This window comes from Podarcis muralis, chromosome 9, assembly GCF_964188315.1.
Source record: "Podarcis muralis chromosome 9, rPodMur119.hap1.1, whole genome shotgun sequence".
NCBI lineage: Eukaryota > Metazoa > Chordata > Lepidosauria > Squamata > Lacertidae > Podarcis > Podarcis muralis.
The window spans coordinates 28,818,758-28,959,393 of NC_135663.1; the positions used below are offsets into that span (position 1 = coordinate 28,818,758).

At 41.1% G+C, this 140,636-nt stretch overlaps 1 protein-coding gene and 1 long non-coding RNA gene across 5 annotated transcripts; one reads left to right on the plus strand and one right to left on the minus strand.

Annotated features, from left to right (window-relative positions):
• The first annotated feature begins 27,680 nt into the window (after positions 1 to 27,680).
• Positions 27,681 to 30,048, plus strand: LOC114603948 (uncharacterized). The gene is made up of 2 exons (XR_003708188.2): positions 27,681 to 27,929; positions 29,855 to 30,048. It is a non-coding gene; the product is annotated as an uncharacterized LOC114603948 (long non-coding RNA).
• A 665-nt stretch (positions 30,049 to 30,713) lies between these two features.
• Positions 30,714 to 120,592, minus strand: PRDM5 (PR/SET domain 5). Of its 4 annotated transcripts, none has more exons than XM_077933997.1 (16): positions 120,304 to 120,592; positions 117,466 to 117,549; positions 109,089 to 109,211; positions 103,397 to 103,553; positions 102,254 to 102,428; positions 99,095 to 99,187; positions 98,676 to 98,797; positions 92,611 to 92,690; positions 87,438 to 87,522; positions 85,680 to 85,837; positions 73,916 to 74,009; positions 70,899 to 71,059; positions 66,677 to 66,770; positions 50,425 to 50,510; positions 42,347 to 42,451; positions 30,714 to 32,310 (listed from the first exon to the last, which is right to left on the minus strand). In XM_077933997.1, the coding sequence occupies exons 1-16, from the start codon at positions 120,394 to 120,396 to the stop codon at positions 32,146 to 32,148; spliced, it is 1,875 nt and encodes a 624-aa protein (XP_077790123.1). In that variant the 5' UTR covers positions 120,397 to 120,592; the 3' UTR covers positions 30,714 to 32,145. The 4 variants fall into 4 exon arrangements, with proteins under 4 accessions (XP_077790123.1, XP_028599339.2, XP_028599337.2 ...); XM_028743506.2 differs by lacking the exon at positions 85,680 to 85,837 and adding an exon at positions 77,864 to 77,958 and having other exon boundaries at positions 103,355 to 103,553; positions 120,304 to 120,590; XM_028743504.2 differs by having other exon boundaries at positions 103,355 to 103,553; positions 120,304 to 120,590.
• Positions 120,593 to 140,636: the final 20,044 nt, after the last annotated feature.

Sequence of the window (140,636 nt, forward strand, 5' to 3'; positions counted from 1 at the left end):
ATTATCACAGGATTGGGAATAAGTTTTTTTCTGTCTGGGTTCCTTTAAGTAATTGAAAATTCTCTTCTGAATCCTAATTCATTTAGGCTAAAAATACTCACTTCCTTCAGCTGTCCCATCTTGACTGACCAAAGGGATTGAGGGAGGGTACTAGGAATAGCTAGGCAGAATTGGCAATAGTGCTGATAGCAGAGCCAGGTCAGGAGCAGTTACACAACTTTAACAAAAAAGGTAATACTGTATATGTCAAGTAATGCAAAGAAGGCTGATCGCCGAAGGATTGATACTTTTGAATTATGGTGCTGGAGGAGACTCTTGAGAGTCCCATGAACTGCAAGAAGATCAAACCTATCTATTCTGAAGAAAATCAGCCCTGAGTGCTCACTTGAAGGACAGATCGTGAAGCTGAGGCTCCAATACTTTGGCCACCTCATGAGAAGAGAAGACTCCCTGGAAAAGACCCTGATGCTGGGAAAGATTGAGGGCACAAGGAGAAGGGGACAACAGAGGACGAGATGGTTGGACAGTGTTCTTGAAGCTACCAGCATGAGTTTGACCAAACTGTGGGAGGCATGGAAGACAGGAGTGCCTGGCGTGCTCTGGTCCATGGGGTCACGAAGAGTCGGACACGACTAAACAACAACAATGCAAAGAAGGACATTTTCACTTTTTAAAGACAAGATTCTATTTTTGGTGTCAGGGCACTGTAGCTTTGTGCCTCAGCAGATCAAATCAGTCCACAGAGCTGCATGGTGTCTTTCTAAGTTAGTCACATTGATTAATTTCAGTGGGTTTACTCTGGGTAGGACTAGAATGCATCTCAATATATTCTGGCTTGGTAGAAACTTCATGAAATCTGTTTAGAGGAAGAGAATATTCAAGCAGAAATAGACAAGTTACGTATAAGATTTAAGAGGTTGCTATTTTTTATTTGCTGGGAGAGCATCTTGAAAGGGTTGTGTTTATTTCGTCTGTACCAAAGAAGGGTTATTAGACTCTTAACCTTTCAATCAAATTGGTATTCTTTCTAGCACGTGCAGCATGGTATCCTTTATCTGTAACATGATTATCCTAAGACTAAATAAAACTCACCCCCTGAAAAAAAAAATACAATCTAGTTGGTAATACACTGAACCAAAATCTTGGATATTTAAATTCTATTGTGTTTGTGTACAATAAGAGCCAAGGATGAAGTCTCTCTGAAATGTCAGGCCAATGCTAGTTTTCTTTTATTTCGGAGGAACACGTCAGTGCAGATCTTACCTCTCTTATTTATCCATTGTGGCTACTTTCAGTAGAGAAATCGTGTTCTCCCTAAAAGAGGGCACGTGTTGCGGTGAGACCTGGAGACTGACCTCCTGTGTTGTGGGTGGGTTAGATTGGTTTGCCACAACACCTGATTGGTAGGTCCCTCGATGTTGGGTTCAATCTGACCAGTGGGGTGCAGTCCAAACGGATCGAGGGACCTATTTATACCCATGCACGTGACCCAGAGCTTCCTCTTTCGGCTTGTGCATTCAGAACACCCACCCACCTCTCCCTAATTTTAGGGCTTTGTGTGATTGGTCTTACTATACCGTCATGTGTCGTCTGTCGTTGGGACAGGAGCACGGTAGGAATTTCCCCACTTGGCTAATTGGCTGTTGCCATTTGGGTTTCGCCTGCCACGTAGCAAATGATCACAACTTGTAAGGTTGCGGATAGGCACTGGTTCAGGTGATAGGGATGGGAGAACGGTCTCACCATCCCTATGTGAAGGGTATTCCGTTAAAGGAATCCAGGGACTCAACTGGTTTGGTCAACCCCCGAGAGAGGGTTGTGCCCATATCTGAGTCCAGGGGGGCATCTGGGTGGTGAACATAATCTGTTCCCGGCTTTTCACCTTCCCAGGTGTTTACCCTTGGCTGACCTATGCTGGTGCCCTGGGTCAACGCTGCCTGCAAGAGTGCAGGGAGCTAGTCGAACCAGAGTCTATGCAACCACTCACTTTCTGTAATCAATAAAGTTGTGGCCTAAATTCTGCCAAAAACCAAAACTAAAATTTGAGTCATGTGTGAATTTATTTAGGGGGGAGGTCTCTGGGTCTGAAGACCCAACCGGCTAGTTGTTTAACATTAGCTCTCCAATTTGGCCAGTTTTCTGATCTATTCCCTGACAAAGCTCAATTCTCTGCTGCTTGGAATTACTATTATATACAATGGATTTCATTCTGGCTGGTGCAGAACCGGCCCATATCTTCAGAGACCGTGGGAATTGGAAAGTCTGTTATGCAACTAGTTGCCCTCCTTCTTCAGTGTTCGGTCAGTGTTAACATCATGAGTAGCTGGTTGTCATCCATCCTGGATTAGATCACAGCTTTGCTGGCTGGGACTGATGGGAGTTAAGGTCCAGAACATAAAAGCTCCACCAGGAGAGCAGCTCATGGCATTATTCAAAAGGTTTGAAGTTGCACAGCCAATCTGAGACATTTTAAGATAATGGACTGTTTGTGTGTAATAAATGTGATAGCTCACTGCAACGTTTGTTGGTTTGATCAGACGTGAATATTGCCATTTGCTTCTGATCAAACCAAAACCTACTGAAGGGAAATGATGCACTGTGGAGTACTATGTTTATACGCCCTACCATTTATCAAATTTGTATAGCACATCACTAAATGGTTTACAATAAAGCACAAAGCAACAGAACAAGGAATAAAATTGATAAAATGCTATGTCATATCAAAACAAAGAAGAACAAGGTCAAAAACTCCAGTTTAAAAGCTATTTTGGTTAAAGGTTTTTTGGGGGAGCAGGTCACCTTCTGCTTACATGTCAGTAGGGAGGGAACCAGTGATTTTCCTCCATGTTGGCATTGCTGGGGGCACTGCTACTGAGAAGGCTTTAGATCAGCAGTGGCTAACCCCCAGATTGGGAGCCTAATCCATTACTCACAAGTAAATTTCTGATTTCCCCACGACCCCACTAATTTTGGTAGTGGAAGCAAAAAGAATTAAAAAAACAAATAGACACAGCCCTGCATCCTAATAAAAATGTATCAAAATGGTAGGGTTTTTGCAATGCGAAGTCAACTGCCTCATCGTGACACTCTCAAAGAAATATGCTTTATTGGAATAAAAATTACATAGGAATGATATTGACTGCAGCTTTCTCTGACTGATTTTGTTGTATAGGCTGTGAGTTGTTAGCTACTAAAGACTCAACAGAGTACGCTTCAAAACAGGAGTCCCTCCCAGGACACTGTTGTAATACTTAAATAACAGACCTTATTTGGCAAAGAACACATTAGAAAGTTTAACTTGGCATAGCTTCCCATAGATGGCTGGACATTAAAAAGGACAGATACATTATTTTCCTTGCCTTGATCTGCAAGCATCCCCTTTGGCAAAGAGTATGTATTTATTATGACTTAAATGAGAGAAAGAGGCAATACTGTGCAGTTTCAGTATATCCAACTGGGTATTTAAAACACTCAGCAATGCTTTCGATATTCTTGCCAACATTCATGCAGTGCAACTGATGCATACAAACCCCAACATTGCCTCAGATTTAGAGGAGGTCATTTATTACTGCCCCAACTTCCAAATACTGAAGCAGTCAAGCCTTGAGTGATGAAACTGGGTCACAAAAATAATGACCACTGAAGTAGAAGAAACCTGGCTTTCACTTATCTGAGAAACTGGATTTGGAGTGCAATTTGCAAACTGATTTTGGACCAGTCCCTGCTGACTTTATCAAGACTTTCCTGGAACAAACAGATCGTGGATTTGAGCTATTTGCATGTGCTAGACGGTGTGTGTAATTTTTAGAGAGTAATTTCTAAAAATGGAAAAGCTAGGTCTCAACTTTACACATACACCCCTAATCCCAGGAGCATGGAAACCAGTCAGGATTGGCTGCTTGGTAGTTAAGCGGGACACACTGTACATGCTCAGAAAAACTCATTAATATTAGTATTACTTTGCATGTTCCTTTGTAGCTCAAGCTAATTTCTGAGGTTGAGGCTTAGCTCTGATCAAGAGATGCCTTTAGTTTATATTCATCCTTCAGTAGGATGTTTGGAAAGCTTCACTATCTTTATATTATTGTGTTAATTTTTGTATTAATATTCTTCTATTAACAACTTAGGTGCAAGATACATCAGGGAACACCTGATCTGGTTGCTCTATCAACGAGGTATCTAGGATTGTCACCGTTAGTAATCTGCCATGGTTCAGCTTCATGGACCGTATGCACAAGAAGCCACACATTCAGTATCTGTGGAACTCCCTGCCAGTTGAGGGCAGACACGCTCCTTCCAGTTGAACTTAACAGTGCTTATTTGGAACTTTCTTTTATTCTAGCAGGCTTTGTTCATGAATTCTGGCCTTATAGTTTTAACTCATGTGCATGCATTTTTGCAAGGAATATCCTCGAATACAATGATTTTCCTATTATATTTTCACTAATATCTTCATTTTTATGCATACTTTCCCCTATAATTTTTTTTAAAACATTGGTTGGAGAACTGCATTGAAAAATTCTGAAACTGAAGGATAACTGTGTTGTGGTTCACATAATGTTTCTCAGACTGCAGGTTTGATAAATATGGCTTGAAATGTGCACTAAATCAAAGCTTTCCTCCAGCGCTACATTTTTTGGGGGAAATGCTTTAAATGTGCATTGAATGTGCTTTAAATGAATGGCGTGCACCTGCCTAAGCCTAATTTGAAATCCTTTGGGTCCATAGTTCCCCTATTTGGGCTAAAATATCTTATCTGGTTTTGGTTCCAATCCTGATAACTGCATTCTGGCTCTGAATAAGCTCTGTTGAAAGTTCTTCAAGCCTGGTCCTGTTTCTTTTCTGCTTCATCCAGGCCCAATTCAACATCCATTTCTGCAGCACAGCCTCCATTCATTTTAATCATTCATTATAGCAGCAGTGGTTTAAGGGTTGCACCTTATATTATTGAAAGGCAGTGGCGCACAGTAACGTATCTACAGCACACTGAAAGATTTATGATATACTGACTTTTTATTTTATTTTGTGAAAAGGTCACTTTTTCCAAGGAACATGAGTAGGATTTTATACTACATATAAAAGGAGTTTATTGCCATTTTGGCTGGCCTCTGCTGCCCCTTTTAATTAGCACAAGTCACAATGCACCACAGTGGAAATGTAAGCATTGAACCTTTGGCTCCACTCACACGCATAATTTCCATTTCTCTAGTGTTAGTTTTAGGTGGCAGATTTCCCCAGACTAATTCCCCTCTTTTAAAAAAAAAATCCCATGTTTTTATAGGCGGATGAAATTCCACGCCCCATTTTCACCTGTTATTTCTTCCAGAATGGATGGCAGCTTTTGCCAGCCTGCTGCCCCAATACACTGCCGTGATGGCTGGGGCTGATGGGAGCCAGAGTCCAAATAATCGGGAGGTGGGCTGCGGACCAGGTTGATGAAGGCTGATCTGCAGTATAAGCCACCTGCTCTAAGTAAGCAGTGAAGGAGGAGGCCTTCAACAGCATAATTAACTGCACACAGGTACATTGAATCAGCGAAAGGTTTACAAGTTTCATAAAATCAGGGGTTGTTAAATAATGAAATATTTTTTAAAGGGAAATGGAGTAATGTTTAAGCCAGCTGAATGTACAGTACAGTGAATATATTATGTTGCTGGAAAAAAAACAAATGACTGGCACTCATAGTTCTTGGGTCTTTTCACTTCAACACTGCTCTGTTGGGTACCACTGATGTATAAAAGCTACTCTCCACTTTCTTAATTGAAAGTACTTGCTAAGTAGCTCCACATGAAATTGGATGGAGTTGATCCTTGTGGGCTGCCCACACATGTGGTTCGTTATGACCAAGAGAGGTTCCATACCCTTCCTCAAACTCAAGGGCTATATAAAGGGACTCAGATCTTCCATTAATACCGAATGCACTGTAGACTGTTGTAAATCAAAATGGTTCCTATGTGTCCATGAATGGGTTTATGACCCTAAGCATGTAGCCTGCTATCTTCTATATAACACGAGCAATTTCTTTTAGGAGTCCTGGATCCTCTGCGAATTTTCTCAGTGGATTGGCATGAAGCTATTTAACTCAGATGTTTCTGTAATTCATATGCATTGGGAGGTTCGTAGCGCATTGGCCAAGTGTTAACATTGTGAGCTGTAATGTAAAACATGTTAGGACCGGAGACTGGCTGTGAAAATGCTTAGAAGGTCTTTCTTGTATTAACTAAATGTCCAGATAGATTTCTGTTAGACCTGTATTTCTATCACAGCACAGCTCACTTTATATAGGTAAGTGCCATTGAACGATTTTGGACACTCAGAGAATACTCTGTAAAAGGTGGAATGAGGGGAAGTACCTTCCTGAGCAGCAAGGCGAGCCTTCAGGTCGAATGACCTTGCTGGGGTGTGCCAGCAATCCGCACAGGTGGAGGCCACATGAGCAGGTGAAAATTGTGCTTGTGAAAAGTTTGCTGACAATTTTGTGTGGCTAATATAGCTCCATGAGCGGCAGGGCTAACCTGTGCATCTGTTGTGCATTTAACCACTTTAATGGCAGTTTTAAGGATATTTAAGCAAGTGCAATATCTTACATTTAAAGGATCTAATAAAAGTAGGTAAAAGTACCACAAGACCAAAATGTTTCTCAGACATTTTATTTCAGGGTTGCCCCCGCCCATTGCCTTCAAATAACGTTAGCCAGTTTCCCTTTCTGAATGTACGGTACCTCCTTTTTGTCAATGTCCTTTTTTCCTTTCATGGATACCATTCATTTAGTCCACTGGTGATGCATTGACCATCCTTCTTGACAAAGATGATAATAGCAACAACGCATATTATTCAGTGTAGTTTGCTATAAATTCAATTTTTCACCTTTTAGCAGATGTTGCACATTAGCTTCAGGAGTCTGAACCATGTTTTTCAGGGGACTCTGAACCATGTTTTTCTCTTTCTGTAAATATGTCCAGCATCCTTTCACACTGTTTTTATATTATTTCACATCCTTAGGTAAAGGTAAAAGGACCCCTGACCATTAGGTCCAGTCGTGGCCGACTCTGGGGTTGTGGCACTCATCTCACTTTACTGGCCGAGGGAGCCAGCGTACAGCTTCTGGGAAACGCCGTTTACCTTCCCACTGGAGCAGTACCTATTTATCTACTTGCACTTTGACGTGCTTTCAAACTGCTAGGTTGGCAGGAGCAGGGACTGAGGAATGGGAGCTCATTCACATTCTTTGATTACAGAAGAAAGTACTTCTTCACACAGCACATAGTAAAACCATGGAGTTCATTCCAATAAGATGTAGAGTCGGCCACCAACCTGGATGGCTTCAAAAGAGAATTAGACAGATTCATGGAGGATAGGGCTACGGCAATGTTTTTCCTCCCCTCTCAAAGGCAACCAGTTGCTGGGAACCACAAGTGGGGACTCCTGCTTGCAAGATTTTTGTAGGCATCTGACTGGCCTCTGCAAGAACAGGAAGCTGGTTAGATGGGCCTTTGGCCTAATGCATCAGGGCTGTTTTTAAATACGGTGGTACCTCAGGTTACAGACACTTCAGGTTACAGACACTTCAGGTTACAGACTCTGCTAACCCAGAAATAGTACCTCAGGTTAAGAACTTTGCTTCAGGATGAGAACAGAAATCGTGCGGTGGCGGCAGGAGGCCCCATTAGCTAAAGTGGTCTCCAGGTTAAGAACAGTTTCAGGTTAAGAACAGACCTCCGGAACAAATAAAGTTCTTAACCCGAGGTACCACTGTATATGGAAAATACAAATAGATTGTTGTGATGAGCTGAGGGGTGATGTTAATGGCCCAGCAAGTTCATTCCTATCAAATGCATACTAAGCATGACGTAATGTGGTTGAGATAATAGGGTAATTTTTTTTTCTTTTTTAAAAAAATTATTAAAGATTTTCATGAAATACAAAAGAACATGCAATCTCTCTCTTCTTTCATACAGAGGTAGGGAGAGAGAGTGTAGAGGATGGGTGATAAACTTACTATTTCTTCATTTTTCCAACTTGGTATATGTGTGAGGGTGAGGGATGTAGGTGGCGCTGTGATCTAAACCACAGAGCCTAGGGTTTGCCTATCAGAAGGTCGGTGGTTCGAATCCCCACAAGAGGGTGAGCTCCCATTGTTCAGTCCCAGCTCCTGCCCACCTAGCAGTTTGAAAGTATAGCAGCTCTGTGCTGCTCTGGTTCGCCAGAAGCGGCTTAGTCATGCTGACCACATGACCTGGAAGTTGTCTGCAGACAAACGCCCGGAGTCGTTCGCGACTGGACCTAACGGTCAGGGATACCTTTACCTTTATATGTGTGAGGGCAGCCTTTTTTCATGTTTCACATGTGCCTAAGAATCCCCACATGCACCCCAGAATGTTGGCTTCAGAATAAATAGCAGTTGCTGTTTGCAGCTATCCCTCCCCTGACCAGTTTTGCACAAATGTATCCATCCATTTCAGCTTCATTGTTGCTATAATCTCCTTTTGGCTATCCGTATTTTATTAAGTTTTAAAGGGTGCTTAATAAATATGTTCCCAGTCAGAAACCGGAAAAGAGAAAGGTTTGGTTGTCTGTGAAGTTAGCAAATAGTATGCCACAGGGATAGCTTTTGCCAATCAGTGCAGCCAATGAAAAACAGTATAAAGATTTCAAGAAAAAGATAGGCCATATTCAGCAAAACTGTCACATCAACCTCTACATATAAATATTGTCTCCCTGTTGTGGAGGCATTTGCAAGGTGGGGATCACATATTAGGGCTTTGCATATATCTTAGCAGCCTGGAGGCATATGAAAAAGTTTATATAATAGATTTTTACAAATTATGGCACTGAAAGCATGAACGTGCTGTAACAGCTAGACTCAGATTAATATTACATGAATTACAAATAAATACACACTTGAAAGATATTTCCATTAATCTTGTTCATGTAATAGTTTTGTTTTGTTTTTGTTTTTAGGACAGAAAGTGAGTATTACTATCTATTCATCGTTTTAAATTAACATTGTGATAAACGACTGAGAATAAATAAAACAAACAGCACAAAAATGAAAAAAGGACTGCAAAAGCTGATGGATTCTGCTGGCAATTTTGTCCTCCACAATTCTCTATCACTCCCAGAATAGCATGTAATTCTTCCACCTTTGAGAAGCAATTCTGGCTGGCACTTGTTAGTATTTGTACTGCCACCAGCCATTTTTTATAGAGCGCCCAAGATTATTTTTTGATGGATTAGCTGTAATATTAAATTATCACCGGAATAAGCGAAGTTTACAAAACCACAATTCCACTGTGGTTCTACTACAGACTTGTTACAATTATGGCTTTCAATTCCATTAGGGAGCTGAGATTATGATCTACTACTGATTAGAAGTGGGAATAAATGTCTGAAAGGCAGCATTTGACCAATTTATTTTTCCCACGTGCACTTGCTGACAGAGCAGTATGATAAAGTAGCTTTTCTCCCCCTTAACAAATCTATAACATTTTCTTTAAAGAAAAGCATCAGAACGTTAAATATGTGGCTCTCCATGAAATGTGAACACCAAATATGTAAATGTTTTCTTTTGTCCATCACATTCTCTCATTTCTGCTCCTCAAACTACAAGAGAGCTAGAGAGATCCCTGAAGAATCTATTAGCAAATCCATGAGCAAATCCATACCCATGAAAACTTAAGAGGGATCCCTGCTAGTTCAGACCAAAGGCCTATCTACTCTATCATCTTTTCTACAGTGACCAAATAGATGATTATGGGAAACCTAGAAGCAGAACAAGCTCTGCATGACCCTTCACTTTAGATGTTATCTTTTTTCCTACAGGGATATTGTTGTTCTTGTTAAGAAAAGCATGTACAAAGTATGAATGGATAGATTCCAAGAAGAAGAAGAAGAGGAGGAGGAGGAGGAGGAGGAGGAGGAGTTTGGATTTGATATCCCGCCTTTCACTCCCTTTAAGGAGTCTCAAAGCGGCTAACATTCTCCTTTCCCTTCCTCCCCCACAACAAACACTCTGTGAGGTGAGTGGGGCTGAGAGACTTCAGAGAAGTGTGACTGGCCCAAGGTCACCCAGCAGCTGCATGTGGAGGAGCGGAGACGCAAACCCGGTTCCCCAGATTACAAGACTACCGCTCTTAACCACTACACCACACTGGCTCTCAGTGTGGATGGATTCAATGGATGGATTCATTATTAAACACACACTAAATGTGCATAATGTTTACTTGCAGAAAATATCCTAATTCTTTACATGTTACAGTGCATACGTGCTAGGGCAGGCTTCCTCAAACTCAGCGCTCCAGATGTTTTTGGCCTACAACTCCCATGATCCCTAGCTAGCAGGACCAGTGGTCAGGGATGATGGGAATTGTAGCCTCAAAACATCTGGAGGATCAAGTTTGAGGAAGCCTGTGCTAGGGATTGACAAATCTGCCAATTTCAATATCTCCGTTTCTCATCTTTCAATTCTTAGATTTACCGTACTTCCACAGCAATTTGCTATTTTTTCCCTATTTTTAAAAAAATCTTCATAAAAATTCATCAGAATTTCAGCACAAATTTCTCCCAGTATAAATATTTCTGCAAGCAATTTGCTTTAATAAAATGTAGTGTGTGTGTGTGTGTTATTTTCAGTCAAATACACTTGTCCGTGCACAGCTCCCCCTGATATATGCATTTTGGTAAAGTCTGTTGAGTTGGAGTACCACATCACAAAATTTGGAGACATGGATTTTGATGCTTAAAATTATGCTTCGATTTTGTATTGGTTTGAGAACTGTGGATTAGGTAGTTTCTCAGAAAAATGCATAGAAAACTGAATTTATTCCTAATATGTACATACTTTCATTGTTTTCATAGGAGAAAAATGCAGTGTCCTCACACAGCGCTCTTAAAAATGCACTGCCCTGATTATCAAATAGATGCTCTCACAAGTACTTCTTATTTCATTTCAGTATCTGCTTGAATTTGCACGCCATGCCCTACATTTTTCTGCCACAAATATTTGTGTTCTACTTATGGATATTTATCTTTTACTTACTGGGGTATATGGGGTGTTAGGGGAGGGGCAGGGCAGGGGACATATTCTCCTTCTGGGGTAGCTTGTCCATCTTTGGTCCCCACCCCACACTCTCACCTGTGGCTCCTAGAAGCTGTCAGCATGTGACAGTGGCCACACCTCAGACTGGCTTTGACAGGCCAGCTAAACCAGGTGAGGTAGCCAATAAGAAGAAGAAGAAGAAGAAGAGTTTGGATTTGATATCCCGCCTTTCACTCCCTTTAAGGAGTCTCAAAGCGGCTAACATTCTCCTTTCCCTTCCTCCCCCACAACAAACACTCTGTGAGGTGAGTGGGGCTGAGAGACTTCAAAGAAGTATGACTGGCCCAAGGTCACCCAGCAGCTGCATGTGGAGGAGCGGAGACACGAACCCGGTTACCCAGATTACGTGACTACCGCTCTTAACCACTACACCACACTGGCTCTCCTCCAATAAGTTTCAAACCCTCTGTGAATTAGGGATTTTCCCTGCATGAGAAGGCAGGCTCCAGTGGATTGAGCGGATGGGACCAATAGCGGGTCCAATGGTCAAGAAGGCAGTTTCTGCATGTGCTGTAGAGGGGCATTTGGGACTCATAAACCTGTGAAGGTAGATCACCTAGGAGAAGGAAAACTCTGGTTCTAAACATCTGCAGCTTTGCAGGATATCTTTGGGAGAAGAAAAGGCTAAGGAGTAGACCTTACACAAATTTGGAGTAGAGTCCCTAAGATGGTTGGATGGCGCCTTATATGCCTCCTTTTGGCAACTTCTGCAGCCAAGCTGGTGCCAGATGTCTTGCTATGCTTTCCTCTGGACCACATCAGTGAGGTCGACTGGGGGTAGTGGTGGTCTTGTCGTCTGGGCAGCCCAGGACCTCCATAACACTACCTAGGCTTGCACCCTGGGGAGATCATTTTGGTGCTGCTAACACTGCAGTTTGACTTCATCCCAAAGGCACACTCCATTGTCTCTCAAGATCGATGGATGCCAACAACTTCTGGATTGCCTTCTTTCTGAAGGAGGCTCTGATTTTTTAAAATTCTAGTAAGTAATGTTGGATCTGCGACACTCCACTCATGCCTATAGTTATAAAAGGAGGTAAATACTATCTGTCATTCATCTTCTACTACATATTGGCACAAACTGTTTTATGTTTTAGATAGGAATTGATTAGGTCAAAAAGAAAGAAAGTGACTGCACTCACAAATTCTGTCCTCAAATTTGATAAATGATCCCTACTGGGAATCGTTTGCCTTTGCAAAATTGCTTCTATGTGACATTTGTCTCTCTAAAACTGTGTACTTTATTTATGGTAGATTACATTTTTTAAATGCTAATGGCATAAATCCTATTTCAATAACCAAAAATTCTGAATGCCTGTGGGCATCGTAAGGAATGTAAGCAGGAGGCCAAACGGTCAAATCAATGATACATAATCTCTGAGTAGCATTTATTTAAATGAATATTTACCACTGCTCCATTTAAACATAGATAGCCGCTGTAGCAAGTCATGTAGCGAAACACACAAAACAATGTCTGTGTAAGGTTGCATTCAGTAGCTCCATGTTCTAGCCTAGGGCCCTTTCTTTTCTTTATAGCTTGTACTTCCTGAACCTTGACTTCAATTTCCAGTAAACTTGCTAAACATATTGCACAAGCATTTCTGCAGTATGTTGGAAAAGTCAGAACAATGGTTTATTACTGCTCATTGCAATGCAATTCCATTAGCCATTTCATCAACTTTGGCAGTTCATTGTTAAATGTTTACTGTGTCCAAAAATGTCACAATCAGCTTATGACCTTTAAAGCTGGTGTTTCTAGGTAAGGTAACATAATTAGGGGTTAATGAAATGTGTTATTTCAGGATGAGAACTCAAGCTTCCATGTCCAATGGCAACATACATCTGTAATAGCCTGGTCATAGAACTACTACAGCATTCACCTTTTGTTAAACAACCATAGTTTGGAAATTTACCTGGGAATAAGACCCATTGAACTCATGCTTACTGTTGAGTAAGCATGCAGCATATGGACTGCACGCAAGCATTCATTTAATACTAGGAGCCTTTCACCCAGCTTTGCTTGGGGATTCTAAGAAATCAAAAGAACAGCACTGTACAGTTTTGAAATCCATTGTTAAAACAGGTGCTGCTTTGAAAGATTCTGGCTGCCATCTTGATTCAAAATGGCGTTCAGTTGTCTCCAGACACAGACCAAAACAACAACAACCCTGCTTTGATCTAAGGAACCACCATTCAAAACTTGGTTATGATATCTCAAGAGCTCTCCAAATGTATAGCAAACAGAGAAACACGTTTTCAAAATATATATAGCAGACTAGAGATTTATATATATTGCTTGAGAATGCTAAGTTTGGAAAGGTTCAGTCGGCCATATTGATTCATAGTGGCATACAATTGTAGCCAAACAAAGACAAAAAAAAAACCTCTACAGTCTCAGGAACCGTTGTGCAAAATTTAATTACTATCCTGCTTCAGATTAAACCAAATCCAGCAGTCCCAAGTCCACTCACAGAGTCATCTCCTCCCCACAAAAAATGCACAAAAAAGAACTCAGAATTTGGGCTCAGTCCAAATTGGATTGGATTCAAAATATGCAAAGTTATTTGGGAGGAAGTAGCTTAGCCTATTTCTGAGTCAATCCTATGTGAACTGTGTGGCGTTCACCCTTTACTATATAAACAAGGTGCGCATGCCAGTAGAATCCTCCAATTGGTCCTGCAGCCCTCCACGTTGAGAGCATGTGTCCCTGAATTTATGTATTTCCTTTCAACACCTTGGCATATTTAGGTATTCTAACATGCACTTGTTTTCATGGAAGGCTTACAAAGTCTTTAAAGGCGCTGAGCACATACTCTAGGCTGCACAAGACTTTTTGAGGTGATGGTGACGAAAGCATGAATGTCACAGGAACTGTTATCAGTTGCAGGTGTAGGTATATTCAAACTTCTTCTTTTTTAAAATTAAGTTCTCACAGCACATAAAACATTAGTCGTGGAAACTTTTTCTGTTACAGTGTCTTAATCTGTTGGGAAATCTGCCTTTGTTTTAACCTTGTAGCATTTGAGGCTGGTTGGATCTTCAAGGCCTGGTAACATTTCTAATTCCATGTGACTAGAAAGGAACCCACTTTTATGGCTAATTGGAAGCTATTGTCTCACTTTCCTTCAGGCATGGACATCAATTGGTTGTTTGGCTTATCTCTGCTTTGGGTGCTTAATGCTTCTAGGACCCACAGTTAGTAGTTATTACTCCTGACTACAGTAGTTACTATCAGTAGTTTTCCGGAGGCAACATAAAGGGTTGGGCTCATATGTGATAGTCTGTATTTAAACCACTGGGTTTAGAACACTGAGCCTCTTGGGCTTGCCGATCAGGAGGTCAGTGGTTCAAATCTGTGCAACGGGTGAGCTCCCGTTGGCTCTGTCCCAGCTTCTGACAACCTAGAAGTTTGAAAGCATGCCAGTGCAAGTAAATAAATAGGTACCGCTGCGGCAGGAAGGTAAACGGCTTTTCTGTGCACTCTGGTTTCCGTCATGGTGTTCCGTTGCACCAGAATCAGTTTAGTCATGCTGGCCACATGAGATGGAAAGCTGTCTGTGGACAAACGCTGGGTTAGTTTACATGGAAATTGTTTGATTTGGTTGTGTACTTTTCAATGTTTTATTTGTTGTTTATGACTACTTTTGTTATGTTTGTAATTGTGTAATTTTTTATATGTTGTAAGCCGCCTTGAGCATGGTTTTAACTTTGGAAAGCCGGTGTACAAATAAAATGATTGAAAGATTGATGTTTCAGAATTGTAGTCTAATATAGCAATATAGCCACATTCATGTTGCTATCTCTCTCCCCCATCACAAATGTGAAGCTATATAAAATGTTTCTATAATTCATTTGCCAGATTTTTTTTATTCTTTGCAGGTGTGAAATGCTTTGCACTTGTAAAAATTATCTGCCACATGATAAGAAAAAGAGAGCATATATTACCTAGGGCTGGTCAAAGAGTTTGTGTAAATATTATTTACACCAACTGTTTCTGGTTAATGGAAATCCAGACTTTATATACAATCTTTTAAAATGTTTGGTGCTTCAATTTTACTGGAAGTAAGGGAAGGATAATTGATGCCAAATGCTCTTTTATTGTCTCCCACATGGCAGAATCAAGCTATTCAGTGGATCATTGAAGTGTGCCCAGGCATTGCGCCAGATCATCAGGAAGCAAGGTCATATGCGATGAACACACAGTGCTTGAAACAGAAATAGCATGTATCAGGACTTCGAAAAGGGCTTTCATTCCACTTTCATCAGATTAAATCAAGAAACTGGATTTTCATGGGGGGAGCTGAGCCTCCAAAATATATACAAATCTCTCTATCCTTGCAAAGAACACAAATGAGATTTATGAATATGCAGCACTAGATAACATGATTACAGGCTGGTATCATTTCAAAGAGCCTCCCAGCTCTTGTGTAAACCAAAGATTATCGCAAGCACCAGCTCAGCTATTTGATTCCCCGTGGAGCACTAATGTCATTTATACATGTCAGATTCCAGGAAGAACCTAGCCATTATAGAAGAAACTGTATCTTTTGCACCTTAACTACATCAACTCTTGTCATATTATTTTCGGGTCAGTAAATCCAGACCGGTAACCTATTATTCAGCTTTCACAAACATCTGCTTTGGAAAGCCAATGTTGAAAGATTGTAAGAAGGGAAAAAATGGCCACTATGCAATAGCCTAAGCAAGGATTTGGGAATAGAACATAAGAACCTGCTGAATTGGGCCCATGGTCCATCTAGTCCGGCATCTTCTTCTCACGGTGGCCAACCAGATGCCTGTGGCTAACCCACAAGCAGGATTTGAGAACAAGAGCCCCATCTGTGGTTTCCAGCAACTGGTTTTCAGAAGCATTACTGTCTCTGATCATGGAGGCAAAGAATAGCCACCATGGCTAGTAGCCATTGATAGTCCTCTCCTCCATGAATCTCTTTAATCTTCTTTTAAAGCCATCTAGGTTGGTGGCCGTCACTGCCTCCTTTGGGGACGCGTTCCATAGTTTGACTATGTGCTGCATGAAGATTTAGGTGCTTTCATGCTTCTATGAAGACATCTGTTCCACACTGATAATATGAAACTACTTTTGTGGTGTTAAGAGTTTTTTAGGCACCATGTGATGCATTTTCTGAATGACTGGGGATTTAGAATGAGTAGGTGGCATTTTGTTCCACCAATTGCTATTGTTTTCCTTCCACCAAAACACCCACAAAGGAATCTCCCAAGCAAAGTATTTATACGTTTGCCATGGTGTTCCATTTGCAACTCCAATTGCTCCAAAGGTTTTATGAATGGAGTCCATTTATCAATTCACCAAAGCCATTTGTCAGAACCATGTCACTTGTATAATTGTGACACCTTTCTCAATTACCAAGGCTTCGGGAAATGACAGTATACTGGAATGCACTGGGTGGTTGCATCTCAGCCCCCTAGCATTATACTGTGGCGTACAAAAGGTCCCATATTGTTTGCCATGCTCTGTAACATCTTGCTAAAGCCATTGAGAGTAGCTATTAAGGGATTCAGAGTATAGTGTTGTCAATATGCTGATGGCACCCAGCTCTACTTCACTGATGCATCTAAATCAGGTGTGGCTGTGCAATTCTTGGATCAGTGCCTGATAGCAGTGGAGGGATGGATGAGGGCTAACATTGCATGTTGACAAGGTAGATGCTCTGTGATCATTTCCTGATTCCAGGACTTAAGCAGTCTGCTTGTTCTGGGTGCTTCTCTGCATTCCTTCTGAAGGATCAGGTTTATATTGGGGTGGGGTGTTGGACGACCAGAGAGCCGCATTGGCCAAGGCTGCTTAATACCTTATGGCTGTTTTTGGACAGGGAGAGTCTGGCCATAGCACCCCCCAGGCACTGGTGACCTTGAAACTAGACTACTGTAATGCACTCTATGTGGAGCTTCCTTTGAAGTTGGTCCAGAAATTTCAGCTGATGCAAAATTCAGTCGCTACATTGTTGAGTGGTGCAACTTATCACAAGCATGCCACCTCTTTGCTAAAACTGCTGCACTGACTGCCCATAGGGTAAGAGACTGAATGTAGTATCTTATCAAGAGGTCCATTCTGCACAAGACAGGAATCAAGGCTTTCGTGTTGTAGCACCTACCCTTTGGAATTCCCTCCTGTTAAAATATCAGAAGGCAGTGTCTCTGCTCCCTTTTCAGCACCTACTGAAGACCTTCCCCTTGCAGCAAGTTTTCTAAGTAGAGATTTTTCTTAAACTGCATCTGTATTAGAATTGTTTTTAGGGGTTTCAACTGTTTTATTGCTTGTGTGTTTGCTAGCCTTGGGAGGAAGGATAGGGTATATATTGAAATAATATATTTTTTTAAAGGAATATGAACAAAACAACTTGGGATGCAGTTACCTGAGGGAGCACTTTCCCCCATACTAAGCTACCCACTCATTCAGATTTCAAAGAAGGCTGCCCTCATTTTTCCATAGCTTGCGGAAATTCATTTTGCAGAAACCAAGGAAAGGGCATTTTCTGAGCAGCAACCAGCCTTTGGAATCATCTCCCCTCTGAAACAAGGCAAGTGCCAAACTTGGTGGGTTTTTTGCTCCTGTTAAGGACTTGCCTTTTCACCCATGCATTTTTGCCAAGCTTTTACTGTGACTTACTGTGGATGTTGCATTTACTGTTTTCAATGTGTTAATTTTTATTTAGAATGCATTTATATTGTTGTGAACCAGCCTGGATTATTATTATTATTATTTCAAAATGATGCTTGTAGAGTTAATGATCTTGTAGAGTTTTTTGCTGAGATGCTTACAATGATTTGAATTGCTTTGAATGCTCTAGAATGCTGCACAAGTGGTCAAGATCATTCTTGACATTTGATTCTACATACAGGCTGCAATCCTATACACACTTACTTGGGAGTAAGTCACAAGAAACTCAGCTAGGCTGAGGACAGATGTGCACAGAATTGATTTGTTAGTCAAAGAGAGGCAATATATTGCTTCAAATAATTTTGTGGGTGTGGAGTGTCATTTTCTTCACCACAACTCTCTTTCCACAACCCCTAAAGCTAGTGATAATATATTATTGCTTTTAATTTCATTGCAGTTCCTGCTTCCCAGTCACAGGCGTTGTCAAACACTTGTCACTTTGCACTAAGGCAGCAGAAAACATTCAAAGCACATCTTGAATCCAATCAGCTTTCGCTGTTGAAAGGTTCTGCACACATGGACACAGGATATTTATACAGGTGCAAATTTTACAAATGTGCTGCTTCCTCACCCAGAAGGAAGCCATTAGGGTTCAGAAGGAGGAGGCCAGACTTACTCTTGCACACATAAGTGGGTTTCTTTTTAAAAAGAGAGGGGGGTGACATAATCCAGTCATAGCTGAGCACCTTAAAGATACAGTGATTTCAGTGGTAAAGTTAAGAGCATCAATGGGACTTCGCAGTGTTTGACTTTTGCTAGGTGGTGCCCAGCTTCTTTAGGGAAGGCTATGTAGTATTTTACGACAAAATTATAATCTGTAGCCTAGAAAAGTTGTTTTCTTGCTCTGTAGAATACAAAATAAATTTGGACCTTGTATTAGAACAGATGACATGTGTGTGTGTGTGTGTGTGTGTGTGTGTGTGTGTGTACACACAAACACTGCTTTTAATAGGAAAAACAGAAATGCTATTTTCTGTCTCATTTCTTACTTCTTTTACAAAATACATGTGGTTGTTGTACTCAGGTATGGCAAAACACGACAAATTATGACTCCAGTAAAGTCAGCGGCTGTTGTTCTATGAAGCTGAAGGTGTTGTCTGTTTACCTAACTATTCAATGTGTGCGTTCTTGCTGATAGTCTGTTTGTAGCCCCACCTCCCCCATCCTGATCAAAACATATGTGGGGATTTCATAATTTTGGGATAGACATTCTTAAAACTTTCAGACCCTCACTGTTTTCTCAGGGAAGACATTTATATTCAAGATCTATTTCTGTTTTGCATTTTTTTCTGTTTATCTAACCAAGTATGTCTGGATGTTTAAGTAAACAGAATGTTAGGGATTTGTCAGTTCTGGAAAATTAAAAAAAGACTTTATATTTTCAAGCAGGACATTTTGCTATGGAACAAACAGGTCTGGTAGGCCTCTGAAACACTTAAGCCCATTTAAATTTAATTCCATGATGTGAGATTAGCTGCTGCTTACAGCCACTGATCCAGTTATATCCTGCCTTTTTGGTGGTATTTGCATGTGTGTTAAATGCCACAAAAATATAGTGTGCGTATTCTATAAATGCAAAATTATTACATGAAACAGACTTTCAATGTTTATGAATGCATAGACTGGAAAAAGTTGCTCAGACACTTGATCTAATTTTCAGAAATGAAAATGATGTAATAATAATATTAGTTGTAAACACATTTTTAAAAAGAATAACCATAGAACCATTGCTAGCGAGTGATATTGGTTTGGGGGGAAAGCAAAACATGTGCAGCATATAGATATGAAGCCATGGATGGTACAAAATCCCCTCCAGGAAGCTTGTGGAGCCAATATCCCAGGAATTCCTTTTGAAGCTAGGAATGTTCAATAATACCCTTTTGTCTGGGGGCTTATAGCTCTAAATATCTCAGATTTAACTTAAGCAAAGAATAAAGATCACCCCTGCTAAAGGAACTCTTTCCATGTGATTTGGAAAGTGATGTCTGTCGTTTTGCCCACTATCCCTCCACAAAGGATGGGTGGAACAATAATGGCAGCCAATATGTCTGAGATTGGAAGAGCTAATGAATATGTGGAATGTGTCGTTCCCCTTTTGTGGCATGTTAGATGGGCTCATCCAGTTGTTGTTGTTGTTGTTATATTATTATTACATCATCATCATCATCATCATCATTTATAAAAGGTAAAGGTACCCCTGCCCGTACGGGCCAGTCTTGACAGACTCTAGGGTTGTGCGCCCATCTCACTTAAGAGGCCGGGGGCCAGCGCTGTCCGGAGACACTTCCGGGTCACGTGGCCAGCATGACATCGCTGCTCTGGCGAGCCAGAGCTGCACACGGAAACGCCGTTTACCTTCCCGCCAGTAAGCGGTCCCTATTTATCTACTTGCACCCGGGGGTGCTTTCGAACTGCTAGGTTGGCAGGCGCTGGGACCGAACAACGGGAGCGCACCCCGCCGCGAGGATTCAAACCGCCGACCTTTCGATCGGCAAGCCCTAGGCGCTGAGGCTTTTACCCACAGCGCCACCCGTGTCCCCATAAAGCTGGGTTTGCCCAGCCGCTCCGGGCGACTCCCAACAGATTAAAAACAGAATAAAACTTCAGATATTAAAAACTTCCCTAAGCAAAGGTTCTTCTCTCAGATAGTTCCATTCTGCAATAGGGCACAGTTTGAGCGGGCCTCCATGCTACTAGCATAAAGTTCAATTCAGTTCTGCATTTTGCTTTACCAACCCCCATTTGATTCTTACCAAGTGAGCAGTGCTGTTGCAATAGCCCCTTTTTACCCTTTAATATGGGTGCATCTGGACAAATGCTTAAGGGCTGTGACATTTGCACTCCACATATGGCCAAATATCTCAATGGAAAAGAGATCACAAGGCTCCAAAGGTCAGTAAGGTGCTTGCCAGTAAATACCTATCATAGTAACTCGCACTGTTATCCAACTGACTCCCAAATTGCTCTCCTTGACACTCCCTCCAGTTCAGCCCATGGTAAAAATTCCCACAATTTGGCAGTAAGGCAGCAAAGCAGTAACAAGGACACCCTGCCCAGCCTTGCACTCACTGCATTGCTGCTATTCCAGTGGCTAGACGTCACCCCCCCCCCCCAAAGTGCACTCCATTGCCACTCAAGGCCGATGGATGCCAACAGAAACAGACACCCGTTTTAATTTTTCATACTTATCCCCTGCCATTCAATTCAGCTAAAGAATTCCCATTTCAGTTACTGTTTTCATGCTCTTCTGTTTATTTTACCGATAGCCCACCTTCTATTAATTGACACCTTGCGTACCCGGAACCACTTATACTAGAGATTCCATGAACTTGACCCGGTTATTCAGGAGTTCCAGAGGATTAGCAACATTTGCGTTACATTCCTTTGAACTTCCTTTGAATAAAGGATGGGCTGCTAAACAGGAGTTAGTATTCTAGTAAAAGTAATGAAAAAGGTGGGCCAGGGATCTGCAAAAGTCATGTGAAACCAGATGGCAGCCTTCTGTTACAACAGGGAATTGCTGATGATAATGCCCAGGGCTCAGATCACTTTGGTATGCATTCATCTTGATTGTCTTATTCATTTCCAGTTGCTAAAGTGGCTTCGAATTCAATTATTGTTACCTCATTCTGACAGATCACAGAATAAAGCAGTTATGGTATTCTTCTGTATCTGCTTCTAAAACACACAGGAAGAGTCTGCATTTGAGTAACCATCTGATAGAATCATAGAATTGTATAGTTGGAAGAAACACCAAACTACAACTAATGCAGCAGCTAGACAGGTGACTGGGAGTGGCTGCCGGGACCACATAACACTGGTCCTGAAAGACCTGTACCAGTATGTTTCCGAGCACAATTCAAAGTATTGGTGCTGACCTTTAAAGCCCTTAATGGCCTCAGTCCAGTAACCTGAAGGAGCATCACCACCCCCATCGTTCAGCCCGGAGACTGAGGTCCACCTCCAAGGGCCTTCTGGAGATTCTCTCCCTGCGATAAGTGAGGTTACAGGGAACCAGACAAAGGGCCTTCTCAGTAGTTGCGCCCACCCTGTGGAACACCCGACCTTCAGATGTCAAGGAATTAAACAACTATCTGACATTTAGTAGACATCTGAAGGCAGCCCTGTTTAGGGAAGTTTTTAATATTCGATGTTTTATTGTGCTTTTGATATTCTGCTGGGAGCCACCCAGAGTGGCTGAGGAAACCCAACCAGATGGGCAGAGTATAAATAATAAATGATTATGATTATGATTATACAAAGGTCATCTAAAGCACCCCACCTCCAAAGCTCTTGGACCTGACATGGTATGTCTGGGACAAAAACCTGAATTATTCATTTCCAACAACAATTAGTTTGACAAATATGTGTTTGAGAAATCTGAGCTCTCTTCCCCTACTCTAAACAAATACAAATGACATTCAAGATTCATGCTGTACTTTATGAGCCTACTGAATCAAAGAGAAGTATGGCCAAATTGCTTTGCACTATAAATGCAGTTTTTTTTTTTAAAAAAAAAGTATGCATAAATTGTGTGTTAACACAGAACACTTGAGTCTCATAAGGCTGCTTTTATCTGCTGTTTCACAACACGATGGGCACTTGCAGACCAGCAAGTGCTGAGGTTTCATAACATGCAAATTATTGTCTGAATTGCATTTCAATCCAACATGATTTTTTTATTTAAAAAAAAAAATACAAAAAAGAACCACATTCACATACATTGTTAAAAGAGCCGCTGAGCGGGTAGCTCATGTGAATTCTCATGAGCAAATAACACATCCAGTTCAAATAACGAAAACAAAAAGATCCCTGCTGGATCACATCCACTGTGCCCATCAGTATCGTGTTTTCTGCAGTGGCCAATGAGATGCTTCTGAGAAGCCTACAAGCAGGATATAAAGGCTCTTATTCCCTACTGTGGTTGCTCCCAAAAGCAGCTATCCATAGATGTGCTGCCTCTGAAATCTGGCCCAATAACTTCATACCATTAAAAAGGGGCCTTGCAATGGACTGTTCAGCGGTTAGCGTGACAAGGATGGTACTCGCCAATTCATAATAATAATAATAATAATAATAATAATAATAATAATAATATCTTTATTGTCATTGCCCCCTCTCGGGGACAACGAAATTACTTGACTGCTCCATAAAAACACTAATTAAAACAATACAGTATAGTACAGCAAGGAAGATTAGATGACTTTCAAAGTCCAGGCATCCCATTCAGGGCCGAGATCGCTCTGGAGAAGAAGCTCTTCTTAAGACGGCTCGTTCTTGTCTTCATCATCCTGTATCTCCGTCCCGACGGCAGAAGCTTGATTCCGCACAGTTAATTCGGCGGTATGTTTTTCACTGTCGCTATCCTCTAATATGGTACAGTTGGAAATCAATTAAGCAAGGCAGCTATTAGCCACTAACATGCCAACGGATAGATTTTCCTCGGATACAGGAGATCCAGATTGCATCTCAAGAGGCACATTCATTAATGTCACTTGTTTGTCAGCAGTCTCCTATGATAAATGGGCAAGATCCTCCACATTTGGATACATCTTACATCACACACAGCCCTCTTTTCTTCCATCTGTTTTCATTGGTGTTGCAGACCAAACTGTTCCACTTCGTGTACATTGTCAGGCGGCAGCGGCGGGCTTTATTAACATGCTTCTTCATGAGCTCCAGTTAGAACAATACCGAAACCTTTAAGACTACCTAAGCGTGATGAAAATGAAGATGTAAAAAGAAGCAGCTGAAAGGATGATTGAGTGGAAATGCAATATGAGACACACGAGGAGGTAAGTCAAGTGAAGTGTGATGCAGTTACGGAAAAGCCCCTTTGCTCTTATGACTCATCCATTGAGAAAGTCTGTCACGCTGTCTTTCTGCACAGTGACCACATGCTTCGTCCTCAGTGGGCCAGGCAGTGAAAGGAGATCAAGGAAGCACTGGGAAACTCTAGGATTTTGACCTTCTGCAAGGCATTTTGAAGAACATGAATTTACCACAATTATGCCTAAATCATTGAGAAATGTGGAACATGAGCAGCATGCCCATTTCCTATCATATTTGAGGATAGGCTGTAAACTGGGCAAAGGCCTTTGATAACCGCCAAGCCACTACACTCCCTGCTGGCTACCACATCCTGGTTCCAAATGCCACCACGATTCATCTGCTGCTTGGTTTGGCTTCACATTTTTCAGCCTGAGACAAAGGACAAGATCATGGCCCCCGTCAGTATCATGTACAGAGGTGGACTCGGCAGGCAGCCAAGTCTTAGTTCAATGCTGGTGATGGGATAGCATCCTCCAGCACACCTGAAGCAGCAAGGCCAGATTAGACGGCCCAAAAGAGGCCATGTGGCGGAATAGCCATAGACAGCTACAGCTGTACCTGAACTATCAGTCTTTTGAAACAATTGCCTCATTCTACCTTTTATAGGGCAGGCCCTGCATGGCTGTTGTGCAGTTTTACACACTGCGATGCTGGACAACAGGAAGCACATTATCCCAGGCACAATCTCAACCATCAATAGGACGACACAGTTCTGGAAGCCTGGTTCATATTTTTCTGTAGTCAAGATTGAGAGAGCCTTCCAATGAACCATGTAGAAAATAGCAAGACAGAACAAAGTGTTCTATCAGGAATATACTACATCACCAAAACAATCACAGGCTTATTTTCAGCAAAGGCTTCTTGAAAGATGAATTGATAAGAGAACATTTTCTAATTAGGAAAATGAAGAATGATTTAAGTACTTTTGTAAATCATCCTAGTAGATGAACATAAAACATAATGAAACCATTCCTTTTTTTTCAGATGGGTACCCTAAAAGATGCAGCCTCAGGTATAAAATGCATTCATGAGGGGCAAGGGATCTATTCTTATGTATGTAAAAAAAGCCAAGGCTATGTAATGTGTATATATTTTCTAACTTCTTGAATGGAGCTTGAGCTGTGCTTATCAATTTAGTCACAAAATCAACAACAGCTGTGGATTCACCTACAGCAAATCAGAAAGAGAAGATATAAACCCAAGGAGCCATCTGTGATGCATTTTCTTTTTTCTTTTTTTGCTTCAGGGGGAAAGTATATTTTTGTGGTTCTGGTTTTTCTCAAAATGTTATCAAGGAGGGATAGTGGGTGGAGAAAGATCAGCCAAGGCCAGCTGCATTATCTAGCTTTGCTTTTTTCAATAAGCAAAGTCTGTTACCACAACCATTTGGAGCAAACACAGGAGCTACACAAGTCCAGCCTGGCCCTGCTCTGAACTGGTTTTGGGAAGACATGTATGACTACAGAGGTTCCTCCTTCTTTTTCACAGAGAACCACGACAGCCAATTTGACGGAGAAAGAAATGGCGTCCTTGTAGTCCTAAAGGTAGACTTAATATATCCTCTCCTGCTTTAATGAGCACCTAGCTCAAAACAAGGAAGTAAATACATATTGCAGGCCTTGACTTGAGTGTCCATGGAAGACTAAAAAGAATAATGAAAGCTATTACACGAACTCACATATAAAAACAAAGGAGTTGAAAATGCATTATCAGGCCTTGTTGAAATCATCTCCATTTCCAGAGAGAGGAAAAAGAAGAGGAATGTGAACTCTCATTTTTTCATTGCCGTGCAATGCAGGTGAGGTGCTGCTTCAAACACATCTTTGCCTTGGTCTCTCAGCTAACTTTCACACCTCAGGCCACCACAAGCTGGTTTTGCTTGACCCTTGACTCGGGCTTCACAATGAAATTCAGAAGGTCCTTTGAGGGCAGTGTGCTTTCAAGCTGCTGCCATATCCTGACTGAGGTGGTGTAGTAGACCCCTTTTAATTTCTTGCAGAGGAGGAGAATAAAGTTGCTAGCCTCTGGTAGCCGTGGCATTCACTAACATGAATCAGTTTTAAAGGAAAGTGAGAAGAATGATCACAAGACCCAGTTTCCCTGTGGACCTCTCCACTGGCCATTAAGCTCCAAGATATAAAAGGGCAGAAATTTTCATCACATTCCTTCCCACCACTGAAGGAGTTATTGACAGGAGAAAGAGTGCCTACACTGCACTCCTCCTTGGTTCCTCTTTCTAAAAACAGTCCATTTTAGAGCCAGCTACCTGTCGAATCTCCAGCCAGCCTCACTTAGATTTGCTTTTACTGAGCTGCATTTTCAAGCTATGCCTTCCACCATCTTAGATGGACAATATAACAGGGTACCATACAAAGACAGACTCTGTGTATGTGGGCAACTGCAAGTGGAAGACATCTTGCACTATTTGCTATATTGCCCACTATACATGGACCCAGGAGGCAATTTCTCACCTTACCATCCATGCAGGAAAGATGTCTCTCCCTGGCAGAGAAGGCCCTATGGCTTCTTAGTGATGTAAATGCTTCAGTGACTCATAAAGTCACCCTTTTTGCTTTGGCGGCCAAAAAGATCAGAAAGAAAACCCTGGACAATATAGCAGTGAACTGCAAGGGAGACAGAGATCTAAATAGAGACCATTATTTGTGGCACTACACCCCTTTTGCTTGTATTTATTTTTGATTCAGATCTGTCATGGCCAATGGCTAGTTCAATAAAGTTATTTGGATTGGATTGGATTGATTGGGGGAATCCAGGTTCAGTACAAGTGGTTGGAGAACAACCAGACCATGCATTCAGAGATATTAAAAGGGCAACACTCGTTGGACTATGCATGGTTCTGAACCCAAAGAAAGGTTCCAGGTTCAATCCCTGGAAATCTTGCTGAAACCATGGAGAGGTGGCTAAGACTGAGCTAAATGGGACAATGGTTTGACTTGGAATATTGGCAAATTGCTATGTTAAGATATAGAAGGACTGCCAGAACAAGATGATTACTGGACCTGAAAGATGATCCATTCTACAAAATACCTGCTACATATGTATACTGATATTATGATCACTAATGGATTGAGGCTTCTTTATTCTCATATGTTATATTTACAAGTTGTGGCATACATGCGACACAGAAAACAAAGGTAAAAACTCCCAACTCTGCCACCAGAATGTATCATTCCACTTATGGTTACTGCAACTTTTAAATTATTCTGTTCCCAAACAGATATATTTCAAGCTGCAATATTTGTCTGTTCAGTTTATTGGAAAAATAGAACTGAGAGAGTTAAAAGTGATCAAGGTCCACAGTAACCTGTTAATCCTGACAGAATGCTGCTACAGAACCTGCTTCAAATTTTCCTCCAGTTGTGTTTGAACAGCTGTTTAAACTGGAAATGAGATTGTGGATTTGAAAACACACAGCCTCTTTCCTCAGAGAAGAAAAACAATCCCATTATTCAAAAACCTTCTTTGAGGAAAGTCCACAGTCTCTGCCTACTGATTTTTGATCTTTGGATTTTTGCAAATAGTGCAGGCATATTTCCACTGTTCAGAATCCAAAGGGAATTTATAGCCCCCTGTCTCTCAGTATATAACTATAGTGTGGTATCCAATGTTAGTCAGACTCAGAGCAAACCCTGTGAAATCAATGGACTTAAAATTACCTGTCTGTCAATTTCATTGGGGCTCCTATATGACTAACTTGGACTATCACCCACAGATATGTCAATGTCACATGAACAAACTGAGCACCGTTTATTTAGTTAGTTCTTTCCACAGTGGACTCGTTTCTTAATTTTATTCAGTCCTTTCCTGAATGAACACTTTCCTTTTTGTGCCACTCGAGTACTTGTGGGCAGCACGTAAGAAAGACAACACTCCAAGCTGTAGCAGGGCCCTGCCACATAATAAAATACAGTTTTCTTTGAATAAAAATGTGAAGCCTCTGCACTTAAGCATTCACTGGTTTGCCTTATGAAGCAAGGCCTTCTCTCACACAGTGCTGCTCTTTCCAACACCCATTTGACAGTTGTTGTGGTGCTTGCTTGCTGGCACCTACTCAAGTCTCTTCAGCATCAGGAAACAGTTTTATTTTCCCAGGCCTTAACTCAGTGGCAGAACCCATCCTTTGCACACAGAAGAACTCAGGTTCATCTTCATGTAGGGCTGGGGAAAGAACCCTGTTTGAAATCCTGCTGAGATTCTCCCAGCCAGTGCAGATTAAAGCTGCATTAGATGAGCCAATAGTCTAACTTCTATAAGGCACCTTCCTAAATGTTGGCTGGGGTGAGTTTTTATCTTGTGGTTTTAGCTTATCTGTTTCAAATCTTGCTGTTTCTAATCCTACTATTTACTGCTTTTGATTTTATGTTACTAATTGCTTTGTCATGTGTTGCTGGCTGCCCTGAAAGCAATTCTTACTGGCAGGATATTTTTTAAAAAGAAAAGAAATGAGTGAATGAATGCATAAAATATCATGTTACCAATTATCCCATTAACTGTGCTGGACCAATGCTCTTGTAAAGGAATCAATTAAAGCGGGAAGTTATCCCGTTGCTGCTACAAAATTGTTATATGACGAGCCCTGCGTGTACCCAAGAGATTGTATTCAGTGTTAAGTCTGTAAAGAAGCTGTAGTTGTGTTTAAAATTATGAAAGATTTGGAGTACAAAAGTGCATAGTCTGTCATGGACGCAGTCCTATAAAGGAAGGATTCTCATCATCAAGTCTGCCACACTGACAGACGCTGCTTTCGGGCATTGATTGGTGTGATCATGGCACATTTTTCAGCTGCCTTGTTTGCACGAAACATTGCAGAGGCACAGTGACTGTAAACATGATCACAGCCGGTGATGTACTTCTTCCTCGATAACGGTTATATCCACAGAGCTACTTAAAGCATTTTGGAGAACTGGTCCTCAAAGGGACAAAAGAAACAGTGTGTCCTATGTTCCATAGATATGCACCCCTTTAAAAATGCTTCAGTTCAGTTCAGGCAAACTTAGTCATTTGCCTGGCTTCTTTCAGCTGCAGTCTCTGGTGTGGCCTCAGAACTTCACACACTATAAATCTCTTTGAAAGGAAATATGCATCAAATCAGTTCACTCAGTTGTCTCTCCATGTTAGCCATTTCCCCAAACATTAAATGCATCCAGGTTTTCACTTTGCCTCCTTCCTCTCCCCCATACTGTTGGTGCCTTGCTGATCTCAGGGTAGCTAATCTCATGCCAGAGCCAGATCACGAGGCATAGGAATGTAGTCTCACCTACTTCAGATAGAATCTGCGGTGGGAACTGGGAGTATCTGGGCTTCTCTCTATCTCTGTCATTCTAGGTGGCTGTTCCCTTCTTGTGTTCTTTTGTCGCTGAAGGGTGATGATAAGAGTTCATGTCATGCAAAGTCTCTGAGCTCACTTTTTTGTAACCCGAGACATAACCAAGGGTTAACCATCACCTCAATTGCCTGAAAGATGAATGTCACATGAGCAGAACTAACAAGAAACAGGGAAAGTGACACTTAATGTGTCACTTAACACTCAATACTGCATTAACTACTGAGTTGTAAGACGTGGGGGAGGAAGAGAGAAAAGTGCCCTTGTTTGCTTCTCCTACATTTGAAATTAAAAGACCAAGTAAAAAAGGGGGCATTTTGATTTGCAATAAATTCTCATTCATGAAGGTGACCTTCTCATGACAGAAAGTGGGGGAAACTTTGACTATGCCAAAGGCATCCCTGCCTTATTAAACCACATCTGGGAGCATACCTTCGACCTCCAGCATCATTTAATGAAATAGAGAGGACAATAAAGGAACATCAAACCAGACTCTGCCACAAATTCAATGATAACAGGTTAGAACTTAATGAGAGAGGCCTGGCCACCACCTAAGCCAAAGTGTGTAAGTTGTCCTAGGAGTACTTGCAGGGTTGTTAATTTATGGTAAACCAGAATTTCCCTTTGGAATTGGCCATCTCTAGGGTATTAGAAAGGTTCCTCCCGAATGCTGCCTCTATGGAGGAGTGGCCAGCCTTGGAATAATCAGTGCAGGGGTAGTGGTGTCCTTCTACTAGCTCCAGCCAACATGGCCAATGGTCATGGATGATAGGAGTTATAGTCCACAATATCTAGAGAGCATCACATTGGCTACCATTGGTTTAGTGGGAAATTATCAAAGAAAACCCCACTGAAGGATTTTGTGTTCTTTTTCTTTCAGAGTCTATGAGTTGTACTACCTCCAGTATCAAGAGGCTGCATGCCTCTGAGCACCAGTCAGAAGATTGCTATGGTCCTCATGTCCTGCTGGTGCTCTTCCCACCAGCATACGGTTGACCATTATGAGAACGTGATGCTGAATTAATTGGGCATAGCATCTTTCTTATATTCTTAAATAAACCTTTTTAAAGCATTTGTCAATTACACTTTTAATTAGTGATGCATACTCTTTGTGGAATGTCTGGATTGTGTGTAAGTGTTTGTTTCTTGTGATTTTTATTTCCACGTTTACAAAATACACACGTTTTACTGTAAGAGCGACTTATGCAGTATACAATATGCAATCTCTTCATTTCTCTGACTTTCTGTCTGAATAGTCCATTTCGTTGTGTTCATTGTACAGCTGCAGAACTGATACTTCAGGCTTCACGGAGCTCCATGGCTTTGCACTAGCAAAACTGATTGGACTATTCTTGACACAGCCATATGCTTGAGTGAGTGATAACTGCTAAATACAAATGACATGATTCAATAAAGTCAGTTACTATAAGCCTTTTAAACTAGAAATCCCATGTGTGCCTGTCAGTGCAATTGACAGCTGAAAGTTCGTTTATGAAGATCTCAAACTAGACTTGACAGAACAATGAATCTCAAATTACATCTACACAGAAGCAGCAACTTGTAAAATATGTCTGACCTACCTTACAGTAGTCTATATCACTTACAGAAGGGACACAAAAAATACCTCCTGATTGTGTCTGTGACAGCTCAAAAATCTTTTGTAGCCTATTTGTTGGTGCACAAGCAGCAAACTCCAAAGAGGAAGCTGTAGTAGTGTAGACAAAACCGTTGAAAGAATATCAAGCTAGAACCAAATTTATTAAAAAACTTTTGTTTCCTACAAAAATGACACCTTGGTGCATTATTTGCTTCCTTGAACATTAACTGGCTTATCCAAGTAAGAGAATTTACAGGCTTTCCATTAATAATTATGACAAACTACTTGCTGAAAAAGTAATGTAGTTAGCAAATTATTCATAACCCAGTCTTGGCCTTTATAATAATAATGTATAAAAAAAGAATATGAATGACAGATTCATTGCACAAGCCTAACTCTAAACTCCGCAGAATTCCATGGGGTAAAAATTCTTCCTAGCAATTTAATTACATGTTCCTTGACTTAATCAGATGTTGAATACCATTCTGAGATTTTGTTTCCTCTGGCGCTGGCATTTACAAATATTGCATTAGTGCTAACGTAGCATTTCAACAAAAATTACTCACATTGCTTGCTTTTGATTTGCCTTCCACAATAGCAACCCAAAGTAATAAACCATGCTGAAGCAGTTGAGACAGCACGTCCCCAGATCTCATTCTCCACAGCACAGGGCCACTTGAAAAATATTCTAGTATTTCAATATCAGTTCTGAATTTAATCAAAACATGTATAAACCAGAATAAACTTTGCTTGCAAGAGCCATGCTGGTTAACAGAATTGAAGTCAATTTACCGGGTTAATAAAAATCTAGCCACTATTATAATATTACTAAAGCGTAATAAAGTGCTGCACAGACTTAGCAATCTCTCAGTTACCAGTACAGGGTACTTACTTTATTGTCCTAGGGTGACATTTGCTGAGGTCCCAATGCTTTCTATGGAACCTAATCATGTGTAATTATGAGGTGGATTAAGGTAATTCAAAGCACCATCCTCAATATGTAAAATTTCAAACTAGATTGTGAGAATGTCTAAGGAATGAGATACAGTGAGTTTATACTATTATTTCAGAGGACAGCAACTTACTGATTGTTTCCTTAGAGAAAGCAACTGTTTCCCCATATCCTGGCAACAAAACATTTACACCCTGTGCAGTGCAAAGCTAAGCATGTCTACTCAGAAGTGAGCAGACTGGAATTTACACCCAGTAAGTGTGCTTTGGATTGCAGTTTTAGTTACCGGTAACTATCTACTTCAGAGCATTTAGATAGAGCATTTAGAAAGAACTCTTACCTATAACAGAATGGCGATGGCTTTGGGTGACAATTTGCCCTTCTAAAATGGTCCTAAAAATCCACCCACAGTATGTAAACGTATGTTGATTCTAGCCTCATGTAATTTAGGGTACCCTTTTTCTTTTTTGTCTGAACAGAAATACAAGACACCATGAAAAAAGTGATTATGTGAACACATTAGAGTTTTGTGTGTGTGTCTTGTGTTCACTAATCAGGTGAGAAGTCTGGAGTTTATACTCCTACAAAGGAAACACTAGACACTCTTTCGTGCAAGCCAAAATTAGCTGTCAGTTTCTCCATGGACATTTTCCATGTGTACTTTGAGGTAGTCGTTTCTTGTAAACTTTTTGTGGCATAGCTGGCATTCCGCCATGGGGCGATTGGGATTGTGAGTCAGTTTGTGCCGGATCAGCATTTTCTTCAGGCTGAACGACAAGTCACAAACCTAAAGCAATGATAAAAAGACAAAAAGGAAACCAGTGGATTGTTGATGATTCAGAAGAATATTTTACAAGTAGACATTTGGGCACCCAACATTAGGCACAACCCAGATTAAGCAATAGGGTAACATTATCCACCATTTCTGAACCAGGGATATGCTGGTTACTTAATTAATCTTTTATCTAATCATATAAGAAGGCTTTAGTTGTATCTCTGGATTGCACCACTGTAGAGCCGCCTCCTTTTTTTCCTGGAGAACACAGCAAGGCTGTGTGGATTTATGAGATCACACAGTTTGGATATAAAGAAGGTAACCACTCCTTCACTATTTTGCTGCTCATCCTCTCTAACGTTAAGCAAGTGACTATCTCTCATCCTCAACTAGTGAGAAAACTAGTACAGCAATGCATGGACGAAAAATCATCACTCCACAAGCCAGTAACCAAGGGTGGACCAATAGCAACCACAGAATAAGACCAAGCCAGCCATAGTTGCCTCTACTGTCTTTACTGAAACACTTAAAAACTTGGTAAGTTGCTCATCTGTGTTCACTAAGAGAAGTATGAAGAACAGGAAGTGGAAGTCACTTCCACTAGGCTTGACAACATTTGAACTGGCCCTGAAGTTGTCCTTTGAAAAGTATTTGATCTTCAGCATGAGCAGATGGTCATATTTACCTCCATACTGCTGATTTCTGTATCTCAAACCTCGGATAAAGAGAGAGAACAAGGCTAGGCTGTTATTTTTCTGGACAGTTGGTAGCAATATCTGTACTTCCTGCTCCCTCCCAAAGTAATTTTCTGGTCTAAGGGTTTAATTCAACAATAATATAACTACTTGTGCTTATGGACTGCATGAGAAGTAAAACCCAGGTGAGGCTGATGTTTGAACAGTGTCTCCCTACTAGGGAGTTAAGCAGTGTTCTATCTTCCCAAGGATATCTGGTATTATTCATTGTGCAAGCAAAAACAATACAATGGCATGTTGAATGAGAAAACATACAACACATCCTGACTGCTGAGTTTTTCTCTGTAAGACCAATGATTAATGAACTGCTTTTCATAACCCTTTGGAAACAGTACCAGCATACTTCTGTCAAGGTATAAGAATGCTGGATCAGCATCATTTACAGGTATAATTTTAAGGAGTGTCATTTAAACACTGGAAGAAAAGAGTATTTGCCCTAAAAGGAATTTGTCTCAGAAACTCTTATTCTTTCCTCACTATGTTCAATGACAGGCACTGTCCAATGGTCAGTTCTGCTCCAAACGGGCCTATTTTAGTAGATTACGAGTTCGAATATAGAGGCTTAATGCATTCCCAGTTATCAGAAGACCTAAGGATAAGTGCAATGCAATCAGATGATCATTACCCACATCTAGGAAAAGCAGTTGTGTGCAACCTCTACAGTGCACCATTAAATTAAACAACCACAGACCCAAGTATTCCCTGTGACCAGACTGGAATTTTCAAAATGGCTAGGGCTTTTTCTCTTTAATAGGTGTCAAGGGCTGGGGAAGAACAAGCAACGAGACAAATACTCTATCTCCTAATGCTTAACACACTACTGCAAAGGGCCGGAGAAGGCAAGGCACTATTGCAGCTCCATACTGTAATGGCTCCTTCTGCCATGCAAATGGCAGTACCCATATTAGTCTTTTACAGCAAAAACAAGACTTAAGACTTTCAGGTAAATTCATACTTTTAACTAGCTCTGCTTGGAACAAACTAGTTTTAATGACGGCAAGAAGATGGAAGATCCAGTGCACTGTGAATCGTCTCTATGGAAATGAGGACGATCACCATAGAATCTTGGAATTGGGACCCAATGGTCACCCAGTCCAGTTGCCTGCAATGGGTGTGGAACTTGTGGCTCTCCAGGTGTTGCTGGACTACAGCTCCCATCATCTGTGATCCTTCGCCTTAACAGCTAATGGCAGTTAGAGGCCAACAACATCTGGAGGGACAGATGTTCCCAACCCTGATTTATAGCATGCAATAGACATTACAGTCCCATACCCTTTAGCAAAATCAGTTCCTATTTTTTTTCAAAAAAAATTGGATCCTATTTTTGCCTTTTGGATCCTATTTTTGTCTTGTACAAAGGTTGGTAGTGTGATATAACGTAATTCTCTTAAGTGTGCATGTGGGATGTTTGTGTGGATGCAGCTTGCCATTAATGTACAGGCATGTAAATAGACGTGCATGAATGCTAAGGCAGCGTGCAGCGTGCAGCCAAACATTTTACAGACTGCAGCAGCTGTACTGTATTTTGAACTGCTGATAAAGATATAATTAAAACAAAACACAAGTTAAACAAAAGAACAGGCAGTGTCTTGGCTCCTAAATCAGTGAAGGGCAGGCAATTTCAGAGTAAACAAATACAGCTGGGTGAGTAGAGCCTTCAGCAATGTGTGATAATAGGCACAGGCACTGATCCTTACTGTGGAGTACACGGGAAATGACATGTCCCTATTTTCACCTGGGATATGTTGAAGGGCCTGCAGTCTCTGCCTTCTCTGTGTTATTATAACATGGCCAAATGGAATCATGTGGACCACTGGACCACACTGATTAAATACTGACTGTGACTTTTGCACACTTAAATGGCAAGTATAAAATGCCTCTTTTACCAAAATCATGAAACCTCTAACAGATGTAGATGCTGCAAATAAACACATTTAACCCAGTAAGTACTACCGATGACCACATTTGCATGAATGTATATGTTTATGCAGCATCATAGACACATCGTTCATCTTCCTGGAAATAAATTCTAGGAATATCATCTTCAGCAGATGTGCTGTGTCAAATTCTGCTACCAGTAAGTAGTTCTTAATGAGTCTCAATCATACAAGTGATGACAGTTTAACAATGGCACATTATCTTTGCAAAATGAGAAGAATAAACTGCTTACAGATGCACACTTAATACCTATCCCTCGCTGAGCAGTAAATTCTTCTTGATATGCTATAACTGTAACATTTCAAAAGCCTGCAAATAAATAAAGAAGTGTGCACTGCCAAGGTTAAAACAAAACAAAGAAACAGTACAAAGAGTTTGCAAAGTGATAGCTGAAATGCATGGAGAAAATTATAAGATGGGTTGCCTCAAACAGGAAAGGTGAGTCATGCAAAATACAACTTTTCTGTGACATTCTGAAAAGCTGAAGTTTGAAAGCAGTTTTTTATTAGCTGAGATGCTGTTCTCGATTCTAGAATCTAGCATCAAAAGCTGAAAGTAAAGGCTTTTGAAACATGCTGAGAAAGAATTTAATGTAGCTAATTTAATGTTAAATGCGTTTAAATGTCTAGTGTGAGAATTTAAATGGGCAGTTTAAGTATATGTATGCTAAATGCTGGACAGAACAAGGAAGCATCTCAGTATGAGAAATGTACATTTAGAGTTGAATTGCACATTCAGAAATATCACATGGCGTAGCCTTTCCTTGCACTGTACCAGTTCAGACAGCAAGCTGAGGATCAGATGTTTGAATGATCATCCTCCCAATGCAAAAATCTTTTGTGAAGGGAAAGGGTTCTAGTCTTTGGCCAGGTGTGTCAGCTTCCCCCAGTTTTGAAATATGTCATACTTAGAAGTGGCTCATTGGCTGGAGCTACATTCCCGGTAGATAGGCTGCTATTGCTTCTCAGGAAGGAGGGGCCAAGGCAGCAGTGTAAATGCAACAGCAAAATCAAAGTTTGACCTCCCTGCCATCTCTTCTCTCTAAGTAAGCAACCCACCTGCCAGGAAGCTAGTGCAATGGCTCTGCCTAGGGCTGGCCCAATACATTTTGTCACCTGAAGCAAACAGTTCCCCATGTCCACCAGGGAAGAAGGGTTAAGTGTAGATCTACATCAGGAACAAGGGGGTGGGATAAAGATCTACATTAGACACAAGGGTGGGGGGAGACCAGCAGGGCCTCCTACTCCCCAAGAGGCCACTGTAGAGGTGGCATTGGGGTTGAGGGATGCCAAGGAGATGGCAGATCCTGTCTCCAAGGAGCATATCACAGCTGTCGCTGCTACCACAGCAGCAGCAGTAGGCAATGCATTCCTTGGAGGCTGGATCTGCTGCCCCTGTGGATCTCGCTGCCTGAAGTTGTTGCTTCACCTTGCTTCGTGGGTGGGCCAGCCCTGTTTCCCTGTAGCATGGAAACTGGAAGAAGAAGAAGTGTTTGGACTTGATATCCCACCTTTCACCCCCCTTAAGGAGTCTCAAAGCGGCTAACAATCTCCTTTCCCATCCTCCCCAACAACAAACACTCTGTGAGGTGAGCGAGGCTGAGAGACTTCAAAGAAGTGTGACTTGCCCAAGGTCACCCAGCAGCTGCATGTGGAGGAGCGGGGAAGTGAACCCGGTTCCCCAGATTACGAGTCCACCGCTCTTAACCACTACACCACGCTGGCTCTACACCACGTTGGAAGGGGAAGAGGAGCAGAAAATATATTTTTTTAATGCCCTATGGGGTCTTCTGTCCAAGAAGCATGTTTAAAAATGTGGTGGAAGAAGGATACAGAGGCACCTCAATGGAGAGATGAAACATACATACACAATGTGGTGATGTCACCAAAAACAGCAACCCTGGGTGAATTCTACTGAAACCCCTAACACTGAGTAATACCTAGAATTACCTCATAGATTGCTGCTATCGTATCTACATGCCCCATAGGACATTCTTGGCAGATATGCCAAGATGTGGAAATGTTCCATGTGTGGCGGTAATAGATTATCCTGCCTCTAAGGCATGTTGTATGCTACAGCAGCTGGTGCAAGCAGAAAATTCATCATGGGGATGCCTTTTTCAGTGGCATCCCTGTGGGCAGTGCAAGGTCTGTTATATTACCAAAGGGGCTGGTGCACATTTTGATTCTTAAAGCACTATAAATGCAGCCTATGCATGTTGAGTCCTTTAAGAATCAAATATTTTCAAGCAAAAAGCTAGTATTTGCTCAGTCATACGCACAACCTTTATTTGAACAAACCTATTTTTTATACCAGTTTTTTTTTAAAAAAAATATCCTGCCAGTATTCAACAAGGTTTTACTCAGAGTAGTCTCATTGAAATTAATGAACATGACTAGGTTAGGTCTGTTAATTTCAATTATGAAATTATGTATGTATTTCAATTATGAAATACAGTGGTACCTCAGGTTACATACGCTTCAGGTTACATACTCCGCTACCCCAGAAATAGTGCCTCAGGTTAAGAACTTTGCTTCAGGATGAGAACAGAAATCATGCAGTGGCGGTGCAGCGGCAGCAAGAGGCCCCATTAGCTAAAGTGGTGATTCAGGTTAAGAACAGTTTCAGGTTAAGAACGGACCTCCAAAGCGAATTAAGTACTTAACCTGAGGTACCACTGTACTGTCCATCAGATCTCAGTTGTTACTGACAGTGGTACTGTTCAGGCTTTTGAAAACTTATTGTAAACCAAACAAAATATGGAACAACTAATGAAATTTAAATGAGATATTCATCCATGCCCCTGCCAACATTAATTAGGCATTTAATTGGTGATATTTTTTATGATCTGCTTTGCAAATAGTCTAATAAAAACCAGCAATTCAGTTCCATGATCGTAAAGCATATTACAGTTAAACGTACAATATTTCTAGCTAACGTTAGGATTACACACACACAGGACACTTTTCTTGCTACTGCAGTTTTGTGCAATCTTATACATGCCTGCACAGAACTACATCCTGCTGAGTTCAATGGCTTTTATTTGTAGGTAAGTGTGCACAGGGCAAAAACGTTGCAATGGCTCAAGTCAGCCTTCATGCCAAATCATGATCTTTGCAGACCATAGTTCAGAATCCACACCATGAATTGAGATTCCAGACCTAGGGTTGTATTCCAAATCAGTCATACTCAGAGCAGACCCACTGAAATTAACGAACATGGCTACCTAAGGTTCATTAATTTGAATGTGTTTGAGTAAACTTTGGTGTTCCTCTGCTTCAGTTATGATCTATTCATAAATTCAGTACCATCTGCATGGTGCAACAACCTTTTAAGGCACAGCAATAGCCCTAGCAGTGGTTTGTCCATGATGAATTGAGGCTGTGGTTTGCAAATCAGCTTTGGTTCAAACATAATGCCAATGCCTGGTTTGGCTTTGCAAATCATGGTTTTGCATTATTCTGAACGCAACCAATATTTTAATCTGGGTAGACATTATAGAAGCTAGTATGAAAAGGCGGGGGGGGGGGGGGGGCAAAACGAAAAACAAAACACACACAGTCTCCACACACTGCATTTGGATGAGAATGGAAAAAAGCAGAGTGGGAAAGAATTGCCCCTACATTTAATTGTCATTATAGAAGGAAAGGGATATTTACATTTTAAAAGGATCTTTTTCCTAATGCACAGGAGTCTCGGTGCTTTGTTACTGCAGAATTCTCCTGAGGCACATAAAAGTGTTTTACTCCAATAAGCGAAACTTGAGCTCGTTTAAATCTTTGTCACTAAAGGCATTTCTCAATGCTAATTGCTGAATTAATATTAACAACAGAAACGCCTCATGTTACCTGTGGTGTCTGTTTCTCACAGAATTATGCTAGTTGCTAGAGTTCAGTGAACCTTTCAGATTCTCTTACAAATCAGTGGAAATAGAAAAAAGTTAATAATAATCTCACTGGGCCGTTAAATCTCTGAATGTGGAATGAGAACATGTCCAGATAATGGCAACAAAGATGGTGAGGGACCTGGAGACTATGAAGAAAAGTTGAAGGAGGTAGGTGCGCCATGCATGGAGAAGAGACAATTAAGAGGTCACCTGATAACTATCTTCAGATATTTGGTTGACACTTAGCAGATGGAGCAAATTTGCTCACCCTAGGCTTGAGCTGCTTGTCAGTGAGGTCACCCAATGTCTTGGCGAGAAGCCAGTGGTCAGTGTGTTGGCATGTGATCCAAAGTAGTAGGTCCAAATTAGCATTGTTCAACCTTGGGTCCCCAGATGTTGCTAGTCTACAGCTCACATCATCCCCAACCAACTTAGCCAATGGTCAAGGGTGATGTGAGTTGTAGTCCAACAACATGTGGAGACTCAAAGTTGAAGAGCACTGGTCCAAAAGACAAGAAAGGGGATTTCAACTAAAGTTAGGAAGCACGTCTTGAAATTATAAGCTATTTGACGGTATGAGCTGGATCAGACTGCCTTAGTGGCAGAGACTGATGGCCAACTATCAGAAATGCCTTAACAGCGGATTTCATGCATCTACAAAGGGTTGAACTACATGACTTTGAGACCTTTTCCAACTCGTATGATTCTGTGGATTGAGCAAATATATGCTGTCCCTGGTGAGTATGCAAGTACACAAATACTTCAGTTTGTGAGGTCCATATTGAGGACAGGGTATGTTTTGCTTACCCTGTGGCTAGCAAGCTGTGGAAAGATAAATGATTGCACTATACAGTAGATGGAGAAGAGACTTCAGCAGTAATGTGTAATAGTAGGTGGGTAAATGATGAACTGGCCATGATCCTTATGGTGCAATACTATGCATATTCACTCAGAAGTAAGTCCCATTGTGCTCAATGAGATTTACTCCCAGCCAGTTGTGCATAGGATTTCAGCCACAATGTGAAAGTGGAGATGTCAGCAGTACACAAAAGCATGCCTACGAAATGCTTGAGAGTATGCAGTCTGTCCCTGTTCTAAGTTCTCCATGCTCATCTGAGCATGAAATCCTTGTCAAGAAAGCATGTGATCAAATGATCTAGGCAGAATCTTGAATAAAACTGGCATGCAGGCAGATATCCTCTCTAGCCAAAATTCTAGATAAAACTCATATTAACACAAATGAAATTTATTGCAGAGAAAAAAGGAATGTCTTCTCCTTCTCAGACTGCTACAGGTACTGCTCCTCCCTATGTGTTTAGGCATCTTTTAAAAGTACCATCTTTTGTGACGCTAGATCATCACCATTAGATTAAGAACCTAGTAGAATTAAACTCCAGAGAATGGTACTTTAAGAATTCTTTATCCCTTTAGACAATTACTCAAAGGGGAAAAAGGAATGACCAAAAATGTAAAGCCACTATTCTAATTTTTTTATGCTAACATTTCTAATGAAACCAAGCATTTTTACTAGGTATTTTAAGAGCCGTGAACTTGGCATTAATTTTCTCTAGCTGACATCACTTCCCTAACCAGAAGGAAACAGGGTCAAACAAAAAAAGATGTGGTCTCAGAAACATTTCCCTAAATAGACATTCTAGATGTGTACATGGAGTCTACACATGTAATTATGGACACTAACATTAGGAAAAATTGCTATGGGGAAAATGACACAGACATTGCAAGCAGTTTGGAAACTAAAGCTTGCAGTGCTACTTATTTAAAGGACCAAACTGGACATTATGAGAAATGCATGACTGTATTTCAGGTATTCGTGTGTTTTTAAATATAATTAAAGAGCAATGTCAATAAGAGGGAGATCAGACACCAATGGCAGCTTCTAATGGCAGTGGGAATACCAGCTTCAGGGGTGGCAATTTTCAACAGAACCTTAGTGTGGGATGAAAGGGTTAGCATGCCAGGTTGAACTAGGAGACCTCAAGGTTGGTACCACTGTGGTGGGAAGGTAAATTGCATTTCCGTGTGCTCTGGTTTCCGTCACAGTGTTCCGTTGCACCAGAAGCAGTTTAGTCATGCTGGCCAATGACCTGGAAAGCTGTCTGTGGACAAACGCTGGGTCCCTCGACCTGAAAGCAAGATGAGTGCCACAACCCCATAATCCACCTGTGACGGGACTTAACCATCCAGGGGTGCTTTACCTTTACCTAGGTTGGTATTTAAATGTTTAAAAAGCCGTATGCATTTACGCATCTCATATATCATCTATTTTGTTCTTTACTCGGGTGTAAGCTCTATACAACACAATGTTGCTTATTTTGCATACATTTGCCTAGGAGTAAGTCCCACAGAACTCAATGGAGTTTCTTGTTAAAGGATAACTATAGGGTTATGCTGTTAATATGTCTTGCAGTGCAATAAAATAAATTATAATCCTAGACCAGTTAACCACCAAGTCTAAACTGTCAAAAGAGCAGACACTCTAAACAAAACAGAGGAATTGCTAATGGTGCAAAAACAATTCTTAAATGATGAGGATAGCTCAGTTGGTAGAGCATGAGGGCTGTGGGTTGAAGCCCCACGATGGGCAAAAGATTCCTGCTTTGCCTAAATGATTCTTTTAGTCCCTTCCAACTCTATGATTCAATGTACACCATACAATCAGTAAACACACTAGGATGTCCTTAGCAAAGCAAGCAACAAAAAGCAAAGCAAATATAGTGGTACCTTGGGTTAAAAACGCTTCAGGTTACAGACTCTACTAACCCAGAAATAGTACCTCAGGTTAAGAACTTTGCTTCAGGATGAGAATAGAAATTGTGCAGTGGCAGCAGGAGGTCCCATTAGCTAAAGTGGTACCTCAGGTTAAGAACAGTTTCAGGTTAAGAACAGACCTCCAGAACGAATTAAGTTCTTAACCCGAGGTACCACTGTAATAACAACAACAACAACAATTGTCTGAGTGAAATTTCACTAGCTACTCCATCTTTAATTAATCAAAGATTGAGAAAAACTGACAACCTTGTATGCAAATGTTTTTTGAACATATATTTACTCAGAAGTAAGTCTCATTCAGTTAGACTTACTCACAGGTAAGTGTGCAGCAGCAGTTGGTGGGAAGTACAGGCAGAGAAGTGTTGCTCACCTGGCTTCCCAACACTGAGCCTTGCTGCCAGTTATCGAGGAGAGAGGCATGAGGAGCACAACATGAGGTGGGTGGGGGGGCAGGTGCATGGAACTGGCTGTGCTGCATCTGAACTGCCCTCAGCTCCCACACCTTGCCCCTTCCCCGATCTGAAGCTGGCAGTGGCACTTGGCCTTGGGAAGCCAGGTGAGAAATGCCTCCCTACCTGTGCCACCCCACTGACCGCTGCTGTTGGCATGGGCACGGTTGCACCCTTTGGGGTTCACCTTTGGATTAAATGCAAATAGATCAAAAGGAAACCCAACTCACGTCACACTGGAAAGGCTTCTCCCCTGTGTGGGTTCTCATGTGCTCGTCTAGGCCTCGTTTCTGACTGAAGGCTTTGTTGCACTCGGAGCACTGGTAAGGCTTTTCCTGTAGCACAGTGAGCAAGAGAAGGAATTAAAGTGACTCGGTGCAGAGAGCAGGCTATTAACAGGACAGCATTCCATACTGGATGGCGAGGGCTTTGTATTAGTTTCACGGGACAAAGTTCAGTAAGTCTTTATATAAGGTGGGAAAGCTCTAGACTGCCACCTTGTATTGCACTGGAAGCCTAGCCATGCCCTCTCTCAATACATCATTTGCTTATCAAACTATGAAATCTATACAATCCAGTGTAACTGTTCCTACAATTATCGTTCATCATCGTGATCAAGACAAAATTACAAATGCAAAATCACACCTAAAAACAATTCCAGTATATTAGCTATTGTAACAACTTCAAAGAAACCCGTTAAGTTCCATGTCTCCATCTTCAACTTTCCTCCTTGCCTAAATTTTAAATTATGTCCACTTCATACCATTTCAATAAAATCCAACAGGTACAGTACAACGCTACACTAACAGTAAATTGAGTTCAATGGAACTTACTCTACGATAAGTAGGTATATGATTGCAGCCCTTATCTCTCACAAAAATTTACTGAATAGCCGCTCAAAATAATTCAGCAGCAATAGAAGTTGTCTTCCACTTTAACAATTAGGAATCTTTCTCTGTCTTTCATAACCAGTGTTTTTCAGGGAAGTGGGTGTGTTTGTTTTTCCATAACTTTTAATATGAATAACTAAAAAACGCAATGTCTCAGAAAGCTTGATTTACAACCTATTTTCAAAAGAAACATTTTGATTGAAGCCATTTTTAATTCTGTCAACCATAATACCAATGACCACAAGTGTTAGGGTTTTCCAGAATCACACAATTAAAAGTAGTTATCTGTGCATACGATATGGAAAGAAATTGTGGGAAGTCTATACACTGAAATTTTAAGAGGCTGTGGACGTGTTCTTCAGTATAACTGACAATGCTGGGCAGAGATTCCTGTCAAGAACCCCTCCCATCCCCACACATCACTTATATAAATAATATTAATATTTCTACAGTACTTCAGTGTTAGTTTTAAACTTGCCAAATGCATGATGAAATTACCACTCTGAATAAGAACTCCTCAATGTAGTCTCAACATACTCCTGATGATGGAGCTCTTTTGTGTAAGTTTTTCCTTCCAGAGAAATGTTTATCCACTTTTGTGGCTTTTTGATATTTATTTTACTTTGGGTGACCAGCATTTTAAAAAAATACATCAGAATAGGTCTATTTCCTAGCAAACAAGATATTTAGAAAAGAATCTTGTGGGTCTTGTCTTCAGGCTTTTGCGTCAATAGGATTTTTTTCCCTCCCTGACTACAGATTGAGTAAATACTCCACAGACAGGCCCCTGTAATTTTTACAGAAGTATATGTCTCAGGCATATGAAAAACAGGCATCACCAACATAGCCTTAATTTGTTTTGTATTGTAGTTAATGCAAACCACATTTGGTGTAAGCCCTCTGAAAATCCATTTTATTATCTGCATGTGCTGCTCAGTAAAAAGCTCAAAATAAAGTGTAATAAGCAGTTCCATATCTGAGATGCAAAGAAATGCAGATAGTATACAGAACAATCACAGCTATGGGATTACCGATCATGCTCACAAATGTTTTGTTTATCATTTGCCTGCACTGTGATTTGAAGATGCTGTCTCGTCCACTCTGGGTGAATGGCTCACTCCAGCTCTGAAAGTGACTCATAAGAAGAGGGCATTTGAAGGAGGAAACCCTTATGAAAAAAACCTCTGAGAAGAAAACACTCCATTCCAAGAAAACAATTATCTGGGCTGAGGCCATCGGGAGCAAGCATTTTCATTGTCTTGTTTTCTGAGTTTAAGGTACTTAAACCGATTTCTGTCAGAGACACTGCTTCAGCGGCAGTAGCTGGCAACTTCACTGCTAGCAGGGCAGACAGACAGAGTGGCCACAAAGGAAAAGGGACCTATCACGGTGTAATGAGATTTTTTTCTAGTGCCACTCAACTCATCCAGCAAGCTGAGAGGACCAAAAATCTACCTGGCTTCTCTCCAGGTATCTTTCTAATGTAACCTCAGCCCAACCCATGGCTACGATTTATGAAATAAGGCTGCCCCCTAAGTCTTCCACAACCTAGTATGAAATAAGCTTGTCATTTCTTTACTCTTTCCTATATAGGGCTGGATCGCACATCTCTCAGTGAAGGTAGCATTTTGTGGTTCGATAGGGATGGAGTATGGATCAAGGAAGGAGTGAAGAAAGAAAGACTGGTGGCAAGATAATTTTTGCAACCTAAAGTTTTAATATATGACCAAGAGATGTGTTTTCAATGTGTTGGTTCACATAAAAGAGACAGGTTATAGAGTTTCCTTTATTACATATGCTTTGATTTACGACTGGCATATTTTATATTTACTAAGCTACTTAGCGACAGTGACAATGATCCATACCCACAACCCATTTTTATATTCCTGTCATCAATAAACGCAAACACATGACATTCTTTTACTTTGGTGAGTGGAAGTAGTTGCTTCTATAATCTGATAGATGCTCCATAAACAGTTGGAATTTACAGTCCTAGCAGCCATTCAGTGCCTGTGAAATCCATTTTTTATTATCTTCCAGATGACCTTCTGTTTGTTGACAGTTAAGCCATCCCTCCCTTTCTTTTTCTGTGCTTTTAGATCTTTTCATCTTTCTTTTAATGTCTTCAGTGTCCCCATTGTCCTTCCTAATGGCATTAATTCTCTTCCCAAATTGTTGCTATAGTTTTTATCTTTATGTTTTGTATAGATTTACTAGTGTGGAGAACGTGCCAGGCGACATCTTTTTCCACATTGTTAATGTTCTCTTGGTGCCTGAAGTATCAGTTACTTGTAATAGAAACTTGGAGGGTTGTTATTATTTACAGTCCTTGCTTTTGTTTAGTGGAACATTTTCTTTAGAAGAGGAAAGGTTTGCAGAAATAAAAGTTGCTTCTTTGGGCTTACTCCAATATGGCTAAAATGTTCATACAGGCATGCAGTACCATCCTCTCAGGAGATCATACCAGCACCTCAGAATGCATAAGTTTGTTCGTAAGTATCCCCACATGAAAATCTTCCTGCATGTGGAAAACTAAGGCAAAGTTTTCACATATGAAGTGGTAAACCTCTATCTGGTCTGTACCAGTTCAGAATGCAGATTGCAGATGGCTGTCATGATTGAATATTATAAAAGGTAAAGGTAAAGGTACCCCTGCCCGTACGGGCCAGTCTTGCCAGACTCTGGGGTTGTGCGCCCATCTCACTCAAGAGGCCGGGGGCCAGCACTGTCCGGAGACACTTCCGGGTCACGTGGCCAGCGTGACAAAGCTGCATCTGGCGAGCCAGCGCAGCACACGGAAACGCCGTTTACCTTCCTGCCAGTAAGCGGTCCCTATTTATCTACTTGCACCCGGGGGTGCTTTCGAACTGCTAGGTTGGCAGGCGCTGGGACCGAGCAACGGGAGCGCACCCCGCCCCGGGGATTCGAACCGCCGACCTTTCGATCGGCAAGCCCTAGGCGCTGAGGCTTTTACCCACAGCGCCACCCGCGTCCCTTGAATATTATAGGATACCACATAGAAAATCGGGTGTCAAGTCAAGGTGTCTAGCATAGCCTTAGCCCTTAAGGAATAAGTCCTCAATTGTGGTAGGCAATGGCACTGTCCAGACACAGGAAAATTAGAAGCCACTTTCCAATATGGATACCAACCCTAGGGTATAACATTTTGCAGCCTAAACTTTCAAAGCCAGCACTTCATATTAAATGAAGAAACAACTGGTTTCTGATAATGCACCCCCCCCAAAAAAAAAAACACACAAATGCTTTCATATTTCACATTTTCCAAAAATCTGACTAGTCTAATAATATGGGCTCAAGGTGCTTAATGGGACTGCATGACAGGAAAAAGATCACATATACGTTTGCTCAAAAATGACAAATCCCAGATGAAATTTTGGAATTATGCTAATGCTTTCCAGTGTTAAAAATCATGCACTTTCCTCACAGATTCTTGTAAATAATTGCTGCCTTTTGCTTTTAGTTTGGGGAATAAAACTCAATTGGCAGCCAATGTAATACAGCCCATGTATACAGCAGAGCAATAACACCAGGATCCACACATTGCATAGTTGATCTACCCACAAGAGCACAGTTAACAGCAAACTGCCATGGAGTTAGGCATGCTACCAACAAAAAAAGAAACAAGAACCTATGAAATTCTTACAACCCTCTTTGGTCTGGAAACCGACTATGGACTTCATGAAATGAGGCAGAGTGGGAAAAGTCCTTCCCTTTAGATTGCAATTTAAAGAAATTATCTGCGTAACAGTTGTGGTAGCAGACTAATGTTCCAAAGCCATAATGTAGCCTTAAAAAAAAAAGTCAAGAAAAATGGGGAAAAGTTATTTTATTGCTAGTCATGGTGAATATCTCACTCCATAAACCACATAGCCCTTCAGAAATCCTGGTGATGTCAAGCAAGGATGTTGAGGACTGCCAACCAGATCCATTGCTTTTCAGTTTTCCATAGAAGCATAACAGTGAACTGTAAAAAATAATAATTGTGGAACTACAATAGATTTGTGAGAAAATAAACCTGAAATCTTAATGAACCCTAGGATTTATTGGAAATTGGTTCAGACAGGAGGTGCCTAGAGATATTTTGTTCCATTCTCAGCAGTAAACTTTTAAAATGCATTTCCCTCTACTGGAAAATCCGATGATTCGTCATCTTCAGTAGAGAGAAACCTCTAACCTATAAAGCTAGATTCCAAAAATATGTCAAATACAAACCCACAGCAGTAGTAAAAGCCATGGCTGCAATCTAGTACACAGGTAAGCATTCTTAAATTCTACTGATTTCAAAGGAAGTTCAGAATACATAATTATGCTGGATTGTGGCCAATGTCTTTAAGTCAACAAGAGACTGGAAGATTTTCTCTGAACATGCCAAAGGGTAACAGGAATTATGTATCTTTTTAGAATAGCAACAACATTATTCAGCATTCAGTTAGCAAACAAATTCAGTCCTTTACTTATTCCGAATTACATTTTGTTTTAGGCCGGCATCACTTCTGTGACGAAAACAAGAATGCTGCTAACACATCCGTTTCTCTCCAGTAGGTTAATCACACCATTAATCAAACACTGAATGACAGCATAGTGTGCAGTCGACATGTCACTGACGCCACCAATTTAGGCCCCTCCATATAATCATCTCAAATATGCACGAAGTAGTATCTCCAGATGAGTAGATATTCACAGGCTCCCCAGTTCCAACCAACCAAGTTGGTGCCATTATGAATCTCAGGCCAGAAACAGATTCAGTACCCATGGGGAAGTGATGCCCATGTGCATTCTACACCAGACTCAAATCCCAAAAGCAATAGTGCACAACTCTGCATGGCAATCATGCGTGTGGATGTATACATCGGCAACCAATAAACATGTGATTATATTTTAAACTTTAACAGCACAATCCTAGGCATATCTACTCAGAAACAGGTCTCACAGAATTCAATGGGCCTTACTTGCACCCTAAGCATTTTTAATTTCTGTTTGCATGTTAATAATTTCTTAGCTATATGAAGAAAAATTAAGTTAAAATGTATTAATAAGCCTGTGATTACAAATGAAGAAAAGCTTATTTTCAGACTAGCTCCCTTTGAAAGTAAAAATGAGGAGTTCAGGAGCACTACTTTGCTTCTTTTCTTTAAATGCTGAGAATTTTAATCTGGAAAGCATGTGTCTAAGCATTAAAATAAAAGGCAGGTTTAAAACTTTTCATTGGAGCAATAAAACGGATGTTCAATTAGTAATAAATCATAATCTTGTTTAAATCTCCAGACTTAAAAGGGGGAAAAATGAACACCTCAGTTCTATAGACTTCATGTCCTTTTCCTTAAAGTTTTAAAGGATATCATTAAACATTAAAGATAACAACCATAACTAAAGAGCAATCAGTCAAAACATCAGATGCTGTCAGATTCTGTAGTTGTCTGAGATGGAAATTATTGCAACATTCTCAGGAAACCTAGAACTTAGATCACTGGCAGAGCACATGCATTGTACAGTGGTACCTCAGGTTACATATGCTTCAGGTTACATACGCTTCGGGTCACAGACTCTGCTAACCCAGAAATAGTGCTTCAGGTTAAGAACTTTGCTTCAGGATGAGAACAGAAATCGTGCTCTGGCGGCGCGGTGGCAGCAGGAGGTCCCATTAGCTAAAGTGGTGCTTCAGGTTAAGTACAGTTTCAGGTTAAGAATGGACCTCCAGAATGAATTAAGTACTTAACCCGAGGTACCACTGTATCTAGAAGGCTCCAAGCTCAGACCCCCCAAATCTCAGTTTAAAAGACCTCAGCTATGAAGGCTTAGTGCTCTGCCTGAGCTAGATAGACCGATAGTCTGAGTTGGGGCCAAACTAGACATGACGCTAGGTGTGTCATTAGAAAGACTATCCGTTTTAAAAAGAATTAAAAGCAGATGGGAATTTTCATCAGGATCATAATACATGGGGTGTGTGTGTGTGTGTGTGTTCTGCTATGATGCTGATGAATCTCCCACAATGCTGCTTATCAGCCGGGGAAATGGGTGAGAGAGAGACTGGTCGGATCTATACCATACATTTAAAGCACTCTTAAACCACTTCAACAGTCATGGCAGTAAAAAGTATACCATAGTAATCAAGTAAACTTGGGGGGGGGGGTGTAATTTGTTAAAGATGCTCAGACTTATCAGGAGATCCCTCTCAGAGCTACAATTCCCATCCGCCTTAATAAACTACAGTTCCTTCACGGGAAGCCATTACTTTTAAAGGGGTGTGAGTGTGTTTTACATGTTTGGTGTGAATACGACCACCAACTAAAACTAAGGAACAGTGTGGTATGCTGATATAGGGAACATTTCAAAATAATTTACAATTCTTTAGCGTGTCCATGTATGAAAAGCAACCATGGACAACATATGTTCCATGTACATACCGTATATCTCTTGGGCTTTAAAAGAAAAAAAAAGATGCTCAGAATCCCATCCTTCATAGGTCTCATGGTACAACAAACTATGGCTTAGGGACTGCACAAATATGGCAGCCCCAGAGAGGAGCTTGCCCTCACTTTGCTCTTCTCCAGTCATTTAAGTACAGTGTATCACAGCAGCTAAAGCAAGGTTTGTCTCAGCATCTTATGCAAAGCCGGGATCAACTATATCTTGTGATAAAACATGTCAAACAGTCATCTATTCACTCAGAAACTCAAAGAGCAGGCTCCATGTTGGGTTCTTGCTTGGTGTGAAGTGAAGGTGGTTTATTTGCATTACTGAAAACTCTTTACAAATAAAAGATCCATAAACTGGCAAGAAGTTACATAAAATCTCAGTGGATTATAAACAAGAAAGACTTTCAGATTTTAGAAAGAGTGTGTGTAAACAACATAAGGGGACTAAACTTGGAGGATTCAAACAGACTTTTTGTCTCTGCTTTCTGTATTTGCAAATCACACTTAGCATGGCTGCAAGGATTTCCAATAGTGTTGTTTGTCACAGGCAATGAGGTACGTGACATTTCATCTTCTTATCTGACCATCAGTCATGATGTCTCAAACTTCTTTAAACCATCATGCCACACATGGCTTGAGTTAAATGACTGTGGAAATGCTCTGTTTTCTGTTTTAGAAACAAGGGTATTTGGATTAAATACGAAGGTTTGTTATGCAACAAAAAGTTTGCCACACCACCCTTTACCATGAAATACAACACAGATAGAAAAACGACTTTGCGATTCCACAGAATCTGATAAGGATTCTGACATTCAAGTTGAAAAGTTTTATGAATATGTATCTTGCTGCAATGTTTCCTTTTGAAATTTGCCTTTTTATTGGGGAAAAGATTTCCTACTACACAATATATTTTTATTTCCATGGTTCACTTTAGGCTGTCAAACAAACAGCTATAACACAAGTTAACAGAGCCATACCTACCCTTGTGTGGGTGCGAATGTGCATTTTCAACCCATCATTCTTGCTGAAAGCTTTGTCACAGTAAGGACACTGGTATGGCCGCTCACCTGAAAATAAGGTAAACATCAGATTTTTAAAAGAATTATTACTATTACTTATATCACCCTTTTCTGATTCTGAGTTCAAAACAGCACAGACAGGATTTTCAGATGATATTCCTCAAGGCAGGGTTTACCAATGTTCTCCTATCCAGGCAATGACCAGATCCAGACATGCTTCGCATCAGAAATGGTGCTGCACTGTGTTCCTTCAAACCATGACCAGGGTCTAAAAAAAATGTGGCCCAGGAAAAAGAACGTACTGTCTTAGAAGATCAAAGAAGCACAGCGTGTATGTCTGTCAAAGGCATATTTCTGTGGTCAAATGTTAATGTTCACTTCATACAAATGAGGGCCTCATTCCCAGTAGGCTACTGATTGCATGGGAAAGATCCACACAATTGGCACAGTCCACATGGTTATAATAGACACACACACACACACACACACACACAGCCCTGCAATGAGCAACTGTGCCACACTGAAACTATTCCCATGACACTGTCTCTGTGTGTGAAGGAGGCCAGAAAGGCCGGGCCATTGATGCTTTAAAGTGACTGCGCACTTAAGAACAAAAGAACACTAAGTTCTGCATCAAGCAGGGCAACATCAAAGTACAGCTGTTTGATGTTGTCTTAACAAGATATGAATATGACAATCCACCCCCCACTCCCATATTGCTGGTGACAACAGTGCTGACTGCGGTGTGGGACATCTGTAACGGTCACTTTATGGCCATTTTTATGGATAGTCATTAATTGTATTCAAAAGTACAGTATGTTTTCCTGACCTCACAGCTGTTCATCATTAGAGCCATCTGGGTGTCACCATCCAATTTAATTACCTCAACCCATTCTATTCATGTATCTTATTTAACTAAAAGCAGATCAGCTGGATTGCTCCTGCTGTGACTCCTGCTGCATAACTTCTAGTTAGATGCCTTCAGTGGTTCATAGCCTACTGTATTCCCCCTCCTCGCAAAAATCAGGGCTATCATGCAAAACAAACAACGAAATGCAAAACATACAATATACCATTTCACTTTTATGCATGGCTGATAATATTACAGAACTTTCATCCCACGTTTTCAAACGCAAAAGGAAGTTGTATAATGCTGTGATACGACTGTTCTTTAAAAAGTTCATCAAAAGGAGTAACCCTGATTACACCACAGTTGATCCCCTAGGTTTTCAGCGCCACACATTTAACTGATTTTGGCAGCCACTGGGTTTCAGAAATAAAACTGTCTTGGCTGCCCTGCTGTATAATCCATGTTTGGCATATGACAGAGCAGTGTTGAATCCTCTTATTGGAACGTTTGGATGGATGTATATCAGTCCCTCTGATCATGGTATTCTTGTCTAGAATGACCATGCTTCATTAGTTCCCCTCATACTTTGGCAGCATTACTAAACTGTTAGTCTGATTTCCAGAATCTTTGAACCAGGCCTCAGCCATCTTATGATGTGGAGTCACATCATGAACATTTTACACCCACACCATACATTTGAAGCAGTGTGATACCACTTTATGGGTCTTAGTAGATTAGCTATGTATGCTTTAACACTGTTAGGAATAAAGTCACCCGAAGGGTGGGGGAACAGTAGTGTACTTGTAAAATGTGATTGCCTCTCTTTTTTCCCACTATCCCATCACCCTGCCTTAGCTCATTAACTCTGAATAAAAGGATTTGAGCAAATATTTTTTAACAAAGCCCGAAAGCTGTCCCAAGCGCTCCGATTTACCCATTTCACATCTGTTTGAAACGTGACACTATCTCTTGTGACCCTTGATGTCACTAATCCATGCTGTCATCCTTTGGACACTGCAGGAGCTGTTGGGACTCAAACATTTAATTAATCCAGTTGACATTTTAATGTTCTGAGGCTTTTTGCATTTCAAGGGGAAAGTTTGGAAAGATTCATAAGCAGATGACTGCTGACAGGCCAGTGCTGAGATCCTCCCCCCCCCCTCCAACCTTCATTCTTTGTTTACAGAGAAGAGCTTTGCTTTAATGGGGTGGCTTTAGGGCTGATAGGAACACTGTTCTCAATGTCCTTTGTAACCTTAGCATTTGTAGCTCTTGAAGAATATGGCTTGGATCTCAACTCACATGAGGAAGAACCATCTCAACCAACAACCCACAGCACTGCAGTCCCCTTACACAATATCCTCCAAACCCCCAAATTCTGAGGGGCTGCAGGGGAAAGATGAAGGTGGGAATTCCCCATTCAATGAATGCGAAAGTTAGGATTCAAGCAACTCAGTAGATGCTGGTAGAAGGCGACACTGGCATCTGATAACAAAACGTTATTCCTGCTTTGACCTGCCTTGGATCATCCATCATATAGATGTGTCCTCATTCTTTTGTTGCTTAGCTCAGGATCCCATGCAACAGACAATTTCAGCTGTTACAGCTAAATCATAGCCCTCAGGATTAATTAGTGGATTAATGAAATGCTGCTATGACTAATGGAAGTGGTGTTTGTGTGTAGGTATCAACTGCAAGTCTTTGTGGGGTTTTCCTGGACACTGCTACATGTTGCTCAGCTTGGTAACAATCTTAATTCCTGCTGCAGCTGCGCTGAAATGAAATTCATCCTCCCAAGCAGCAAATTAGCATTAGGGTCCCATTTTACACCAATGATAACTTCTTTTTTTTACTACACCAGGGAGCAAATTTTACAGAGACAGAAGTTGGGGAGAGGAGACTTAAACCTCCACTTTGCATGAGCTATGATATTTATAACCACCCCCGGCCCCCTGGTGACCAGTATTTAAGTTTAAAAAACAGGCAGACAATGTGATTGCTCAGTCATGCAATTTATGAAGTACACAGAGATGCTTCAGAATAAGAATCTGTTTTGGTAGCACAGGATACAACAACCGCAGCCATAGGAATGCACAATGCTGACAATAAGAGCTGGAGATTTTTTAAAAAAATGTTGGTTCCAGTTATTTTCAGTTTTCATAAGCAAAAGTTGACATTATTTCACAGTTGTTGAATATTTCTGCAGCTTACTTTGTTATAGTTTGACAAAGGAGCTTTACAAAGAGCTTAAAATATTCCCTCATATTTCAATCCCTATGTGTAAGTAAGTACCATTAATTTCAGTGCTTTCAAAGCACTTTGAAATTACATTCTTAGGCCCATTTAAAATATTACTTTCAAGGTGCATAAACAATTCATTTAATTTTTTAAAAACTAGATTTTTAAAATTGCAGTTGTAACAATTGTCTGTTGTTGGATTTTTTAAAACTAGGTTTTTAATTAAATCTCAGTACTAACAAATTAAAAATTACACTTGTATTGGTTTATAAAAATGAATCATGAGCACCCATCAGATTATCTTAAAATCTGTTTAACCATTTTAAAAAAATACATCATGGGAATAGATATCTAACAGGGCAATCCTATCAGACCCACGTCACACTGACCAATGGCCAGGGCTGGTTCAAGCTGCAATTCAACAACACAAGGAGGGCACCATGTTGGCTAATCCAGACATACAGGCTCAATCATTGATGTGTTTGTATTTTTCACAAACCAAAATATGTTGTGAAATAAGTAATAAACCAAAAGTAACAAAAGTAGGTTTTGCAATGCCTATGAGCTGCCTCTAGTTAGCCATGGCTTTTCCACTTCTGTATATTTCTCAAAGCATTATGTGTGAATGAGTCCTTAGTGATCCTGCATGTGCCTGTTTACATATTGGGAGTGGGAAGGAATTATGCAACTCCTGAACAGTGCAAAAATTCAAACCTTGTGGTATAGCCCGAAATGGAGATTTAGTCTGTAACTCAGTTTTATGCCGTTACATAAGAATAGGTTGTTTTCAACATGAAGCTCTTCGGCATGCAATGGTAAAGTTAGCCATGGCTTAGCATTATGACCACAAACTGCTGCAAGCTTTGGACTCATGTGTTCACTGCCCATCTTCCAGCGCAGCCACAAGGTGTTCAGAAACATCCAATCCCACTTTAGATCAACCACAGTTTAGCATTATGTCCAGCCTCCCAATGGTGCCTAAGCTTAACTGTCTTAAAGCTATTGTTTGAAGTTGGCTTGTTTCAACAAACTATAAGGAAGGTTCAGCACAGTTTTCTGGGTTCAGATGGCACTCTAAAATGGAAACAAAGGCTTCTAAATCTTCATGGCTGTGCCAGAGAAAAAGAGGTGAGAAGGAAGCACATGAACTCTTGTAAAACTGGTGGTGAGTCTGATATAGTGCATTGCGTTAAAACAGATTTTCTTTATAGAACTCAAACAGATTGGGTTTCAGCAGACTTCTTTTTATTTCATCACTCCCATACTACATCCTTGCTGATAAAAAGAGAAAGCCAGAATATTCATCCTGAATTCTGACCGTTTTATTTAAGTATATCCTAAATCAGATAACAGGAGAAAGAGAAGCACCAGCAATCCAGCACTACAATACCAAACCGGGACCACAGTCTATCTGCAAAATCAAGGTAATTCTCCTGGGCAGGAGGTCATGGGAGGTGAAGGAGACGGGGCCATCTGGATCACACATTCAACACCCCCTGCCAGGTGATCAATAGAGCAGTCCAGAAAGGAAGCTGTAAGAGAGCTTTTCTAATCAGAGATAGTGTGAGGTGACGACAGCAGGCAATAACAAGTATGAATGGACAAAAGGTTAAGGTAACGGAGAACAGCATAAGTTTGTTAGATACTTAGAGAATGCTGTACAAAAGTATTCGTTTACACTTTTAGCTAATTTAAAAAAGTCAACTGCAGCAATAGAGCTCTTGCTGCAATCACTGAAAATTTTACTTTGTCTAATTGCATAGGATAGGTGTTTATTTTATTTTATTCTTGTCAGGAGAGAGAAAAGAAAACACTACACAAAGCTTTTCATTGAAGACAATAGCCAAGTTCTCACTGGCAAGTAAACCAATAGAAATCTGTACCAGTAAACATACCAGCACTACGCATGCACGACTCACTGGCCTGTGCTTTCAAGAAATTTATAATACAGTACAACCCAGCTATCCAAACAGACCAAGAAACATCAAAAATAGGGGTGATGTTTTTCTAAGCACACATAGGATATGAGAGATGCACTTTGTTGACAGATAGCCAAGTGACTGAAATAAGTGAGGTTAGGAAAAGGGCTTTTTGCTTATTTCATTATGTAAACCTTTTGTTTATAAAATGTTCAGTGAGGAAACAAAACCAGAACATTCAAATAATGCTCAAATTTTGCAAACCAAATAGATATAAATAATCCAAATCAGCTCCAGCTCAATATTGAGCTTGAAATATATTCTGACTCAGAAAACTGGGTTTGGGGAGAGCTTTCATGAATTTGCGAAGTACTGGCAGTTAGATGTCTTAAAAAGAAACATCAGATGGTAGTATAACACTGAAATCTTGAATTATGGCAACGAACAAACGTAATGAATTCAACTGTGATACAATCCTGGTTCCATCTATGTATGGTTACTGTAATAGAAACAGCACTACATACTTAGCATGTCTTCAGGAAATAAATAAACTTGGCAAAGCCACTTAAATATATTTATTTGGAAATAAGTCATACTTGCTTTAGTAATACCTTCCCCCTTAGGACTCTAATTTATATTTTGAGGTACAATAAAAAAACAATTTCAGTTACATTTGATCCAATTGATTTCAATGGAATTAAGCATGTTTTCTTTGCTGGATTTGAGGGCCCTTGGGTTTTTAATGGGATGGAATCAGTATTTCTGACCACCCCCTCTTAAAAAAAAACACACACGAAGGAAGGAAGGAAGATTAAAATCTCTGACCCCTGTGAACCCAGTGCTGGTTCTTTTTCCAGCTCCTCACAATATTCAACCTATTGGGTGCTGTAATTCATTTGATCTAAAGAAGTCACTAGCAATCTAGCCAAGCATCCTTTGAAAGAATGTGACTCTCTCATCCACTAGTAGCAAACCAACAGGAGGCTGACAGCTGCCTGAGACTTTACAGGTACTTTTGAAGATTTAACTGTCGCGGGAAGATAAAATAGACAATGATGTACAACCCCAAAGTGCTAGGAATGCAGAACTCTTTAACTTTGTGGCTTATTAGAATGAAAGTATTTTTATAGACAACAGATTCTTTCTTTTAAAAGGAAAGAAAAATCACCCAAGTGATTTGTTATAAAGAGAGGCTGCAGTAAGATCAAGGAAATTTACTATGTGGCAGTGTCCGAGAAGAAGGATACTTTAGGGACTTTAGGGAACCCAGAAAAGAAGAAGAGGAAATGAGAATATTTATTATTTCTATCATTATTTATTTATTAGATTTCTGGCCTGCCCATCACAGTGAAGTTCTAGGGCAGGTTACAGTTTTAAAATACCATATTAAAATCAGTTTAGAACAAATTGCAGTCAAATACCACAGTAAAGAATTGTGCCTTAAGCATACTACAAAAACTGAATGATGAAGGGGCCAGACAAACCTTTGTGGAGAGGCAAATCCACAGCTTAGGCACTGCCAGAGACAACAACTTCTTCTGGACCACCAGTCCCCAAACTTCTGAAGGTGATGGAACTATCAAGAGGGCCAACTCTGCTGGAACTCCAGCTACTAATCTGATTCCTGCATTTCAGAATAGTTTCTGAATCTTGTTCAAGGGCAGTTTCCATGTAGAGTGCATTGCAGTAATCTAGTCTGTGAGTTACTAGAGTTGCTAAGACGTCTCTGCTCAAAAGAGGCCAAAGCTGGCAAACTAGCCAGTGAAGGAAATCAGCAGTCCTAGGCACTGAGACCATCTGAGTCCCCAATGGCAATGTTGTATCTCTTCTCCTGGGGTCGGTGTCAGAAATATAAAACACGTTTTTATTTCAGTAGGATAATTTTACAGTACTCCTTTAAAATTTTGGTAAAGTCAGTAAGGATTCAGGATGGGAAGGAAATTTACCACAGTATTGCCTATTTTGACAGATGTTAGCTTTCCAAAAGTCTTGGGGACTGGCCTTTCCGTCCCTTATTATATAATTCAGGACAGTCAGGAAACTGCTGCAGACTACAGTCACATGTATTGTGAGTGGTAAGGCAAGAAATAACACACCAATGCTATGCGAACTTCACTGGCTGACTATTTACTACTGGGCTCCATTGAACACATTAACTCTGACGTATAAAGTCCTGAACAATTTAGGACCCAAATACTTGACGGAGAACCTCTCCCCTTATCTGCCCTGCAGTCCACAGGGGAAGCCCATCTCATGGTTCCTTCTGCAAACATTTCTTGTAAAATAGGGCCTTCCTGGTGGTGACCCCCTTGTCTGTGGAACTTGTTCACTATGGAGATAAGGATGCCCCACTCACATACCCATGTCAGTTTATGATACATCTGCTGACACAAGTCTTTGGGCAAGGTTAGTGAATTAGCATGGCTATTTGCAGTGCTGCTACTTAATTGCTTTGTCCACTGCTGCCCCGGTATGCTGATTGTATCAGTGGAATTTAAACATAGTTGTTAATTTGATATTTTCCTATGTTTGATGTTTTCCTTTGTTTTTATTGGGTAAAGCACTCTGGGATTTTTTGTGTGTGAAGACTGGTATTTAAATTGAATCTAGAAATATTAATCATAACCATCAGTGCAAGATACCAGTATATAAGGAGGTTAATTAGCCAAGATGCAAAGTACATATCTAAGGTAGCTAACTAAGTTTTAAAGAGTCCAATCTCAAGTTTGTTCATCAGAAAAACAGGGGATTTCAGACTTCTTCGGTCATAACCCCTTTGCAGATTATCTTGGGTCACTCACAATTCACTTTGTTTCTCTATGAGAAACAATCTCTACCTAACCAGGATAGCAACTCTGTTATTGTTTACACAATTACTTATCAGCAAGGTGAGTCAAGGGTTCTTTTTGTTGTTGTTGCTTTCTTCACTTTGAACTCAATTAATTTGCCTCTGGGATAGACCCTGAATTGTGCAAACAACTCTGAGATTAAAGCGTGTTGGGGAGCAACTGCTTATAAGAACCCTCTCTTGTAAACAAGATCTATGCTAGAAATAATAAAATATTAAATTTCGCTTTCCTTACTAAAGCACATTAAACCTAAGGATTGTTTGGAAATATATGAATTAAGGTCTTCCTAATACATCAGTGCTACTTCATTTCTACTGCTGAATCCAGCTCAAGGCTCTTCAAAGCCATCCATGACCTTGTCCTCCCTTATATCTATCCTCTTATATCTCAGTGCATCACTGTTCATGGTTATTACTCCAATAATAATAATAATAATAATAATAATAATAATAATAATAATAATAATATTTATACTCTGCCCGTCTGGCTGGGTTTCCCCAGCCACTCTGGGTGGCTCACAGCTATATTGAAATATAATAAAACATCAAACATTGAAAATTTCCCTAAACAGGGCTGCCTTCAAATGTCTTCCAAAAGTAAGGTAGTTGTTTATTTCCTTGACATCTGAAGGGAGGGCACCACTACCAAGAAGGCCCTCTGCCTGGCTCTCTGGCTCCACTGCTGAAAGATTCGGGCCATTTGCCACACGCTGAAACATTTAGGCCAGTTCACTGGAGTTATACCCTTGACAGGAATCCCAAGGAACAGTTACAGTGTGGTGTAGTGGTTAAGAGCGGTAGACTGGTAATCTGGGTTCGCGTCTCTGCTCCTCCACATGCAGCTGCTGGGTGACCTTGGGCCAGTCACACTTCTTTGAAGTCTCTCAGCCCCACTCACCTCACAGAGTGTTTGTTGTGGGGGGGGGAAGGGAAAGGAGAATGTTAACTGCTTTGAGACTCCTTCGGGCAGTGATAAAGCGGGATATCAAATCCAATCTCTCCTTCTTCTTCTTCTTACAATATCTAGGAAGCCAATCTGCTGTTACAGTAACAAAGAGAGGTGGTACAGAATGTAATATTCTGCAACCATTTCGATGGCTATTAGTTTACTGATGTGTTCCTTTAAGCCAGGCCTGCTTTAGTTGGGACCCATGAAGTGGAACACAATATGCCACCTCTGTCCTGCTGTGGGCTCGACAGCCCTCATTTTTTGCAATCCCAAGGAAAAAAATCCATTTAACTGAGCTGCAGCTGGGTCGACATATGTGGATGGAGGGATCCGTTTGGCTTAATGGGTCACGCGTTGAGTATGTTTGCTTTAAGGTCACAGCCTTCTACTACTCTGCAAATTAATACTGGTCCAAACCGCTCTATAATGAGCAAACCTGAAGATAGCTGTGTGGTGGCCTGGGGACAAAATGGATGTTAGCCCCTTTTACAAAACCGCAACCTAATCCTACATATGTTTACCGAGAATTAAGTTCAAGTGTGTTCAGTGGAGCTTACTCTCTGGTAAACAAGCGTAGGATTGCAGCCTCAGCTGCATATGGATCTCATCAGGATATGTTTGCAAAAGTCATGGAGCAGTGAGAGACGTATTCCATGTGAATTCCCTAATGTGAAAAATGCTCTGCCCACGGAAAATTACGGTGCCAGAGTAAAGGATCCTAACCAAATCTTCTCCCTAATGTTTCAATTTTATGTGTGCAGATTCTGTGATAAGCATGCAAACATGCAATCGTCTATCTTTATTCTGAATATAAACCAAATACATTTTCTAAACGCTTCTACTAGATTTTATGTCCTTGCACAAGGCTTGCCTCTTTAGCAAAGAGCAAGAGCGTAGGAACAAGCCTGTTGATCAGACCAAAGGACCTCGTAGTCCAGCATTCTTTTTGCACAGTGGTCAATCACAGATTTACTTTCAAACCTGAAAGTTTAATAAAAAGCTAAACGTATAAGCAGATCACATTGCTGCACATCGAGCAAGGAAGAGCCTTCCAGAGAACCGAAACTGTAGACAAATTAGAATTCCAAGTGAAATGGTGGAGAAGGTTGGGAGAAACAGACATACTTGTGCATTAGTAGTGATCAATATCTACTTATGTCCAATTTATAAGAGAAATTTGGTTGATCTGAGATGGCAGGAAATCCAAGTGACATTGGAAACGCTTTTTGATAAATACCCCGAAGCCACTTTTCTGTTGGCGGGAGATTTTAATGGACGCCTGTCACATACTGACCAAATCTTATTCTCTAAATTTAGCAAGTACCCTTCTTCACCTCTTATGACTACAGATCTTTTACCAAGGAAATTCAAAGATAACATAGCCACTTACGCAGGTTTCAAATGCAGGCAAACCTTGCTGGCCCTCAATTTCCTTCTGCTAAATGGGGCAGTCAGCTCGGACTACCCTGCCGAATTCACCTATTGGTCAGGTTCACGTGCATCCACTATTGATTTTGTATTGATATCTCCCGACCTTACCCCAAAAATATCCAGCTTTAAGGTGGCTACAAGATTGGAGAGTGATCACTTCCCTCTAGAAATTTCCTTGACTCTGGCTGGCGAACTTGATAGGCACTCCTTTGTGCACCTATCCAATGATCATCTGGAGATAAGACCTACAGCCCTCAAATGGACCTCCAACTCGGCCCAGCAGTTGAACGAACTTCTCTGGTCTGATCAGCTCCAAACAAAAAGGGCTTCCCTTATGCAGGCGGATGAGCCTCTACCAATATATGACGATTTAGTAGAACTTCTAAAACCAACACTAGCTCGGCCCCCCACAAAGCATGGTAAACAGTTTTGTCACACAAAATGGTTTGATGAGGAATGCAACAACTTCAAGAATCATCTGTATAATGAATGGTTGGCATACAGAGCATCAAATGACCCCATGCCAAATAACCACCTTATCACCCTCAGGAGAAGTTACAAAGCCCTACTAAAGGAAAAGAAGCTTGAGGCAGAAAGAAACAATTGGAACAACCTTTTGATAGCTGCAGAGAATAGAAATCCAGCCTCTTTTTGGCAGTTAGTTTCCAGATACCTGGGTAGACCGCTTGCAAGAATAGAACCCCACATCTCAGCGGACACTTGGGAAAGATACTTCGCCGATCTGTATGCAGCCCATGATGCCTGCGGAGATACGGTGGAGCCGGAAGCACTGCCCGATTGGGACCCAGTTACATGCCCTGAAGTTGAAATTCTCATAGATCGATTTAAAGCAGGCAAGGCCCCCGGTGATGACCTTATATCCATTGATGCCATCAAAGCAAATAAAGATTGGTGGATCCCACTTTTAGCAGCATTTTACACGCATATAAACAAAACAGCAAAATTTCCCTCAAGCTGGAGCTCTGCGTTGATTGTATTAATACATAAGAAAGGCCCACGTACAGAGCCGAGCAACTTTAGACCAATCAGCTTGCTAAATGTCATTGGGAAGATTTACTCGGGGTACCTGCTAAACAAACTATCGAAATGGATGGAGGACGACAACATCATTGCCAATGAACAGGCGGGTTTTCGCCCTGGAAGATCTACCACAGACCAAATATTAACCTTGAATCACCTGGCGGAAAAGTATGCCGGCAAAGCCCCAAAGGTTCTTCATGTGGCTTTTATTGACCTTAAGCAGGCATTTGATCGAATCTCTAGAAAGCAGCTATGGACAAAACTGGCTGCTACAAAGATCGATCGTCGTCTCCTTCATCTGATTATCAGCCTCCATACAAACACCTTTCTGAGAATCAGGCTAGACAATAAAGGCCTAGTCTCCAACCCTGTTGCCACCACTAGAGGGGTAAGACAGGGTTGTCTATTGGCCCCAGCATTGTTTAGCTTTTACATTAACTCACTGGTGACTCACATGGCCAATGATGCTTCCCCCCCCCCCCCAAATTAGCAGGCCGATCTCTGAATGTTCTTCTGTATGCGGATGACGCCGCACTTCTTGCCAGATCCCCTATTGGACTGAGGAGAATGTTGCAAGCTTTACATGAATACTGTGATCAGCATGAGCTCCAACCCAACTATGCTAAGACCAAGATCATGGTCTTCTCTGCCCGACCAAGACTCCATCGATGGTCGATGAACGGGATCCCCCTAGAGCAGGTTAACTGCTTTAAATATCTGGGACAAGTAATACGGTCAAATAGGACTTTTCTGGCCCATAGAGACTATATAACAACTAATGCATCTAAAGCAGCCATCCAGATTCGATCTCTATATGCTAAGAATCAGGCTCAATCAGTGAAGATAGCTTTGAGACTTTTTCAAATGAAAGTCCTCCCCCTTCTTTTGGTGGGCATCTCTTTAGGCTCCCGCAGGGATTTTTTGAAACTGGATTCTATCCAAACGCAATTCCTTAGAGCCATCCTTAGGATTCCCCCCTCGGTAGCGGGTGCGGTTATGAGATTAGAGGTTGGCTGGCAAGCTCTACGGTATGTGGCCTTGAAGACGAAGCTCTGGCTATGGCTCAAGCTTTGTTTTAAACCAGTGGGCATTGCCCCCTTGATATTGAGGGACGATTTCCAATCATCGTGGGAAAGGGAGGTCATTAACGAGGTTCAATCCTGCGGATTGTCTCACCTTTGAGTCTATGACGTACAATCAAGCTAGAGCTGTGATCTCCCGGAGACTGAGTGACATTGCCAGACAAGAGGACATAGCCCAGGTAAAACCAGGGATGTTCCTAGGGGACCAGATTTATCGGACCATACCAGCCCCCTACCTTGCAGAAATCCACTATGTGGAATACCGCAGACTTCTTACAGCGGCTAGATTAAATTGCCTTGACTCGGCGATATTGTGGGGAAGGTACAGGGGAGTACCATACGCCCAGAGAACCTGTCATTGTGCCATGGGTGCGGTTGAGTCCACCGAACACATTCTCTTGACTTGCCCTTCTTATGCAGAGCTTAGACAAAATTTTATAGACCCACTCCTATGTCAACTTAGCTTCCTACCTGGAGAAAACCAGGTTTTACACTTGCTGAATAACGTCACTAGAGCTATACCTTCCTTGGTGGCCAAATTTCTTTTTTTAGCTTTTAAGCGTCGCAAGACTATAATTGACTGTATTGATATGGGGCTATCTGTTTAGCCCTTTTTAGTGTTGGCTAAGTTCTAAAATCTTCCTGGATGTTTTAACTGTGTATTGACAAATGTACTTTTTTCTGACTGACGGTCGAATAAAAGGTTGATGATGATGATGATGACATACTTGTGGACTGCTATCCAATCAACATCAAATAGTAGAGGTTGAGGAAAATATGAACATGCTTAGTTTTCCTGCCTTGCAGAGAGTGTTTGCTAATCTCTGAGAAGAACATGGTTGTCATTACTAACAAGATTTACTAGACCAGTACATGCTGACAAATGACCGTGAATTCTTGGGGCTATGTTATGGATGTTTCCCAATCAAACTCAAATCTAGTATTTGTCCCCCAATATGGATGGGCAGAATTTGCTTGTCTATTGTCCTCCAAGATCAAATTTTCTTAAATTTCTTTACGGTGACAGCTTTCAAGGATTATACTGTAAATGTTGCACAGGCAGACACCCAGCTGTTGACAGGATGGTGCAGACTGCAAAGGATTGCTAGCCGGCTTCCTACCACAAAGCATCATCAAGAGGAGAGGAACATCAGATTGGCTCCACTGCTGCACCCGCTTCGAGCTTCCCACAGCTGAACCCTCCCCCCTCTCTTTAACTGGCAGCAATACTTGGCTCTGGGAAAGCAGGTGAGAAACACTGCTCTGCCCCATCCCTCACTGCGCACAAGTAGAAAAGGTTACAACAGGAGGACAAGATGAAAGCACAACACCCACATGTTTGGGGCAATGCTCAAGTCTTGGGACTGTCAACAATTCACTGCACTTTATTCTGGAGATATCAAACTTAATCCTACATCAGTCATGACATTTTTTAAGGTCTAAATTAGGTATTAAGAAATACGAAGATGCTACTGCCCTGATGGATCATACCATTTAGTACAATGTTATTAGCTTCCTATACCGCAAATGTGTTAATGTGCAGCTACATACAGAGTCAGATAATATCCTCTTACAAAACTTTTGTCCCAGGATTATTCGCCTGCATCACAGTGACCAGCAAACAAGGATTCTGTGACCATCTGCTGAGTCCTTACCCTCCAGTGAGGAACTACAATTTCAGCCCTTTCCAAGAAGTAGATTCTGTTTCAGCTACACAATCTAAATTTTCATTGGAATAATCAGTATTCAGCCCTGGTTACAGTCAGAATTACAAACAGGACCAAACAAGTAAACAGCTTTAATCTTAACAGGTGGCCGTGAGAGATGGAAGTGATTAAGACTTATCAAACATATTAGGAAGCCAAGTGATTAAGTGCACATGTTCTGTCATCTTCCTGCAAGCCAAATTTGTTTATGCAAAACTGAACAGAATGTCATAAGAAGACTATTTGTTAACAAGCGCTTTGCATGTCAAACACCAATCCTCACCCTTTTAAGTTGGAAACCAAACATCACAAAAACACTCAGCAGCTTGCCAATTACTCGAATACGTAGTCTGTGGTAAACAGAACGCTCTAGGGCATCCACTTTGTTTTCGAAATTTGTGTCTTCGATGTACTGTCAGATCTATAGATAAGTAGAACTACTTCATAATAGGTGACAGAGACACGTACAGCCAGTTGTAAGAACATGATGGCACTGAGGGATCGCCAGCAAAATCTACAAGTAGGGAACTGGAGCTGGGACCAGTGTGTGGCAGCAGTGAAAAAGGCGAATTTCATGTTAGGGATCATTAGGAAGGGAGCTGAAAGGCCAACTGCAAATATCAAAATGCCACCATACAAATCTATGGTGCAATCACATTTGGAATACTATATACAGTTCTGGTCACCTCACCTCAAGAAAGGATATTGTGGAGTTGGAGGAAGATCAGAAAAGGACAACCAAAATGTTCAAGGGTATGCAGCAACTCCCTTATGAGAAAAAGTTACAACAATTGGGGCTTTTTAGTTTAGAGAAAAGACAAATAAGAGGAGGCCTATCTAAAATGATGCACAGTATGGAGAAAGTGGGCAGATAAAAGTTTTTATCCCTCATGTTATTTTTTGTGACTGTAAGTTTTTTTTACAATGCTGTATTTTAATGTTGTATCCCACACTGGGACCTTAGGAGGAAGGGCACGTAAATAACAACAACAACAACAACAACAACAACAACAACAACAACCTTGAAGAACTATTTTTACTGATAATTTGAATATTTCTTGTAAACCACTTAGAAGTATTGTAAGAATCAAGCAGTATATAACAGTTGTTAAACAAATACATTCTTTTGTATGTCACGAATCTTCCAACTTTTAGCTACATTGGATGTCCATTCAGTAATTCATCATTTCCTTGAACAGTTACAAATTCAACCAGACAGAGGGCCTTCTTGGTAGTGGCACCCGCCCTGTGGAATGCCTTCGCATCAGATGTCAAGGAAATAAACAACTGTCTGACTTTTAGACAGGGAAGTTTTTAAAGTCTGATGTTTTATCGCTTTATCATCATCATCATGATCATCATCATCAGTTCTGTTTGGAGCCACATAATAAAAGCAGCAGCAGCAGCACAGACTAGGACAGTAATTCTCCAGAATTTTGAGATTTTAAAGTATCTCTGAATGTTAGCGCAGCATCAACGTGCATCAGTATGTGTAATATGGTGTGTTTTCCAACCACACGTGTCACAGTGTCATGCATCACAACATGTACCTTGCTTACTACAGCTGAGTGACATACAGCCACTGCAGGCTGCAACACAAGCAGAAGAACAGGCAGCAGCAGCAACATGCATAATGCAGGTCTGAAACAGAAGGGCCCATGTAGCTGTTCCTTGCAAATAACTTTTACGCAAGAAAAATAGCTTTTGCCTGACACTCAAGAGAAACAGTGGCCAAAAGTAAACTAGCTAAATCAGAAATGAGCACCCAACCATGAGTGAGAAAGATATGTTGAACAAGGGAATAAACTACATAGATGTTTCTTAAAGCAAGGTTGGTGTTTGCATGGTTTAAAATGTGAACGTTTAAACTGATTGGTTCCTTTGGCAAAGAGTAACTAAAGGGTTAAAGTAAAATTCCACTGCAAACTGTACTGTGAAAATATTAAAGTATGGTGAGTAGAAGTTAGGGTTCTCTATAACGATTATCCTATTAGATTTCATTTTTTAATCAACTAATTCCAAATTTTGGCACCAGTGATTTTTACAGGGGAGTTATGGCAACTGTCCTTCAATACAAATAGGCAAATCTACACTATGAAATGGTGCAATTCAAGTGCCTAGGAAATGTTTCTTATAAAGTAATGTTGTACCTGTATGACTTCGAATATGTACTCTCAGTGTTCCATTGCTTGCAAACTTCTGTCCACAGTATGGACAGATTTTCTCCTTTTCGCCCGTGTGAGTCTACCGGGAAGAAGGGGGAAGGAGGGAAAAGAGAAAGAGTTAACTTAGCTTCAAAAGAAAACATAAATTAATAATGTTTATTATTCTTATTGCTCCAAGAGTCTAATTTCTTCAGCTTCCATTACATATCATACTATAATATCAAACTCAGGTTTTAAGAGTTTAATAATGGTTACACTTTAAGATTACAATTACTCTTTAGGACAACACCACAAAATGCCTGAATGAATACTGCTACTCATTGCAAAACAAACCAGGTTATCTAACTTAACTACAGGCCAAATTTGTTTTTTATTTCTCAAATGGTTTGGCTCATAAAAATTCAATTAATCTTTATTGGTTCTTGAAACTGCTTGCGGCAGAAGAAAAAGGTCCTTGTTACTTCCATATTTGCACTACAGTTTTTATAGCAAACACTGGCTTGATTTCTTAATGATAACCTTAAGTTCACTTAAAACTTCTGTTTGTGTCCAGTTCTACTAATGCTATTGTTCAATAAAATTGTTAAAGAGACTTTGGCCCACAAAACACTTTTACTATAGCTGGAAAAGAAGATTTTGAGCGTTACAAAAACTATTGTGAGAAAGATGACTACTTGAAAGATTCATTGCGACTAGATAGTAATGAGAAAGTACATTTTTTACACAACTTTGACTGTAGTTTATGTTCATTGCAAAGGGACTTAATCCAGCAATCTTGTTTAAAAGAACATTTTGGAATTTTAGTGAATATGAGATGGAATGCTGGACCTAGCCACAGTAAAATACAATGGGAATAATTCCAGGAATGACATTTAAGTTGATTGATTTAATTAGGAAACTTAAGGTTTTTTGATGTCACTAAAATATAGCTTGTCCAGGTGACACCATAGAATAATAGAATTGTATAGTTGGAAGGGACTGTGAGGGGCATCTAATCCAGGGGTCGGCAACCTGCGGCTCTGGAGCCGCATGCGGCTCTTTAACGCCTTTGCCGCGGCTCCGGGGCGGAGGCGAGGGGAGGAGGCGCATTTTCCGCAAAGCCATTTCCGAGCTAGAGAGGAGACGGGGTTGTGAGCTAACCCCTCCCGCACTCCACTCGCGGGGGCTGGCCTTTTGCCCCCGTGAGAACAGGGGAATCCCCGGGCGTGCCTGCAACCCTGCCCGCCAATCGGCGGGGCCGGGGAGGCGTGGCCTAGCCCATTTAAGGCCAGGCACGACCGGGGACCGCCCTCTTTGCCCCGTTCCAGCTCGCAGCCTCTACCTTCCTTCCCCTCGCGGTGTGTGGGATTCCACTCCCGGCAGTCCTTCTCCGCCATCCTCGCTGCTTTCCTCCCCCCCCCCCCGCTTTTCTCCCTCTCTAGCCTCCTCTAGGTGTGGGTTGAAGCTGCGGCGGCCATTTCTTTAAAGGGCACCGATAAGGGAAAATCGTCGGCGCCATCTTTGTGGGCGCACGTGGGAGTCGCGGGAGCGGCCATTTTGGTTGAGGGCTGTAAGCAGGCTGCATTGAAAGGGGGCATGTAAGCTGGTCACTGTTTTGAAGGGGAGTGAAGAACACACACTCAAAAAAAGGTAACTTGTTAATTTAACGTTTATTTCTATGAGGAGGAGTAATTCTGAGGGGTCAAACAAAAAAATAATTAAAAAGTGTCAAAAAAGTTATTTTAAAATGACGAGGATGACATTGGGCCCTCATTATTAATTATTATTTACATCAGGCACTGATTATGATTTATGGTACACTGGGGCCCTGATTAATTTTCTATGGCATTTTGGGGCATTGATTATTGGACATCGCAAATTTTGCTATGGGGCCCTCTGATTTCTAGTTACGTCCCTCTTTTGGACCCCCGGTAGGCCAGCCATGGATAAAGGCAAGAAAAGAAAAATTTCTGAAGAAAACAGAATGTTTAATGATACATGGACAGAATCATTTGCCTTCTCTACTGACAAGACTGGTTTACCAGTATGCTTAATATGTGGTGAGAAATTTGCAAACAACAAAAAGTCAAATATTGCAAGACATTTCCACAATAAACACACAGCCTTTGCTGAAAAATATCCAGATGGAGATGAGAGACGAAAAGCCATTGCAGAACTTATGAGGAAGGTTGATAGGAGCAAAAATAATTTCAAGAATTGGGTGAAGTCTGCAAATTCCACAACATATGCTAGTTTTGTAGCCGCTCAGGAAATAGTCAAGCACAGTAAGCCGTTCACAGTGTTATATTTGTTTTAAATGTCGCAATGGTTTTGCGGCTCCCAGTTGTTGTTTTTTCTTCGGAAACGGGTCCAAGTGGCTCTTTTTGTCTTAAAGGTTGAAGACCCCTGATCTAATCAAACCCTCTGCATTTCAGGAATCTTTTTGCCCAATGTGAGGCTTGAACCCACAACCTTGAGATTAAGAGTCTCATGTTCTACCAACTCAGTTATATATTTAAGACTCCAACAGCCACTGCCAATGAAATAAAGTGGTGAGAAGTAAAAGAGGCCACCACTGCTGGGTGACAACTGTGAGGGGAGAGCAACACCACACTCTTGGGATTCCCTTTAGAACTCAAAACAGCTTAGGTCCAGTATACTGTATGAATTGCCTCCTCCCTTACTACCCTGCCCACTCCTGTAGATCAGAAGGACATTGCCACCTAGGGTGGAAACTCAGCTGTCTGGAACAAGAGCAAAGTCCTTCTCAGTGACTGCACTCAGATTATGGCACACTCCTGCCCCACAAACTAGATTTGGCACCTTCTTATATGGATAGAGTCTGAAGGGCTGATTATAAAAGCTCTAATAAATAGAAATCAAAGCCAAGGTCAACACAGTGCAGACACTGGGTGCTTCTGGCCACTCAAATGGGTGCTGTCTTGCAAAGTTCAGGCAGACTGCGTTTGTTCGGATGCAGGATTTTCCAGTTCAGTCACTTCCAGTTCTTTCCACAGTAAGGACCAATGAAGAAGAATGAGAGGGCAAAAACTCAACATATATTCCTGATCTCTCCATGGATACAACATATATTCCTGATCTCTCTATGGATACAACTCCATGGATACAACTGTAAGAACTCTTACAGTTCTTACAACTGTAAGAAAAAATATCCACTGAACGAAGGTTTAGGCTTCTGCCTACTAGTTCAGGATTTTATTTTATTTTAAAAATCAATATAGTTAACTTTTTTCCATTACAAAACTGTTAAGGGTTTAATCAAAACCATAAGACTACCTGCCAGTTAGATAAGGTGACAGAGGATATGACCTTCTAGAGACTTCTTTTAATCCTAATAAATCCTGCCACTAACTCCTGCATCCCTAGTGGATAAACAATGTCAATATTTACTCTGTTCATCGAAAGTCAGGATTTACAGAGTGAGGTGGAGAGAGTGTTGACATAGCTCATCTTATCAAATGCAACAGCACAAAACAATAATGAAATCAAAGTGAAGACAAATACAAACCCGTCAATACTTCAAACTCAAGACCACAGCCTTGGCCCTGAGAGGGCATACAACGTGCAATGGCTTAACAAAGAAGGGAAGAGTTTAGCATTTTCCCCAAGAAGCTATGTACTTTGAGTCATTGGGCTTTTTCAATAGCTGTCAGCAGGTATACAAAGGCAATGGACGAAGAAATGTTGAAAGAATGATTTATTCCAGCCTTTCATACCCTTCTGGGTATTTGTCCACATCCACATTTGCAATGTTTCCCAAAACAATCAATTAAAATAATACAAGTTCTTGCATAGATTTCTCTCTGAAGCTAATGAACAATCCTATTGTTATCAGAATAAGAAATGAGAGTGAGATATGAGGGAAAAAATTGTAATAAGTTGCAGTCAAAGGAACAGAGATTGTTGGGGAGTCTTAAAACAGCTCCACTGATTCATAAATAAGATTGGATCACACCAATAAGCTTGAAGGTCGTCATTGCTTGCTTTTGAAAACTGTGTTTACAGCTACCTTAATTCTAATATTTGCATATGCTTTCACTTTTCATAAGTATTTATTACTCTGTTGGTATGGACAATCCGCAGCTGAAAGTATTTACCTTAAAATAAATTCTATTATCTGTATATTCAAAGGTAAGCATAGTACACACTGAACGAATTTAACCTATTACAATGACCTCAGTTTTTACAAGCTACGGGTTATACTTACTTTTTTATGACTCTTAAGCACAGACGGTGTCACAAAGGCTTTGTCACACAAATCACATTTGTATTTCTTATGGCCATCATGAACTACTTGTATGTGAACGTTCAATGTGTCCTTCCTTTTGAATGTTGCATCACAGTGATCACACTTAAAGGTTCTTTCACCTTGCAGAGGGGAAAAAGGAATAAAGCTATGTTAGTAGTAGATTTAGCTTAACTTCCACTATCATACTAAGGGGTGTTTATAAAACTACTGTTTCTAAAAGTATCGTAACTTCATGTGGCATACAGTCATAGCTTGGTTTTTGAATGCCTTGTGACTCGAACGTTTTGGCTCCTGAGCATCACAAACCCGGAAGTTAGTGTTTCGGTTTATGAACTTTTTTTGGAAGCCGAATGTCCAATGTGTCTTCCACAGCTTCCGGTTGAGTGCAGGAAGCTCCTGCAGCCAATGAGAAGTTGCACCTTGGTTTTTGAATGTTTTTGGAAGTCAAACAGACTTCCTGAATGGATTCCATTCGAGAACCAAGTTACGACTGTATAATCCTCCTGCTACAGTTCCTTGAAAGATGTCCAAGAAAGCACATTTTTCAGGCATCCACTTTAGAAATCTACACTCAGTGTGCATTCCAGGTGTATCTTGGAGGTATTTTCCTATTCTACAAATTACTCAAGTGAAGACGAATTTGCACATTTCTCAGCAATGAAAAAGTTAAGGCGGCTTACAGCTAAAATAGAAACAGCTAAAAACATAGATAGGAAGTGTTGGTCATCGCTATTTATACATTTGGGCCTGCTTGACCATTCTGAAACCACTGAAAAATGTAAACTCACAAAAACTAATGCAAGCTGCAGACAGCCACATACTATTGTGAATACAACAAAACATAAAATGCAAGCAGATATACTAATTTTATTGTATTGCATAGTATTTTAAAAAATGTATTGTTATTAAAGATTTCTTCATTTACATGCCTTGTCTCTTTTTTCAAGTTGTGTTTTCTACAGATCAGTTTATTGTATTGCATAGTATTGTGTTGGTTTTGTTTTATTGACAGTTGGGCATTAGACATTTAATTTTTTTTATAGAGATATGAAGGCTATAAAATTTTGAAGTGAATGAATAATTAACTGCTTCAGCACAATATTGGACTGGGGTAGTGTTTGGCATTTTACAGGATTTTGCTTACTCTGTACAAGGTCAGCCTAGTAAACAAGAGAATCATTCAATACTTTCAGAAACTTGTTACAAGCACAATTATGCTGTACAAACATGGCACATTTTCTTCATTTCTGTACACGTCACCTTTGAGTCTCAAAGGATTATCTAAGAATCTCAGGTCTTCTATGAGTCATACAAAAGATACACAAACAAAATCTCAACTCGCATGCTTGGGCACCAGAGGAACAACGATCAAGATGATCAGGCATCAAGGAGATTTTAAAAATGCCTAATGGATTTCAAGGTGGAGAAACAGATTTTGAAGTCTATAGGGAATTCTTTGACTTTCGCAGCCACAACTTTTAGTTTTGTTTGAATTGCTTCTTAGTAGTAGCAATGGGGAATGGTACTGAAATGTTTTTGTTTGTTGAACAGACCCCCAAATTCACATGGGATACTGCAGTACTCTAGCTGTTTTTATATATGCTGTAAGCCTCCCAGAGTGGCTGGGAAAACCCAGCCAGATGGGCAGGGTATGAATTATTATTATTATTATTATTATTATTGGCTAAAACTTGCCTTGTAACACAGGCATGTGAAGAGCAACATCACATACAAAATGTATCAGATTACAATAATAATACTTAGCATTTATATAATGCTTTTAAAGTGTTCACAATGCTTTATGTATCAGGTTGTAATCCTTCCCGCAATTCTTTAAGGCAGATCATCTGAGGCTACCATTCTTGAGGAGCTAACTTGCGACTAAGGCAACCAAGTTCAGGACACAGATGATATTTGAATCATGAGGTAAATTTCTGCATAAGGACTTTAATTCTTCCGCAATGACTTCACCTTCTATATCACCCTCAAATATCCACGAATACAATTACATTCCCCTTCATGTGTGCTAACATAGGAACACAGGAAACTGCCTTATCCCAAGCCATACCATTCGTCCATCTAGGTCAGTATTTTCCACTCAGACTGGCAGCAGCTCTCCGGGGTTTCAGACAGGAGCTTTTCTTGCCCTACCTGGAGACTCCAGGGATCGAACCATCTGACCTATGGCCCTTCCCTATGCTAATCACAGGCAGCACAAAGGACTGAATTGGAATATACATCACACCCTCTGCAGAGATCCACATTCCTAGGGTGAATGTCCCTGCATGTGTATCATTTACCACCATTCACCACACGAATTATGGTCATTAGGAGTTTACCGACCATTGCCTGCCAATGACATATCTTGAAAAAAGGGAAGCTCATTACAAAATGGGCAGGATTTACTGGTGAATGGTACTAAGCAGTAAGGTCAGGATACTCAGCACTGGAGTTTTATACAAGAGAGACAAAGTGTGCTGTACCAATTTGGCTATTCCTGGGTAAGGAGTAGATGGAAGAGCTGAGAAAACAGGCACGTCAATTTCGAGCATTGAACCAGGATTAGATCTTCTGAAGAACTCATTCGTATTGCCCACATTGACAGAAGGACTCACCACCCAGGGATGTTTGTTAAATAATAAACACATTTGTCTTTCTGTAGCTTCTCAGCCTAATGGTATATTAAAGATCATTTTTCTATTGAATCAAATAGACAAAGACTCCGTTCCCTGCCAAAGATACAATGCATCACTAGTTTATTGATAAACTACATGCCACTTTACTAGTCATGGTTAGAGTTTTAAATTCTAAATCTCCCTCTCCATCCCTCCCCCCCCTCTGTGTGCATTTAGTGAAAAGACTCTGATACTAACCTACACCAGACAGTCTTCTAAACTAACAGTGCACTTACTTTCACAGATTACAAGACAGCAGTGATATGTGGGAACTTCTTGATCTTCTATATTAGCACTTACTGTTATGTATTAGAAGGTGTCTCTGCAGAGAGAATGGCGTTCGGAACAGTGCTTTGCATTCCTCACATTGAAATGGTCTCTCCTCAGAATGGGTCTGTAGATGAAAGACAATGTATTTAAAGGGGAAAGGCTCAGCAAGATCAATTAGAAGTCATTACAATAATTGTGGCTAACCTTGCTGGCTGAGTTCAGAAGAGATATTGCCTCGGTTCACCAAAAAAGCAACAAAGGCTTAAAACCACATGCTCCTGTGATGGAGAAGCTTATGCTTGGCTGGTGCCAAGCAGATGAACACCAAACAGAGAAATGTACATATAAATGTGGCCATAGAGATAAAAACCACACTCAAGATTTTTTGTGTGGTTCAGATGCCCAACATAAAAGAATGACATTTCCCCGCTTAATTGAAGCCTACTTTTCTGCCAGCTGCTTAGCTCTATTTTCTGAAGCTTAAAAATGAAGTTAGAACTCAAATCCTGTCTCTCAGTTCAACCTTGTTTATTATTTTGAAACTGAGATCAGTAGTATCAAAATTTTGGGGAGTAGATTTTGTTGTGGCCACATTTGAAGTGCTTCGTGGCTGAAATAAGCTTCAAATCATAAATAAAACATAAAGCTTGAAAGGACACCCCCCCCATCCCACCCCCCTCATACATCTTCTTGGATTTCCTCCTGGAAAATGTATAATACACTGGAATAATCAGGTTGTTAAGATATTTCTGTGTTTTTAATTTTCTCTCATTCCCAGATACATGAAAGAGGTTTGTTGTTGTTTAATGCGCTTGGGTAGATCTAGAACTGTACTTACTTTAACCAAAAGTCACTAGATTTCTGTTAACTGAGAGGACAGAGAGAATTGTTTCATTATAGTTCAGAGTGCATGGCTACTACACAAATTTATATTCAAAAGCAGTATTTTGCTTAAGGTAAAAATGAACACGCAACACAAATTCTATGTATCCACACATAGGGTGGGGTGGGAAAGTTGTAAAATTCCATTAAATGTAAAATGCAAAATTATTTGAAGGCATTGCTCATGACTCAGACCAGTACCAGAACCTGTAAGGACTGCATTACACCAAAGTTTTGTAGTCACTTTCACCGATATCCTCCCAGGGATTTCTGAAGTTGACCAAGGTTAACATACAGCTCAAGCAAGAACTTCTTGCCCTACTAGAATACAGCTGCTTTCCCTCATGTTTGCCTCACTTACACATTTACCCAATCAACAAGCTTTTTCAGACATAATTTATTATAAAAAATACGAAGCCAAAACACCACCTGCAGTTCTGAAATTCTTCGAAAAATGAAGTAGTTTTGCAGTATCACAGAGTTCCCTCAGAAAAATTCAGCTACATCAAAATTAATGGGTTGTATCTATTGGAGTAGAAGGGGTCTTTCAATTCCTGAAAGTGAAGGCCTAATAATGGAATGGGGATTGTTATGTGCTGAAGTTCTCACTCTGGGCCAGCAGGGGGATACTGTAGATAGTTTTCACTCAGGTCCACATATGCAAATAAGGGATTGAAAGTGACGTTCAGTGATTGGATAGTTACAGAAAGTTGTTACTGTTGCGTTGTAGTGGAGCTCTATATAAGCAGGCTGGCTGAACCCTTCAGTTCAGTTCTGTTCTGGCCTGTGAATAAGCAAGAGCTGTTTGAATTATCACCATGTCGTCTGATATGTTCACCCACAGCTTAACTGGGATAGACAATTTTCGCCTATTTCCTCTTCCCCTGCTGCACCCTGCAATACTTCTTACATTGGCTAGAGAGTCCCCAATCTTCCAGAACAGAATTTAAGGGAACTGGGAGGTGCAGGATGAAGAGATAAGTGGTGAAAATTGCCTCCCTTGCTTTCTGTTCATGGATGCAAAAGCCCTTCCGTAACTGGAAGAGGACCATTGGATACAACCCAATGAAAAGGCCATCTGTGAACTGAACAAGCATGAGTTGTGCCCTGGGTTTGTTGCTGTTATTATGTTTACACTTGTGTATCTGGATATATCTACTTTATTTATTAAATATATATATACCTGGTTTTTATTTATAAAATAAACTCAAATCAGCTCACAAATAACAGCAGTTCAAAATGAATAAAATCAGTTCCATACAATAAAACCAAGAGAAATATAAAACAATTCAGCGCTGAAACAGGGAGACAAAGCTCTAAGCCACATTAAAAGCTTGATAATTTTTTAAAAGTCTTAGGAAGGCACCTAAAGCGTAAGAGAGAGGAAACCAACTGAACTTCTTCTCTAGGGAGAGGAGGCCCACAATGCAGATGCTGCAACAAAAAAAGGCGCTGCTTGGCTGTCTTTTATGCTTCTGAAACTGGTGAAACACAGGGCCTTCAGTACAGAGCACAGTCGCCAGACAGCATTACATGGGACAAGACAGCCCTTCAAATATCCTGCCCCCAAACCATTTAAGTCTTTGTAGGTTAGGACTGGGACTTTGCATTGTGTGCAGAAACCAACTGGAAACAAGTGCAAATGAATCCAAAGTAGTTTTGCATGCCATGGAGATTTTCCAGGCTCTGCAGAGCAAGGCACACATAGAGCACATCACTGTAATCTGGATTGTATATGACTATAGTGGTACCTCGGGTTACAAACAGCTCAGGTTACAAACACTTCGGGTTACAGACTCCGCTAACCCGGAAGCAGTACCTCGGGTTAAGAACTTTGGTCCAGGATGAGTCCAGAAATTGCGTGTCAGCGGCACGGCGTCAGCAGGAGGCCCCATTAGTTAAAGTGGTACCTCAGGTTAAGAACAGTTTCAGGTTAAGAATGGACCTCCAGAACGAATTAAGTTTGAAACCAGAGGTACCACTGTACAAAAAAAATACAGATTAAAACATGGAGCTATCCCAATAAGTATCTCTTAAATAAAAGAAGTTAACATTGCCTCTGGACTTTGACAAACTTTAAGGTGGGGGATATTTCATAGCTAGAGAACAGCCACTAGAAACATTATGTGCCTTGCTGTTCTCACTTAATGCACTAAGAACACCTTCAAAGAGAAGCCTCTGGCAGATCACAGGAATTGTGATCGATAATAGATTGCTACTGTAGAACAAGGCATGGAAATATCTTTCACATATAATGCACCATCTGCCCATAGGTTTTGCTGCAAAGTAACTGTTGCCTTTTCCCCATTACAGATATGAATTCTAGACTAGCTGCAGAAGGACAGAAAGGAAAGGCAGAGTGGGACTTTCTCCTCAAGTGCACCTGGAACTACTTCCCACACCATTTTCCCACCCTGAGCTCCTTTGGGAGGAAGGTCAGGATATAAATTTTAAAAATAAAACAAGTTAAAAACTACAACATCGTTCTTCACTTTGCATTCACCCCCCACCCTCTGCAAAAAATTCTGGAAAACGTTCAGTGGGGAAGGGGACTTGAGTTGCTTTATGTTTTCCCAAGAGAGCTCAAGCAAATGAGTGAAGTGTGGCCCCAACAGTCTTCCATCTCCTCAAGCTTTCATTGTGAAAGACAAGGTTGAAACCAGCAGTGGGGGACAGAAGAAACCTTTCATTTCCCCCTTTTAACCAGAAACAGCATGCCTTCTGCATGTACAGCAGCATAATTTCCGGCTGAGGAGCATAGGATTTGTTTTCTCAGCCTCTTCACAATAATCAGGAGGCAGAAGAAACGAAAATGACCATGCTCCCCTGTTGTCATTTTCTGATAATCTACGGCAGGTGATGTAAAAACTCTTCATCCAGAAAAATGATTGAGCCATATTTTCAAAGTTGCTCCAAAATATTGTGTTATCAGTTAACAACACTTTTTTTAAAATGGATGTGGCCTACACAAAAGGCTGGATGCTTTTCTCCAAAGTCCACATCCTTGTTAGGGCCATTGGTGTGGCTCTTTAACAGCAGTCACTACAGAAAAGCCAAATCAAGTCTGGACATAAAGAGACTGAACTACCTTCTCACCTCAACAGGTGGTTCCTCCAGAACAGGGTTGAGACATTTGGTTGATACTTTGCTGTGGGAAAGCTTGCATGGCTGCTGACTGTGCTGTACCTGTTCTGTGGATAAATAGAAGGCTTCAGTCTCTAGGGCTGTTAATCTGGCACCATGCATGAGTGAAAAATCCCCCGCCCTCATTTAAAAACACACTTGGGGCTTGCTTAGGTGATCAGCTATCTGGCTTTTTGAACATCTTAAATAGATTTACCTTCTGATTTATTTTAATCTGATCAGAAGCTAAATCAAGCTGAGAGCATAGAAAAGTACCCCCAGATAATCAGAAGTACTTGGACTTCCCTTGTCTCTTGTGCAAAGAGTAAAGTGGGGACACTGTAGACCTTGAACCTGACTATATCACTCTGGGATTTATTTCCTGCATGAAGAATGGTTAATTCAGCTGTATCAACTCTGCTTTCCTTATATGGGATCCAGATGCAAAAGAGGGCAGGACTCCTACACCTTTAGAAAAATGAATTTCAGCATGTGTAGTGTGCACTCTAGACCTGCTGAAATTCCCTCTCCTATGCCACTATTAAAAGGTGCAGGAATCTTGTCTTCATTGGCATCTGGTCACACTGTTTCTAGATCATGTAAACAAGCCCTTAAGTTTCATTCAGAATAGCTGCAGAGTTTCTCTTGCTTTGCCACTTAACAGCCCTTTATCGGCTTTTCTAAACCACTATCTTGAACACCAAAACCACTGTCACTCCCTTACAAGAATTATCAGGCCAATTTTAAATGTTACAGACTCCCAAAAGCATTGTAAGTAGCATTTAAAAGCTTGCCATTCCTTCCATTTACCAAAATGTGCACAGTGTTTTCCCACCACCACCAGCAATGCACATCCCAAGCAATTGCTGGCCCTTGTACAAATTTGACCTTTTACAAATTTGAGCCAATACATAGTGTAAGAGGCTTTTAAATGTTATGCCTAGGATACAAAGTATGAGGATAAACACTTTTTAATCAGCCTTTGCATGGGAGCTATAATGTTTCAATTGACTCTCAGTTAACTACATGCAGAACTTTGTTGACTGTGCTCACATTTGAAGGAACTATATTTATCAAGAGTTTTGATTAATTCCTCTTCCTAACAGAAGCCCATATGAGTGAAATCATGTAGAATTTCCAAAGCCATTTGCAGTGCTGATTGACTGCTGTTTGAAGACACATATTTTCTAGGTTATAAGTGTAGCAGCTTGTTCTACAACACTGGAAGACCGAACAGTTCCTCATAGTAGAGTAGACCAGTAGACAGAGTACATAGTAATAAATGTAAAGATGGTTGAACTGCATTTGGTCACTCTTTTGGAAGCTATGCAGAGTTTGGAACATAGAATTAGAATTAATAGAATTAGAGGCTCAGTACAGCAATTCATTTAGTAGGAAATGGTTTTATTAATTTACATTTCTAAGCAGTGTTTATTTTCTTTCAGATTTTATCAGCTTCATGTAATTTCTATTCTATTTTTGCTCCTTTTCAATTACTTTCAACATTATAAATATGCAATAACAAGGGATGTAAAAAAAAATATATGCACCCAGTATTACAAATGCAAATGATTCTCACTCTGTACCTCCTTCTTGATTGCTGTTAATGACAATATTGACCCTGCCAGCTCTTGGGCAGAGAAAGAGGAGATCTCCAGACTATGACCTCTTTCTAACTCTTTTTGCCCAGAGTGAAGATGGGAATTCATCAGGGGTCTCTTATACAGCCGAACCACACTTCCACAACTCTTAGGGAATCAAATATGCAAACTATCCTGAAGTATTCTAGTCATATTCTATACTAAACCAACTCAACATGCATAGTGATATAAAGCAGCTCTCAAAGAAATAAAAAGAATTTATGATGCCCAAGCACACACATGGTCCTCTTCCTCCACTACCCAAATATTACAAATGTTATATTGTGAGGAAACATGATCCATGAAACCATTGTGAAGATCTCCAACATCTTCTAAAGCCTATCTGTAATGTGAAGCTGTGGCCTGATATATTAGAAAACTTTTAAGGGTATATACAGGTAGCCTTTAGATCCAGTTTCTTAAAGAGATTCTCCTCTCCCTCATCAGGTAGAGGCACCCAGTCTCATTAGGGGGGTCTCAGATACCTGACCTCTCTGCATGCAGCAGGGTTTTTAAGTTGTTTTGACTGGGAGGAGTTGCCAAGAATGCATATGTTTTTATTAGACACTCTGTCTTATGCATGTGGAGTGTTCAGTAAAGCACTTCTTTTTATGGCAAATCCTTAGGGACACTGTGCTTTCCTCTCAGCCTTGCATCCCCATGCCCCCTTTACTCAGGGTCTGCTAATGTCTCCACAGTTACTAGTTAAACATAAAAGGCATCTGCCAGGGTGGTGGGGCAATGGATCAGGAAAGCAGAGCTGGAAACATTTATTGTAGAATCCTAGCTTGTTATCCTACGCCACAAATCAGTGTAACACACATGCCTCCCTGCCTGTTATTGTCGCAAAAACCCTGTGGGGTAGGATTAGGCTGAGAGAGTGTGGCTGACCTAGTCACTTACAAAGCAATCCAAATGATAGGGAGCCAGGGCAATTTTTCCCCAAACTTGGTTCAGGAGTGGGGCTACTGCCAGCTATGTCAGCTTACACCACCCTTGACTTACACCAACCCTTCTGCTCAAGTAAATTCTATTGGGTTAATAGGTCACATGACTGAGCTAAACTAATTTTGGAGTGGGGTAAGTCACTCCCCAGAATCCTCCTTTTATAGGACTTACCCGGGATTTGAATGAGCCCTGAGCCCAGGATGTAAACAAAGCACATAGTCAGCCAAATATAAATGTTCGGGAAACCATTTTTAATGTGACTGGTTTGTGTAATTTTCTGGTTTTGTGCAAATCTGAAGGAGCAAAATTAAGAAATGTCTTAAGGCTACACTTTGTTCAGGAGCGTGCCAGAAATAGCTACAAGAATGTACATAAAAGGAAATGAAAGCACAAGGGAAGTTGTGGTCATGCAAAGGGGAAGAGCAGAAAGTGGTGATTCACCTATCCAAAAGCACTGCGACAAATAGTCTGTGACCCGAGTGAAGCGGTTTGAGGGCAAATTTCCCCCAGTTCATTAGATTATCCCTGTATGGCTAAACCCACATTTACAAGGGGAGAGCATCAGGGTTGGTATTGTTGGAAGGTAGTGTCATGTAGATTGTGCAAATTAAATAGGAATGTTAACAGCTGCAGACGCACAGTAAACTTCATTGTAGACAAGCCCTGCACTATACAAAGTGAAATAATGAAAGTGTGTACAACCAAGATGCTATTGTTAGCCATTTTATAATCTGAGGTGATAAGCACCATTGCAGTGCAAGTGTTTTATATGCTACACATGGATGACTGGGCCACCTCAAAATGAAATCAACTCCTTGTTGTGAAAAGACTATGTTAAACCACATCAGTTACAGCACTGGGTAAACTTGGAAAATAGTCAAACACACACTTCGAGTCAGCCAAGTTTGTTCTGATGCTCCAGCACACCACCAGATTATGTATCCATAAAAAAAATTATCCATAGGCGTCAAGGCAACCTCTACCCAAAGCATATAATAAAACCCTCCCAGAGGGCACAATCCCCATGTCCTGTTTTTCATTAAATATTCTTAAGAGAAATGGTTCTAATACCAATTCAGTGCAAAGACCACAAGATTATCATGGATTTATATTTGACGGTATCAAATTTGAAAAACGTGTTTTTTGTTATAGGAGTTGGATTTTGCTCTTCTGACCAAGCTATGCCTGTTGCAGACGAATAATAAAGCACCCAAGTTGGTGCTTTGATATGATTTGTTAGATGTGTTTTGGAATTTTTGGTAACTACTGGATCAAATCAGGCTTGCAGATCAGGAGATGTCTGCTACTAAGCAGGCCTTTGATATGGTTCATCTAGCCCAGTATTCTGCATATTCTGAATGGCACTGCCTCTCCAAAGTCACCAAAGGAGCTCTTTCCCAATTCAGCTAACCTGAGCACAGGAGCTGAACTGTGTATGCTGTCACTAAGCTATGGCTTTTCCCTTCTTAAAACCACACAGAAACATTGCTTCATTTGACTAGGTCTTATCTCTAATGCACAGTTCTGTTAACTATACAAATATTTTTATTTGTAGAACTCACTAACAAGGTCCAAAACATGTTGGCCACTAAACTGCACTTTTGCTTCCTGCATTTCCCTCCCAAAGCAGTTGTCCTCCAAATGTGAAAGGACTGCAATCCCCATCATCCCTGACTATTGGGAGTAGTGGTCTAAAAAAGGCTGCTATAATATAACCTGTTTCCTGGGAGAAGCATAGGAACAAGCAGCATATGTTTGAACAGGTTCAACAGATTTTTATAATGTCTTTACTGTATTCCCATTTCTGTTCTGTAACATTTTATGACACCTTGTCAGCCACTCTATAGAGATTTTGCTAAAAATGATCAGTAGTGCATACATTTCCTAAATCAGATAAATAAAACACAATTACTCCAGGTAAATCCATAGATTAAAGAGAAGATTTCCAGATAAACTTGTTTATATTACTCAGAACCAGCCCCTGATACTTTACAAATGAAGCACTACTCAGAGTAGCACAAAATGCATACAAAAAGAGATTACAAGTGGGTACCTCAGATGTAGATTTCCCTGAGGTAGTGTCAACCCTTCACCTAGACAGTACCATTTCAAATGGCAGGTGGGGGTTCACATGACAGCATGCTCTTCCATTACCCCCCCCAAACAAAACCTGCATAGAGAAAGCTAGACATGGGGGGGGGGGGAGTATTCTTGCCCAGCCCTTGAAATGCTATTTCTCTATACTTAGTGATTTGTTATTGTTATGAAGGAAGGTTCAAACATGGGAGCCTCCACATATAGACTGAAATACAACAGCCCAGGGACCGGTTTACTACACTCTGTGAAGTAGACTTGACGGCAAAAATAGAATTACAGTACTGGGGTCCATTCATATTCCTTTAACCACACAGAGAGAGATAGCTTAATACTTCATTCATCTTTAAAGGGAGGGGTGGAGTCTACTTTTTGCAACAAAAGTTGTACATAGGTGAGATGAGATAAACTTGTCTGCTTCCCAGCTGACCTAGTTGCAATATGTTCTTCAGAAACTTTTCTCCACAACTCAGCTCACTTTTGGTGGTGTAGCCAGACGGCGAGAAAAGTGTATGAAGTCAGTCTGTTTTGGACCACAGTCACAAACAGCTCATGAACCGCATGAACCCAAACTGCTACAGCTCACTGGTATATTTAATTGTACATAGCCATAGCCAATATAATTAGCAGGTATTTTCCTATCAGTTGCTGTGTCTCAGGCACTAGCGTGGACAGCTTCTTACTACAGAATTATTATCGCCAAATGCTAAAAATTTGAAAACTTGTAATCTTTCAGCTCTGAGCTTAAAACTAAGAACTTTAGTAAACTTAGAGTAAATGAATGAATTACAGTTCCTTTTCACTTGCCATCTGGTTTCTGAGCTTCCAGCCCAAATTGCTATCATGTTTCCCAGTCTTATCTTTGAAACCATAAGGGTTTAAAAGAGAAAAAAGAAAGCTGAGTTTCACAAGCTTCTGTAACAGCCACTGTAGCTCATTTAGTGTAGTTTATGCCAATTTTTACTTGCTCTTCTAATGACGTGGAACAATTGAAGGGTTTTGAGGGAGCACTGCTTGCTCTTTTAAAGCTTCACCCCTTAAAGCTGTACAAATAGGGCTGAAAACTCTCTGAGCCTGTCTATAGCTCAGAGTCAGAATTTCCAGTTGTTGGAGGCAACTTAGCTTTCCACCTTCTACCCTAACCTACAGGTGCAGAATTAACTATGCAGAATACACACATTTGCTTAATCTGTATACTTCATTCAAATTAAATCAACTATTCTTATTGGTAACCATGATTCAGGTTTTTATCTTTTTTAGCACTGAATATTCTCAGACTTGTTTCTACTCATTCAGACCGATGGTCTGCCATAGGAATGGGCAGGAAGGGGGTCCCAATCCCTTGGTGAACCACAAGCCAATGTGCCGGGGGCCATCTTGTGTCTGCTGTTTGCAGCAGTACTTGCAAACATAGAAGCCAACTCCTAGGAGACGAGGGGGCTTTTGCCCCCCAGTAAAATATCTGAGGGGTGGTGTGCGTGTACTGCATCATGTGATTGATTATGCAAGGTGGGGCTTACCTTGGCCTCCTCAATATCTTATTCACGTTGACACCCCTGCTTGTGAATGTAGGACTTGATTTATCTTGCTTTGAATCAAGCTAGGCACTTCTTAAGCAAACATGCATATTCTTGATCACTCAACGAAGATCAGTGATACCCAGCTTTGTAAAAGCACACTGTTGGGCCAGGAGTATTCAAGCAAGATAGAAAGAAAAGCATACCACGCAAACTGAAGCAAGTCCATCCCTGATCTACTTGGTTCAATATTGTTAATGAGCTTCAAATCCAGGGGTTCAGAGACTGAGGCTGGGGCCCATCCCAGCTCTGCTGCTTGAGCTTTCCAATATGGAAATGCCGTAATTCAATCTTCACACCTCATACATAAAAATACACCAATGTGGACATATTTCCATGACTCTCAAAGCAATTTCGGGGCAAGGTCCACATTAGGTTTTCAATATTTATTTATTTATTGAATGAAAAATGCTTCAGGACACAGAGATTACTGGGGGGACGGGACATGTTTTCCCCTCCTTTCTCTCTCCCTCTCTTTTTAATTTAAAGTTGACTACTCAGAATAGCTTTCAGCCACTTTGCTCTCAATGTAGCCAGTTTGTAAGTTGTATTTTTAAAAGGTCATTACATATGTAAGCTATGGCCCTGATATGCAAGCTCTTGTGTCTTTCAACGGGCTCATGCATCCTGTCTGCCTTAGAAAGAACAGTCATCGTTGTTTCACCCTGTTAGAAGCATTCTGGTTATTATTATTATTACTTTCATATGATTTATGGCTGAAAACACAAAAGATGGTGCAAAGATCCGGTGCCAGATTCCCAGATGGCATATAACATGAGCCAAACTGTGAAAAATGTGTAAGTATTGGTATATCTATTTCATCAAAGTGTTGGCGCAAGGGGCGGGTGGAGGGAAGGAGCAGTAGGGTTTCAAAGACTAAGCAGGAAACCAGCCAGATAATTTTTTACAGTCTTGCAATTCTGAAGCAGCGGCAGCAGTCAAGGGTGCAGCCGTGCCATTGAAAACGTAACCCAGGGTCAAAAGTAATGACAGGCATTATCAAAATTAGGGCAGGCAGATTGGAGCTTAAATCACACAGCCAGGAGTCGTTTAGTGGAGCCTGAATGTGAGGTCCCTCTGTACTTTGGGGGCAGAGTTTTCTTCTGTTGCTGAAATCATGTCTAACTGAAATGTCGTCAGTGCAAACTTTAATGGCTCTCCTGATAATGTCTGCCACAAAGAGAAAAAATGACTGCAACATCACGATAGATAGATATAGTTAAGAAGTTACTCTTTTAAAAAAAATTCCTAAAGGAACAAAATCAAAACAAGTATGCAATCAATTGAACTAGTTTGGACTGATTAGAAAGAAAGAAACAATCACAAAGGACCCGTTTATGATCTAGATATCTAGGCTATCGCAAAGGAAGGCTAGCTAATATATTTTGCAAGATTTGAAGCTCATGTTTCTAAGCATGCCAAAGCGCACTGATCCATCACTAAAATGAGCAACAGCTGCAAATCTAAGCCTGGCAGAGCTGTAAACAACAACAGCAGAGTGGTTTTTTTTGTTTTTGTTTTTGTTTTTACCTTCTTGTGATTCTTGTAAACATTTCTGTGGGCAAATCCCTTTCCACAAAGCTTGCATTTATAGGGTTTATCTTCACTGTGTATTATTTTGTGTGCAGTCACTTGATCAAGTCGTTTGAAGGACTTATTGCAAACCTCGCAGGTGTAGGGGCGTTTTTCTGCAGAAAATGAGTGGGGGGACATTTAATCTCCTGTTTATATAGGGGTAGAAGATGAAAGGCAGAGACAGCCATCTCGTTGGAGAGATTTCTGCAATGAAGTCAACCCAATTAAGATTAAACCAATTAGAAAGACATCTAATGCCCTTTATGTTACACAGTTAAGTCGCTTCGTAAAAGATGAGCCATGGCGCATCTCGAGAAATTGGCACGTTCTTTGCAACAATCATGGCTAAAACTAAACTCTGATTAATTAGCTTAAATCAAAAGAGAATGACTTCAAAGAGGCAAAGCCTGTTGCCAGACTACAAATGTGAACGAGGGCATGACAGTTTAAATGTTTTAAAACTTAATTAACAATATACATAGCAGATTCGTTTTTAAAACAACCAGAGTTGGTGTGTATTTGCTTTTGTGTTTCAGTTGCTATATGAAGCCTAGCACTACAATGTAGAATATTCTAATCCAGAACCTCAAAACTCAGCTAAATGCCCCTGAGATACAGTCCTTTTTGTTTGCTTGTTTAAACAAATGGACTTCAAGCATGCAATGAAATGGAGATAGCAGCTAAACATCAACCGTTTTAGCAATGTTGAAACCCTGTTTTAAAGCATTTAGGAAGGGAACAGAAATTCAGGTTTTGATTGCACCTTTTTCCAATTATTGAATGAAAGATGTGGAAATGCCAGAGCTTAATGAACAGAAATAAGTGGCAGAGTCCAATTAGACAAAACAGTGTTTCTTGCAAATTCTGCATGGCTTCTCCTCTGCCAGTTCCATCATTGATAAAGGGTGCCTGCTCAGGCTATTGCCTAAAGGTGTATATGGTCTGCTTTAGAAACAATGGAAGCATCTTGTTGATACCTAGAGACCAATAGATAATTTAAAGACCTTCCCATTTATTTCAGCCCAAGGAAACGTCCCGGAAAAAAGCCATTTCCTCAAGTCATCTCTGCATCGCTTACATTATTTCTACCATACAATGAGCCTACTAAAATTTTTTAAAATAACTATTCAATCAAGTTTCAAGGCAAATATCATGATGCAAGTGTGTCCAAGAAGGAAAAAAAAAAGATATGTGGAAGCAGGAGCCTATACAATAAACTTGGGGTTTTCTAAAAGGAAACGCTCAACCTATTAATTGTAAAGTATTAGGATTATATGCGTTGGCTGAAACTCTCAAACCAATTAAAGGAGTCCTTTGAGCTAAATCATTTTTAGGCTGCCAAAGCTCCAAACACACTTACAATGGAAGCAAGTGTAACAAGCAAGTGTTCAGAGCTGCAGTATATGCCTTATTCATGTGAACAGCCATCTTAAATCAGGGATGAATAAACTGAACTTCTCCAGATGTTGGGGCCACAAATCCCATTATTCCTGACCTGAAGGGCAGTGGAATCCAACAACATCTGGAGGGCCACAGACTTCCCTCCACTTAAACTGACAAAACTAGGTTATGGAACCAACTACCAAAGAGCCTCATTATTAGGTCTTACCTGTTTGTTAATGCAAAGCCCAATACAATAACAAAAATATATACAATAGCAATTCAAGGTATTATGTGAAGCTTGATTTAATAAAAAAAGAAAAAGGTTTTTACCTGAGTGAGTAATCATATGGCGTTTTAGCTGGTTAGCTGAAATAAATTTCTTGTCACATTCCTGACACTCAAAGATCTCATGAACCTGCAATATGAGTATTTAATGATAATTAAGTATGTGTCTTACACAAGATCACACATCTTAAGCTAATAAAAGAACATCTCAAATAGACTGTAATTATTCCTTAGCTCAGAGCTATGCTAATTCTCATGGATGTACTTCCTTCCTTAACTCCTTTGCTTAACAACCACATTTCCAAAATTAAAAAGTTCATTCCAGTGAACAAAAATTACCTCACAGTCCACAATCCATAACCCACTCTTAAAAAAATTAAAAATCAACATTTCTAGGACTACTGTAGAATATGTGTTCACCCCCCAAAAAAATAATTCTCTCAGAATAGGCAATTTTTATACATAACCTTTTTTCTTCTAGCATAAAGCCTGAAAATACAGAGAACATTTCAATAATGTGCACTGACTTCTAAGAAGAATACAATTATAATGTACTCATAAACACTAGTAATATTTACCAGAGAGTAAGCCCTACTGAATACAGTGGCAGTCATTTCTTAGTAAACTTGCGTAAGAATTGCACTGGAAATCATTCTCTTGGCTACTATCATATTTTCCAAAATAGCAATGATTTTAAAATTGTAAATATAACCCTATATTACCGTTCTTTGAGTACTAAGCTTCTGGACAAAGATGTATGGGGAGAAAAAACACTATTTGTCCGAATTGCTTGAGCCTAACCAAGGTCTGAAATGAACATATTTCTTCATTTTTAAAAAGTGACAGTTTCAGAAATCTTCATTTGTCTTATTAAAAAGGACAGAAAATAATTTGCCAAACTTTCCAAAGGTGAACTTGACATAGATTAACTTTGCATGATAACCACAGTATGGATTTAGCCCCTTAGTTCCAATAATTTCAATGGGGGTACCATGAGTATGACTAAATTCAAAACTAGATGATATATTTTACCTCTTTCTCTACATTTGCTTTTCTTCTCTGCTTTCCAAGAAACCTGTAATTCCAAATGTTGCTGCAGACATAATTTTAATGTGGTTTTGATATTTCTATGAAAAGCTTTTCCCCCCATTTAATTATTTGTTCCAGATAGACCTTGTGGAACTTGAAACCCATCAAATGCCCAATGTTTAATATAATCAAGAGTCTGCTCCAAATTCCCACCTACGTGTTAGGCTTGGGGTCAGAAGGAAAGTTATAGCACCATAGATTTTGCATTGTGTCATAATCTAGGTACAGCATCATGCCTAGATAGAGGATTCTCTTTAATTTCTCAAAAATGTAGGCCTGTACATTATGAGAATGAGCTACAGCAAAATCCAGATGTGTATTGTCCCCCTCCTCCTCTGAGTGCAGCTACAGTGATAAATTCAGATATTTTTGCTTCCATTTTAGATTAACCACTACCTGTTGTAATATCCAAACCCAAACTGTGGTTAATCTTAACTATGTTAGCAGGGTTAGAATCTGGACATAATAGGAAACTGAGGGTTATCTAAAGTGGATGAGGAAATTTCTAATCTCCTCAAAGAGGAAAATAGAACACAAAACATTAATTATGTTTAAATATTTTGCTGTTTGCTGACCTGGGCTCTGTTGGGAGGAATAATGGGGTACAAATTTAACCATGGAACTGCAAAAGTTGCCCAGAGCATCAGGGTTCAGGTCCTCTTTCCTATGTGCTTTTTTATTGTTGAGGTAAGATTCCCCCTTGCTCTTTAGGCAAAAGAGGCAGACACATTAAAAGCTGCTGCCATCACACCTGGTTTGTCCTTTATTCTACTGGTTTGGTGAGTAGAAAGGTGTCCTTTGCCCTTCAAAAACCCCCAAACCAAAAAAAAAACCTTATGTGTGCAGCAGCAACATGAAAATCAACCAAAGAGCAGTTGGAAGAAAATCAATAGAAAAGAATAATTACAGAACAAGTAACACTCTCTGAAATACTTGCATAGCAATGTTTAGGGATACCCCTCAGATTGGGTAATTCCTGACAGACTTTGACTTACAGTCCATAAATCTGCCTGATTGTTTTTCCTTAGAACTCAACTAATACTATAAGCCCCTAAAGAGATTCACTAATCCAAGCAATGTGATCTGACCTTTCAAACTTTTAAGACAATTCGAAATAGCTGGCTAGTTCTAGGCTTTATGCAGGAATTAACTTCACAACTATATGTCTGTGAAAGAAATTTCTCATTCTGTATCACTACCCTCCAAAAACTGTTCCTGGATTTGCATCAGTTTTTTGCCTTTGAAGGGAACTATTAAACAAACTGCTTAGAAATAATATTAAAAATGTGAAGGACAGGTAAATTAGTATACAGGTAACCTAGAGTCTGCACTGGAAACAAAAGAATCCTCATAGGTCTGAATTTTAAGGGATGTTTTCAGTTGGCATTTTGTTTTCAAGTCACAGGAACCTATTAATACAGTGATACCTCGGGTTACATACACTTCAGGTTACATACGTTTCAGGTTGCACACTCCGCTAACCCAGAAATAGTGCTTCAGGTTAAGAACTTTGCTTCAGGATAAGAACAGAAATTGTGATCCGGCAGTGCGGCGGCAGCAGGAGGCCTCATTAGCTAAAGTGGTGCTTCAGGTTAAGAACAGTTCCAGGTTAAGAATGGACCTCCAGAACGAATTAAGTACTTAACCCGAGGTACCACTGTTGGGCACATGCTTGGTATAACCGAAGTCCTAAACCAATTAAAAGGATCCTGGTCAGCAGGGCTGGCACAACTGTGCCTGAGACCTTGAAAACTTCTGTTGCTAGTCTAAGTAGATCATATTGCAGGGCTGGGGAACCTTTGGAGCTTCAGATATTGTTGGACTCTCAATTCCCATCAGTCCCAGCCAATACCAGGGATAATGTGCATTGTAGTCCAAAACCATTTGGAGGGTCAAAGGTTACCCAAGACTGTAGCATTGGCTAGATCAGACTGCAACTCCCATCATCTCCAGCCAGTTTTGCCAATGGTTAGGCATGATGTGAGTTGTAATCTAACATCAGGGATCCAAGGTTGAAAAAGGCTGGGCTAGATGGTCCAATGATAAGGTCGGTCCTTGTTTCATATGCCTAAGATCACTAAATTTTATAATAACTTAGTGGAGTATTGACCCTTATTTGCCACTATGTTGTAGTTGATCTTCAGCCAGTCAGAACAACAGACCTAAAGGCCTATCCAGACTGCCACACCTTTCACAGGTACATCTGAATTAGCCTGAACCAAATGTGGTTAAACTGTAACGGATACCACCACCCCAAAGAACAAGCTGGTTGTGAAAGGCAGCTGCCACAAAATGAAGTGGACTTTCCGTATGCTGATGCAGACCTGCATTTAGGTGAACCTGTTCAGACATACAGTCTGTATTTGGCATGATTCTCCCAGCAACAAATGCCTACAAAGGTGGAACCCTATCAATGCAGCTGGTTCACCACATAATCTCAATGCCATAGCTTTAAGTAGAACTTAATTGTACAGCTCAAAGGAGTGATTTTCCAGTTTATGGCTTTCTGGGATATTTGTAAAATAAAGAGGGAAACACAACCACCTTTCTTCTTATAAGACCAGATCTTAAACCAGGTTTTACGAGCAATGAGCTCCTACCCCCGATGTGATACGCAGCTAGACACAAAGTAAAAAATCTTCAAACATTCCTTTCTGAAGACTGTCTTCAGCTAAGAGGTCAGAAGAAGATTAATGCAAACAATATATTTTTTAAGAGTTTTTAAAAGAAAATCTACAGAAGATTTTCATCTCCCTTTCCAGTATCGTACTGTAATAAATGCAGCCTAAATAATAGAATCTGTCTTACCAGCTGTGCCTTATTTGCCACATAAACCCTCAAAATTCCCACTAAAGCTATTTTTACGTAAATAAAAGATACCCAAAATCTCCCCTGGCCCCCCAAAAAACCCTTTATATGGTACTAGCATACAGTGGCTTGGAGTAAGCATGGGGGCAACATTGCTGAGTTGCAAAGAGACTGGTTATTTATGCTGCTGCTGGGATTCTTATAATAGGTCCTAAGACTTGGTGTTGCTGCAAAATAAGATATAAAGTCTGGCAATCAATAACACTGGCAAAGAATAAGGGCAGGCAGCAGTAGAAACCTGACAAAAACCCAAGCAAACTGAAGTGAAATTCAGGCATGTTTATTAACGCAGTTAAAGGGTGCTTATTAATGCAATTAAATTGCCCTATGAATTTTCAGCAAATGTCTTTGTGTCTTCAGTGTCCTGAAGTTGCAACAACTGCAAGTTCTTCTACACACCAAAAGGATGCCCCCAAAATGTGATTTAGTTTAGGTCAACTGAAAATAGTTTAGATGCACTTTTCGAATAGAAAATAATTATACAGTATAAGTGCAGAATTTGGTATTAGACAGCAAAGTTGGGAACATCACTTTTCATTTTAAAAATCTGTTTCTAACAATTAAGAGTACCTGATTAGCTTGCAAATGTGTGGCTGATACCTAGAAATATCTCAAAATGCCAGAGGTATTTTGAACAAGATTTGCAGGTTCAGGGCTATTGTGTCCCCTCAATCTGACACAAGCAGAAGCAAAGTGCATTTTGCATAGCAGGTAAACAGATACCTATTTGCAGAGATACCTTTTTGCTTCGTTTCCATAATTTGTGAAGGTTAGAGCATTAAGCTTTTCTTTTCTTTTAAATCCTGATTATTTTTGTTGCACGCTACTTTCTGCTTTGACTCTTAGCATTAATAGCCTTTAGCAGTACAAACAATATGCAGTGGGCTTCTGTTAAAAGAAATTAATTCCTTATGTGGATTTGCCAGTTATCCAATTATTATTTTAGGGTGTTTTAAGTTTAATGGGTTCAGAATATATTCAGTGTTCTACATGGAATTTGACTGAAAAATGAAAACGTAACAGAAAGATAAAGTCCTGATCACAGCAAACGAAAGAAAAGAAGAGAAACAAAAGATCATTTTCTTTTCATTTACTGTGTGGTTGTGAAAATAAAAATCTCAGGATCTAAGCAGACTACTGTCTTTGTGAACATGAGAAAAACGATAGTCTGAATTTCAGCAGCTCTCTAGCGACCCTACTCTATGGCCTTCTACCTCGGCAGAGTCACAACCTGCTGGGGGTCAGCCTTCATTTTACTGACCTTTCGATGCTCTTGAAGATTTGTTGTTGAAGAACACCTCTTATTGCACACTGAGCACATCAGCCTCTTCCTAGAGTTTCCTAAGCCAGAAACAAAAATACCACCAACAGCTTTAATAAAGAAGTACAAAGGAAGAGGCCAAATGTTTTCACTGCCTGTGCCATTTTTCACAGGCCATTTGATGGACACAAGAATTTTACACTTTTACCCCACCTCAAATGTATTATGTTACAGGACAGCTCTGTGGGTGCCCTACAGAAGTTTTGGCTTGTGGAATGTAGCTCCAAGAAAGCTTTGGCTGCTTAAAAAAGTAATAAATAAAGCTATCCAATTATATTATATCACCTAATATAATCAATAAGAACATATCCATTTATTGGCCTCCAGTTCAGAATGCAACAAGAGTTTAGTTATCAATTACTGATTATTTCCTAAAAGTGCTGTGTTTACAATAAACAATTATGAGGAATAAATCCATAGTTTAGCTTTCACCAATCTTGTGCCCTCCAAATGTTTTAGACTACAACTCCCAAACATCTGAAGGGTTGGATAGGCAGCCATAGTCCATAGTTTACAGGTTGGATAGGCAGCCATAGTCCATAGTTTACAATGATTTTGTCCCATAGGTTTAAATGAGTCTCAGTGAATTCAGGCAATGCTGTGGAAGAGTTGAAACAGTGTCCAGAGTCAGTAATAGACTGGATGAGGACCAATAAACTGAAGATCGTTTCAGACTTCAGACAGTTGTACTGTGGTTCTTTCAGGCATTTCCACAGAAGATGAATAAAAATGTACTGTGCTTTCTCTACCCCTGCTCCCAATATTGTTTATTTTAAAGTTATGTTTTTATTATGACTTTTTTGTATTGGATCATATTGTTATTAGGTGTGTGATCTTTGCTGTCTATTTCGTTGTTTCTTCAGCTTACAAACTGCCTTGTGTATAGTAATATGGAAAGGCGTTATACAAATTAAGAGTGAAATGAAATGGAAAATGTTTCCTTGCCAACTTCTCCCCAGAAACTCCCTCAGCTTTCGGCATCGTACCTTTGCCACCAGAGGTGGCAAAAGACATACCAGCTTGACCTAAGTTCAGTCAAGAAAGAGGGTGACCTCTTTAATCAAAGTTACACCCTGGAACAGATGTGTCCTGCAGGGCTATTTCAATCTTCAACAAGTTTCAGACCAGCACTGGAGCAGCACTCTGGATTATCCGCTTCATTTATGGTAGGCAGCCATATCATATATATATTTTTGCCACATTCACACCATTTAAATAAGAATCATACCACTTGAAATAGTCATGGTTAGTTAGTTAGGGATGCTGAGAGTTCTTAGGAGACCCCTATTTCCTTCCAATAGCTATTATTATTATTATTATTATTATTATTATTATTATTATTATTATTATTATTATTTTCTACCCCGCCCATCTGGCTGGGTTTCCCTAGCCACTCTGGGTGGCTTTCAACAGAACATTAAAAACAGAATAAAACTTTGAACATTAAAAACTTCCCTAAACAGAGCTGCCTTCAGATGTCTTCTAAAAGTCAGATTGTTGTTTATTTCCTTGACATCTTATGGGAGGGCATTCCACAGGGCTGGTGCCACTACCGAGAAGGCCCTCTGCAATTACCAGAGTTCCCTGGGATGAGGGTCTAACTATTAAGCCACTCTGAGAACTGTCTGTCTGTCTGTTTGTCAGGGAGATAGGTGTCTCTTAACAACTCTCAGCACCCTTGACAAACTGCTGTTCTTAGGATTCTTTTGCAGAAGCCATGAATGTGGTATGATACCCCTTTAAACATGCAGAGCAGATGGGGTCTCAGTCTTGCCTCCAGCTCCAACAGTGCTACTGTCCCAGGTTCTGGTGCTAAACTACCATTTGTGTCACTATTGTATTTTCTCCCTGCCAAGTTCTCCAAGCCAAGTAAGGGCTAGTGGCTTCTTTTGGAGGTTCAGACGTGGGCAGGAAACAAGGTTTCCAATTCTATTAGTTTCTGAAAGTTTACACGTATCTCTTAGATTTTCCTGTCATAAATAAATTGAAAGCACACCAAAACCTCTTCTGATTTGAATCTGTAATACATGTTTTCCTCTGCCCTTTAACGTAATTAACTAATACCAAGAAAAGTTTCCACTCATCCCAATTATGCTTCAGGCTAATCTGTGAGCCACTGCCAACATTACATGTCTGTTCTATGTCTTAAAAGCAAAACGGTGGCCATCTTTACAATGCTGGAAAAGTCAAATGTGCAAGTTTCCTTATGAAACTTTTTAAAAACTCCCTCAAAAATCCACAGTAAGAAGAAAACCAATTAATTTTTTATTACCCTTAGCACAACTTGAGCTACGGTCCAGTATGAGGAGTGCTAAGACTTGATTAGTCTGCAAGGGTTATTTAGAAATAATAATAGAAACAACTGTGAAAACATTGATCTAGAATTTTTGAACAATAATGCACTTCCCTCATACATGCATATAATACCCAGGCTTCCAACACCCTTTCCAGTACAGAAGGAAAGACAGCCTGTGGTTTATTTTAGCTAGTCTTATTGGTGTCCAATACCAGTGGAAGATGGTTTTGAGGGAGGCTTCCTCTAGGTGTGCAGATACCGTATTTAAAGGGTGACTTTGCCAGACAGTGTCCCACCTGTGAGCCTCTTATCTTTTCTCTTAACTCTGCCTGCCACATCTGCTTTAAACTTCCATAATTTCTCATACTATGGTCCAATATTACACTACAGATTAGGGAGGCTGCCCCTTTCAATTCATAGTTTGATTTAAAGCATGGAGACGCAAATGTAGTGAAGGATCATTAGCCCTCCCCCGTGCACTCCAGGTAGCATGCAAAAGTGTAACCTTGTAATGCTCTGAACCATGTCTGTCCAACAATTTCAAAATGGAAGCACATAAGGATATCCAGTTTCATCTAGTCCAGCACTCTGTCTTCAACAATAACTAACCAGTTGTTCTTAGGAAGCCCACAATGGTTGTCAGAGGGGTTTTGGGGGGGAGGTGAATGGTCATCTGTAAACTTGGCCAGTCAGTGTCTCACAGGCTACAGGCTCACCTGGCAGCAGTGGCTGGATCTGTGAAAACTGCTCATCATGTTAAAATTCCCGCACCCAGTCACTGCCATGCAGGTAAGCCCAGCACACAGCCAGAGGGATAGCAGGAAGAACCAAACTGGCATGGACATCAGTTCTGGCCATCCTGAGATGATGCAGCTACCCAAGAACATGAGAAGAGCCCTGCCAAATCAGGCCAAAGGTCCATCTTTGGCCAACATCCTGTTCTCACAGTGGCCAATCAGATGCTCATGGAAAGCCCACAAGCAGGATCTAAATGCAACAGCGCACTCCCCAATTGTAAATCCCAGCATACTGCCTCTGAGAAGGGTACTCTGGGCTGACACCAGCCCAGATTATAGTGATAAAACATGGGCTTGTGTTTCTTTCCACAAACTGGTACTCAAGTGTCCTGCTTCTGAAGAAGAAGAAGAAGAAAAGAGTTTGGATTTGATATCCCGCTTTATCACTACCTGAAGGAGTCTCAAAGCGGCTAACATTCTCCCTTCCCTTCCTCTCCCACAACAAACACTGTGAGGTGAGTGGGGCTGAGAGACTTCAGAGAAGTGTGACTAGCCCAAGGTCACCCAGCAGCTGCATGTGGAGGAGCGGAGACGCGAACCCGGTTCACCAGATTGCAAGTCTATCGCTCTTAACCAGTACACCACACTGGCTCTCAACATGGAGCTGAACATGGAGCTCTCATTCTCTTCCTCTGAACACTTTGGTTTTCCCAGTTAATAGCCACAGATAGGCTGACATTACGGGAAGTACCGTATTTTTCACTCTATAACACGCACCTGACCATAACACGCACATCGTTTTTAGAGGAGGAAAACAAGGGAAAATGCAAAATGACCCAATGCAAAAATCCTGAGAATTCCTGTGGATCCATGCTTTTTAACCACGTTTTTGCACCATTGCAGCCCCAGGCAACAGTGGGTGCGTGATTTTGGGGGGGCAGGCTGTAGCCATGGACATGCTATGTGATCTGATGGTGAATTTGGGGTGACCCAATGCAAAGATCCTGAGGATTCATGTGGATCCATGCTTTTTAACCACGTTTTTGCACCATTGCAGTCCCAGGCAACAGTGGGTGCGTGATTTTGGGGGGGCAGGCTGTAGCCATGGACATGCTATGTGATCTGATGGTGAATTTGGGGTGACCCAATGCAAAGATCCTGAGGATCCATGTGGATCCATGCTTTTTAACCACGTTTTTGCACCATTGCAGCCCCAGGCAACAGTGGGTGTGTGATTTTTGGGGGGCAGGCTGTAGCCATGGACATGCTATGTGATCTGATGGTGAATTTGGGGTGACCCAATGCAAAGATCCTGAGGATCCATGTGGATCCATGCTTTTTAACCACATTTTTGCACCATTGCAGCCCCAGGCAACAGTGGGTGCGTGATTTTTGGGGGGCAGGCTGTAGCCATGGACATGCTATGTGATCTGATGGTGAATTTGGGGTGGCCCAATGCAAAGATCCTGAGGATCCATGTGGATCCATGCTTTTTAACCACGTTTTTGCACCATTGCAGCCCCAGGCAACAGTGGGTGTGTGATTTTTGGGGGGCAGGCTGTAGCCATGGACATGCTATGTGATCTGATGGTGAATTTGGGGTGACCCAATGCAAAGATCCTGAGGATCCATGTGGATCCATGCTTTTTAACCACATTTTTGCACCATTGCAGCCCCAGGCAACAGTGGGTGCGTGATTTTTGGGGGGCAGGCTGTAGCCATGGACATGCTATGTGATCTGATGGTGAATTTGGGGTGACCCAATGCAAAGATCCTGAGGATCCATGTGGATCCATGCTTTTTAACCACATTTTAAGTGGGGAGGGAAGGAAAAACAAAGAAGGGAAAAGGAGCATGAGAGGGGTGTGCAGAGAAGCAGCTGGCTAAGAATGCAGGAGAGGGATTTAACGGGAGGGAGAAAAGAAAGGCAAAAGTTTCCCCCCACCCAAGCCAGCCAGCGCGCTCTCTCTCTCTCTCTCTCTCTCTCTCTCTCTCTCTCTCTCTCTCCCAGCAGCACCGGAGCACAGAGAGGAATTAGAAGGAACGACGTCTTCTTGCCTGGAGGGGAGGGGCTTTCCCTGCTCTTTGTTCCGTTTGAGCAAACACAGCAACGAAACAGAGGAGGGTGGGCAGTAAGACCCTGAGGCAGAATGCAGGAAAGCAGCCACTTCCTCTTTTCAGGTTTCCCTTCTCCGTGACTCGCGATTTGATTTTTGCCTGATTTTTTTGGCTCCAGGGACCACACATTCGCTCAATAACACGCACAGACATTTCCCCTTCCTTTTTAGGAGAAAAAATATGCGTGTTATAGAGGGGAAAATACGGTAATAGTGCCACTGTATTCCGCTCTGGTCAGACCTCACCTGGAGTATTGTGTCCAGTTCTGGGCACCACAGTTCAAGAAGGACACTGACAAACTGGAACATGTCCAGAGGAGGGCAACCAAAATGGTCAAAGGCCTGGAAACGATGCCTTATGAGGAACAGCTAAGGGAGCTGGGCATGTTTAGCCTGGAGAAGAGGAGGTTAAGGGGTGATATGATAGCCATGTTCAAATATATAAAAGGATGTCATATAGAGGAGGGAGAAAGGTTGTTTTCTGCTGCTCCAGAGAAGCGGACACGGAGCAATGGATCCAAACTACAAGAAAGAAGATTCCACCTAAACATTAGGAAGAACTTCCTGACAGTAAGAGCTGTTCGACAGTGGAATTTGCTGCCAAGGAGTGTGGTGGAGTCTCCTTCTTTGGAGGTCTTTAAGCAGAGGCTTGACAACCATATGTCAGGAGTGCTCTGATGGTGTTTCCTGCTTGGCAGGGGGTTGGACTCAATGGCCCTTGTGGTCTCTTCCAACTCTATGATTCTATGATTCTATGATTCTATGACATTTTCTTGAATCCAGATTCAGCTCAGGAAACTTGAACGCTGGGAAGTGATTCCCTAAACACTGGTGATTTCAACATTTTATGCTTACCCGTGTGCACATTTTCCTTGTGTTTTTTCAGAGCATCCTTGCTCTTGAACCTCTTCCCGCAGCTGTCAGCCTTGCATACGAACCTGGCATCGCCTCGGCATGCTTCTTTGTGCTGCTCGTAGCTGATGTTGGAGAGTTGGGAGAGTGGGGAAAAAATAATACATCAAGAAATAAGATACTTCCCCCCTCTCCAAAATGAATCAGCCTCTCAGCAGGCATTTTGAGTGCGCTTAACACATGCTGCGCAGAAGACTTCTGGGGTCACTTCATGCATAACCTACTGCAGGTAGGCATGAAAGCATTTCTCGTCTTGCACAGTTAGGGTTCAGAAAACAACTAAGGAACTTGAAAAGCAAGCAAGCATGCAAAAGGGAGGTCAGCAGCAGGATGAGAGCAGTCCAGTAATTCTGACATGGAACCTCAATTCTGAGCTGAAGGATGTGTTGCAAACAGAACACTGAAAACTTCTCGAACGATCTCCCGGGTTGACATTCTCTGTGCACTGGAGAACACTGTCAGGAAAGACAAAAGAAAATAAACGAATTTGCTTAAATTGTGTGGGCGTTTGATGCCATCCACATTTATGCTGTTTGTTTGTTTTCCAAAATAAAACAGAAGTCAAACATTCCAGGGTCAATTAGATTTCAGGGATTGACTGGCTTCCCACACATCCTGGGATATTTGTTCAAGGGGAAATGTGTGTGTGTATACATACATACATACATACATACATACATACACAGTGGTACCTCGGTTTACGAACTTAATCCGTTCCTGAAGTCTGTTCTTAAACCGAATCCATTCTTAAACCGAGGCGCGCTTTCCTTAATGAGGTCTCCCGCCGCCGGTGCCCTTCCAACATTCAGTTTTCATTTGTAGACCAAGGTAAAGTTCGCAAACCAGAACACTACTTCCAGTTTTGCAGAGTTTATAAACTGAACTGTTCATAAACAGGACTGTTCTTAAACCGAGGTACCACTATATATGAATTATTGAAGGAAATTAAGAATATTACGACGAGCCACTTAATTTGTGGTTTAGCCATCTTAATGCAACAATGTATGCTATTTAAACTGAGTACAGTGGTACCCCAGGTTACAGACGCTTCAGGTTACAGACTTGCTAACCCAGAAATAGTACCTTGGGTCAAGAACTTTGCTTCAGGATGAGAACAGAAATCACGCAGTGGTGGCAGCAGTGGCAGCGGGAGGCCCTATTAGCTAAAGTGGTACCTCAGGTTACGAACAGTTTCAGGTTAAGAATGGACCTCCAGAACGAATAAAGTTCTTAACCCGAAGTACCACTGTAATCTTATTTACAAAGTTTATAGTTAAATTATATATATACTTTTTGTTGTTGTTTTTAATTTACTAGGTGTCTTGAAGGGGAGACCACAATCACAACACAAATCAACAATCAAGTTTTAATCTAATCTCAGCAAAATCTATTTTGGACTACAACTCCCATCAGCCCAGTCAAAACAAAAATAAAGTTTTTTGGGTGGCTTCCATATTTTCAAGGCTGCAGAATGCAATAGTATTTTTCTGTGGTATTCTGACATACAAAAAATGCCCGTGAAGAAGGAAAACTATTTCTGAAACATGTTGGGATTAACAGCTACAACATAAACCTTTGAAAACCCTTCGTTCTTTTCCCCTTCCACAAACGTTAACACATCCAGAACAACTGATTCACAATGGATCTCTATAGATCCACTGCATTCCAGTGATCTACTTACATATACGTTGTTTATAATACACACCAATATACAGAAAACTTCTAAAATTCCTGCCTTGTTGGGAAACCATGCCCATTTTATTTAAACGGTTGGTTTTTACAAAGATTGTGTCTCAGAATGCAAATCAATGGGGGAGAAAATGTTCCATTTCTGCTGGAAAGAGGAACTGTGTGTTGTACGCCCTGTATAATTTCCAGAGGTCTGCTGCTGCTCCAATGTACAATATTTACTTAAGGAATTTTCCTCTGCACTTCAAACACATTCCCAGGGTTGCTTTTTCAAAAACAAAATACACAATTAAAATATGGAATATTTTCACATGCTGAATCCCCTGAAGAGAAACAAAATGTATCTCTCTATTGATGTCAGACTTAATAACCTCTCACAAATTGTCTACCTATAGCTGCTTCATGTATACCTTTAAAACATAGTATCTTTTCTCATTTTAATATGTTACAAATAGGCTGCAAGTTTGATCTTCTGGTTATGTGATTTTATTTGCTATTAATTCAATTTTAATTGTTCTCTTCTGTTTTCATTGAATTGGAGGGACTGTGAGGGTCATCTAGTCCAGCCCCCTGCAATGCAGGAATCCTTTGTTCAATGTGAGACTCGAACCCACAACCTTGATATTAAGAGTCTCATGCTCTACCAACTGAGCTATCAAGCTTTGGTCATATGCGATTTCTATGTACAATAAATATTATGTGACATCATGGGGTTTGTTTGCTTTTTTTTGCATTTTGGGGAGAAATAATTACAGCTGAAACTTATCTGAGGTGCCAATTCTTACGAGTCCTTATGAGTGTCCATAACTTATTTGGGTTTATTTGGGTTTATACAATTTAGCGCAATCAGTGTGCTGTGCTTTCAGTGGAGTTGTCTTCATTCCACGCTGCATTCAAAGAAGTTGTGGAGCTAAGTCTACAGCACCCACAATATTAGAGAACATTGGAAGGAGAAGTGAGGGTGAACTAGTAGTGGAGTTTGTGGTGGCACACAGATACTCTCCCAAAACTTGGACTTAACCATCCAGGGGTCCTTTACCTTGACTGGCTTTGCTGTTCTTACCTGGACCAGGTCTTCAAGAGTCAAGGTGGTGGCAAGGTTGGGACTGTGTAGAGACACTGGTGGGGCCACCATTCTCTAGTTGGTGACCCCAACTTTGCAGTCTCTCTGTCCCATCCCATCTGCCTCCAGGTAAGCAGCAGTGATGTCACTGTCAGGAAGATGGCTCCACCCAACCCATACAGAACCCATACATTCATAGCTATGATGATGTTCCCCAAGCTTGTTGCATTATCCAAAATCAGGCATAGGCAAACTCCGGCCCTCCAGATGTTTGGGACTACAATTCCCATCATCCCTGACCCTGGTCCTGTTAGCTAGGGGTGATGGGAATTGTAGTCCCAAACATCTGGAGGGCCGATGTTTGCCTATGCCTGTCCAAAATGTTCAGCGAAAACAGCCAACATGGGCTGTGGCACTTGGAAGGAATGCTGGGAGACTAACATGAAAGCTTAACCAGAAGAAAACCCCTCCTCCAAAACTGAGACAACACAGGACAAACCCAAGTTTCTCACTGAGTGAACATTCAGCAGGAAGTCAAAGCCAATCCTGACTTCTCTGAGAAGTGTACCTGCTTGCAGTGCATCTGTCTGCACACAACTCTGTCATATTCCAAGTACAAGATGCTTTCAGTGTGCGCTCAAAAATGTACATTTTAAAGTAGTCTAAATATGTTTGCTAACTTTACAATTAATCCATCCCTAAAGAAGAGAAATTCAAGTTAATGATCTGAGTGGTAAGGAAGTCATAGTTTATGATGTTTTAGACTTACTGCCTCTGCAGAGCTTGCTTAACAGGGAATTTCTTCCCACAATTCCTGCATTTGAATTCCTTTTCCTCACTGGGTTTTTGGTGCAACGTCTGAAGGTGTTCAGCTAGGATTTCCTGGCTGGCAAAACTGGATTCACAGTTAGGGCAGGCGTGGTCCTCTTTGCAACTAAAAGAATCTGCACAGCGAAGAAGAAAAATTCAGAAAAATCATTTCCTGCGTATAACATGTTTGGAAGTTTATATTCTAAGAAAATGCTCTAATGAAGGAGGATCCACAATATTTTCTAAGCTGTGGTGAGTTCATATTACTGCAAAAAGAAACATGATTAATTCAGCTGACATCTGAAATCTAATTATGTTTGTTCATTTCTGTGCAACTTATTTTTCTGCATCGCTTTGTCTTGGTGTAACCCTTTAGCATACATTGCTATAATAATTCTGCAGACAGTTGGAAAGAGAACTGGTGCTCTTAATATTATAAAGGGCTGTAAGTTTCCGTTTTCTAAGTGGCAACTCTTTTGAGAAGACTGCTGTGTGACTAAGATGAGGCAATGTTCCTTCCAGCCAACAGAAAGATCAACTTTCAAGGAAGAGGATTTGTGGTGACACCACCTAAAAGAAAGAACTTGGGGGAGAGGGACGGTGCTCTGTTTTATTATATCATTTATGTAAATTCTATCACTTCTGTAAAGTCCTTATTTATGTACTGCTGTTTGATTTTTTTGGAGTTTTATGTTATTTCATTAAACAAAGATAAGTCTTTTGCTGTGAGTGCCTTCTAAGACGCTTAAGAAAGCACCTTAAATATATATATTTTAAAACTGAAATAATCTTATAAAAGAGTCACATAGAGAGGTGTGATTTTTTCAGTAATGTTTAAGAATAGAATCCTGTTTTGTAGTTATCGAGGCAGAAAGGTACGAAGTCTGAAGTAGTCTTGATAGCTTGTAAAGGTTGCAATTTGTAAACTGTTCAGAACACTGAAATTACCAAAATCCTCAGCTATACAGAAAAGGTGCCCCTCGTTTTCTTAAATTAAGAAATGACTGTGTGCTTTTAAACAGATGCGCATCATTTCCATTCAGCTTAATTTCATCCATACCTTTCTCACTAGTTTGTTGCAATTCCTTATGGCTGCTGTTACCATTGTTGCTGATGATGCTGTCATCTTCTTCCTGGTTAGTAATTACTTCCTCTTCTTCTTCCTCTACTTCTTCCATGTCGCTGTCAAGGTAACCAATCAGCAATTCTGTATCTGTTTCAATATCCTCAACAGCTAAGTAGAAAATATTTTCTCCTTCCTGTTGGGGAAAGCAAGAGATTGGACAGTCCCTTTAGGAAAGCATACAGCTAAATTAATTTTTAAAAGAAATACAAGTTAAGTTTCTGAGTGGATACAAGAACAAGCAATTTTTGTCAGATACAAGGTGGAATTCATAGTAGTGTTAAGCAGGGTATGCATGAGCTGAACAAGGTCTGCTTGTGCAATAGGACTTTCTCCCCTCTCCTATCTCTGTGCACCCCCACAAGCACTAAACCTATTCTGGGGGTTTCCCCAGCCCCTACAGCAGATTTGGGTGGGGGGCATACATGTGGAAGAGAGAGGGGGAAATCCCACTGCACGACTAGAGCTCATTCTGATCATCCAATTTACTTGAATCTCATCCATTGTTTTGAAAATAATATATTGCTCAAAAGTTCCAGCAGGAACTACATAGTCTTGTTGCACTTTTTAAAAAGTTTGTGCCATGGTAAATCTGTTAGTCTTTAAGGTACCACAAGGCTGACTGTTCCTGTCAGACACAATTGAGCTTGTTATATATTTATTTACTCTTTGCAAACTTATAAACCAATTCACAATCAAAGGTTCCAGAGCAGTGTACGACAGAAGGAAAAGTAAGATAAAATACCAAAAAAAACCTGTAGACTGAATGAACTAGCAGCAATAAAACCATTTCTGCAATTCAATTGTACAATTAATAGTACATAAAATGTCTGAGTCACATTTTAGGAAAAACCTTCTTAAACAAAAATGTCTTCAACTGCTGCCCAAATATCAGAATGCTAGTTGTGTGCCTAATTTCAGTTGGTAACTGATTTCCAGATGGCTGGAATCATGTATCCTGTGGAAGCCCACCTACTAATTTTGCATGCTTTTGAAGACATAAAGATGTTTGCTTTGCAGTTTATCAAGCTCAGCTTTGCTTTGCAGTTTATCAAGCTCAGCACCAGCACCCTAGGCAGCTAGCAGGTCCCTTGGGATGTCAGGACACTGTCTGCAAGCCACCCACTGACATTGTTCAGGATGCCATGGAGTTGCACTATGGAACTGTGAGAGATTACAATGCCAGTTCCCAGCCCCCCATGGACTATTCCTACTGCTTCCAACCCTCTATTCCCAATGGGACCTATATCTACATAAGAGGAAGTCCATGAGAGGACACTTTGCCCAGGGTCTTCTCAAAACATGGAGCCAGTTCTCCGTCTCTATAGCTTTATTGGAATTGCAAGCCTCTTGCTTCTGCCCTCCTCTCATTTCCATGGGCTTGCTTTCATATGGTTCAGTCAACGGTTTTATGGTAATGCAGACTTGGGCAACAGTTATCAGATGAGCAAAGTGCTTTGGGTTCTTCCAAAGGAAACAAAAGGAGAATCACATTTACCTAGCAAATGCTGCCAAGTGCTGTCGTAAATCATAATTCTTATCTGATCAACATCCAGTAAAGTTAATTGAGCCTTGCTTACGGTGTACGTAGCCATATATTTTGTGACAAGCTTTGTGAGGCTACAGCAAGATAATGATTTTTAATTTGCAATATGCTAAGATTCATTGAAACTGCCAACAGGGGATATCTTACTTCTAAAGCTTAGATAGGTCTGTAATGGATTAAAATGACTTATTTATGAAATGGGAAAGTCAATTTAATTTGAAAAACTTGTCAAAAGCAACAGTGTTCAAGGACCAGACACATTTTTTGCTCTTACATCAGTGATGGAATGGGGAGAAGAAAATTAATTACATATTTTCTTCAAGATGTGTATTTCACAGTGGAGTTCAGATAGCTATCAGGATATCTTGCCTTCATCAAAGAGTTACTTTTTCCTCTTCTAGCACTGTTGCATGTTCCAGGGAATTTTAATTTACCACAATAAAAACTTAAAATAAATCAAGTTATAAGACATTCCCCCCTCCCTCCTAATGTAAAAAGATTTGGCTCTTAATTTTTCTTGTTTCAAGGAAACATATGTCCAGGCACACAAAGGCCCTGATACACAAAGGCTAAGTCATGATTTGTTTTAACAAATCGTTAGTTAACCACAAGTTGTCCCATAGACAATCGAACAAACCATGGCTAGTTTCTTCAAACCTGGACTTGTTTTCCAGCTGCTCTTGAGTCAAAACTTTTGCAGTTTGTTGAGCATTTGCGGTTGGGAGCTCAAGCAAACCATGGTTAAGGAAGCAGGGTAGAGTGTATGGTAACACCAAACCACACTCAAACCAAACCAAGGCTCCTAAGACTATGACTTCATTTATAAAGCCAAGCACTGCTTCAGTTACAAATTTTGTATGAAATCCATACCTCTGCTGTTAGAAGCAGGGCATGAAGGGAAGGGCAGAAGGCAGCAAAAATCCAGAAGGGGGACATGAGTTGATAAAAGTTTGAGAGAGAGTCATTTCTAAGATTACCAAGATTACAAAGACAGTGTCGTCACAAGGGGGGGCGGGGGCGGTTCACCCCGGGTGCCATGTCTGGAGGGGTGACAAGAAGGCACCCCGTGGGGTTCTCGCCCCGCCGCAACCGCATTCGTGGCTGCAGCTGCGAGCAGAGGATCCTGCCACTGTCCATACAGCGTTCGAGCAGTGCTGGCAGCAAACCGCTACATACAACGCATGTGCTGTGTCACATGCATGCACTGTTCACAGCAACGCTGCACCTGCGCTGTACATAGCAGTTTGCCGCTGGCACCGCCCGAGCACCATACGGACGGCGGTGTGATCCCTCTGCTGCCGCTGCAGCCATGAGCAGAAGATCCCACCACCGTCCGTACGGCGCTGGGGCAATGCCAGCGACAAACCACTATGTACAACACATGCGCGGTGTTGCACACATGCACTGTACATGGTGACGCCGCACGTGCGCCCTACGTAGTGTTGCAATGCATGCGCCCTACGTAGTGACGCCATGCATGCATCGTACGTAGCGGCGCAATGCGTGCGCAGCCAGCGGTTTGACCCACCCCGGGTGCCGGTTAGCCTTCGTTCGCCCCGTACCAAGATTCTAAGACTACTGCTGAAGGTTCATGCTCAAATACGTGTGTTCTTTCTCACATCTGCTGCAGCCACCACTTCCTGCTGATAATCACCCTGGGTTGGCTGTTGTGGGCACCTCAGCATGAGCTGCCATTTTAATTTCCCCTAATGACCCTACATTATTAGAAATTTAAATGGTGGCTCAGAGCAATGTGTCCAACACTACTGCTGCCAGGACTGCCATGTCAACAAACAACTTGGAACCAGGGTATCTATGGGACCATCTCTCCTACTGTATCTCTGTCCAGCAGATGGGTGTGCTTAGCCTGTACTATAAATTGGGCTTTTACCCCTGCAGCTCCAGTTCTCGGACTAGCCACTCAAAATCAGACAGATGTCTGGCACAATGATGTTTAGGTGCCCACTGAAGGTTTATGGCGATTCAAATTTTACAGCCGATGAAATTGTTTTGCTTTTTAGATTTAGATGGGTGGTTTTATCATTTTTGGAGTTTGCTAAACTTTGATTTTGGAACCTGTGCTTGTTGGTTTTAGTCTTCTTTGATGTGGTCTGTATATTTGAATGATGGTGGTGATACAGGACAACCACTGATATAGGGAGTGCAGTCTGCCATGGGTCCCCTAAAACAAGAAGGTGGCCCTGCTTTCTTATAAAAGTCAAACACTATGTATTTGGGCATTACCTTTTGTTAATATAATTGCTTATGGGCAGCACAAGAAATGAACAGAAAACCTCAAACTTGCCTTATGATGAGTAACTATTGCAGTAGGTTAATATATAAAATCACAAGCAGGATCATAAGCAGAAGAGGACTATTATGCTCATGTCCCACTTATGGGCTTGCCATAGTCATGTGTTTGGCCAATGTGAGAACAGAATCCTGGACCAGATAGGGCTTTGGTTTGAGCCAGCAAGACTCTCCTTGTCTTCTGATAATAAGATGCATTTGTCTTGGATTTCTTTGTGGCTTACCTCCTCTCCCAAATTCCCGTCTGCCTTTTAGGCTGAGAGGCAGACCAGTTGTGCCATATTTATTACAGTGTTGACTGATTCTCAAATACTAATCTTCCATTATTACATTTGTTAAGTATGACTTTAAACCACTCTACTGCATCACAGTAAATACCTCTTTTCCCATTAACCTTTGCCATTTCATTATTCCAGTTTGCTGAGCTTGTCCAGACCACCAGAATGTCTGGTGGCTAATGAACAGAGTGCTTGAATAGAAAGGGTTGGCTGTGATCCTGTTTACAAAGAGTTCTGACATTAACAGTTAAGGGGCCTTCGCCATACAGTAGTCACCAGCAGACACCACTGTTAAAAAAAAGTATAAAAATGTAATTGGCAAACACAGGAGCAAATGCAGGCCTTTTTATTCAACCAGGTTACTCAAAACGGGATTAAGCTACAGGAAAGCAAGCAGAAAACACATTTAGCTTTGAGAGGCATTGTGAATTTTATATGTTCATTGATCAGTTGAATGACAGGAGAAAAGACTGAAGGTTTATTGTTGCTGTCACACTGATTACAACTTCCAACAAAAGGCCAATGACTTCATAGCTATATGTCATACATGGCCTTACAAGTCCTCATTCAATCTGGCAGTATTCCAAAAACTTTGATTAACCATTTCCTTCCACTGGGGGAGGCGTCAGAAAGTATATCATGCATCTGAGGACGGGGAGGGAGTGGGGAGATAGTTGATGCTCCCTACAACTCTTAGCATTCTTATCCACTTAACAAAGCATACTCACACAACTCTCTTCAGATTCTAAATAGTTTTTACAGTTCTTCAGAATTTCCATAGTTCAGGCACAGCATCCAAAGCTAATCTGCTTGAATGTGGATGTATGATTAGCCACTATAGTGGTACCTCGGGTTAAGAACTTAATTCGTTCTGGAGGTCTGTTCTTAACCTGAAGCACCACTTTAGCTAATGGGGCCTCCTGCTGCCACTGCACCGCCGCTGCACGATTTCTGTTCTCATCCTGAAGCAAAGTTCTTAACCTGAGCTAATATTTCTGGGTTAGCGGAGTCTGTAACCTGAAGCGTCTAACCTGAAACACCACTGTATTTTTAATTTCTTATATCCAGTGCTTTTTTTCTTAAAAAATGATTAGAGGTACTCTCATTTTGACTCAAGAAAATCACCATTTTATAGTTGAAATCGGGAAGAATAAATACAGTAAATGGACAAAAGTTCAAAGATTCACAAAATGTTTAGGGGTATGTGTACCCCTGCATATCCCCAGAAAAAAACACTGCTTATATCTATAACGCATGATTTTGAGATATTTGTAAGATTTTTCTTGCCTAGCTTTTACTCTAATTTCATAGACTCCGTGTATTCATGTGCATGTTTATAAATTTTATCAAGTGTGATTGTCAAGTGCTACAAAATGTTTCAATGGTCTGTTGACTGCCAATAAAAAAAGTGCACAGGTATCGCCCTGTGAATTTTCAATTTTTTCATACAGTGTTTCCAGGCTGGCACAGGGGAATAAATAAACAAATGAGCAGTCCTTTACGGAGATTAAGGATAATAAGCGGTTACCAAATTTACCTGGATAGCAGCCAGGTTCTTCTGTTCCTGGGATGGTGCTTCATGTACAAAGCGGAGCCAGTTGGAATGCCTTGGACTGCTGGCATCCAGCACATAAAGCACCTCACCTTTGTTCCCACGCACCTGCAATGGTAAGAACCGTTAAGCAAAACTAAAACTTTGTGGAACAATTAAAATATTCCACTGTAAATCACCAGGGTTCACCCTCCTAGCCTATCTTACCCTGTCTGGCAGAAGAAGCAAATCTGTCACTTTCCCAGGAATTTACCATGTCTCACATTCTTGCCCCATGTACCTCCATCACCAACTGGCCCTTCTCTTTTGCTAACTCTCTTCAAATTGACAGCCTTCTTTTCTCAGGGCTCATATTCATTTATAAGCTCCATCCTATGTCAAACAGCCCCACTGGATAACCAACAACCTTCACTAATTCAGACAGGACAAAAGGTTAACTATGGAATTTATGCATCTTACACAGTCCACACAAGAGAGAGAAAAACAGGTGAAAACCTGTGCTATAAGTTACCTACGGAAGGGCTTGCTTCCCACACTTCTGGATTTGTCAAAAGAAGAAAACTAGATAGTTTCCAAATCCCACTTCCAAACCCATACCTGCTCCCATTTTATCTTGGTCTACAACAGGCATAGGGAAACCTGACCACCCCCTGGTGTCAGACTAAAACTCCCACAGGCACAAGTCTGATTATTGTCAGTTTCTAGTGAGGTGGAGGTGGGCTATTTTAGCACCAGTACAGTATTATGAAATGAACTCTTCTGGGCTGGCATTATGCTGGTTGCAACTGATGGGAGCTGGCTTCCCATAACATCTAGAGGGCCTCTGGTTCCCCATCTCTGGTCTACTTTAATGAAGGTCTTCTTTAGCTGAGCTGCCGAGTCCAATAAAAATATATAAACTAGTGACTCTCACTGCTTATTTATTTATTTATTTATTTATTTATATTTGTCACCTCATAATAAAAGCTATGTGACAATAAGCTAAATAAGAACAACTCTGGAGTAGAAGAATAATACAAATTCATACCAATACCAAAACCAGAACAAAAGAGTAAGACAAGGCCAGGTCCATCTCATTTTACACAACAGAAGAGCTACAACTGCATTGTAAAGATTAAAAACCAACCAACCACTGTCAAACAGCAGAGAAAATACTAACAATTATGATCAACAATATTCAAAGATTTTTTAAAAAAATGTTATTAAAAGGCCTTCAAAAAATAATGGTTGCACTGGAGATAATAATTGCAATGGGCTACCCAGAGAAATGTTCTGGACAAAATTATTTAAGATATGCTAAAGCCCCTGGCAATCTGCCCAGATACAGCTATAGGTTGGGAAAAGGTAAACACATCTGTGCTCTCCTTAGCACTTTCAACTCCAACCATTCTTCCTCATTTGCCTTTCAAAACCCACATTTGTACTGCTCCTCATCACATGTGGTTGCAGCATTTTCCCAATTCCTATAAGAAAATGTTTTCATATTATGAAACAGTAATGGACCCTCTTCCAGGGTCTCTGAAGAGGGAAGGTCGTGCTTTAATAATATTAACCAAAGCAGTCTATTCAATACTTCATATATATTTTCCTTTTCCATCTTTTAACTTGAGCCTCTAAGACCTTGGACCTGGAAAATAAAAGAACAAACTAGCAAACTGTTCACCGTTGTGCCAAAAGGGACTGTAACTGACCATTGTTCCTGAGTGATATTATAATATACTTCTTTAGCATTGTGTACTCACTTCGGACAGAAACAGGAAAATTCTGGGGAGAAAATATTATTCTGTTGAAACCACACTTTTCAAAAGGTTAGGTGGATCTCTTCCAAAAGGAATGAGAAACTGTTAGGAAAAGCACTGGTTCCAGATTTCAAGGGTAGGATTCAACCCATCACCCAAAATTCTTATGCACTTAATTGCTAACATGAGTGGTCTGGTCTACTCATGCTAGCAACACAATGGAGGTCACATTCTCCATCCCCATAAAGCAACAGGTTGAATCTTAAGGTGATATAGTAGTTTAACATGTGTAATATGTGGCTTCATTTTCTACATCACCTGGGTACCCACAGCTTCTGGAAGTAATACATTAAAAACCATTGGTTCATGTAAGCCATCATGACTAGTAGCCATTGATGGTCTTGTTTTCTAATATGTATGGTTATCTACCTCTTCCACAATATTATTCTCACAACAATCCTGAGAGGTTTGTCAGACTAAGAGTGTGACAGTCCCAAGGTCATCCAGTAAGCTTCATTGCTGGATGAGGATTTTAACCTGAGTTTCTCAGGTCCTAGTCTGACACAAAACCCACTGCACCATATAAGTTTTTTGTCTTAGTTACCCTCGGGAAGGGACATCCTACTTCCTCACTGACAGACACAGGTAGCCTTATTATGACAAAGCTTAGCAAAAACCACGTGAGAGTATTCTCAACACTGTTCTTATTTTCTTTATTTAACTGCTCCCGAGGTTCTGCAAAACAATATAAAAGTCTCTCCAATTTACTACTCTTTTTCCAAGGAGAGATTTTGTTCCCCAAAGAGACAGAGATGTGAATATAAGTTGTTTTTGAAGATAACAGGATTTGTATGTGCCTCTGAAAAAACAAAATCTGCTCCAAAAAGTTATATTTATATGTATTTGACTTTGTTTGGGACAGACAAGCAAGGCCAGTGTTAATTCTTGCATGAATATGGATGAAATTAAAGCTATCGTGTTTCAAACAGCCTGACATTTCCACAATAGCACTAGTTTATGCTGTGTTTTCAACATGAAAGGGTTGAAAGCCTGAATGGACCACTGCCGTACACAAAACTGTACATTAAAATAAGCAGACAAGTAATGCATTCAGGAAAATTGGAGCTTTCCTTTTGGACAATACTATGGCTGCAATCATGTACACAGTTAGATTGTTTAAAAGTATATTGACCTCAGTGGAATTTAGAAAGCCTAACTATGTGAGTTTTGTGCAATTGGGCTTACTCCAAGGTAAATGGGTATAGGATTGAAGCCTTTAATCACTTATACAGTGATGGGAAAAAACACCAAAATCAGTCATGATTTCTAGCCATTTGGAGTTGATGTGAACATTATTTCTATTCTTAGCTAAAGGGAGTTTTGCTATTTTGTCTGTTGATTCCCATTAAACAGACAGAAGTCACATCCACGCTTTACATTTCAAGCACCATTATACCACTTTAAACAGTCATGGTTTCCCCACAATGAATTCTGGAAACTGTAATTTGTTAAGGGCACTCACTGATAGTTGTTAGCAGACCCAGAGTTAGTTCCCTGGAAAGAGGACCAGTTCTGAAACCACTCTGGAAAACCACTCTGGAAACTGTAACTCTGTGAGGTACAACAGATTGTTTAATTTGGAAAAAGACAATAACTAGGGAACTAACAACTCCTTTGAACGCACTTTACCACAAGCTGGGAGACAAGAGATTACAACTTTCAGGAACTGGGGGCCATTGGTTTGTATACAGCCGTGAAATGTAGATTCAAACACCTTCAGTGAATACTACCCACCAATGTGAAATGGTGGCCTTGATGCAAGCCAAACATTAGGAAGAACTAAACATTAGGAAGAACTTCCTGACAGTAAGAGCTGTTCGACAGTGGAATTTGCTGCCAAGGAGTGTGGTGGAGTCTCCGTCTTTGGAGGTCTTTAAGCAGAGGCTTGACAACCATATGTGAGGAGTGCTCTGATGGTGTTTCCTGCTTGGCAGGGGGTTGGACTTGATGGCCCTTGTGGTCTCTTCCAACTCTATGATTCTATGATTCTATGATTCTATGATTCAATAATGCAAGTTGGTTTAAAAACAAACAAACAAACAAACAAACAAACAAACAAACAAACAAACAGCACTCTGGGGAAGGCTATTGGTGAATGGCAAAAAAAAAATTGTAGAAAGCTTATGTTGGCATATGTGGCTCAGGCAACTTGCTAAATGACTCTCTCAAGTTTGAAATGAAATCATGTTGCGTTTGGCCAAAAGGATTAAGCAGCGGGATGTATTCTGTTGCACTACATAAGCATGGCTGTGAGCTGAAGTCAAATACTTTACAGCCAGTGAGGGGAAAATGTCAGCACAGCAATGATAACAAACAGATGGCTTCTGCTACAGCACTCAGTAAACACATTGCTTGCAATTTTGGAGGCCATTTGGTGGATTGTGATTAAATAAGAAAGGCAAGAAACTACATTCCCATATAAACAGCAAGGGTGGGGGGATATTCCGTGACTCCTCTAATTTAATTTTGAAACAGAACACATGAGACCTGGTATGGGATGCTCTTAGAAGCTAAATGCTAGCCTTGCATTGATCTTGAAGCTGCTGGGTTAGAGCAATGCCGTTCAGAGACTCTATCTAATGAAGTGCAGCCCCTCCATGGGCAAGTTGCATCTATCTTTTTGAAATTTGCCAACGCCATTCCCAAAAAGGGACAACCATGCCTGCAATTTGCTTCCAATTCTGGCAGAAAATTTAAAAGATGAAGACTTTTCCCCAGTCGATTGAATAATCTTTATCTTCAATAAAGATTGGCTTGCTTTCCAGCGGCTCTTACCTTGTAACTTTGCAACTTGATGTGCACCTGGAGTGTGATGGCCAACCAAACCATGGTTAAGAGTACTGGGTTTACATGTAACATCAGGCCATAGTTAAAACAAATCAAGGTTCATAAACCAACAACAAACCATGGCTTCAAACTGTGGTTTGTTGGTATTAAACAAACCCCAATTAAGTTGATTCAGATGAACAAACAAGCTATGGTTTAATAAAACATGGTTTAGTGTTAGGTGCGAACCAGGCCAGCGCTTTGGATACTTTATCCATAGACTATCAATAGAAAGGAATATGTAGAGATTAATTGCTGTTTATTATTCAGGGACCTTCAGTCCTCTGCAGAATATTGTAGGTGATGGCAAATATTTTTAATGGTATTTTAGGAGCCTTATCCAGAGAGGTAAAGCCCAATAAATGTTCTGCCAAGCCCAGCGTTGGTTTGCATTAGTCATGTGGTCTTTAGTGAAGGAACTTCAATGAGATAACTTCAGAGCAAGTGGTCTGTGGCTTACAGATAAAATGTTTGCATACCCTATTTCTCCGTGCTATGGTTCTTAATTTGGCAATTGAATTGAGGATACTGTTATTTGTTTCAACCCTCAGAAGCCCATCAGTTGAGGGTGTATTGATGCCTAATTTCATCAAAAGCAGACAGCTGCAAGAGCATGGCAGGCAGTGCAATGATGTCACTTGATTACAAATACTGTCACTCTATGAGCACAAAATATTTCATTTAGGAACTGTTTTTACAAAGCAAAACACCAAGCCATCCAGCAGGGCTCCCTTAAGACGCCCTCCAAGAATACTAGTCTCATCGGAGATCAAGCAATAGCTCTGTCATATATAAGACCACACATCCACAGGATATGGGCTGTAATCCCAAATGCACTGAGCATGCCCAAAGCCTTAATGAAATCAACAGAGCTTTGAAGGTCCAAGCATACTAAGAGCTATAGTCAGCCTCAACAAGCTCAGAAGGGCTCAATCTAAGATCTGGACTGCATGTTTATAAAAAGCACTTGATATAGCCCTCCTAGCACTGTATCATTTCATAATATGAAGAGGGGAAAGACATGCTGGAATGCTGCAGCACATCCAAATCTCCCTGCCTACCAAAGTGTCAAGGAAAAAAATCCCAGCCTAGCCCTCTACCTGATATCCTATTTTTAAATGAGCAGAATTTTATTTGTTTACATGAATGAGTATGTACTTTTGATGCCTGACAGTGATAGGCATGGATACTAGGGGTGTGCATAAGCTTTGTGTGTAGACCAAAACATAGTGATTTGAGGAGTCTTTCAGATTACCACATTGCACCATTAACAGGTAATGCCAAGGGAGATCAGGCACTGATTTGGGGGCACAATAACCCTCCCGCCCAATGGATCGTCCTTGTCCTCCAGGTCTGGTTATCACCCACTAACAATTACAAAACATAGGGCTTTCTCATTTCTTCATGGAGGGTACTTACAGGAAGGGGGCCTGGTGGCAAATACTTTCCAGATTTTTTAAATAACAAAAGTAAAAATAATCTGTCTGAACGTGGGCAGGTTTCTTACAATTGATCCATCCCCCTGCCCAAAAAAGCCACCCCACTAAATGATGGGTGGGAACTATATTAGGGGTCTCTCAGATTCTATGTAACTTACGAAGAATATTTCCTCGTAAACTGGAATGATCATAACTCTGTTTTGAGGGTGCAGCAATGTGGTTAATACTGCTACTACTAATAATAGACAATATATGAGCTCCAGCAAAACAGTCACTAACTTGAAGCTGCCTCCCTAATTTCTTGAATGGCTATCTATGTAAACCTGGACAGCTGCTTTTTACTTTACGTGTCCCTAGCCACAGGCTTGCAACTCAAGGCCACTTCACAGCATGATTCATAATGCACAACAACACTTGTATTCAGATCAGCGTCTGCAAATGTAAACCGCTTGGGTTCAAACATTCAGGAAGTCATAAAATGCGGTATGCAGGAATCTGTGCAAGGTTCCAAAAATAGGTCAAAGAGGGGGAAAGTTAAGAAAAAGTGTCAAAGAACCATATAAAACCTGATTTTATGGTTTGCTGTTAGAACATCTACGTGTCACTGAAACACTGTCACACTCTCAAACAAATTAATATTAAACCATTTACAGCACTTAGAAGGTTATTGTGCTTCTAGGTCACTTTAATTAGACAAAAAGAATCTTCGTTCTTCGTAATGAACAGGGGAGCCAACTTGGGTCCCAGGTTATGGGTGCCCAGTGCACATGACATCATGATGTCACGTTGCAGCATGATGTCATGGCATCACATTGTGGTGTGATGTCATGATGTCCTGCACACTCCCCAGCCTCAGAACCTGACTTCCGGTGGCAACAGAAGTCAGGCTCTGAGACCTTACCGAGACCTCGGAAGTTGTGTTGTGCAGCACCCACAACAATTTTTTGTGGATGCTCAGGCACTCAGGTCCCCCTATAGTTGGTGCCCCTGGTAATGAATATATTTAAACAAGCACCACTGCTAAAATAGCATTTATTAAAGGAAAACTACACCCAAAGTGGATCACTTCTTACAAGAGCACGCTTAAAATTTAAAAGCAGCCATGCCACCATTATTTAAAAATACAGGCATTTAAACTAGATAAAACAGCAGAAATGCTATCCGTTCAAGAATAGACCTGTAATATATGGCCCTAACTAAGAAAAGGTAGTCTGGATTGGTTTTAAATTGGAAGAATTGTGACCATTCATGCCTTTGTAGAGGTTTATAATTCCCTAGGTTTCTCTCTGTGTCTATCTGTCTCTGTCTCTCTCTCTCTCAACTACATTTTGTCAGTCTTAGTTTTGTCACAAGTAGTAGCGCCCTTGTAGCGCCTTTGTAGCTGCCACTGTTGCTCTGCATCTTTCCACCCGGGTTGAACACAGTGTATTGTATAGCATCTGCACCCTATGAGTTGCCCAACTCCCACCTCACATCACTGGCAATAGGTGGTGGGGCAGAAAGGCACATGGTGTGGAGACCTCATACACTGAATGCAAGTAAATGTGATCAGGAACAGGAGGAAGAGATACAAAGATGATACAAAGAAGAAAAAGTTTCGTATCCCATCACATCTAGTTAGACTAACAAACAATAGCAATTCTAGCCCTCAGTCACATCCACACAGTACATTGAAAGCACATCGCTTCCCTCATAGAATCTTGGGAACTGTATTCCCATGCAAGGAATTGTGTTCTGCATGCTAGGAATTGTACCTACATTTGGCTCCCAGTTCGTTTCCAAGTACAATTCAAAGTGTTGGTGCTGACCTTTAAAGCTCTAAAAAGCCTCGGCCCAGTATACCTGAAGGAGAGTCTCCACGCCCATCGTTCAGCCCGGACACTGAGGTCCAGCGCCGAGGGCCTTCTGGCGGTTCCAGAAGAGGGCCTTCTCGGTAGTTGTGCCCGCCCTGTGGAATGCCCTCCCATCAGATGTCAAGGAAATAAACAACTATCTGACTTTTAGAAGACATCTGAAGGCAGCCCAGTTTAGGGAAGTTTTTAATGTCTGGTGTATTATCGCATTTTTAATATTCTGTTGGAAGCCGCCCAGAGTGGCTGGGGAAACCCAGCCAGATGGGCAGGGAATAAATAAATAAATAAATAAATAAATAAAAACCTACAGTTCCCAAGATTCTTGGGGCAGGGGAACCATGTGCTTCAAATGTATCATGTGGGTGTGACTTCTTTGTTTTTGCAAAACAATGTACCGACTGAGTCCCTAGAGCCCCAGCAGCCAAGCCATTCCTGCAGTCCTCACCTCCCACATCAGTCTGCAGTCTGTGTCTTCATCCAGCTCCTGAGGCATTCGCTTCTCTCCTGCAAAGGGTCCAAATTTTTCGCCCTAAGGAGTGGAAACACAAGCAAAGCAAAGTCATCAAACCCTTCCTTCTGTTCTAGGAAAATGTATTGCTATGTTCAGTTTCACAACTTTACTGGGGTCAGCTACATATTATTACAGAAATGTGTGACTGCACCACTGGTTCTTTAAATTACTTACATGGAGCTCACGTTTAGAGGATTCATGTCTGAACAAAGATGTGGGGAAAGGGGTTTATACCCTTCCCCCAGCACCCATCCCCAATGGAAATCAACCCTAGCACCCCACAAAAAAGCTGCTTTATCCCCCAGTGGTAAAAGCCTTCCAGCACAAATGCTATGTCCAGATGTTTTTCGAATCAGAAAATCAGAACTGGCGAGAAAGGTTAACTTCCCATAACCTATTTGAAAAAAATAAAACAAGATATGAGGGACAGGTACCCTGAATCTCTGAAGAGGGCTAATGGGTGGTATCCAACTAAGGTTTACTCAAATTAATGAACATGACTATGTCTGGTCCATTAAGTCTACTCTGAGTAAAACTTCTTGAATAGCATGCAAAGTCCTTTTAACAACTGTATTTTTTTAACTGCTTAATGATACAAATTAGCAGCCTAATAAGGATATAAGAAGGGACACGGGTGGCGCTGTGGGTTAAACCACAGAGCCCAGGACTTGCCGATCAGAAGGTCGGCGGTTTGAATGCACGCGACGGGGTGAGCTCCCATTGCTTGGTCTGGTATTCTGTGACAAACTGTCTCTCATTCCAAAGGTTCTATATCACTATCCTGACTAGTAGCCATTGATAGACTTATCATCATTGGTGAATGTGCCTAATCCCCATTTTAAAAAGTCCAGGTTGGTGGCTATCACCACATCTCGAGGGATCAAATTCCGCGCCTTCGGAAGTTAATTGTGTGAAGAAGTGTTTCCTTTATCTGTCTTGAATCTTCCACCTTTCAGGTTTATTTTATTTTTACTTATTTATATACACCAATCGAATGTAAAATAACAACAGCAACAGCAACCTCAAAGCAGTTTACAAAAGGATAAAACAAGAAAATCAAGGGGGAGGGGGAATTGCAAAACTTTAAAACTACAAAAAGTTAAAATATTAACTTAATTGAAATTCACATCTGCTTTATTGGATATTCCTTGGTTCTAGTATTATGTGAAAGATAAAAACCTCCCCCCCCAAAAAAATAATAATAATTACTTGCCTTTTTTCTAAAACTTAAAATGCCCCAGATTTTGTAACATTTCCTCAAAGGGGAATTGCTCCAACCCCTGGATTCTATTGGTTACTCCCCCCCCCCCCCAATGTGGAGAATTGGCTCATAAGGTCACACATGTGATTCTCTGCCATGGCAATAGGAATGCTGTCAGAGACCCAGCCATCAGGAAAGTAGCCTGTCAGTTTTGTTCCGTGTACATGCTGTCAATTACAGGGGTCGGAGGTTGTGTGGGGAGAGAACACGATGTCCTCTGCTGTGCTACCTGATAAACTGCAAATATAGTACTCACACATGATCCACTAAGTCAATCATCCATCCTATTATTTACCATAATGTGGACGCAGGTGGCACTGTGGGTTAAACCACAGAGCCTAGGACTTGCCAATCAGAAGGTTGGCAGTTCGAATCCCTGCGACGGGGTGAGCTCCTGTTGCTCGGTCCCTGCTCCTGCCAACCTAGCAGTTCGAAAGCACCTCAGAGTGCAAGTACATAAATAGGTACCACTCCGGCGGGAAGGTAAACGGTGTTTCCGTGCGCTGCTCTGGTTCGCCAGAAGCGGCTTAGTCATGCTGGCCACATGACCCGGAAGCTGTACACCAGCTCCCTTGGCCTATAGAACGAGAGGAGCGCTGCAACCCCAGAGTCGGTCACGACTGGACCCTTTACCTTTACTAAACTGCTTAGCTGCTTATTTGTTTGTTTATAGGAACAAGGGAAGTTGCCTTATACTAAGTCCATTGGTGAATCTTATTTAGTATTCTCCCCACTGACTGGAAGCAGCTTTCTGACTCTACCTGGGCATACCTACAACTGAACCTGGGTCCACGCAAGGCAGGTGATCGATACGGAGCTACAGCCCAGAAAGCATAAACCAGGAACCAAAGGAGCAATTACAGTAAGAAAGGACAATAACAGTTTGTTACAATTTTGCAAACTTTGGCTACCTAAACTAGCTCAAGAGAGCAGCTTGGAAAAGGCACCTTTTGTTTATTCCCCCTTCCCTTTGCCACTGGGGTGAAGGACTGAAATACACAGGCTCTTCCTTTGAAACCGAAGACTGTCACGGATTTGCAAGATGCAAATTGAATCCCTGCCCCCAGGCAAATCTATTTTGGATGCGAATCGGATTTGAGCTCACAGCTCCTTCTTTTCTGTGGCTGTTGTCGAACTGACGGGGGTTCTGACTGCGCCGAGGAGAGCTCAGTCGAACAACAATGGGCGCAGGAGGCGCTGCGAAAAAGATAGATTAAAAAGCAAAAGTTTTGAGGCCATTTATGTAATAATTTCCACAAGTTGCCGGACGGAAGTGAACTAAAGAGTGTCACAAGAGGAAGAGGGGCTTGGGATTAAATGGTGAAGATCTGAGAGAGAGAGAGAGAGAGAGAGAGAGAGAAAGAAATACGTGGCAAGCTCTCTGGGGAGGATGGAAGGTTAAAGAAGGGAGGAAGAGCTTGCAGGAAAAGCCTGGCGGATCTCTCCCCCCCCCCCCCGCACCCGTCCTGCCGATCCCTCACCTTAATGGTGCAACAGCAAGGATCACCCACCTTTTTTACTCTCCGGGCCGTAAAGAGCCCCATCCCGTCTTGAATGTTAGATGACTTCAGGGCAAACCTGTCCGGCACGTACATGCCCAGCATTTTGTACTATTATGGGGTGGGGGGAGTTACTAATGTAGCTTCTTAAACGGGGGAAAGGGATCCAGAGGGGCTTTCATTGCAAAGGGAAGCGGGTTGGGTAGGTGGGGTGTGGGGAGGGAGAAGGGATCGGGCGGGGAAGCCTTGCTGCTCGATCTCCTCCCCTGCTCTCCCGCCCCCCCGGGCCGGGCCTGCTTCTTCCCCCCGCCCGATTCCTCGCTTCTGCCGAGGCTCGAGAAAGGCGGCGCTCCGATTGGCTGAAAGTTTTGCCGAGAGCGAGCAAGGAAAGGCAGAGCGCGCGACTCCTGCGAGGCGAGCGAAGGATCCCGGGAATCTTGGGCAGGGAGAAAGCGGGCAGCTTCTCTTTTCGGGACAGCACGAGAGCCCTGCATTCCTGCTGCAGAGCGTGGGCTCCAGGGCTTTAAAAAAATGCTTTGGAAACTTGGGTCTAGCAGACCCGATTTGAGTGGCGCGACTTCAATCATTCTATGATGCACGTATAGCACATTTCCCTCATTTTCATCCCCCCCCCCATAACTCAAAAACTATATAGCATAGGATTTTTTTGTTCACGTTAGTGACTTTGACATGTGAAATAATCCAGGGCAGAACAGCAATTTGATTCAAAATCGGATATTGTAGCAGTTGATCTTTGTGAAAACATTGTGGTGATCTGTCATGCAACAACTCCATTGAAGAAGATAATAGTGGTTACCCAGACCTCCTTGCCGGTTGCGAAGGCGCCCCAATAACAGTTCAAACTTCAGGGCTCCAAAAATGTAGGTCTGCCACTGGTGGTATCATGGTTAGGGCCTTTGAGGCCAAGGTTCCAGTTCCCACTCAGCCTAATGTCTGCCTCACAGGACTGTTGTGAGGATAAACTTTGGAGGGAGAGAACTGGATATGTTGTCTGGAGGAGCGCTTAAAAGGCTACTAACCTGAATAAACAGTGTCTTGTAGGAGTTAGGATGCCTGACTCACCATCTCTCGGCTGTGAAGTTCACTGAGTGATGTTGGACAAATCACAATTTCTCAACCCTATCCTACCTCACAAGGCTGTTGTGAATTTTTTTTAAAGGAAAATAAACATGATGTGGTACAGTAGGAGTAAATGCCATTGAAAACAGTGGGACTAACTTCTGAGTAAATTTACAGGGGATTCCTCTGTTACTCTTGCCATAAATGCTAACTTGGATGGCACCAGAACAATAAAATATTTTTAGACACAAACTGGTCCCCCCCCCAAAGGCAACAGCCTACTTCTGTAGATGCATATAAGTAAACAGATTGAGCTGTAATGGCAAAATAAATATAAGAACTGTATGTATGTAAGATGGTATATAAAACCAACAGATGAAGGGTCTAAACAGAACAGCCCAAAGCCAACTTCACATCTGAGCAAGGATTTTGAACATGGGACGACTATCTGTGATCTCCAGGGTTGTTGGTTTTTTTGTTGCATTTGTATCCCATATATGGGGTTTTGTTGTTGTTACATTTTTATCCCCATTTGTTGCATTTATATCTCAGTTGTTACATTTGCAACCCTGTATGGTACATTTGTTTTTTTTTGTTGCATTTGTATCCCACCAATTGTAGCTGGATCTAAATGCTGTAAAGGCAGCAACGGATTGACGTGCAAGGAACTCAAAGCAATGGTTTTGCCTCACAGTAATCCTCAGTCTATATTGTTTTGGGTCAAGAGACAATTGCATGTACAGGACCACACTGCAAGCTTCCTGTAATAAGTCTTGAAGAATTTGAATCTGGATTTCCCATCTGCAAAACTGTTAAACTAACCACTGTCTCTTTTCCTCTACATTGGCTGTACAGTGTAGTTATCACATCAGCCCCCAAACCTACCTTAACTTTTGCATCTTTGTAGACAATATTGCATCTTACAGTGGACACATTGCAGCAGGTGTAAGGCAACAGAAAAGATACACAGACATGTTTGCCAGACAGATGCTTGAGCTTTTTAGCTTCTGTTCCTATGATATCCAGTATTCCAGATTCTTCTCTACAGAGTTAGTGCATTCAATTTCAGCAATGATAAAGTCTGCATATAGTCGCTGTTGCCTGAAATAGCCCTGTGCCTGGAGATCTCCAAAGTTAACATGTTAGAGCAAGCATTCCAATAAGTTGTCTATGGTTTTAAGAGTGAGATGGCACAATCTCTACAAAGAAGTGTGTAGAAACAAAAAATAAAAAACAAGACCTGTCACTTAAGTTTATTTATTGTTAATTACCTGGGTAGCTTAGAAAAATGGGCCCTTTTGTTGTTATTTAAATAGGTAAAGGTAAAGGTACCCCTGCCCGTACGGGCCAGTCTTGACAGACTCTAGGGTTGTGCGCTCATCTCACTCTAGAGGCCGGGAGCCAGCGCTGTCCGCAGACACTTCCAGGTCACGTGGCCAGCGTGACGAAGCTGCTCTGGCGAACCGGCACCAGAGCAGCACACGGAAACGCCGTTTACCTTCCCGCTATAAAGCGGTACCTATTTATCTACTTGCACTTAAGGGTGCTTTCGAACTGCTAGGTGGGCAGGAGCTGGGACCGAACGATGGGAGCTCACCCCGCGGCGGGGATTTGAACCGCCGACCATGCGATCGGCAAGTCCTAGGCATTGAGGTTTTACCCACAGCGCCACCCGCGTCCCATCTATTTAAATAGAAAAGCAGGCTATTAATGAATACAAGGGAAGTTAGTGCCAAGTCCTTATGGGGAATGGTGGCAAAGCAGGGCTGTGGAGGCCCCTCTTAACCCCAGGGGCCTTGGCCAGTGCCCCATCTGGCCAGCCACTGGTGCCAGCCCTTCATACACAGGATTGTAATCTACTAATGGATCTTGAACATGTTTATCTAAGCTATTTGGATGAATATTTCATATTCCCAAATTTGGTAAGGAAACATATTGACCATTGTTTCCCCTCTAGTAACCATTTAAACAGATGCATTAAATTGTCAGCACTTTGCAAGCTCTTTCCTTACAGGATCCTCACCAAAGGCCCTTCAACGGTGCCCTGGAACATGTACATTTTATTTCACAGAATCGAAGAGCTGTAGAGTTAGAAGGGACCCCGAGGGTCATCTAGCCCAACCCTCTGCAATGCAGGAATGTCTAGTAAAGCATCCATGACAGATGGCCATCCAACCTCTGCTTAAAATAGAGGGGGTTTTTAAGGGTCACGTCAAACCAAGTTTTACAAGAAGAAGAAGAAGACTTGGTAAAGGTGAGCTGCATTTTTCCTCTTTGGTTGCTGAATTGTTAAGGTTCCATTTTCCAGAAGGCATAACAGATAATCCCAGGCTTCAGTGGTGTCAGAAAACATACGAGGAGGAGGAGGAGACCCAAAGAAAACCTTTTTGCCAAATACTCCTCTACGTAGTAAAACTAAATACATCATTAAAGACAAAGTGCACCCAGTTGGAACATTACATTTTGAATAATGCTATACCTTGTCCCAGTTTGAACACCAAGCTGTAAATCACTTTTGGTTATTTTGCTAATATTGTATAGTATCCACTAGCAGTTTTCTGAATGACAGGGGGACCTGAAAGTGAACTCACTCTATTAAACAGATTAATTTAAGATGGGAATTCAATCCAGAGTGCTCATATTATTCCAGGGTTCGTTTATACACAGTTTATCAAAGTGCAGATTGGAGCTGGCCAAAGATTGTTCTTTTCCCAGCGGGGAGATGTATTTGTTTAAATCTGATTATAAAGCTGAAAGAAAAACAATGCATTTGGGGGAAGGCAGGGAAAGAGAGAGAGAGAGGGGGGGGGGGAAGGGAGGTGAGGAGAAACTGACAAACCTGTAGTATTTAAAATTCTAAATTTAATGCTGTGGGCTTACATCTCATAATTTTAATTACTAGGCTGCTCCGGATTTGTTCTTTTGGCTTATGCTTTGTTACATACGCCCTCCTTTGACATTGCTACCCTTTCAAGCACACCAAAGGGTGCAATTACTTCATTCTCTTTGCTGTCATTTCGAGACAACCGCAGATAAAGTTACGCCTGGTACAACTGGGGGGCTTGAAGAGCCTTGTAACTCCTTCTGAAGTCAAAAGATAAGGAAAAGGGCATACAAGTTGGCCTTAAAATGCAAACCCTTTCAGGCTTAACCAAATATACAGACTGTGGTACCCAGGTGTGTTTAAAAAGGGCATGTTTAGGTGCATGTAGATAGATAGTCTAGGGTGCATATGGCATATGGACTTCCAGGCTGCTCTGTCAGGCCTTTGGGGCTATCCCCAAGCAACACCCTTCAATGACCTGGGTGTTTCTGTCTGGCTGAGATGAGTCCTTTAACTCTCACAATGCGTCTTGCTTGCCTGGATGAAAGACAGAGAGTGAGCTGTGACTGTGTTTAGGAATTAACCAATGGTATAAAAATAAAATTTGCATTCATTGCTTCGCCCCCTTTTGCCGCTGGCACAGTCTGCTATTGACATGGTTGGGCCCAGAAGAAATGCATATCTTGGGCTGAAACACTTGCCAGTGTGATTGTTCCTGCCCAAAGACAGCACCACAAGGCAAAAGGCAAGCAGAGTTTTATTGGGGTCAGTAACACGGGTGGCGCTGTGGGTTAAACCGCAGAGCCTAGGACTTGCCGATCAGAAGGTCAGCAGTTCGAATCCCCATGACGGGGTGAGCTCCTGTTGCTCAGTCCCTGCTCCTGCCAACCTAGCAGTTCGAAAGCACGTCAAAGTGCAAGTAGATAAATAGGTACCACTCCGGCGGGAAGGTAAACGGCGTTTCCGTGCGCTGCTCTGGTTCACCAGAAGCGGCTTAGTCATGTTAGCCACATGACCTGGAAGCTGTATGCTGGCTCCCTCGGCCAATAAAGTGAGATGAGCGCCGCAACCCCAGAGTCGGCCACGGCTGGACCTAATGGTCAGGGGTCCTTTACCTTTAAGCAAATATAAGGGTGGTAAATGGGACACTTGGAGAGCCTCCCACAACAACAGTTGTTCCAGGACCAAAGCTCGGGACTGGAACCAGGACCGGCTGCCCACTGGACTGCCGAGCAAAGCAACTGCAAAGGAGCCTTTGGGGATCTGCTTGCAATTGGCGTAATGAGAAGGATGCTTGCCAAGCTGACCGACTGCTTTGAGCTTTCTAATTGCCTCTTCTGATATGCAGCCCTGCATCTATCCTGATGAACAATGTTTGGCTTGGCCAGGAGCAGCAGACACAATGCATCCTTTTCCAACTTACTTTTTTTAGAGAGGAGGAAGAATGAATCTCGATAGTATTCAGGTCATCCATTATAGCCAATATTCCTGACAGGATTTAATATTGCAGGGGTGTTCCTGATAACTCTCTACATAATAGCTCTGTAAATGTGAAAATAATCCTTGTGTGTCGAGTTGTATTGTCCCCCAAGAAGAAGAAGAAAAACCTAACACCCCCTCTCTCTGTGTTATGCATATGCACACAATTTTACTGAACTGCTAGGGAAACACGGTGAAAGTGAAATCCGTTTTAGATCACTTGGCCATCTGACAAAGAGGAGGAAATGGAGAGGGGAAGAGGGGAATACACTTGTTGGAGAGCAAGGCTAAATTGTAGTGTGCCAAGGACAAAAGCTGGAATCACAATGGCTGAGGACAGCTCTCTCTCTCTCTCTCTCTCTCTCTCTCTCTCTCTCTCACACACACACACACACACACACACACACACACACCCCTCATTCCCTCAACATTTTTAGATCACCTATCTTTGAGGTTAGCTGTTTCATCTTCTTCTCCTACCTACAACATGAAGATATGAGATCATTTCCTGTTACCTGAAACCACCAATGTCCTTTCCTTTTCTCGACTGTTTCAGGCTCTCTTTTGTGTAACATGCAAATAGGAAACATTCCAGGAAAGTGTTTTTTTTTAGGAGACTAAGAGTTGGTGTTTAGGGTGTAGCATACAACCTGGGCACCTACTCCATTGCTCAATTTGCCACATCTCTCAGCAGGTCTGATTCATCAGGAACAGTTCTATTAAAGAAAAAAACATACGAAAATTAGTATTTCAGAGTTCCTGCAAGGAGCAAAGAAGTCCACGTCATGTTCCTCCAAATTGCTTCATGCCCTTCAAAATGAGCCTTCTGTATCCATTCCTAAAACATTTTTCTTGTGCCAGCATTGATGGAGCTCAGGACATTTGGAAGCAAATTTTGTTAAAATCAGCTCAATACAAAGCACATGCTGTGCTACTGATTTTGAACTTAAAATCCTTAACAAGAAACCAAAGACTTGCCTAAACAATTAAGCAGCCCCTTTGGCATATTAAATGCCAAATTAAGCAGCCCATCCAAAAGAGAAGTGAGTGGTGTTCCTCCTCCACCCCTCCGATCATGTTATTTGCTTTATCCTCAGTTCTGGTGATTTTGGAAACATATGTTACTCATCCTTTAATATACTTTGACTTGCTGGAAGCAAATTTCTTCTACAGCTTTGAAAATGGCTGGCATTTGTTAGATAAAAGTAGCTTTCCCCAAACCTTTTGGCATTAATTAGCATTTCCATTTACGTTGTCGCTCTAAAAAAATATTTCCCCTGCCATCCTTCAGTTGCTTTGTTATGGAGAATTAACAAGCAATTAAATATGTAATTGTTTACCTCAGAGGAATTTTGTGACAGATTGATTGTTTGTTTTTCAGTTTACACAGCTCAATGCATATCTTTATTTTATTTTTATTTTTTTTAAAAAAATGGATAATGTAAAATTGTACAGCTCATTCTGATCAGCCACTGCACCAGAAAATCAAAGTGTAGAATCACAAATGACATTCCAAACTGACACAAAATGTTTGGTACAGCAGAGTGGATCAGTTTTAGCTGGTTGACAGCAGTCTCTATTGCCAAATCCAAGGCAATGAGATTGCACAAAGGCAGAATACAGTGGAGAAACAGATACACAAAAGGGCTTGTGAGGACTATACTCCATGGGCAGCAGCCAATCTTGCATATCACCTATACCTTGCATGTTATGGGTACCACTCACACCACCCTCAGTCAACTGACTACATCCATCAATAAAGAGTGCTTGCTTGCAGTTAAGCTTGCAGTTAAGCAGACGTATACCATACGCTAAGACCTATTCATTTAGAAATAAATTCCACCAATGCTGATGGAATTTACTTCCAGTCCCAAATAAGCATATTAAGGATTCCAGCTTTAGGCTGAGTTCAATTAGACTTATTCCCATCTGTTGAATTCAGAACAAACTGAAATGAAAGCAGTAGATTAAATAAGAATATCCTGTTTTAATTGAACAATACTTTGTTGCCAATGGCTTGGAATTTTAAGCAGCTTTCACAAGTGACATTAAGTGACTTTTTGTCTGGGATACATTACTTCTGAACACTGTTAATGCTCCACATAAAACTGAAGGAAGCTGTTTTGAAGCTGAAAGTACTCTCTGATCAATGATGTTCTTCCAGATTATTTACAGACATATGCAATTCAAAAACCAATTTTAGAGTCCCCTGTGGAAATTCCATCAACCCAAGAAAGAAAATAGTTTAGGTACTGTCATCTACGAGTAACAGATTTTTTCTCTTAAAAGTTTGTTTTGAAAAGTGCATCAACATTAAACTCATGAGATTTAATTATGACTTTTGTATACTACTTATACAGTGCGAACATTTGTTCCACTTTTTGTTTATCATATTGTTTCAACCTCATGGCAGATTCTTGGTCTAACTGTGGATTGACTGGTTAAATGAAAATCAGATTAAAATGGTTTGTGGAAAATCGAGTTATATTGCTCTTTGGCTGGAACCAATGCCCTGCAAAACTCTAGTCAGTCTGAAGCTACAGAAGCTTGCTTGCTTCCACCAACAGGAAACTTTTAAAATAAAACATGGTGCAAAAAGCTTGTTCAAAAGCAAAAACACAAGGCACACTTCATAGTTGTCTTCTGTCAGTTTCTGCAAAGCAATGGCTCTCATGGTGTGGAAATAATATTTCCCTGGGCACTGTATTAATGGTGTCATAGCCATAATGGAAAATGGTGCTGCAGGGGTGCTGACACTTTTCCAGGGCTTGGTTTCCTTGGAATGTTGACCAGTGGAGACTGTGGGATCTTGAAGATATATGGTTTTATTTACACAGATATACAACCTGAGCATGGTTGGAGAATGGAAGGACTCCTAGCATTAACACTTCCTTAGATATTGCTTCCCCATTAGGTTTTCAGGGGAGTACCAAAGTCCAGCACAGAACAAACCATACTTCTGTCTCTATAACTCACAACATCCATCCTCCTCCAACTCTGGCTATTCTTCTTCTATGTAGGATCACAGGACATCCAGCCTGGTAAGGGGAATGAGGGAAAGAGCCACCTATTTGTTTCTATGACATAGAGCAACTTCGTTGGATATGTTAAACTGCAGTAGCTAAATAGCTCATTACCTGGCAAAGGAAGTGGTTTGGCCAGCTTCCTCTGATACATTCTACCCCCCACAGATGCAAGATCTCACATTTGGAAGGGTGCCCAGGGTTTCATCCAGATTGAACTCCCACAACTCAGAACAATATATTTATTATCATGGTGCTTTAATATAAGCAAGTGTGTTAAGTGGCATCAAGGAGCATATTAAACAGCAAGCCCTCATGCTGGTGTCCTGTACTCATAATTTCCTTCTTGGCATTGCTATTGGCTCTTCAAAGGGTCTGAAATGGATGTGGGAGTCAGGCCGGAATATTTTTTATTTAGGACAATTGTTGAAATTCCATGTGGTTAAAGTTCTCATTTAAATCGGGATAATCTAGCATGAGTGGACAAGCATTTGAAAATGAGCAAAAATGGCATATGACACCAATGAAATTGTTTCAAATGAAGATATCTAATTTGAGACTATTGTGGAGCAAATGTTAGGAACCAGGGTCGTTCCAGCGTTTGTACTGGGCTTGTGGAAAACGTGTTGCAGTTTTGGTCTTTGGAGAAATTGCTAAAATGACTGGACAGCAAGCACTGAAATCTCTGGAGCTGCCCCCGTTAAGCATTCTTCAAAACAACAGTGGGTTTACCTTCTTGCAGTTGCCCAGCTAGTTGTTGCTCAATATTGGAAGGATCTAAAGAGCACCACTTTAGCTAATTGGTATAAGATGGTTTGGTGAGTCAGTTTGGTGGGAAAATTAAAAAATAATCTATGGCTGGCTTAAAGAAGGAAATATAAAGATTCTTTTGTGGCAGATTGGCACTCTTTTACTGTTTATGCAAACAAAGATGAAATACAAAGACCTCTCCTAGCAGCATGCAACACTTTCTGGCTGCTATGAATATTGTGGACTTAATTCTGATACTTCCTGGTTGGTTGTACTGACAGATTAATGGTTTTTACTTTAGACTTTCCTTGCCTCATCTACAAGATGAAGAGAGGGCTGTTCTGTACTGTGAAACGTGTGTTAATAATAATAAAATCTTTTAAAAATAAAAAACCATAACCAAAAGGCAACAATGGGGCTGGAAAAAAGAAAGAGACAATGAATTGATTGGATATATAGGAGGGAAAGCCAAGAGAGGTTGGGGGGGGGGGGGAGAAGAGAAAAAGAGAAGGAGAGGGGGCCAAGTGTGAGAAAAAGAAAGTACCAGAAAGAAAGAGAAGTTGGTTCCAGTAAATGGATCTTTTTGAAACTACATAGTTTTTCCCCAGGATTACCCTCTCCCCTCAAAAACCAAGAGCAAGACTACATCTGTCTCCATTGACTGAACCATAAAAATCAGAAATCCAGTAGCACAAAAACATGAATGGGGGACATGAATCCTTTTGGATCCTCATGAGGATCCTTTTGGACCCTGAAGAGATCTCCTCAAAATCACCAACAACACATAAGTCAGCTCTCTGTCTACAGATGTATCCTGGGACTTGTTGGTGGCTTTTTTTGTCAACTTATGTAAACATTATGAAGGTCTGTGCCTTGGATCAATGTTTTTGTGGTTTGGGAGCCCAGCCGGCCTGGCCAATGGTCAAGGATGATGGGAGCTGTTGTCCAAACCATCTGGTTGGCACTAGATTGGGAAAGGGGATGGGGAGTAGTGGCATGAACAAAACATATCACTTATCAAGTCTAAAATGATGCAATTATGTTAGATCTAAATTTAAAACATGCCTATTTGCAATGCTTCTTGAGGAAATGTTGGCCTCAGGAAGAGAATGTGGACTGATGCGCTGGAAAATCTGGCAGAGTCTTCTTTAGAAGGGGAAATATAATTGTGCCAAATGCAACTGTCTGCTAGAGTTATTAATATTTCACTCCTCCTATTAGCAGGAGTGCTACATCCAGGTGTGTGCCATGAATTAAACATTTACCTTTAGGAGCAGTTGGCCTCATCTTTATTGTTAATAGCTCATGCAGACATATGGCTTATAGCTTGAGCAAAAACACTCAAGACATGGTGTTCAAAATCTACCCCAAAGCGAAAGTCTGCTTTGGCAACTTTCACAGCAGCTACATCACGTTTGTTGAGACCTTTATGAAAATCACTGTTCATGCTCTGATTTATGAAAACTCACCATTTCACCTCACCAAGGCCAAATGAAGGGAAGTGTTAGCCTGTCGGCCGAATAATCCATTTAACCCATTGCTGGCTTCCCATTCTTATTAATAGACGACAAATTCCTTAACTGTTCTTAAATTCCTTTGCAGCAGTGCAGACCTCATGGACACAGCTACTTGCAAAGCTTTTGGCTGAGGGCTTCTCTTGGTCACTGTGCAATGCCGAGGAGCAACAATGAATGCCAAATAGGATCAATTTCATGAAGAAGATTATTTCAGAATGGCAAGCTTTTGAAGCAAAGTTTATAGGCTTCAAACTCCAAAGAAGATGAGTTGCACAGTCAAAAATTAATCTGCGTACTAATAAAACACACACATACACACCCTTTCAGACATATGTACTGTTACAGGATTTAATAGGGTTGTAGGCAAATGCCTGTGGCCTCTTTGAAAGGGGAGTTTCTGCTTATTTCATTTGCAGAAGAAGAAACAGTTTTTGGCATCGAGGTTTCTTTTCAAACAGTTAAAGAGAACACTTGAAGAAAGTAACCATCAAAGCAGCCACAACACTGCAAGGAAAGGAACATTGCATGTGCTACCCATGCCCTGTTCAATGCTATGAAAGACTCCAGCAGCAGTGATTCCAAGACTGAGAGTCTACTTGTTACATTTAATATGTAGCCTGTATGTGAGGGTTTTTTTAAACTCAAAAGAAAGCAGTGGGGTCCCCCACTCTGGATCATAAGAATATAAGGAGATGGGCTGTATCAGAGCCCTAGCCCAGTACCGTATTTTTTGCTCTATAAGATGCACCAGACCATAAGACGCACCTAGTTTTTGGAGGAGGAAAACAAGGAAAAAAATATTCTGAATCCCAGAAGCCAGAACTGCAAGAGGGATCTGGCTTCTGGGATAGCCTCTTGCTGTCCTGGCTTCTGGGATAGCCGTGCGAAGCCTCTTCAGGGCAGCAGGATGAAGGCTCCCCCTGCCTGGAAGAGGCTGTGTGCGGCTAAGGCAGAAGCCAGGACAGCAAGCGGGGCTCATCCCTCCTCCCGCTTTGCAGGAGAGGCGCTTTGCTGAAGGGGCGCTGCGCAGCGCCGTTTGTTCCATAAGACGCACTCACATTTCCCCTTACTTTTTAGGAGAAATAAAGTGTGTCTTATGGAGTGAAAAATACGGTAAGCACATTCTTACAGTGGCCAAATAGAGGCTCATAGGAAGTCCAAAAGCAGGATATGACCACAAAAGTACACAGCCTCCCCACCCCACATTCGTGGTGGGTTGCAGGAGGCTGGCCAGTGACAGTGCTAAGGAGCCCATTTTGAGACAGGGCTGGGGCATCCCATTTCACCGCTTGATGTGAAACAGGAAGTGCTGCCTTGCTCTGTCACTGTCACCACTCCTGCCACCACCTATCTGCTGCTGCTGCATGCCCTGCCATATCCACTGCTGGCAGAGAAGCACCACCGCCATTGGCACCAATTATGGGCAAGATCGTGCCGATTTGGGGTGAGATCTCACACAAAATGGAAACCGTCTTGCACAAAATTGGCAGCGGTGCTTCTCTGCTGATGGTGGAGGCAGTAGGTCAGGCAGGGTACCTGGGGACGTGCTACCTGCGGCAACAGCCTCACCTTGCCTACCGGCTGGGAGGGCTCTGATCTGAGGCCATCAGACTCTTTTGATGGTTTGTGAACATTTGCCAGCATAGTTAGTTTCTGGGTCAAACTCTGCTGTGTAGCGAATGAGCATCTTTGACACATGTGTAATAAATCAGTATATATTAGTTGAATTAATAGTACTACACACAAAAGGCTTGATTTCATCTTGAAATGTGTTATTATTAACAACAATAATAAATACTATTAATAATAATGTCTGCCATTGAGAGGTATTTCAAACATTACTTAGATGCAGTAGGAAAACCTCCATTTTAAAAAATTAATTAAATGGGATTGTTTTCTAACATCAATCTTTAAGTGACTCTTGCCATTTTTAGAAATACAATGTATGGTTCTTGAACATTCAAGCTTGGGGATTTGAACTCAATTGCATAACTTAATGCCCTGCTAAGTAGCGACTCCTTAAAAGAAGCATGACTGAATGTTTAAGACCCAGAAATAACATCTCCCCAGACTCATTACAATGCAGTTGAGGGAAGCTGGAAACAGATGGTATTTGTGTTTATTCTATTGTTTTCTCAATTGCCCATTACAAGCTTCTAAAAAGCAGAAGAAAAGTGAAATCCAGTCATTTTGTTTCACAAGAAGGGGTGCGGGGAGAGGCTGAATGACACACCCATTGGCCTATAGCACATATGACCCAAAGGAGAAAGAGGTGTGGCTTATAATAACAGCGTCTTAATTCCCAAATAGCCATAGGTATAAATCTTTCCCATATCTATTTATTATTTTTTGTCATGGAAAGGAAAAGAGCACTCATGTGAATGAATAGCAAAAGCAGAAGAAATAGAAATATATCCCTATCATCACCAGGGCTAACCCAAAATAATGTTGCTGCCTCAGGAGTAGCAGAACATTGTTCCTCCCTTTCCTCATCTCAAGGTGCCCAGTTACCAAAGCCTGTCAAGTTATTTTGGCACTTGGGGCAGAAAAACTTCCAAGCACCTCTTCCCCTTCCCCTGCAGATAAAAATACACTAATCATAAATCAAATAGTTAGCAATTTGCTCTATTCTTGTGATATAATCAGATGCCTGAGGAGGTTGCCTTGCTCTGTTCCCAGGGCCTGTTCAAGACATTTTGCGGCCTGAGGCAAAGGAGGACGGCCATTCCTATTCCATGAATAGAAGCTGACTCACACAACTAGCAGTTGAATTTTATTCAACACTGTTGATGCAATCAGGGGCGTATGAAGTGGGGGCCGGGGGGGGGCGCCCCGGGTGCCACCCTGGGGGTGTGTGTGTGACAAGATGGCCCCTGCCTCCCCTCAGCTGTGCAGTCAGTATGGGCGCTGCTCGCACAGCATCCGTACAGGCTGCCTCTCGCACAGCGACTGTATGGGCTGCCGCACATGTGCACTCCATACAGGATGCCGCACGTGTGTCACCGGGTGGTTCACCCCGCCCCTCGGCATCCTGCCCTGAGTGCCAGAGAGGGTTCACCCATCACTGGATGCAATAACATCTTCTATCATACCTAAGGCAGCAAGTTGGTTTGTGGCCTTGGCCCAGTATACCTGAAGGAACATCTCCACCCCCATTGCTCAGCCAGGACACTGAGGTCCTTCGCTGAGGGTCTTCTGCTGGTTTTCTCACTGTGAGAAGCAAAGTTACAGGGAACGAGGCAGAGGGTATTTTTGGTAGTGGCGCCCACCTTGTGGAATACTCTCCCTTCAGATGTCAAGGAGATAAAGAATTATACAACTTTTAGAAGACATCTGAAGGCAGCTCAGGAGGTTTTTAATGCTTGAAGTTTCTATTATGTTTTTAGATATGCTGTAAGCCACCCAGATATGCTGTTGACTCTCTCCCCCCCCCCCCAGCATTTGCCAGTCCAGCTGGGCAGTGTTACCTCACTTTGCCTCAAGGAAAAGCCTATTTTGTCCAGTCAAAGGGAAGCTCTGTCCTCCATGAGTGGTGATTATAGTCATTAGGGATATTGGGGGGGGAATTGTTCATGACTTAATATCAACGAGCCACTATATTTAGTGGCAGTCCCATAGTTGAGTAACACATGCTGTAGCTCTAATACATGCTAGAATTCCACTTCCTTTCTTGCAGCACATAAGTGGCTTATGGTTCTCTATAAAGTCCCACAAAGTCTGGCTATCTCATTCCTCATCTGTCTTTTTCCATTGGTGAATCCTTAAGCAGATTGCAAAAGTGCTTCATGGACTTACACAGTTTCTTAAATCCATCTATTTCTCTCATTCAAGTTCTTTGTATGACTATCAGTCCTTTGCACCAGATGCATTAAAGTCAAGTCTTCAGAATTTGTTTGACATTATTGGAGTTTTATAAAAAGCAATGGTTTTTTTCTCGAATCCTGGACGTCAAAAGGACGTCAATACAAGTTGCTTGCGCAACTCTGGGCTAAATGCAGCCCTACACATAACCGTGGATAGATGATGCATACTTGAAATGTGGAATGACAATCTGGGACCAAAATATTTTATTATTTCATGCAAAGCATGAATTTGCAACACAAGCTGGACTGACACTGGATGTTTATAAACCACTTTAAAGACTGCTTTGTGGAGGAAGCTGAATAGTTTCCAAGTTGTCCCACTTGTTAACCGAAGCAGACATTTGCTTTTGTCCCAAGCTATTAAATGTCCTGTAAAATCTGTGTTGTAGCCAAAGAAGAGTAATGAAAGGCTTTTCGCAAGAACAACAATAAACATTAGAATACTTGGGGGTGGGAATTGTAGGAATAGGAGGAAAAATAGTAAGAATCACTAGAATTAAAATGCATAGCCAAAATTGGTTGATGATGTTGTTTGCATACTACAGCACAGAATGAAACAATAGCTAGAGAGAACAAGTAAACAGAATGAAATGTTATAGAAACAAACTTTAAAAAAAACAAAACCTAAGCACTTTCTATCTATTTTTTCCTATGTTCAAATGCTGACAAACTTTTGTTCTGTATGCATGCATTCAAATGATCTAAAATAACCCCAAGCTCAATAGCTTGCTTACATGACCAGTTATCCTGGGGAAACCATCCCTGTCATTGACCTCTACTCTTTTGCTGCTGCTATTATTATGCCTTGAAAGGTCCAGCAGATGCAATAAGTGCAAAATGTAGTGGCTTGACTGATCAATGGGGCAGAATTGCCATCACTTGCACTGGCTGCTGTTGAGCTGCAAGATGAAGTTAAAGGTTCTCAAATATTGTTTCACCTTTTATATACCCAACTGAATAAGATTGGAAAAGTGAGAAAACTGAAAGAAACAGGAATTGACAAATTCATCCATCCCTACTTGGGACTTGGGATTTCATTTTATACTCAGGCATCACATTCATTTTAAACAAAGGTATTGGAATTCTAGTCAAATTGCTCAAATGGCATGCTAACCGCAAAGAGATTTCACATTCCCCAGCCCTATTTCAATATTAACCAAAGCCTAGAAACAATATTTGAAGCAATAGCAAACATTGTGAAATTGAAGAAGTTATAAAAGAAGTTAATCCCTCAGAGGTACTCTTGTCCTTCTTAACTTTCCATAGTGGTAGATGAACCTTCTGTAAACAGCAGCACCCTGAGGCTTATCAAATATTTTCTTTGCAAGCCCCGGGAATTTCTGTATGCATTGTAACTGTGACCTCCAAGAAAGCTTCCACTGTAAAACTTGGAAGAAGGAGAAAATTGAGAAGACAATTCAGTGGTTGTTTTGGTCACCCAGAAAGCAAATGATGGCTAGAAATAATATTTAAGATTTCAGCGCATTCTTAGAAAATGCAATGTAACTTTCACAGAGATCTGCTGTTGTTGTTAAAAGCCGTGCATCTGAATATAATGAGTAAAATATACTCATACACAAGTCCGAAAGCTTTCAATGTTCTTATATAAAACTATGTACAGTATTGGAATTGAATTCCTATATGAAATATGAGCAAATTGTGACTCACATATCTTTTGTGACTCCCCTGCAAGCCCCACAAATGTCCCCCACTGTTGCCGCAGGCCAAGCAGTGGGCCCATTGACAATGCCAACATCCCCTGATGCTGCTCCACCTCCTTATGGGTCTCACTCTTGCTAACTTTCCCCCTCCAAGTGAGTAAGCAGTGGCAGGAAGAGAAGCAGCAGTCTCTAGTCACCATTCCCTCGCCTTCTGGGTGGAGCTGCATACTGGGCACCAAACAGCAAGGGCAAGTGAATGGAGAGCAGCAACAGTGAAGAGCAGGATGTGGAGATACTTGGAGAGGGGGACCCGAAGAGCATTTTCTTAAGGGCACACCAATACCTACTGGGATTTGACACTTAACTATGTCCTGCACATTTACGCAGCCACAACACGCTTGGTAATAACATCCGAATTCTTGGTAACCTTATTTGGTAGAGAAATTGCATTGTTTTAGGGAGGACCTTGGCAAAAACGCATACTTTCATGGCCAAATGTTGCTATCAGCATATTTTGATGTAGAAGAAGTGCTGTTTGGGATTACTCTTATTAAATAGTGATGAATTATACACAGATGAGATATATTGACTCCTGCTGTTTGTGATGCTCACTGTATAAGGATGCTTGAGATATATTAATTATGGAATTGCTTACAGTTTTTTCTGTGATGACTCATTGTGACAGGATTACTTATTGATTGATGTTCATGGAGATGTTACTTACAATACAGCAACTAAAAAAATGGGGAAAGATAAATTAATGGGTGATCAGTTGCATTAGTATGTTAAGAATGATTGTAATATATTTGATTTACAGGTTAATTTGAACTATACATCTTCAAATAGGGTACTGAATCACACTTGAATTTCATTTTTCCATATTAATAGCCCCCCCTTAAATGATTGCTTTTCATTTTAACAAATAAAATATTAATTGACAGATTTCCCCAGAAATGAAATATTGTGCTGGAAAAATGTGATTGCTCAACAGTAGAAACTGGATTAAGATTATTACCTTGTTCTCCCTTAACAAATTAAAGCTACCATGATATTGAGGCTAAAGTGTTGGGTGTAGATCAAGGAAGTGGGTCCAGATTTTTTGTTTAACCATGAAGTTTACCATGTAAGTTTGGGCCAGTAATTCTTTATCAGCTTAATGTACTTAATAAGAGTACTGTGAAGATTAAATGAAATGAACTCTTAAGGACTTGTCCAGGCAACCTGTTATTCAGCATTTACAGTATCTGGATTTGCTTGCACAAAGCTTACACAATAGTTAGACTATATCCAGTCTTTATTGAGCATTCATTCTGATTTGTTTGCTGGGAGGCTGGGAGACAATTACGTAGCATTCATTTTGCTTGGGTTGTGGGATGTTTATAAGTCTTCCATTAATCATTTGCTTATCCCACACTTTTAAATGCATTTCCCTGTCACTTTCTAAACTGCAAAAATTCTACACTTTTTTTAAAAAAAGTGGATTTGTTGTGCTAGGACAACAAAACACTTCAATTGACTTTGTGCAAACCTAAGGTTCTAGTATGCACTTGAGCCCTTCCCACAAAATAGTGAATCTGGAGGCAACCTCAGACAAAGCTTGCAACATAAATGAGATTGAGTGTGACCCCATGCATATCTGCTCAGACAGATGTCCTATTCTCTCTCTCTCTCTCTCTCTCTCACACACACACACACGATAGCAACCTAAATATGCACACAAAAGGGAACTGCTTTGAAAGACCCTTTTTATTGCCAAAAAGGTGCATACTTCACCACTGCTAGTTCCATCAGAGCCAAGTGTTAATGATTCTTGGTCAATTGTCCAACCTTCACACTATCTCATCACTAAATAACTACAGATATGAAGAAAAAGCAGACATTTGCACTATTGCGCTATGGTCAGCTATAAATATTAGAAGTTCTGCCAAGTTATATAGAAGGAAACTCAGAGAAAACTTGGAGGATCTCCCATCACATGGCTAGATTCAGTACAAATATTTGCTGTGGGGAAAACAATCTATTGATCTATGGTAATGATTTTTGAACTACAACAAATGAAGTAATGATGCCATTATTAATCTATATATGATCAAAACTGCTTTCATAACCATCCTTTTCTAATTCATGGGCCGTTTTCTCTTATGCACATAAAACCTGAAAATGTAAGGCTGCAGAGAAGCTTTCCTTAACCCTGTGCCCTCAGTGTTTTGCAAGGCTGGGTGTTCTGGCACTCACCTGAACTTAAGTTGGTCATGTTACTGCTGATTACGGGGAGGTGGCAAGGTCAGTGCAGACCACTGTGTTGGTTCTGCCAGGTTGTTTGCACTGTACCAACTTTGCCAACACCTCACAACTGAAGCTGCTCATAGTCTCTATTCTTTTCATTTGCAGTAATTGCTACTGGTTTCATTTCATTTGCAGCAATTGATATTAGCTGGGGAGGGCAATGTTTTTCGCTCATGCCATGGAAGTTGGAATGTGCATATGAATAGGTGCATGTAGGCCCCTCTATTAGTCATAACACCACCAAGACATGGGCACTAAGCCGTGAACAAGGTGGAGTGGTGGAGAGGACATTGGCTGAACCATACTGTACCTGAGGAACAGACTCAAGCAACTAACAGACAGGAACTAATGGTGTAGACCTGTATTTGTCAATGGAAACCACTGTGACTTCTGAATTGGTCTGATTCATCTAAGTTTGTGGCTATCATTGCATCTTGCGGTAGGGAATTCCATCATTTGATTATGTGTGTTTGTCAAGTCAAAGGTAACCAAATGTGAAACCGACCTGTTCTTGCCTTACGTGCTGTGGGTTGTAGAAACTGATTCATTTTAACCAGACCAGTCCGAACCCCACAGCAGACTTTACATGCAACTCATGTTGTACGCCATGTGAAACCATCCTCCCAACAAAATTGTAGTGCCTTGAAAACCCTCAACAGCAAGATTGCTTAATAAAAACTGTTTAAACGTCACAGTCATTTCCCTTTTATTTGAAAAGTGCCCTATTGACCATTATAAGCTTTATAGAAACAGTATGCCACATCCTGGCTGCAATGTGTATGTTCGAACGCTGAACTCATTCCCGAAGACGAACTGGAGCATGTTCAGATACTGAGCTCATTCCCAGTGAAGAAATCCATGGGTAAGACTTTGGCGCTATTAAAGTTAATGGGAAATTTGCCACCGACTTCAAGGGACTGAAATTCCATTTACATGATTCTAGTATTTACACCAGATGTCACACATGATAACCACAGCAGTCAGATATGATATCAACGTGATAAAGTGAAGTGCTTGCTACTTTGGCAGCAAGGGGCGATTCTAAAAACCAATATATCCTTCCTTCCCAGCAATTCATAACTGCAGCTGGAATCTAAGTTATAAGAAGGAGGCCAGCAAGGAAAAAAACTCCATGCCTACTATGCTTTTGAGCTGTACAATTTCAGATGACTGAAGACCACCTTTAATGGCTTGACACAACCTAGCTAGACAAGGTTTATGGTTCCTAGTGACTATAAAGTTTTTATTTATTTAATTTGTATAACACCCTTCATCCGCAGATCTCAGGACGGTTCAAGAATTGCACCTTTACTTATGGTTAGAAAAGACATTAACTGTTAGAAAAAATGGTAGCTGCTCACCTTAGTCAAGATTTCTAAATTTATTTATTTCATATAATTTATACACTGCTTGATTGTGGGTGGGTGGGGGGAGGTACCCTCAGAATGGTTTACAAAGATTTTGCTTTTTGCAATTCGGTATATGGGGATGTGTTCGAGTTGCTTTGATATTTTTCTTGACTTTATGAATTTTTACCTACTCTTCTTTCCAGAACTACTTTTTGAACCCCACAATACTCAATAAAATCCCCACACTAAACCCTCCTGGATCCAAATCATAATTCATGTTAAATGTCGATAAGAAATGGCGTATTTCAGCCACAGTGAAGTGCATTTAAACCGATGGAAAATAATATATAAGGTGAGCTTAATTGTCTCACTGAAATAAATGGGATTTAAAAGTGCCCAACCTTGGCACGTCAAGCTCAAGTTAGTTATGAAATTGTAATTGGTATGACTGAAATCTAATTCACGAGGAAACACTTGAAGGATTACAGCCCTTAAATATTTCATTACTAAGAA

Bases quoted from the DNA above. Each gene is read 5' to 3' on its own strand.
- PRDM5 (XM_028743504.2), bottom strand. From the start codon at position 120,396: ATGCTGGGCATGTACGTGCCGGACAGGTTTGCCCTGAAGTCATCTAAC. The intron at 85,838-87,437 runs GTAAAAACCTTT...CATTTTCTGCAG, and splicing joins CCATATGATTACTCACTCAG to AAAAACGCCCCTACACCTGC. The intron at 42,452-50,424 runs GTAGGTATGGCT...ACTGTGCTACAG, and splicing joins ACATTCGCACCCACACAAGG to GAAAAGCCTTACCAGTGCTC.